A 144,179-nucleotide genomic window follows, 5' to 3' on the forward strand; every position below is an offset into this window, starting at 1 on the left:
CAACACAGCGACAATTGATTAACATATATCTAACACTCGTTCTCTTCGTATGCTAACCTAATTCTGATCGGAATAATTTCAAAGTAATTGTGATGGCGCCATTGTATACTTCATATACTTAGAATTGGCTAACTAAATAAAATACGGATACATTTCATTTCCATAAGATAGCAAAAAAAACTTAGCCGCTGCAAAGCAAAAGCCTCAAGCACTTTATACAGCTATAACTTAACACTTAAAAATAATTTATATAAAATAAAAAGGATACGGAGTAAATAGTCATTTTGGGATAAGGTTGGGTCAGAAAGTATGAGCTTAATTAGTATGAAGATGATATTACGTAACTATGTGGTCGACGTTCGATATTCACTATTTAATTTGCTCTATTCACATTGCAATACCAAAATATAAAGAAGTCGAGTAGGGACAAAGATATCTTATATGTAAAATCTTTTTATCTATAAACTAAGTGTATTAAACATTTTTAGAATTAAATCTAGAACGTTTCTTTAAATTTTCTATTTCGATTCCGTTTAAAGGTGAGAGGACAACGAATTTTGTGACATCGAAACGTAGATATCAGAGGCGCCTCAAAGAATTCATTTAGAACTAGAAATTTGTGCGCCGTCAATATTAGTCATTTAAAATCGCGCTAGTCAGATACTAATACATTACTACATATCGCGATCTGTTTGGAATGGTTGTGTAAGCGGACTTCAAGTCATCGGCAGTACTCGGTTTCTGTTTCATTAGTAACAATCTAATATCACTCTTAAAGCGAACTACATTCGGTACTATTTACATTGAGTGCGACGAAATTCACATAACAAACCTGATTGGTTGCAGTGATATAAAAAACAACATTGCATTTAATTGTTCTGAGGATGAAACGGTTTTCCAGGAATCACGAGGTCCCCGACGTTACGGAAGCATCGGGTCTAAAATATAATAATATTGCACATTTACATACAGACGTGCACTTGTAACGGATGAGTAGACAGACGTCGTTATTATAACCCGACGGATAAATACGAATTAAATCTAAGCGAATAGGATACAAAACCTACGTTATATTCAAAAATTTATTTCTTAGGCCAATTAAGTCCTATTTTATAATTATTTAGTTAAAATGTTTTTTTTTTTCATTCCGTTATTCTGATTTATTATCGTAGGTTATTTGTGGCGATATTAAATTTTCACTTAAATTAAGTCTTGGCACAAATTAATATCAATCAAGCTTCAGTATTGCTACACAATACTTAAACTAAATGGTTACGATAATAAGTAAGAAACTCCCCGAACGCATTTCACACAAATAAAAGATTAAAACGCGTCAAAGTTCAAACGAGACACGTCCGCGTATTCGGAATCTAAGTAGCTTTATAAATTACATAATAAGTTCCCTAACACTAAAATACCCTCAGAACAGTTAATAACGTATTCATATATAAAAAAAATATTCAGTTCTTTAATAGGATTTTTGGCATCACCATTATCGTTATATACACAGATCATGTCACACGAAATTGAGGATACCTAATCCGATGTCTCCAACATAAATCTCACGTCATGCTATCGCATGCATATTCCCTGCCGAACTTAAATTTCCTCCTGATCACGCACACGTGGCCGGCCCCCAACAATTACCCCCACCACAGCACAGCAGCGCCCCCCGAAACTAAGTGTAACTATTCAAGCATCACACAGCCCCTAACGAATTTTTTCATACATAATTATATTGTGAACGTTCTAATTAATTTCTTTATAATCTAAGAAGCTGTACGTTAAACCGTCGTCTCGTCACACAAAGTATCGCGTTCAGAACGTACATCGACTTATTAGTTATAGAAATGTTATATAACCTATCGTACGCTAAATACATTTAGAAAACATTGTAGGCAGTCTAACTAAACTTACTGTCGATAGGAGGGCAATGAACCTGTGTACGGCGTCGGACGACATCCAATGTATGTAAAGTTAATAACATTAATAATACGAAGCAACGACAAGCAAAAAACTTGAACATTCAGAGAGTAATACTAGTACGTATTAATTACTGATGGTGGGTCCGTTGAGAAGACAGCTTCATCACCCTCTACACGGATCAATCGTAACTAACTTATACGCTACAACATTGGGGTAAGGAGTCACGTCCCTTTACAAGATTTGCATCATCATAATACATTCGTACGTCGCACAGTCGAGACATTGATCTTAGACATGTTACATAAGATTGAGCATACATCGCAAAGACTTTGAGTGATTCGTAGACATTATAATATAATGTGCTTCATGATAAATGTTAAAAGTATCACGACAATTGAATGTAGCGACAAAGGCTTGTGAGAGATGTTGTATGATGTGGGAGAGGTGTGTATGTGTTGTTTGTTTGTTTTGTTTGTGTGTGAGGGGTGCTGGTACGTCGCGGATGGTTTAGGGCGCGCGGTAGAGTGTGTTGTGTCTGTGGCACAGCTGACCCAGTGTCGCAGCGTGCGGTAGCTGCACGTGCGGCACGTGTCCGTGCTGCACATGTCCATGCTGCATATGCTGCACGTGTCCATGCTGCACGTGCGCATGGTGGTGCACGTGCGGGTGCATCGCGTGGTGCACCTGCAGGTGCTGCATGGATGTGCTCGTGTGTAACATCTGCAGCTCCGGCGGCATGTGATATAGGCCAGGGTCTGCAACGGAATAATTGTAATAAATATATATCTTAGTTCTTTTATATGTCAGTGACAACTAATAACAGCACCGTCTCTACTGTGTACTGAACACTAAGCGACATAATTTCCATACATGATGTTCGTGCGCGCGTCGGTGTGTCGGCAGGGAGGGCGGGCTCAGTAGGCGGAGGCCTCCTTGTACTCCGAGTTCTCCATGGTGAAAAAGTCCTCCAGCTTCCACTGCAGCGTCTCGAAGGTCGGTCTCTTGAGGGCGTCCTTGTGCCAGCACTCCAGCATGATGTCGTAGAGTGGCGCCGGGCAGGACGGCGGGCAGGGCATGCGGTACCCGTGCTCCACTTGGTGGAGGACCTCCGCGTTTGACATACCTGACAATTATAAATACAATTATTATATATATTGTTATATTTGAATAGAAAAACTAAAATAAAAATAAGTGACTATTGTTAAGTAATTTTTTTTTAAGAAGTCGTGGTGGCCTGGAGGTTAAAGGCTCGCGTCTCATACGTGAGGGCGCGGATTCGAAACCTGGCAAGTACCAATGTGATCTTTTCCGAGTCATATGTACTTTCTAGGAGTATTTAGACACCATTGACGGACGGTGAAGGAACACATAGTGAGGAAACCTGGTCTTATAATCTAAAATTTTAAGATTGAAATCGCAAAACCCTTCTTGAGCAAGCGTGGTGATTAATGCTCTAACCTTCTCCATGCGAGAAGAGGCTTTTGCTCAGCTGTGGGCTCCGATAGGCTGATGATGATTATGATGACGAATTTTTTAAAAAATTATATCTATGCACATTGTTGGGGACGATGTGAACTAAACTATTGTCAGTATATTTTTTTTGTAGGCGTTGTTATGCATGCATCCCAGAATAGAATAATATTTGCCAAACAGTTCAATATGTAAGCAAAATATTTTATTTCAATAGACATCATCGTATTTTTTATAAGGTCAGAGAAGGCTAAGTCTGACGCTATTGTATTTTTCCTTTAGGATCAAATTAAGTTTTATCTGGTACTATATGACAACAAAAAGCAGACGGTTTGAGTTATACCAAATGAATATGCGCACGTAACAGCTTTAACTCAAGCATAGAAATGAACAACTACATATTATACAAAATTCTCTATTTGGTTGGACGATGTTAAATCGTGGCAAAGATTAATCATATATTTATGAAGCTATTTTAAATAGAAACTTTATCCCAGCAATCAGCTAACAAATAACTACCGAAGACGTCAATGCAAACTAACATCGTTTATCCCTACTTTATTTACATTAAATTGTGACTTATATTTATTGTGCAACATGTATCAATATTAATTGTTTGATTATACATTCCGTGACGTACTCTCAACAGTTATAATCCCAATAAGTATGTAATACAATAAATAAACAAAATCTATCTATACTAACATTGTAATGCTGTTGCGTTTTTTTGGTTCAGTCGATTACGCTAATTTTAGGAGTGACTGGTTCTGTTAGATGTAGGCTCTACATCACAACGATATGATCGACTGGGCAGAGAATATCGACGGCAAAATGTTGCATAACGAGAGTATTCTAATATATCGGTTTTTAAAATTTCTTTGATAAAAACACAAAACACAAAAAAAATATACTCCGTTACTTTTCTCGAAACGTTTAATATTGTACTGTAATAGTACGACATATCCGAAGCAGTTTTCTAAAAATTAATAATATTTTTAACTACGCCAACCAAGTCTCGTGTCAGATGTCACAAGCTAATAGCTACGTACCTGGATATGGTATCTTCCGTAGGTGACGAGCTCGGTGAGAAGAATACCAAAGGACCATACATCAGATTTGATGGAGAATTTGCTGTAGTTGGCCGCTTCCGGCGCTGTCCATTTAATTGGGAACCTAGCTCCAACCCGAGCTTCATATTCGTCCTCCTTTAAAAAAATATAGAATATTATGTACCTTATCGTAAATCTATTGTAATTTCAAAGACACACATAAGTGTTATAATATGTAAGGCCCATGGACTATATTTTATTAATGCAATTTTTGTCCATGTCATAAAATATCATAATTTGTATAAAGAATAAAACAATGCATAATATTAGAAGTTCAATTCGTTATGAAGTAAAAAAAATAAAACGTGTTTTCGGTCCGCTCGATCCAATATTTATCTAGAGACGAAGAGCTCGTAAACAAACCGTTACATTACGTCAAGTTTATTTACAGGAAATATAAAAATGATCTGTTACAATGTAATAAATACGATTCTTTTATAGATATAATACACAGACAACCGCAATGACAGACTCAAATTATAACATTTGCTTTAAAATATAAATTATAGTACACTGATTATAAATTAAAGGCATTATTGAAACTTACAAAGAAGATGAAAATGTGTCTATCTTAATTAGAAGACAATATAGAAAGATATTTCGTCTCGTGTGTGAGTAAATAATTACCTTTAACTGTCCCTGATCTTCGTGTACAATTGTTTATGTAGACAAAAGGCAGAAACGCTCAAAGATTCCAAATGGCTCAGTTTTATTTAAAATTCAGAAGATTCTTTTTTATTGCCTTATTAATGATTTTACTATTAATTAATCAGGGACAACAGTTTGCACATACAAGTTCAACATTAACAACAGTGGATTCGAAATAATATATAAGTTCAACTTTGTAAGAGCTCTTGTGGTATCTATTAACGGCTCTTAATATTGCGGTGTGGGGTTTTGCCACCCAGTGTGATTAACCTCAAAGTGAAATGAGTTAGGACGTTGACTACTCACAAACAGTTTTCTTAACTATTATATTGAATATTGAACTGATTTTACGCGGTCATTCTAATGTGATCTCGAGTCAGCTAACAATGGACCAATTAAAGCGATTATCTTTTTCTAGTCTCAGAAAAATAATAAAAAAATTGTTTTTATACTTTATTTATCGTAAAAAATCTAGATTACGGACAGGTTATTGTTTGTATTTGATTCACATCTGTTAGATATTCTTAAAACCAAACCCACTAACACTTAGGACAAATAATCAAAATGGGTCAAAAGACCCGTCTTGACAAAATATTAAATGTTTTAAGTCTCGCGAAAAATATATGAATTTGGCCAATGTGGTACATGAATAGCTCAATTGAATTGAATAAGCGACAATACGAATGATTTTATAGAGACCAGTGAAATGAGTTTGAAAATTATGATAAAAGCACAAACCTTGATAAGTCTTGCTAGTCCAAAGTCAGCGATTTTGACTACATTTGGTTCAGCGACCAGTACGTTCCTTGCCGCTAAGTCTCTGTGGATGTAGTTCTGGGACTCGAGATACGCCATGCCGGCAGCTATCTGAGCTGCCATGTCTATAAGCTGTTGGAGCTTCAGACCTCTACCTTTGCCTGGATTTATAGTTTATATTACGTTACATTCTTATAAAATGTCTCATTTGCTCATAGAATATTATATATAGATGTGTGGATATGGTTACCTTGCAAGTACTCCAGAAGAGAGCCGTTCTTCATCAGTTCAGTGATAATGTAAATAGGTTCCTCTAAAGTGCAGACCGCATACAGTTGTATGAGTTTGGTGTGCCGCAGCTTCTTCATTATTTGAGCCTCTGCCAAGAAATCTTTGGGATCCATGGTGCCCGATTTGAGCGTCTTTATGGCTACGGGCGTGGTGTTGTTCCACAACCCCTCCCATACCTCACCGAATTGACCGTGTCCAAGTTTCCTTACAAACTTCAGGGAGGAGCGATCTATCTCCCATTGATCTCGCGTTCTATGAGAAAGTCCTTCTGTCACCGGTTTCTCTACCTGAGAATTGATATTAATATTGATTATTATTAAATCATTATCGAATGTTTATAATATTCTGAATCACATGTGGAACATTTGTTTCACAGTCTATTAAATATGTATTCAGAGCCTATAATGTGCATTATTGCTTACATAATTCTCTTTTACTGTATCAATATTTATACAATGTACAGAATGTGATCGAGTTTTTCGCAAGCGATCGTAAAACAGAAAATTTACAAGTGAGAAGATATAATAGACGGACGGGCGACACATTGATGCCATCAACATAAGAATTATACGTGATTTTTAATTCACGACGCGTTGTAAAACGAACCAGCGGTGGACGCAGACGGTGGCGACCGCGGTCAGACGCCTACCTTTGCGATATCTCGTCACTATCGATAAATTATTATAGCATTAAAATACTCTCATTATTATAATGTTTGTCGTATCACAGGCTTTTCTTGTCGCTTCAAATCACGATAAGGCGCGTCCAAATACGAACCATACAGTTACGATGTTAGATAAATATTCAATTCGACTAGATAATATCATTTTGAACATTTCATGTTGTTACGTAATCACTAATTTTGAATAAATTTTTTAAACTATCCCCTCTATATTACGTATAGGATCATAAATTAATGTTAACATTTGAGGTATTTAGTTAATTTAATATTTATATTATCAATGTTTATTTATATTAAGTAGTCACATTTATTAGTATCTTAAATGGCATCATTGACGTAATCATCAAAGACACGGTTACTGGTAACTATGCAAAAACTGCAAATCGTTATACAATGTGTCACTGGCAGCGAACTGGGGTTTTGTTGTCTGTTAACTTTAAAATAACGAATCAACTCTATTACGAATCATATAAGGTCGATATTACCAAAGCCTATCAGAAAGTTACATCAGTCACTTATTTATTGCAATTTAAACAAAATTTGAATAGACTCTCGAATAAACGTTTTAACATATTACTGCGATTGATGAATTGGAACATTATTTTTTAATCAAACGCAATATCGCAGGCGAAGAATAATATGTGTGGCACTTCACATGATATAAACGTGATGTCCTTTAATATTCATGTGTCGTGGATAGACACGTGGTGTCTCCTGACACGCCGACAAACGTATTTACATATACAATTTATATAATATATAAGTCTAACGATACAAAAATTCTCGAAACGGTTCCCAATCCGACGTTGAATACATATGTTTGCCCAAGAGACCCTAAAAGCTTAACAGTATTGAAACTCGGAAACCAAATGTTTACTTTCCTCAAACACTTAGGTGGTAGCGGTAAACCTGCTAATACGTACATAGACTCCGCATAGTAAAGTACGATACATCGCTTTCATATAAAACAAATAATATGACGATCCAATTATATATACAGTATAATATATAACCGATTTTTATGCACTAACATGGTTTGATAGCGTCATTCCGTCGCCTTGAACTGTTAGAAAGCAGATCTCCCGTCTACCACGACACTGTTTGCGACATGTCAGCTGCTTACTATTCATTTATAAGCCATTGTAATTGTTATATTATAACAAGCAAATTATTTTACTATAATTATTTCTAACATTACATACTATTGAACAATAAATGTGTAGATTATGCCCTTCAGTTACCTTAAAACTTAACGGAGTCGACAATAAAATGTATTAGGCAATCTGATGCGCTCGTAACTGGACTTCGCCCTGCAACGGGACACTCGAAACGAGTTTGAGAAGCTTCTGAGATATGTCATAAAAATATGTTTATCCTTTATGTTAGAACTGTGTGATATAATGTTAATATTAGCGGGTGACTTAACATTCGATGTTGAAATTGATTGGCAAGTAACCGCATACTGGTTGAGAAATGTGAATCTAAAGAAACAGTGGCGACTATGAAATTTTATGACCCGAGATCTTACTGCGAAAACAATACGAAGACCCAGCGGTTATATTACATTACATAATTCTGTCAAGAGAAATGAATTTATATAAGGTTTGTTTATATAGAATATGTAACTTTTAGGAAAAAAATAATTACATTCTAACTTACAAGAAGGACAGAAAAAATAAATAGAAAGATAATTTTCACATTTAAAAAATAAATATATATTTTTTTATACTATAATATCTAGTCGTTTTAAAAATAAAATTCAACCACATAGGATTAATTGATGTCCAGCTGAAAAGTCGGTCGAAAAGAATGGTTATCTATCTGTGTTATTATCTCAATGTTTACGTTGATGAATGAGATTAGTCAGAACTAAATTTCACTATCTGATTCAATGTTCAGTACAAACGAAGATTGATCTGCACGAGTACTATTATGTGTTTTTTTTTTTATTACACTAACATGAATATTTAAAATATGGAAAATATAATTTTATGTTCTATTTTGTAATACGATTTCATCGGACTAACAAAGATTCAAGGACAAGACATACATTACAATATCTGCGTCACAATGTAGGTGACAAAATAAAACTATGTCGATATTAACATATTAAAAAAAGTTGATCAAAAGCGTCCAAGAAACCCTCTGAGGCAACACTTTTATTACAAGACTACTTTTAGATTAAGATATGAACCCTGGAGGAGAGTTGATTGCTTTGTATTCAGATGGCGATAAAAATACGACGAAGAAAAACACCTTGAATATTAAATTTTTTCCTATTGATATTATAGTAAAAAAAAAAAGAATTATCATAATTGAAAATTATTTAAAAACAGACTTATAACAGTCAAATATCCAAAATCTATAAGGAAATGAACCTAACTCTAAGATATATATATATATATATATAAATATATGTAATACTGAAAAAAATGGGTTGTTTATTTTCTAAACGGCATTTCCTTCCTCATCTCTACCGTCTACATCATATCTCAGGCTAGATTATATAAAAACAAAACGATACACTGTACATATTCACACATACTATACAAACGTTTTTAATAAAAAGTTCAAATTTATGTTAACAATAGCTGTCAAAGAAACATGGGATTTTTATTTAGAGAAAACTCATGGATGAAGTCAGAGATTATTAATATGCTATGAAAATAAATGACATGTTGCAATTTCAATCAACGTTTTTCATTTGCTGTTGGCTACACAGAACGTGAACTCACTCAAAACACAATAGTTCGTTAAATAAAAGCACCTCGTTTATTTATTTAGTCGCGTGATGGCGATTAAATTAAAATATTATATTGTGACAATGACCGCCTTTTGTTACTAATTGATCTATAGAAAATGAAAGAAAATTATTTTTTTTCCGTTGTGATATCGAAATACAATACAGGTTTTAAAAAAAACATAATTATTATAGAATATGAAATAAATGTGAATAGAAACTGATTAAAATTCAACTATATAAAATCAATTAGAGCAATTAATTCCAAGCTATAAGTTTAATTATTAAATTTAACTTTTTTTTTATATTCAAACACTTTTCAGCCTGTAATAAAATACTACAGCAAATTTCCTGTTTCCGTCACTCAGACTTGAAAAAAATACGTTACGAGATTATAGGAAGACAATCACTTATATGCAACATATACATATGTATGAACGTATACATTATCTATAAATTGCAGATACATCTTTGGATTTAAACCAGCCGGTGTCAATCTGTTTGTTATAACTTCCAACAATCATATGATTTCAGAACGTTGGATTTAAAGCAACCATAACAGTTTTGTTCTGACGTCTAACTCTCTATATAATTAAAGTTCAGTAAAATGTATTTATTATACACTATTTGAAAAGTACAGTTAGGTTTGAGTTTTATAGAGGATTTTTTTTTTACTGTGTTTTTTAAGTAACTCGATTTCAAGATTATGCTAATACTAGGTTAGGTGCAAATTTTGCGATGCAATGGAAAATTGGGTGCAAAAGGTTATCGGATAAGGTATATCTCGTTAACTAGAATACTACAGACAGTTTTATTTTATTATTTGCTGCAAAATTTAATTATGTTCAACATTAATTTTGTTACAATTTATCGTAAGAATAAAAAAAATATATATTTAAACATAAATAACTGAAAAACATTGAAAAATTTTTTTTAGACTTCTTTTTCTTTGTCATTTTTACGAAAAAAACAACATGAGAGCAATTTTATATATAATATTTTAGGGTATTGTTTTTATATATATAACTTTCTTGTTATATATTTATTTATTTATTAATTCTTTTCCGTACAACATATGAAGTACCTACTACTTCTACTACTACTACTGCTGAAGGCTTGTCTTGTTTAAGCTTTTACCCCAGTAGTTCCTATAAGTCTAGATGACAAATGGGTATCCCAGGTGTGGTTATAGGACGGACAAACGAAGTTTTCGAAGTATTTTTGTATGGAAACAATATTATGTTTTGTATGTTGGCGAGTTACCTTCGTTACGAGAACTTTAATATGGTCACATCTATCAAACTAAGCATCGTGCATAAATCAATTTAAACGAAATTATATCTGAAGACGTATGCCTTAATGATTATTATTAACTTTTATTGAGTACTTACGAACGATTAACGTAAACGTGAAATTGGAAAAATATGTATTCCATAATTATGTACTTTATAAGTAATATTTTTTGTACTCGTATAAATAAATGCTGTAGGTATATTAAAAGTCCCAAATTATGTGTTGCCGTGCATAAAAATCATTCCATTCCTCTGACCACTGAGAGCGGTTCAAATTAAACGAACTGTCTGTCTTGTTTGAGTTTTTAATTTTTTATTTTTGCTTAATTTTCGCGAGGTCGACGCTAGTTATTAACTTTTTGCAATAACCATGCAAGCGTCCGTTGTTGCGTTTGGTATAAATTGTAAAAGTTGGGAAAGTTACTTGCAAATATTTTTGTTATTTCCATTCCAACTATCAGTATCATTATAACATAATAATCACAGTAACATAATACATTAATATCTTATTATTCAATGTCTGCCAATATAGCTATTCGTCATTCTTTCAACAACCGCAAAAGCTGAGGAATTTTTGTTTCATTTATAAAAATTTCAATTTGTTCTATTTAATAAAAACATGTGTCAAGTTTTTCCATTATAATATTTATTAGAATCATAATAAATATGATTATAGTAAGAATTTTTGTATCAATTGATAGGTGTAATAAAAAGCTATTCCATATTCCATAGGCTATCCTCATGTTAGTGTCAATGTAGGTATAAAAAATTATATATTTTTTCATTTTCAGACAATACAGTTTATTTAATGGTACTGGTTTATTTATTGGTACTATTAGTGATTGGTGTAAAGGTTGTTTGAATTTTCATATATTTTAGTGTGATAGTTATTTTTAAGACGTACTTATTTAGAACAGAGCCTTTTTTAATTTATTAAGTTCTAATTATTCTAGATGAGCTACATGTAATGCTATTACGTTTAAGAGCCGATAATATCTCTTGCGGGTTATTGAGAAACAAAAATAAAATCTAATATTTCCATCTAGCACATGTAGATGCTTTTCGTCTTCATCAATGGAACATTATTCTTGAGATTTAATTATTAATAATCTTTTGTGAACTATATTTACTATGTAACAACAGACATCACAGTATTGTTTCAATGTAGCCATTACTTGTACATAATATTCTATTACATCAGCTAATGATTTGCTCTGTCGATAACTTTCCTAACATTATGCACGTTCTGAATCATCTGTAGCTATGAAATACCTTCTGTAGTTCTAATGGCTTCTAGACTTTATACCTAAGATAGGACATCGATCGTTTCTAGAAAGTCTTTTTGAAATCACATTCCCTTACTGAAACAAAATTCTAACTACGAATTCGCCAGAATTGTTTTACTTATTTATTTGTTTTCGTACAGACTTGTATGGAGATTGAAGCGTAAGCTCAGGGTATAAACAAGAACTTATATCCCAGGACGAAATTGCTAAATGTGTTCCATAGTGTTAAAATAAAAAAAATAAATAAAATAAAACTTTAACGATCTTATGTCTATTTAATCGAAATAAAATAATCTAAATCTATTGCCATACAGTTACTATATTAATTTTAGTATTAATGCTCCTAAATCATCTAATCTGAGAGCCTTCTAAATATAAATAAATTACTTTTATATATGATGCAGAAAATATATTGAATCATATAATAATGAAAAACCATTTTCAGTTTGAGACCAACTTAGCAATACGACATCAAAAATAACGGCCAATTAACGATTTAAATAAGTTTCGCTTACACGATACATTGTCTCATTTTAATATTTTAATAGTGATGAGAAACACCTGAAGGAAAAAAATTTATGCAAATAACGTAACATTTCTGTAACAAAATCGTTTAGTATTTGAATGATTAGGTATTAATTAAATTGCAACGTTCTAGTGATTTCTTATTCTGATTACGGAATATATGTGCTGAGTGGTTAGTTTTCACCGATGTACGCGAACGAGCAGACAAATGTTAGGAATTAGAAAATTATATGTGCAATGGTACTGCGTTAAGCAACATTGCATCTTCTAAACATTATTCTGATATATTTCGCTTTATAACTTCTTTAACGCATCATTACTTTAATTTTCTTCGTACGACTCATAGCGTAACTGTAGATCATATAACAGTTATTATGTTAGTTATAATCAAAAATATTTGTATATTCAAAATAATAATAATAATTTCTGTAATTTTCAACTGTTTCCGATCAAACGCTAGGCGTTCGTGTGTTACGTAAAACAACTTTTTCCGAGGCGCTAATTAATGTAATATTTTTTGGTCTTCCATTACATCACGCAGAATCAATCATACATAGATAATTTGTATTAGTGATATTTTTACTTGAGGATACGTTAAGAGTGATATTTGTTAGTTAAGGCAGGTCTAGAATAGTGCGTTTGTTAAGAAACTTCCTTAAATATGAGGTAAAACGTTTTTCAAAGGTAATATTCCTTAATGATAAACGAGGACATATAGTTCGTCACCGATTTGAATTTTATCAACAATGTTCCTCATTGGATCAATTACACTTATAAAGATTATATAACTAAATGGAATTCCCAAGCCATACTTCCATTAAGTTGTCAACTTATGTATAATTTTTTGTATATATTAACAAAATTATACTTAACACATTCCTGAATGGAATTATAATATTGGAATCTAGTTCGAAATTATATCGACTCGATTAGACATGTTTAATTGTAAGAAAAAAAAATAAATGGCAAAATTTTAATTGATCGTTAATAATATAAATATATTTAAAAAGCAATTAACACGTCTATTGAAAAAAAAAATTACGGCGTAGATGTTATAATGTTATACGGAAGATTCAATTAACATATAATGAATTATGTCAATAAATAAATGGATCAAATTAAGTATTTAATGTCATTAAATAAGAATTTATAATGATTATATCTAATTGGTGCGTGATGATGTTAGTTTTCTCGTAACATTTGTTGTATGGGAATTTACACGTGCTCGTAGAACAATGTTCTGATGCAAATTAACGAATGTTTGATACACGTGCAAAGAGAAAGACAAGCATATTATAGAGATATGTAACACAAAGTTAAGCCCTATTAATAAGAAAGATTAAATAGTATTATATATATGAAAAACTATTTGTAATGCGTCAAAGATCACAGTAATTGTTTAATGCAATGAAATTTACTTCTGAATTAAGAATCCGAGTATAAAAGGTGACATAATAAACAAAGCCAACTTTAAAAAAATTATAAAAAAAATAAAATATAAGGAGCTTTTATCAGCGAAAAAGAAAATCAAATCCCGAGTAACTATCAACTATGGTTTTAAAGTTGAAATATACTAATAAAATGAGATCTTTTGAACAGCTTATAAAATTTTACGAGAGCGAAACGTTTCGTATATATTGTATACACAAGCCTCATTATTTGTCTATTCGCAGCCTGTTGGAAAAGCCATGAAAACTTGAAACATACCCTCAATAAAAATGTATAATTCAATTTCATAAAACGATTTAATAAAGTTGGCAAAAAGAAGCAATACTAACACCTTAGTCCTTCACTTTAAACTTAGTCCTTCACTTTAAACATGGCTTGATTTCAGTTCTCAATGAGTTATGGGAATGTTGTTATTCCCTCTTAATACGTCTTAAGAGGCTCATAGTAAAATTATAATAAATGAACAAAATTATTACAGAATCACCAGTCTGCTGAGTTCATTTGAAACAAATATCATATGGGTCGGATCCAAGAAAGAATCATGGTTTCGTTGAATTCAAAAACAGTCCCTGGGTATAATTCTCACGAGTCCAGAGAATTGTCCGTCTCGAATCGTAAATTTTATCGTCATATCCCGAGTCACATTTAATTCTTTTTTGATTTAAGAACGCTACAAATACTGTGAACCAAACCTTGAATATGCAATAAAATTATATATATATATATATATATATATATATATATATATATATATATATTTAAAATTATATACATTTTTACATAACTGAACTCATCCGTGTCATTATAAATTTATTTCTATATAACCACTTACATTAAATTTTCTCGTCAAACAGTATGTACAAACATCATTATTGCCTTATATAACCAGTGCTGTATATTTATTAATATTCTTAGGAGAACAATACAAAGACAAGTATTTCATGGCAGATTTAATATACATAATTAATTTTTAACAGTTACAGAAATATACAGTTTACATATGTCGATATATTATGTGAAACGTGTTTCAGTTGATGCTTTTGTCTACACGAACATTATTATTGAGCGTCAAAACGCGTTCCATATTATTAAAATATAAATAGATTCTATTTTATGATCTCTCGTAAATATTATCAGCCGTTTAAGACATCCAATCATATGAGTTCAATACTGTCTGTTAGGTGTTCGTTAGCTTCCCACCATCGAAGTAACGACTAACATTCCAAGCACGCGTCGTATGTGTGGAATGTATTGCAAGCCTCAACGATTAGTAATCCCTCCCTTAGCTTGTTTATTTTTGGTATCAAACAAAAACTTCGGACGTTTATGAAGTTTAGGTTTTACGGATACGTTTGACTAAAATCTATTTCTGAACTATTTGTTACAAAAAACAATAGCGATTCATATAACGTTTAAAATACTCCGACGTCATACATCGTAAAACTTTAGATAATTAAGGAACCTTGACGCGAACAACAACTCATCAAAGTGCTATGACATTCGGTCGAATAGTTTCAGAATACTAATAATATTCATTACTCAGAAGTTAGTTATACATTATTATGTTATACGTTTATACAATCATAATTTAATAGGACACAGGAATTGATTGCGGGGAGACAGATAACATATTTGAATGATCATACCTGTACACATGGCTTGTTGAGGGAAACGCATAGGCCATCAGCGTCCTTGCTGTAGTGTTCCACGAGCTCCTGCAGGGTCCTGAACGTCGTACGGCGGGCGATGAAGAAACCACCTTCATCCAGCTGACGTATACGGTAATGCTTGACCGTATCACCATCTCGAACTGATAACAAATTCAATTTACTTTGATTTTACGTTTAAGACCGACTGTAGACTTTGATTCAGTTGAACTTTACGACTCTTTCACTTTATACGAGTTTCGAGTCGTAAAATACTCAGCGGCTTGCTATGAAATTCAATAAAAAGCAAAACGATTTCTAAAATTCAACTACATAACATAAATAAAGGACTTATGCAATACTTCAAATATATAGTATAAATGGTATACGCTGGTTTATATCAACGTTTTGGAGAAATAAATAATTTTGTTATTTGTAGCAGTAGTATTGCGTTTATCCGAATTTATAGCGTTGCATCGAGCATAAAAAAAATCGATAAATATTCAATGCATCTCAAAGTTTTTTGTACGACAAAAGATAAATTGAATTTTGATTTTCGTCTCAAAAAACATTAAGCCGCAGTACACGACGGGAATATTGAATACAATAACGTATTTCCTGTCTAAATAGAAGGCTGTGTCAATGACTGAATAAGGAATTCGCCGAATAATATATATATGACATTATTAGAATAACTGCAAATATTTCTTTGTTTATTTTAAAACGTACAATATATTGCTCATTTGATTACATTGTTTTCACTATGAATACATTCTTGATTAAATATTATTTATCGTAAGTAACGAAGGCTTAAACGCACTTCAATCTTTTGGAGTCATTGTCCTAATGTTATCCCTGAGTCATATCGATGTGTCTATTTTCAAACATATTTCAAGACTTTATATAGATCAAAGTTAAAACTTGATTTATATAGAGAATAAAAATTGTAAGTAATTTATTGAGGTCATAATTTCCGAGAAATCTTCATAGTTATTCAGATAATGATCGTTTCTTTTATTAAACAATAAAATTCCAGATAAAATATATAAATAATACAATAGTAACTTAAAAATGAACTAGATATTTATCGTTTCCTTGGAAATATCATTATTTATTTTCCTCTGAGGCAATGCGTTCTCTACGTGGACCATATATGTATATAGCGTTTGATGTTCACGCGACTTCTAGACGATGTAACATATCAAGTGAGAGCCACTGAACTATATGTAGGATATTTTTAATATTCATCGCACGAGATTTAAGACACTTTTGGGTCTTATATGCCAACATTCATATTTCAGTGCATAACGGCCAGCTAAACGAACATTATAATAAATAAACCATAAGGCAACGAATGCAATTAATTCATAATTGATTAATATATTTAAAACTATGAAGCCGATATTCTTTTTTTGTAATAATTAAGTCAGAACGTACACTGATTGGTTTTATTATCGGACTGGTCGTTTCTAGAAAATTTCACATTCTAATACGTGCCATAGTTTAAAAATAAATAAATGGTCTCGGTTTTAATATATGTGTAAAAGTTTGCGACATTTTAACTTATTTTCCTACTGCACTACTTACTGGAGCACATTCAGTAGGTCGACATGTGATTCCAAATTTAAACTTGATCTAGATCCTAGTGTACTTGAACTACCTACTGTTCAAAATTGGCCATGTTGAGGCATATTAAAATGCCAACTAAGTTGTTACATAAAAGAAAAAATATCAGATCGATGGGTTTGGAGGTCAGGATTGCGAAATATTAAGGCTATACGATATAAAATATTCAGTCAACTTAAGAACCTCATTACTTTAGATGTCGGCCGACTAAATATATATTGTCAAACATAACGACATTTACAATCTAAATAATCCTTTATTACCTGATAGTGAAAAGTCATTGTGTCGACTTTCAGAATCTCTTATAAGAAAAGCACCGTGCTCATTCTCAGGAAGGAGTAGCTTCTTCTCGGCCTCGATCCGTTTGATTTTACGGAAATACCATCTGTAACAAAAAAAAAAAAAAGAATGTAAATATGAAAATCCAACGTCCAGACTTTTGCGAAACGTCACAAGGCTGAACAGCAACACAAACATTGCAATCGTATGCGTAGCTGGTTTTAACAAACAATTTGCAAGGATATCTGCCATTGATAACGAGCTCAGAAAGCGGGGCGACAATGACTCACTGAAACATCCAATGAATATATAATTTGCATTCAATTCACGTGCCTTTGACACAACGAGAGGACTAACTTATTGTATTAAACATATTTAACATGGGAACTGCGGCTCAAATTATTTCAAAATTTCTCATACTTTCTATGCGATGATGCTGTTTTTTATTGAGATGACTGATAAAAGCTATTTGTAAATCGAAAAAATTATACGTCAATAACATTGAATATCGTTTTTATGTTAAGTACGAATGTTTATTTATAATAAAATAAAAGTTTTTTCATTATACGATTATATTCCACTCATAACATAATGGGAATGTGTGTTTGTGTTATTCTTACTCTATAAATAGGCTAACAAATATGTCCTAAGAATAAAATTTAGTGTAGAGCAAAGCTTCTACCAAATACTCTACCAATATAATATGTTATACCCCTTTTAAGCCATAAATTTTGTAATATAGGAATATTATTACTCTTACACATAGTTCATTTTCTCTACTATGAAACCATTTACTTAGAGGATTATTATGTATTTATATAAGATATCAAGTTATCCATGACCTGTAGGGAAATAGAAATTTAATGACTCAACGACTTAATTTTCCCGAGGGCAACAAAGCCCGCTATAAAATTTGATTTTATTAACTAATAACAACGAAAGAATATTATATTAGATACAAATAAATGTACAAGATTTGTCAATATTTAAATTTATCACTAGATGTATATATTCTCTGTCTGTTTAATTGTTCCGGTTAATCATTGACTATAAAAAAACCGTATCCTAACTCGTTCTATGCAAGAAAAAAAGGATAAAATAAAAATGCTGCGCATAATATTGTAAAACGTTAATGTTTTGATGTAACATTTCAGTATGCATATTTTTTGTGCTCCGAATGGTATCATAGTCAGACAACAATGTCCAACCGTCGCCTATTAGGTCGTCTGGCTGCGAGCGTACCGGTTTATTTGAGAATTTGTAAAATTTCGTTAAATCTTGTTCCATTTAAGCAATTACATAACGCTAACAAAAATTATACAACGGAGATTATTAGAAAACGTCGGAAGACACTCTGAAAAAAAAGCTATTATTTGATTCAATTTAATATTTAATTTTCAATTTTCGAGTAACTAGCGAATGAAATGCATTGAATAATATATAAGTTTTGAAGTAATCCAACATTACCAAGTAAGTACTTTTATAGCATTCGTGACGATAAGCTTCTAGCGAGCAGTAATTATGATTATTCATCAGGATTGTTCCGAGACACGAAGAAGCCTTTGGACTGTAATTAAGGGTACAGGCCAGCGTGTGATGCTTATCACGATTGATTTAATGCGACGCGTTATAAATACATAATAAGTTTGGTAGAAAAGAAATTTAATACATTACAATTAACACTATAGGCGGCTTACCCCCTCTAAAGGTCACGGAGTCGGAACATTACTTAGATAGTATTGTACATACATTGATACTGTTGATACTTTCACGATAATATTATTGGAGGGGATCGTCATGAAATTTCACATAAAAATTGAACAAAATAAAAATAAAGAACATATTTAAATACCAGGTCGTAACGTCTCATATAAATAATAAATTTATATCATATATCAAAGATGTCGGATTGTTTACAAACTTGTTATATACTAATATAATTAAAATATCAATAATAGATTCAGACAAGCTGTCACATAAAATAATGTAATTATTATTTATTTTATAATCGCTCATTAAATACGCGATGATATTAATAAGTTATGGCAACGGATGTAATATAATGTGTTTAAAGTTTATACACTCTCAGGTGAAAGCTTCCATAACCACATTCAACTGATAACTTAATAACACTCGGTGTGATTATTGACTGTTTATATTGCTGTACCCTATGACCTTATTTAAGATCCCTATACATTAAACATTCGACACGTCATGAGACTTCGAACCAATGTCAGATTCGAGTGATAAAATAATAGGAGAGGATAATTATATGTAACGATCAATGTCATAATAATAAAAGTTACAAGACGCTGTATCCTGCAACTTACGTGGAACCTTGTCACGTTCTAAGGGCATGTCTAGTGTCGGATTGGTTACTAGGTAGGTGGTGTCGAAGGTCTTGTAGAGATTGAAAATGCATACAGAATTGATTGATTGGAATCATCCGTGAACATCCTTAATACTATTTTATTAGCACAAGGTAAAGAAAATATTGATACAGTGTCACAAGTATGGGATATATATAATATATATAGAATTATCAAAATGTTTAGTTTTTTTCTGTACTTTATTTATGCTATAATAATTTAATACTATCTATTAGATTATTATTCTTTATAATAGTAAGTGTCGTTTTTAGGCAATACAATATTTTCACTACATCTGTCTAGGAAGCAGTGATCCCTATATTTTTGGTCTTAAACTTCCAGACAGCAATCAATACAAGAGATATGTAACAAAGGTGTGAGTAGTTTACAAGATGCACTCTTGACGAACAGAAGAGTGTCCTTGACCCGCTCGCGGAGAGAAATCTTCGTAAACAATCGTTTTGTTACAATACGTGTTTATTATAATCTATATCTTAGCAAATTGACTCATAACCTAAGATTAGGAATCTAAGAAATGGCCTCATTGAATATATATGAAATAAGCATTATACTTTTTTTTACTATTTGAACATTTCAACTTTCTACTCCATCTGTTATAAGCTATATTTTATTACTTAATCTGCCAACCAGCGATATAAAAACCTTTCAATGAATCACATCAAGTTGCATTATTATTAACAACAAAATAAAAAACATGAACATATTTTTATTTTTGCGGATACGAAGATAATATAACATATTTTTAAATACATTCAAATTTATTCAACAATCAATTGTACGTACTTAAAAATGTAAGAATAATATTTAAATGAGACATTGACAAACATAGATTTTATTGATCAGAACAAATGTAGCCTATCGCCTTAACAAGTTTCTAACTTATATTTATTTTACATGTTTCAATTGGAGACACGGGAAAGTTCAAATATTAAACTTCAAATATGAATAGCTTCATTTGTGCAAAGAAAAAAAAAGCAAAAAATAATATGGAGAAGCACAAGATTTAAAAGGATACCACAAATGCTATAATCGTTAAAAATAGAATTCTGTCTCCCTAAGGAGAGAAATAGGATAATACAATTGGCCTATAGGCGGATTGCCGATCATTGAACTTGTGCGTGCCGATGTGAGCACGTTTTTTTTGCTAAGCCAGTCTTACCTGACTCCAGGCAGCTTGCTAGATGGCCAATCTAATTATAGGGTTCTCTATCCCTATGGACATACCTCGCCTTAGACTTCAATACTAGTTTTTAGGAAGCGCTTGTTCAGGCGTTGTTAACCTGAGGATGAATCACTCATCTGAGTTTATTTATAGATAATGAACCGTACATTTTATTCTCTTTTTTATATTTATTACACAGTTTATAATTATATAAGTGATGTTATATTGTAACATCAACATTATTGTCTGATTTATTGGTGCTGTTTTAACACTGTCTAATTACTTTATAATTATACGAGAATTTATGTCAGTGAAAAGCGTTTCTTTATTAATATCAAAAATGTGGTTATCGTGTCGCATAAATTGCCCTTTAATTATGTAGAAAGCTCAACCTTTCTTATTTAAATAAAAAGAATCAATGTATATGATTATAGTGATTTAAAAGATCTAACCTCACCTCTTAGTTTTTAGAAACAACATTATATATCTAATGAGATGTTTCTCACGATACGTCAACTTTTTCAACTGTCACGTTTGCCACATGCTGTAAACCGTGAATGTATTGGTCGCAAAAACACAACATTAGCTTGTATTGTTGGATTGTTAGCAATTAATACTAGAACACGTAACTACATATAATTGCACACTACACAGTTACCGTAACAATCAAATCAATTTCATATTATTGTTCCAACAGACGTATTTTAAACATCCATCATTACATAACCGTTTCCTGAGTTTAATATTTTGCAAATGACCTTCGATGCAAGCAAAAAAGAAATTATTCGAGGAAGGATTAATTGCAATACGTATTGTAATAATTATTGCCATGTTTGACCCATAACACAAAACCACTGTGATTCATATCATGTTTAAGATTGGAAAGTTCCTCTTACAAACTATGTACTTCACAAAGCAACTGCTCCAAATTGTTATTTGGTGCAAAAATTTTTTGACTGAAAGGAAACACATGAACCAAAAACCCCATTAAGTATAATAAAATTAACGGTGTTTGAAACAAATATAGATTCCCCCGTTATTTATTCACAGAAGTGACATACAAGGATTGGAGCCCAATTCATCAAGACACAGATTGAATTTTGAGTAAAGATTAGTCAAGTGTCGATTATATCTGACATTTTTAAATCCCTTCATCTGGATATATGGTCAAATGTGACGATTTGACGTAATGGTTTATGTTTGTAAACAATTTAGTTACGGAAGGTCTAAATAAAGAACTGTTAACCTTACCTAGGTTGAAGCAAATGAGCAATTAAAATGTCTATTATATGATAAAAACATTTAGCAAAGTTGACAATGAGTCGTTAGTAGTAAGTATCGCTTGTTAATCAAAAATGGCATGATGATGCGAAGTTCAAAATCAAAAATAGGTACTGCGAATTTTTATTGTGTGACAGGCTTACATACCAAGTATTATTTACAGATTTATAGGAGTATTTTTATTAAAGCAAACAAAGAAATTAATTCCAGTATAGTAGTCATGAGTATGTAAGCATTATTAACGTTGCATACAATACCAACAAAATACCATATTCTTTAGTACGTTCAAGATCAAAAATATATAAGTAAAGCCATTATTTTACAGCTAGGATCTCCTTTTTAAATCGATTTAAAATAAGCATAAGTACTACCTGCATTTCATTTGCTTAACGTTATAAATTCATTTTATAGAATTTGTGAAACTCGAATTTTTTTCTAGTATGTAATATAACAGAAAAAGATGGAAATGACATTTAGTTCATTGAAAAGTGTTTGCTAGAATTTATAAGAAAACATACCCGCAGTAGCGATTATTATCGTCGGAGGTATATAAAAGCATGCAGTCGCTGCAACATGTGTAAAAAGGAAAAAAATAACAACAAATCATAAAACCTGTTGCATTGTTCTCTGCAAGAGATCCTCGGAGCATTCTGATAAGCTCAAATCACTAGCAGAGTGATCTCGATCGAGATAATTTGTTTGTTAGAATTTTGGCTTGTAATAAATAAAAGCAAAGGCGGATCTATGAAACATTAGCCAAGCTCAAAGCCAGCAATCAATGATATACTGACAACATAATTCATTTCAACTAGAAAGCCAGATTTCGAGTCTGCTTAAAAAAACCTAAATCGACATTGCAGAGTGAGAGACGTCACGGAACGTTACTAATTATAGTATTAGTCATAGTGAAAGTGAAGCAAAAGCAATTAATGTTAAATGTTATTAGACAATATGCTCTGCATCTTTTATAGAAAAAAAAAAAATCGCAAACTATTTTTGTTTACTTCTTATTCTAGATGCGTGTGCTTCAGTTTCCAACAGCAAGTTGGTATGCATGATTTGTAGCATATATTACTTTTGTCAGTCTCATTGTATTACGAAATTTTCAACTAATATAATAGTAATTGAAGATGCGTTTTATCGTCCGTTTGAATTGTTATACAATAAGTAACCTGTCCAGCAAGTATAAGTAGCAAAACCAGTGGCAGATATTATGGTCGTTACTACAACTATTTATAAAATTAACAACTATTTAATATTATCAGTGATGACTTTACTATCGTTCACTAATAACAGTTAAGAAGTGCTTTTGTATTATTACTTCATTTTCATATATCTATCAAATAAGTGAAAGCTGCATTAGGTAATTATTATGTATCTAAAAGGTGTTTTGAAATATTCTATATAATATTTCTAACTTAATCTATGTGATTAAGTTAGAAAATGCATTTTAAGATATTCACATGAAACATTTATCGATTTCAGGTATACGGTTGAGAATAAGAGTTGTTGGAATCAGTTGTAAAACAAGCAAATATTGCGATGTGAATGTGTTTGTTTCAAAACCTACATATTGTACATACAGTCATATAGTACAATAGCAATGTTGGTGATCGTTATGCATAATAAGCATGTTTTTGGAATAATTGGTCAATCTTGAGAACTCCGTGATTTGGTCAAAATATTTCAGATAACTATTCGCACCTTAATAACAATATGTTTTCAAAACATACATACAATCAATTCGCGTGATTCCTATATATACTTTATATAGGAACTAAAGACTGCCATTGTGCAACCAGAGTAACCCTCAAGGCTGCTCAGTGAAACCGACACCGACGCGTCCGTATACCTTGCTTCACCACGAGCCCGCTTTCAGTTCTCTTTAGCGGTTAGGACTTCCCTTATATTTATTAAATCTCATATAATTAATACAAAATTTTATCTACAACAAAAAATTTAAAATAGTATTTATTTTGCTTGATAAGAATTAGATAATGCTAATGTGTGCTAATAATTCTAAAGGAGATCAAGGAAGCATAGAAAATAAAATCACGAACTAAAGGTGTGTGAGACATTCAAATTAGTATAGCTTCCGATCGATAGCTGGGTACAGATTTCGTTAGCGTCACCTTCATAGTTATTTCCTGTGCCGACTTCCAATTGTCGAACAAGCAGGAGGAAGATTGCTGCCGGTGCAGCGACCGACCGCGCAAACGTAGCCTTGGACGCGAGCTCTCTGCATTCTAATCGAACGGCCTTGCGGAAGAGCGTGCTCGGACAAACTCTCGTAACACGCACTCCACAACCGGCGTCTTATCAAAAGACCGGACCTTAAAATCTTTCTGATATGTCTACGAGACATGACTGTCTTATTATTAAATACTGCTGCCGTATTTGGAAAACATCCATCTGATAGATGATGCTACTCAAAATTTAGTTTTATATTTTCAATAACATACAACAAAATATATATCTGATGTAAGTTAGAGAGTAAAATCGATAAAACGAAATGTATTTATATTAATGATACTGAATACCAAAACAATTTCATGTATAATAGAGTGACTTTTTTAATAACAATTGAACTTACGGCATAGTGTTTAGTTTCATATAAGTATCCAAAGGCAGTTCCGAAAACTTATTGTCATTAGTCCCTGACAGGCGACGTGCTGTTCGTATCCAACTGCCTCTTTGGCGTCGAAAGCCTTTGTCATTTTTAAGTAGCTGTAGATGTCTTTTGACTATATCGTGCCATTTCCATTTCACCGTAGCAGGAGAGTCACTAGCTGCATCTTCTTTACAGATCTGTAAACCATCACTGAATCTTCGCATATTTTGTATGTATACTTCGTTAGATTTCGGGGGCAGACTCTTTCTTCTCTCGTCAGGTACGATACCTGAATCTTGAGAATTTTGTTCTGCTATCCATTTCGATATGAAATCATTTTTATCACAGACTTGAGCAATCACTGGCTCTTCTATGGTGGCGGTATCCAATCCAAGCTCACCCATTGACTAGATTTTGGTTTAGATTTAAAAATTACATCTATTTCGTCATCACAGTCTGACGATCCAATCGAACAAACAGATGTTTTTTTCCTACGGAAGCGCGATCGAATCGTTGGTTTAGAAGTTGTTATAGATTCAGTATTTGTACTAAATTCTAAAGTATCTTCCTTTCTTACATCCTGCAAACTCTTTATAGTATCTATATTTGCATAAGAGTTTTCGGAGCATGAAGAATCAACACTAAATCTACTTCTTTGTAATGGCTTAGATCTAATTATTTCATTTTCGGTACAATTTTCTGTGATACCGCAACTAATTTCTCGTTCGCTCGTTAGTGATATTCTCCTTTCATTTGACTTTTCATTCTCCATTTCTATAATTTTAGCCATACTTGGGAAAACGTTTTCCTTAGATGGTTCTAATATCCTAGGTATCTTCTGAGTACATTCTCTTGTAAGATCATCAATACTATTTGTTAATGAAGAAAATGTATTTTCTTCATTGAATTCAATTATTCTAGTAATTTTCTGCGGTACTTCATTATCTTCATCTATTGACACTGGTGACAGCAATTTATCATTTTCAAATTCTATAATTTTTGTTATTCTTTGTAACGGTTCCTTATCAGATTCATTGGTCGTATCATTTAATTCAATGATTCTCGTAATTCTTTGGGAAACATGTCTTTATCAGATCCGTGTCGATCCTCATATCTAGGATTTTTTATTTTGGTGTTTGATAATTGGTCTACATCAATATTTTTTGTGGTAGATGTACTACAATTTTCAAATATTACCTGTTCATCTAAGGAATTATGGCGGCATTTTGCTTTTTGCAAAGCACTTTCGGAGAGAAAGACACAAGGAACCTCCAGTTGCATCGACATTTTGCGACGTCTGATTGTATTATCTTTGCTAATTTCATTATCAATATTGTTGTGTACTACTGGCGGCTGTAATATTATCGGTGTACCTGCTACCATACGTAAAAAGTCCGAAACAGCAGCTATATGTGCTCCAGTAACTGCACCTTGTAACTTAACACCGGATACTTGGTGAGGCACAAGCTGGTTATCGCGCATACACCAAACAACGGGCAAAGCCCCTTCCGACACCATCGTCGTGTCTCAGTCTTAAATAAAATAACCACTCGATTTACGAATTGAAATAAAAAACGTTCAACAGTCTAACACAATGTTAAATTTAAATCACTGGAGCCTTTCCGGGCTATGACCATTTACGAATGAAGAAAACAAATATTCAAACACATAAGTGTGACGCGTATAGGGCGACATAGCGCGATCGCGGTAAGAGTTCAATCGATGCGGAGCGCTAGGATCGTGCGCGTCCGGGCCCGGCGGAGGTCGCGAGAGATAAGACGGTGAGAGTCGCACGCGCAGTGCGGCCGGTTCCTCCGCCCCGCCACCGTAACGAGCCATCTCTTATGATCATACAATTTTTCCAATGCACACCAAAATATTATGTAACGGTAAAATATTGACCTATTAAAAAATAATTTCATGTAGTTATTGAAATATAAATAAATAACCTAATAATATTAATAAGAGTGGTCAATAGTTTCATGGTAATATTTTGGATCTATTAATACAACTCTCCTGCATAGAGGTTACCGGAGTTATATTATATATTTAATTGTGATATAAAAGACCAGTTACGTCTTCCACAAATTTCATAATAAGCATAAAATATACAGTAACAACAATTGAAAATTCGCTGGTGACGCAACAAGCGCGGTTAAAAATTAGTAAAACAATTGGCTACCTAGGACATCGTTTATTGCAACCAAACGATTAACAGCTATTTACATTCTTCACTGGTCATCGCTCATTACAATTTATTACTTTATATTAAATACTATGAACCGTAAATTAAATATTCATTACTTTATATTTAATACTAAGGTATGCCGTTGTTCATTAAGAGATGAGCTATTTATTGTATATTAAATCATGAGTGTGTAATAACTTATCCCATCTCATGTCCGGTCATCCTGTCGGTTACAGTTAGGTATATTGTGTTGAACATATAGGCGTCGGAGCAATCTCTGCCATCGTAAATGTACCACTGTACAATCAGCTGTATTTAAGCTAACACCATAGACACAAACAGTCGATCAACACGCCTTCCGTATAATAAATTAATGCAATTTTAATAATGTCACTATTGTAAGTAATATTATATTATAAACATAGGTCATCTTTTCATGCAACAACAATAGCAATTAAATCGCTTATCATATGAGCCTTTATAGTAAAATTGATGGATGCTATGTATAAATTAAACTCAATTATATGCACAAATGCCATTCAACAGTTAGAATCGGCGCCGGCGCAGCTTGCAATGCGCTGCCCGTAAGTAGGACAGACAAATCAGGTATTAATTATCTACACAACGCCTAATCGACCTTTGTGTAGGTCACCATTTGGGAATGTCATCTTGACGGATGATCTATGATTCTTTGTTATATGTATATTAGTTATGCAATATAACATTGAAATGTTTGTAAGATGAATGTAAATAAGCCGAAACCACGTAGCCAGTGACTAACTTATATTGGATTGTGAATACATGGTTGAGAAATATTGTATTAAATTATAATATTATATAAAATAGACACGGCAAGGTAAAGTCTTTGAGGTTAGCGTTAAAATACTATTTGAAGGAATTAAACAAATAATTAATTTATATGACATATTTATATATATATATATATACAAGTTTGATTTGACAAAATCTACTTGAAGTAGTCTTATTTAAATTATTATGGAATAAGCTCAAAGTTAAGATATAGCTTAGGATAACAGAATCATTTTATCACTTTTCCAAAAGTGATTTTAATTTGTAAATAAAATATTGTGATTTCTCATTTTTAAAGTGTGGCATGTTTTAGAAAATAAACTATCAACCTGTTCCATAATATAATTGTACGTCTATTAAGTACTGTAAGTTTTGAGGATTCTCATAAATTTAGTAATTAAACAATATGTTACATAAATCTTACATAATAATAATTATTACATACCTAAAGATAATTTTATACAATATTCTGTAATTACTCTCGGATGCATATTTCGTCAGGGTAATTTCAACTATACCTATCAATAGTATATATAATAAAAAATATTTATGTACATTTACTAGAATGGAAAATTTTCAGTTAAACATCATGGAGGAAGGCAAAATGAAAATAAAAGCGATCACGACTTTTTCATAAAACATTAATTGTATGTTAAAAATACATCCGGCACAACACGTTATGTCTACGTCATCAATAACTCGAACTGATATAGCGATTGGTTTCGAAGAAAAACTTTCTGTTCAACGGAATTCAAACAGAGCTTGAGGTAAAGTTAATACAAATCTTTAGATGAGATATTTACTCTCGTTCAGTTTGATTTACTCATAGAGAATTTTTGAATATCATATTATGAGAATGGAATTATTTTATGTAAAATAAAACGATAACAATCAATAAATATATTTTCAAGAAATTTATCAATTAACGAAACTTGAAAAAGTTTGTTTGTTTTTTTTTTTAAGTTATATCGTAATATTTTAATTATGATTAATGACATTCCTAAACACTTCATTAACGAAGCGTGATATTTGGACTCGTAACATATAGGTATGCATTTTCAAAGAACGGACGTTTAGTTATGTAGGTTATTTTGATTAAGCTTAAAAGAGCATTGTGACAGTTTGACAGATAAATACGTCGGCTGCAATTATATAGATCCTTATCGAGAAGATATTAATTTAATTTAATGCTAAGGCTTAGGTGAAAACGAGATACCTTTTTAAAATATTAAGATGTATTTGTTTATTATAATAATCTAAGTATGTATGTTTGTTACTACAAATAAAGCAAAAATTTTCAAATATTGTGTATAGTCTCTATTATTCAATGGGCAGCTTTATAACAGATATAAACACAAACTATACACTTCTGAAGTGTCAATCGCTTTGGAAACGAAGCACTGAGGAGATTCTTAATCAAACAATTTATATATCGCAAATAGGTCTTTTTTTGATAAAAATATATTTATCTTAATATGCATATAGACATATTAATAATAACAGCTCACTTTAATGATATGTGACGTAAACAAAATTTTGGAAACAAAAATTCAAAGCCTTCTTAGAATAATCTCGAGGTCTTCAAGAAATTATTCGGATAAAACCGTACGCCGTAATCATATGGACGAGGAAAATAAATTACGCATAGGTTAAAAAAAAAACATAGTTCACGTGAAAATAAACTTTTCTAATATAACGCATCGCAGAAGCAGGATAACGTTTAACTAGAACCTGTACGGTGTGTAAAACGGTTCTTCCGAACAATTTTCTTTCTCCAAATCATTTTCCCGACGAAATGTCTCGTTGTTCGCAAGTAATGGTGCCTGTAACGACTCTTTGACTGTCCGTCAGTGCATATTCATGGTGAACAGTCGTTTCGTGGAAGCTGTCGGTGGCGATGGCGCCAGCGGACGGCGCCTCGGCGGTATCGCGACGCTCGTATTTTTTTTCTCTCAACATTCATTAACACAGCGCTTTCAATTAACACAGCTTCATTTGAATAAACAAAACCAGGTTATCGTTTTTAAATCACTTCATAAATGCATATCATTAAAATTCCTATATGATGAACACCCAATAATTTTTATGATCATTTTATTATTTTACTTTTTACATTTAGTTTAAAGGTGTTCAGTATTATAGAAAGGTATGCATTTGTTACGTTTGTCGAAGTAATAAATTGTCAGCAAATGTTTAGATAATATATGACTTGCCTATTACTTATTACATAATATCAATGTTTGTTCAAAACTTAACTGATGATATCTGACGTCTGTATTCATTCATAATAACCGAAAATCAATGGAGAACTAATTGATTTCTGCGATAGTTCCGTTTTATGTGACGGCGACTTAAAAAAAACATGTTACGCAATTCATAATATTCATATGACTTATTACATTCTACGTATTCAACTATTACCTATACTCGATAATAATTAATTGTAAAATTTTAATCACACGTCATGTCATTATATAATATGTTTACGTATACAGTATATATTTCTCTTAAATGCTCCAAGGCAATGTTTACAATATCAATTGGAAGACCTTACTGGTACCGACAGAAGAAATGCAAATGTAAACAAATGCTTACTTGTGAAGTCCGTATGGATTTATCCCTAACGCTATAATGACATTGTTTCCGGTTTGTGTTCTAATGTTTACACACTATACATAAGTCCAGTCTGAATTATTGAAATGCAACGATTGTTGAATTAATGTTCAATTATTCAGATTTTATTAATGAAGATATAATATAAGTATTTTCAATGTATTAACATTATTTCTAATAAACTTCATTATTTGATGACTTAAAACTTTAATTATTAAATTATAAGCAATTTTTTTTCTCATAACAATCCTTTAATATATCAAACAAGCATCTTATTTAATTTTTATAAAGATTTAATAACAATAACCACAATAAATCTGAAATTCAATATTGCGTACCAATTTTTTTAAAAGGGAAACAAACACAACCCCTTGTTGAGGGTAGAGCCTAGCTGTGGTCAAGTTACTTCAGCTCGTACATGGGCTGGCTTGACCGAGGAAGTACCACCCTCTCACAGGAGATCGGCGTGAAGTAGCCTCTAGTGGTTGCGTTTCGTCCGGTGAGTAAGAGAGCCGGTTGCCCTTTCCCTATTCCTACCCTTTTCTGCCATTTCCTTATGCCCACCCCTCCCTTTTCCTCAACAATCAAGGTTGGCAACGCATCCGCAACATCTATGTTGCGGATGTCCATGGGCGACATTCACAACTGCCCATCAAATAGGCCGTCTGCTCGTATGCCACCTTTCAAGTAAAAAAAAAAACATTTTCACAGAAAATTTTAACGGTGTTGTAGAAATTGTCGAAAAATGGTAAAAAAATATAAGGCAATTTTATTTTTATGAAAAAAAAATCACTTTTTTATCAATAGTTATATTGTAACCTTTCTTAGATATAATTCACTAACAGCAACGTTTTATTCGATCAACGAAATTCCTCCTTTGGCACCTAAGACTCTTTCGTAACTCTCAAACTTTATAAACTAAAAATGAGTGAACTTAATGACAAGTTACACCTAAGAAGGAAAAATTTATGTTCTCTGTGAATATACTTATTTTAAACAGATTTTACTCTCTTAGAACTGAATGTATGAAAGGGAATTAATATGATAGCAAATTCTCTACGGGCTATGAGTTTTTGTAATGTTCTGAGGGCGTTACGTATGATCCATAGCTTACATATGTTAAAAATTGGACTGAAGCAATTCTACAAGACAAATTAATATTTGTAGGTTGATTTCTTTAACAACAAAACAAAACTAGACATATTGCATTCATTCACCTAAAAAAAGCTTATGGTATAAAATCACTTGGTAATTAAAATATAATAATAATTGACAATTAATATTGTTATGTGCAATTTAATTTGCCTGTCGTAATGTTCTCGAGGTACGTCAATCTGCAGATTACGGTTTAAGAGCGTTCTAGACGCTAACGTAGAAAGTTGCGTCGCGACTTAACGGCGCCTGCGTATGTCCTGCGCTCCGCATTCTCCCGTGCGGCTTCGAAAACAAGATAAAAAAAGAAAAAAAACAATAAAAAAAAAAACGCTCTACGTACTAAACAAAGTATATGTTGAAACTGGCGATAGAGAAAATAGACAATTATTAAACACATCCAAGGCTAGCTGTTCTAAGAATAAAACGCTAATGAATAGTTTGTTGCACCCGAACCCCTGGTGCCTCATAAAATGGGATGTAGAATGGGGAATGCGAAACGGTCTGTTTTGTTTTTTATAGGGATAGTGGGAGTTCTATGTATTTAATGCTCGCTCGGAGATTGTAATTATGTTTTTGAATTTTAACGATCTCATCGATACGTTTATAATTCTTGTACATATTTTATTTTATATGGAATTTTAAAAGTAAAGATAACCAATTAGAGATAACATTAAAATATTGTTTAAATTATGTCCAAGTCAATATTTTTATTGGTGATAATGAATTAGCAAAAATGTTTAATTTATATATTTTTTTGTGCTTTGAGGTTAATTTGATGGTTATAATTTCAGTAGACACCAAAAACATTTATTAAATACATATATTGTTGTATCTCTTAATCATATATTAATAACAAAATTTATATAGATTACTTGAAAGAAAAAAAATCAAAAAACAAATAGCAGCATTAGTAATGACGTTTATTTGTTTAGGCATTTAAGAAGACGAAGAAGTGAGTTAGTTACACTAATACCGCATCCATTAGTTAGGCCCAAAATTATTTCATCATATTTCACATTCTACCTTAACCCACATTTCAGAATGATTACAAAGGAATGTCACGAAGTAGCAAAACATTGTTTGGATAATAGTGTATAAACAATCGGTAACCGCGACGCGGGTCGATGAACGACCTAGCTCGCGTAAGCCGTTTCTTCCGATATAGAAACACGCCGATTACAAGCGTTCCTTAGGCTGCATTCACACTAAAATGTAAAGCAATTTCTATAATGACAGCTGACATTTCTCACAGGTAGTAAGTACTTCAAAATCGTGATTCCATTAAAATCAATATTACAACTTTCTGTTCTTTGAGTTATATCTAAATTGCTTTTTCTCTAAGAATACGCAATGTGTATAAACCTCTAGAAAAAAATGACAAAAGAAATGTTTTTTAAAAGTGTTCCATATAATTTCATAATACAGGATACGAGCGACCTTCCAACGGACCGGAAGTATCAGTATCTAAAAAGTTAATTAACGCGCGGCTGATCCGCTGTACTCATACCAGTTTCGGCGATGTAAAACTCTCACTTATCGTTGTCGCATTCGCATCTCGTGTATGCGACGGCTCATTACCAATAAAATTGGCAGACGGCAAAAAATAAAAATTTTCACTGTACGTTTCTAATGACAATATTTGGGTCAACGGAATTTACCGAGTCGCCCGATAGCAACACTGAAAGACTTTTACATCACCGTCGTGATGGACGTGTGGTCGTACCAGGATACGATCAGTACGGAGCTAATTGGCGAACATTTTATTCAAAACCTGCCACTGATGTTTATAAGAATTAGTGATTGCTTATTAATCACTTTGCAACATTATTGAATTCTTAATTAGGATTAGCTACACAGTGACACATAGATGATAGAAATGGCGAAGTGAATGACAGGCGCATAGTTGATTCGGAGATAAACATACGTACGTTCAAAACAAAAAAAATATATACACATAAAACGGATATAAGAGAAAGTATTTGTTATAAGATACAGTGAAAATGCAGTATAAAATGATCAATAATAATCTGCGTGGGTGACGGCCACCGGCTGTCGGAGTCACAGAACAGCGATAATTGAAAGTGCCATCACTTGCAACCTCTTCAGTCTTCCAGCGAGTCTGTACCACATAAAATGTATGTCAAGATGTTTTCACGGTCTTGTCGTCACGTGGGTGGTTTCGATACAAATGTCGTCAGTTATTCATTATTCATGTGGATTTATAATCTCACTGGAACAATTCACTCTTGAACATTCGTCTACAACTAACCATAGTAAATATATCGACCGTGTTAGTTGTTTAATGTTTTGACCTATTTTCTATGCGTATAGTGCAACAGTTACAAACCTATGGCACGCGCGCGACATTACAAAGTCATCAATGCAAGGGAAATTGTTGAGTTCGTTGTAAAGCACAAAATGCTCGTTTTAGTTTCGTCACATCTGGACACTTTCTAAAGAAACTGCAACTAATAACTGAGGCAAGAAGTTGCCTACCTTCCAATGGAAACATGCGATAATAAGGTATAATTGCACACCACATCTGCGGCTATATTTAGAAGCAAAGACTCAGGATCCAGCCGTGTATGCGACTTGTTCAATTACGTAAAGCGGTTGAGCCCATTTCTAATCTAAAAATAATCGTAGGCTGTATAGACATCGGCGCCACTAGGATCGTACGTGAAAGTAAAGAAAATTATATTCAATCTCCTCGACAATATAATTAACAAATCCGTTTGATAAATATATGTATACTTAGATATACATTTTAACAGATTACATTTATAATACGTCGTTATTACCTAGAATTAAACATATTAAGTTCATTATATGATATAAATAAATATCTTACATTCCGTTATGTACCGTTATGATATTAACGATGATATAAGAAAATAATTAGATAATTTCATGTCTCGAACTATGAATAAACCTGTATAATGTTTTCAAAATCTGCATGCTTTTTTTTGTCAGACGCTTTGTTAGTTCTGTCACGTCCGATTAATCGTTTTTACATCTCGCATGCATGCAATTCATGTAAGATGTCCTACAACATAACAGAGGAAAGGAATAGAAATTTTTAAATAATTTAACATTTTTACATTCAAAACACCTGCTAAAATACATGTTGTCGAGTTATAAAAATATAATAAAGATTGTAAGATAAACATAGCGGTTATTATAAATTAAAATTTATCAATAAAATTTAATACATGAGATAAGGGAACCAGGTAATAATACATTAGTGGCGCCAGCTCTGGTTAATCGTTCGTCTGCGCGTGCGATGCGAATTTTCCTCACTCTTACACCATTAGGGAATGGAAGCTATCGTTTGCTTGGCGACGGGGCGGTACTCAGACAAACCGGATTATTGCTTGTAAGACTTCAAGCGCTAATTAATGTCTAAAGTAAATGTAATTCGATATATATTTTTCAACCGTCTATACTCGTGTGCATACAAAGCGTTAGGTCAATATGATATCGATACTCTGCGGTGTACCTATTAAGAGGGGCCATAAAGATGCATGTCTACTTCGGCATGTGAATAGGGCCAATGTTCGTACGCGACACATCGTCTGCAGTGACCCTAATTGAACACGATCTCGGCCACTGCTCTCTCTCAAATCAAACTTAAAGGCCCTAGAACCCCACTTATCACTAGACGCGAAGATCATCAGTCCCAGCACGTGAATGCGTGGCTTATGCAACAAGCCAATGACCGCGACATCTTGATTGTTACTATGAACTAACTAACCACTTATATTATAGGATCGTTTTTATAATCAATTTTATTTATCTCTGGATAGTTGGTCAACAATTGATAATACACATCTTTTCTAACTTTTAGACGGAGACGAATTCAATTTTATAATTTCATAATTCGCATGTCCTGTCCAATTAATATTATATGCAACATATAAAGATATATTTTTGAAGTATAGTGTTATATATAGTTTTCCTAATGATTGAGTATTAAATATATTTAAATTGCAATGTGAAATGCCAGTCTGGTTTTTCCTGTGCGTAATATTTGTTAATGTAAAGCAATTATAAATACCTGAAAACTTAATTGATTTGAGACAGCATGTAGTAAACTGTATTATAATTGCACCGGGAAAGTTACCCGTTAGATGTTTAAATAAATACAATGACATGCATTAATGTAAAATTTTATAATTAGTATTAATATACGTTTGACAAAGAACAAACTATTTCATATATTTTTGAGTGTAGTCTATTCAAATGTTTGTTTGTAGTGAAATTACCACATCATACATATAATATACTTAGTAACTTTTGGTTACAAAGTATATTTATATGTTATATAACCTGGTTGAAGTTTTACTGTAAACAAGTCTATTTCGATTTCGCTTAAAGACGGTTTCATTTTAACCCAAGACATATAAATATACAATATATTTTCAGTTTGTTTATATAATAAGAAATGAAAAGTTTAAAAGCTCAACTTTTATGGTCTTTCGGTATACGGGGATGAGACCAGGCCGCTGAACTTTTGCATCCTGTACTGTGATGTCAAGTAATGTTTACTAGGAAATGTCAGAGAATCCGTTATCTACCGACACACCTAACAGCTGGGTCAATCGAACCAACCTTGTCCGCTAGTCTACTCTACCATAATGGGACATCATCTACTTTTTAGAAAACAATTTGTACGTTTAATATATTTTCAGCTCAATAATTCTTAAATTCTTTCATATTTACATTTTGGATCGTTTGGTAATTATTCATATTAGCATAAACTGCGGGCGATAATCTTAAATGGTGACCCGCATAACATAAAGCATCGAGGACGTATTGCTGGCATATTAAAAAAAAAAAATATTTATGCAATTTATAATTATTCTGCAATTACCATCCCTTCGAGATGTATAGTTATCTGATAATTACAGCATACGTTGGGAAATAGAATTAAATTACGCATGATCATGAAATACTACTCGTTATACTTAACTGTATCTCTCTATTTATATGTTTGTTAATTGAAACATTATGTTTGAAAAAAAAAAAATTACCTTGTTTATTTATAATATATATAATTTTTTCTCGCAAAATGAGTAACAAATAAATTTTAAAAGTAGACCTTAACATCGTAGTTAAGATGTCATAGTTTTTTTTTAGTATGGCGACATTTAAAGTCATCAATGCTTAAGACAATTTATTGCTAATGGTCGATCAGAATGCGCCGCTAAGTGTCGTATGTCGGTTGACGCGGTGCGATTCAACGAAGCGGCTGACTTCCTGCCACTCCGGGATTGCGCGTGCGCATGCCATGAATAAACACTATCCCATGTACGAGACTAATGTTGATTAGTACAAGTTTTTATTAAAAAAAAATCTTAGGTGATTCACGAGACGAACATCCTGCTCGTTAAATGGGAACCAGACAACAAAGAAATAGAAAAAGAAATACATCCTAAGTGGTCATGATTTTATTGTATTGTATATAATCTTGTGACTATATACATTTGTCTTTACATTTCACAGAATAACAACACTTAGTTATAAAATATTGAAACAATTTTTAAAGTCACAAAAGATGAAGGGTCATTTTTACTTATGTTAATAGAATGTTTTCAATTATATAGACAACGAAATCATAATTTACAAAATGTATCAATAGATTCCTTGCAACAAAAAAGGTATAATAAATTTAAGGGTAGTTTATATTCGTATATTCTTAAGCAATCAGTTTCATTCAAGTCATCGGACACACCGTTAAGTAAGCTGCATCAGGAATAGCTATTAGTTGAGTATCCAGGCGGCTCGGATGCTACATACAAATTGAAAGAACTTTGCTATTTTAATATTTGCCAAACAATTTGTCTGTTTGACTAGGAACTGTTTTATTTTAAGTACTTCTGTTTGTGCGAGACGGTAAATGCTGTTGGATTCCGTTAATTCTCATTTATTGTTAGTATCATTAAGGTCCTCATATTATAAGAAATCTTTTATTAACCACGTTGAATATATATTAGCTTTTTAACTAAAAGTGACCACTTCTTCTGACTAGACCGGGATCACGGTATTATTATACATAGTTTACTTTAGGTAGGTAGATAGTCCACTGTATATTGGAGAGTATGAGCAATCTACTCATATTTCGTTATCAAATTCAGGCTTCCAGCGAATGATTTCACGATTTCAATGGAAATTAGTAGACTTGTAATTAAAAAATAAAAATGTTTTGCACTCTATAAATTTTTATAGTTTTATATTCGGGATGTCAAGGAAATGACGGAATGAATAGAATATTGTACGGAAGTGTCAAAAAATAAGGAAATGTTTTAAATACACATCAGTGATGAGAACGTCCTCGCTTGAATGTATTGTAATGCATGAAAGAACAGCGTTATATCTTAATTTTCAGCTTAAATGGATATGTTTGAAATTTTCCAATGGATTTGTTTGTCATTACTCGACCTTGTTTCGGGGCCACGGAAAGAATACATTATATTTATTATTAGCCTTTATCCGAGACTTCGTTCGCGTGGACTTCGCAATTAGGTTCAGAGAGAATAGAATACTGTGTTAGGCTTAAGCGTAACGCACCACCACATATTCAGCCTGCGTCACGTGGTTAAGTTTTATTAAAATCTTTTTTGCAGTTGAATCAAAGATAATTACTAATTATTATTTTATATATTACTACTACTTTAACTAGGTACCAGACCCGGCTCCGCACGGGCTTTTTACAAAAAATATAAAATAACTCATTTAATTTTGAGAATTATTAAACTTATATTGATATCTTCAAATGGTACGCCCGATTTGAATGATTAAAAAAGTCATTTATAGATACTTATGTAGGCTTGAAAAGGAAGTCATTTATTTTAATAACACTTAATACCGTATTTATGTGAATAGCTTTCCAATAAACGCTATAGGAATCCAAATTTTTTTTAAGTTGTAAAATGGATATAGTATTTATTTTTAAGGTGACATATGCCACCGCGGACTTTTCTGTAGACCTATATAAGACACACAATTCCACCATATATTATTTTGCTATATCTCAAAGGCTTTAGGCAGCGTATTCGTTAAATGCTCTCAGACGGCTCATTTTTTCCCGACATCTTCAACAAATATCTTTAATGTACACACAATTAAATAGAAAAATTAACAAATTATATACTAAAACCTTCCTCGAGAATTACGCTATCGAATGGTTAAAACTGTTTGATAATCGGTGCAGTCGCTTTTCCGTTTATCGCGTACAGACAGACAGACAGACGCGGCGAGGGACTTTGTTTTATAATATGTATTGGTTCATTGATTATTATAAATGTGTTTTAAGTTGTCGTTCAGACGTTTAGAAGAAGTCAAGCTCACTATACACACACCACAATACTTGTAGTCTCTAAGTCAGAGATTCTCTCGGAAGTTAGAAATTTTTACAGCCAGTTATATGACGAGCACACACCAAAACAGTACCTCTTGCCAATAACTCAAACTCACATGCCAAAGACCTGTCCCAGATAATATTGCTCGAAATCAGGGCTGTGGCTATCTTTTGCTTTAATAAGGGCGACAAAACTTTTGTCCTGATATCACCTCGGAGTCATGTGTATAATATAAGCTACTTTTTAATGTGATCAAAAATCACGAACAAAAAACGAAGTGTAGGGTGTTCTAAAGTTAAAGATGGAGAAGTAATATCCATAGGGTGAGGCAGTGAGAGATTGAAGGACAAAAGTTAGAGATCGAAATAAGTGGCTAGCTATGAAAACGAACTAAGTCTAGTGTATGATAATGGCCGATGATGGCAATTAAGTTTTTTTTTTAAGGCTATGAGTGCTGTAAATACTAATAAAAAGGATTGGCTGGCTTGTCGCAAGCGTTTCCTCAGTTGCAAGATTACTTATTGATAAATAATTGTAATAAATATATCTTCTATAGGACTTTTATAAATAGTTGATTAAATGATAATTTTAATAGGAATGATATGTAAATAAGGATGAATAATATTGCATAGGAGGATGATCAACACTCTTTCTGTGACTTCAATAGTATTATTTCCTTTGCCAGATATATCCAATATCAATATATAGAGCTAGGATTCGCATGTCCAATGATTTATAGCTTTTTTGTGTCCATTGTACATCAATTCTCTGGGGCAAACGCCTCCACAATTTCCCTTCTCGCTCTTCTGCAATCAACGACTGCCTTGGCCTCGCTTCAGCTCTTATCCGTAGCTAGTACCTCGCTTTCCAAAATAATTGAACTTTAATCAGCCTTTATTAAGCAGCTATTGAACGTTAGACGTCCGGAGGTATTACTGGCTTGTAGCTTTGCAGTATTAACTATCAAATTCTATTTCTCTTGACCATATATGTGTCAAATTCTATCAGCTATCTATAATAAAGGGTTCACAACTCCTTCTTCCTTGTGGGGTTCGGTCAGTAGATCCGGAGGGTCGTCTTCAAGAATTCATTGATAAACAATTTGTATTTTGTTTGCAACTTTTCCATTCTACGTAATCGTAGCCGAAAAGCAGTGACATCTTCACTGTTGATACTAAAAAGTAAAATTCCTCAGTCTTAAGCTTGCTATTATATCATATATATATAAGTTCGTAGTCGAATTATGACTATTTCAACAACGTGTATAGATTTTCAATAGAATTATATATAAATATTGTCAGTGTTTCCTAAACAATATAATAATCCAAAATATGTCATTCCAAAAAGCCATTCTAAATTCAAACAATTCTTGATGTTTTTTTCTGCGACAAATTAGTTTTCTTCACATAATTTGTGTATTCCAGGGTAACGATAATTAATTAGCAATGATTTATAAACGAGAGAATATTGCTATATTTATGTAACCTAATTATACAATTTGGTTTCTTTCGCTTCAAATTCATTTGACATTTAACTGAGTCAAAATTGGGCAGTATGCTCAAAAATTATAACCAAACAACAAAAACTTAGTCAAAATACATTATCATTTTAATGATTGGATTCAAAGAAATCTTTCTTAAATAAATATCGTCTACAGACAACCGCAGATTAAAATAAATCAAATACATATATTAAATTATCATCTTTAATCACGGTCTCCACATTTCTTATAATAACATGACGTCCGAGATAATTCTTTACATATTAAGCACGTCCTGGCATTACTAATTAGCGATGAAACATCAAACTTATAGGTGATTCAATTTCAATTAAAAGTTATTAATATTTTAATTATAGTATATTAAAAAAATAAGAAAAACGGCACATTAACAGCATTAGGTGTTTTAAAAAATAGGACATACAGACAAATATAAGAACATTTGTATTAGTTTTGTAAGCGTTAGTATTTTCGAAGATTTTGTATTAAAAATTGCAGGGATTTTTTTTTATTAAGTTTTTTCTTTGACTTACTTAAGTCATGACTTAAATATTTTGCAAGAAAAACTGTGCCTTGTATACTAAAAAATAAAGGCTGCAAAAAATTAAAAATACCCTTCTCTTTCTTTTGTCTTTATCAGACAAAGGTATACAAATCCATTTGCCATAATAAATTTTTCGACACTAATGACCCTTGCTTTCCGACCGTATGACCTAAAAACCACCGGATAAATTCAATTTAGAATGCCAGCACGCATGCAGTTCTTTTACGAATCGCTCTTCGTTTAAATATTAATTAAAATTTATATCGACACAAGAAATCAATATTAAAATAAGAAGAATCAAATACTGTTATTATAAATACAGCTAACTGTTGTAATGTTGGAAACTTGAAAGAATCACACTTAAGGACTCATCCGACACTATAGTCACTGCGTCAAAAGCCATTTGCTTTAATCTAAGATTCATATAGTTTACAAGATACTAGAGTTGACTAATAAAAATCATATTAACATAACATGTTTAAAGATATGAAGAATGCTATAAAATTAACGAGAACTGTTCAAACTCGGCGCCAGATAACTTGCAAGCAAAGGAAATGCATCTGACGTTTACAAATGAAATGTAAGATTCCATTCTGCAACAAATGAATGCCACGATACATTTTTTTTTTTAAATTCTAATATAAGGATAATATTTAAAAAGGTCACCGTTAATATATTTTAATATATTTAATTTTTATTACAACGTGTTCTATATGTCATTCAAAGTTTTTTTTTGCTAGTGTAAAATTCATTATAATTCAATTTTAATTACTCCAAATGTCAACATTTTAACCTGAGAGTGATTCAAACGTTATACCTATTACAGACAAAATATGCATCAAATGATATTGGGCAGGCGACTAGAAAGTGACTTTTGGGTACCTACATATTAATAATTGAAATTGTCACATGACTGATTTTCAAATGTTATTCGTTACATGTATTATTTTTAATAAGCTCAACATTTTTTTTTTTTAATAACAATCTGTCAGCTGTCATACTTTCGCTCGCGAATTTTCTAACAAGTAAATGTGACAAACGCTAAGGTTGCGCAACAGTTGAGTGTTAAATTCTAATTATTATTGTAATACTGTTTAAATCTAAATCAGGCGTGATGTTTCCACAATGGGTATGAAAGTATCAGCTGCATGAAACCGTTTTTGTCTACTACGTTTCGACAATTTAAATTTTTTTTTGCTCAATTTCGCAATAGCGAAAAAAAAAGAATCAAGATAGATATTGAAGTAAAATTATAACCATTTCAAGTCTTTCACGGCCCAAAATTGTAAATTCTTGCCTTGCATAAGAGAGAAAATAATTTGTGAATCGAATATGATGAACAGTCGGATGGGAATAGCTGGAAAGTGAAATGTACTGAACAAAAGAATTATCATTAAATTAAGTGCAAAATTGTCTTTATTTTCTCATGTCTCTTGATATATTAAACAAATCTTATTTGCTTGTTTATTTTATTGTTAAGTATTTATCAATAATTAAATATGTATGAAATACAAGCATTATTGAATGGTAAAATACTTATAGTGAAAAATCTTATGTTCACATGACTAAGAGTATGTTATTTTAGAATACATATATGAATTTTTTTACCATTCTAATCTAAGAAAATTCCTGCTGGGAGCTAATAGACACTCAATCACACCTGCTATTTTGATAAACAGTTATCATTATTTCAATTCATAAGTATGATTAATAAAAACTATTAGGAAAAACATTAGCCAAATAAGTCATTTAAATTGCTATAACACATTTCATAGTGTTTAATAAATACCATGAAATACTATATTTTGGAGTGTTGATTAACTATGAAAAGTACAAATTAATTGATAGTAAAGTATAAAATTGTATAATACTGCAAAATTGTTCAAATATGTATCATCATTAACACCCTTAATTATGTATATATATATATTATCATATATGTTCTTAAGCCAGATTGGGATCTTATCAAAATTTATAATTTTGCACTTTATCTAATCTTGATAATAAAATTTGTATAACAAGGAAACAGTAATATTATTAAATTTCTAATACATGCATATCTAATATATTATATTGTATTCTTTGGTACAACGCCATCTGGTGATTGCATCGTCAAATATTTAGCTTTCATTAAGACCTAAATATGTCACGTTGTATTTTTTAAGATGAAGTCTTATCAGCTATGAATTCCTAAAACTTTCACCATAAAAACATTTACATCTAGATCAAAATCACAGCCTAAAGCCTAGAGAACTTTACAGTTTACCTCCTTAGATATAAAATTTATTGTCGCTTATATTCAAAGTGTTGTTTTATTTTAATACTAACATTCACAGATTTGATATATGGTATGTAGTACTCATATTTTTGTGAGAAACATAATTAAAAAGTAGTCCAGATATCTCACCTTGCTTGCGACTATACATATATGTTATACTAGTAATAAATTTTATTATTCCTTAATATAAATTCGTTAACATTCTACAATAATTTTCTTTCAATAAAATCAAAAATGTAAGCACAAACATTGTCAGTAACTTTGAGGTATATATCAGTATACATACCTCAAAGTTACTGATTATTAAATATTTAATTAGTTAAATTAGTTTCTGCTTAAATGTTTTTAACTTTATTTTCATTCTTATTTGAAAGCATCATATATATCATATATAAACCTATTCACGTGTTGGGAATTCCAATGCATAATGACACTAGTATTGTTTCTATGGTATGTTCGTGAATACTGAATATAATTATAATATTGAAAGTGACAGTAATAAAACAGTTAGTTTTAAGAACAACAAGATCACCTTTCTATTTGTGTTAACACTCAATCAGTCTAGTGCATTGTAATGTGTGAATATTGCTTTCACTTAATACCCCTGATTGATACTTCCTTTTATTATGAATTCATTTTAATATGATAGTCATTAGATGAAAATTATTATATTTTACTGCTTGTGTTCTATTTTAATAATTATTATTTGTCACTTTTATTTGTTAAAATAAATAAACATATGAATCTGGGCCAATGTTAAATGATTTAACTAGCAAGTGAATGTAGTTTTATAAGTAACTTCTTATTTATGAAAAGTCATATTACAGTAAAAACAAAGAGTAATTAAATGATGTGCTAATAAAAGACAAGGGAAAAGAAAACGACAGGAACCGCTCACTAATGTAACAGTTGCATAAAAACATTTGGTTACTTACGGTTCGGCCTCTATAGATTGCAAGCGAGCGACATAATTCGATGGAATGTAGCCTTCTTGTTTTGTCTTCTTACTTCTTGCTAACCACCAGTCACCCTGTGTATCATTGAGTATCTCCAAATGTTCTCCTTTCCTAAAACTAAGGTCCTCATCGGTCCTTGCATCGTAGTCATACAGGGCAACAAATATTCGGGTGGGAGGGACCTCACTGGTATCTGGGCCTTGATTTACAGTAGATCTTATTGGATCTGGGGGTGGTGTAGGAACAGGAGTTTGAAACTGTCTAGGGTCTTCTTCATGAGGATTAACCCTTTCATTTTTTGTTTTAGAATCCTTTTCTCCGGGTCTACTAAAACAGTTTCCCATTTTCTCTTTACAAGGTGAGACTGGATTCACTTGTTTTATGTCAAATCACACACTGCTGTAAATTAAAGCAACTGTTAAGTGCTTTATTGTCCATTAACATTTTATTTTGTCACATGAAAGTCAAAAATACACACGAGAAACATAATTTTATAGTAAACAAAGAACATAAAACCCCGATCGGACATGAATACAAGTAGCCATTTTGATATGCCATAGACAAGATAAATAAATACACCAGTGTGCTATAATAAATATTGCACTGTGTAACTATGTCTATTATAATTTAAAATAAACCATAACTATATAAAAATAATAAATAAAATATTATAGATAGATTCTGAGTATTTATTTTATTTGAATACAATAATACTTGGTGTACCGCCATCTAGGAAAACATTATTGAATTACTTACGATTATTAAACTTATGTGATACAATATATCACAGATAGGTGGCACAAACAATTAAATAAGACGTACTTATGAATTAATAATTGTAACTTGCACTGTTTCCCACTACAATGAACACGGTCCACTTGGAAATGCAAAAATGGGTACAAAGGTACTTTTCTCGCCAGGCAAAACCAAAATTTATTTGCATCAGTCATCTGTCTTCACAAAACTCAGCGATACAAATAATTTAATTGAATCTACTACTTGTATTCCCAACTTCCCGTGATTCAATTAGTGTACCTGTACGCATAAGTCAGCCAATTAAAATTTAAATCATTAACGATTTTAGTTTGGTATCATTTTCTTGTTATAACTTTAATGTGTTTTTAATTTAATAAACGCTATTAAACTCCGAATAACATCATATCCAACTAATCTCCTGTAGGAAACGTAATTGACTTTTGAAACCAATATTAAGGGTACTTAAAAGTATCAGAGTCTCTAATTTGTAAACAGTCTATTTAGATTATAGATTTTAATTGTTTACTATTAATTAAAAAATACTGCCAACAAAAAATATATTTTAATATTAATTATATAAATTGCGAAGCTTAAAGGTAGGTACATATTTTAGCTTAGGTACTGTTTTTTTCCGGTTCTTAAGCTCCTTGATCATGTTCTTGGAATTTTTAGGTTTAATCATAATTATAATTGAAAAACACTATTTCTTGATGGCTATGTCTTTGTATTATTCCTGTTAATATGTCATATACAACTATTTGATATATACCTACGGAGCGTTTCTGAGGATATTTGGTTTTGGGAGAAACTTGTCTTATTAAATATAAACTAGGATTATTTTTATAAATCGACATAGGTTATAGTTAGCTGCGAATAAGTTTGTTAATACTTAAAATTTGGTTTGATTATGTTATTTCACTGTTTTAGTCTCTTTTTTACTTTATGTCGTCAATTCTTCCCAAATTTTCTAGGTCTTATGAAAATCATCCCTACTTTTCGAAGGTAAATAAAATAAATGAGCCTTTTTTAAATGATTTATCTTTCGCTATTCTAATTGCTGCTAAAAAATTTAATAAAATGTCCTCTAAATGTCATATAAAATTTAATCAATTGTCCTCTGTCACTGTTGAACAAAAAACAATCCCATAAGAGTAATTTCCCGTTATTAAATAAAGTGTAAATTTCCAAATAAAGTTATGTGTGGTTTGTACAACTTAATACTTATTAAAGAGCTTTAAAATACTTATCTCGTGGTTACACCCGTCATGAGGTTAATTTATTCCAGCCCACCTGTGTAGAAACTACGACGTAGTAATAAAGTTTTACGATTATTTTATTCCTGAAGTTATTTAATATTGGTAATTCCAAATAAACTATGTCCTTCAACATCTGGGATAAGTTATATATCAATAAGTATGTTATTTTTTTTAAATTACCAGAATAACTGAATTAATTTAAGTTATAAGATAATGATGTAAAACACAATATTATTTTAAAACAAATTTATCCTTGATGCACTAAGTCATACATTTTAAGGCTTTATATTTTGTCTGTTTTTATGTTTCATACAACAAAAAAAATCACTATTTATTTCTATATTCCACTCGTATTCATTTTCTTACAGTTTCCTGATATTAAAAGTAGGGATACAAATGAAAATCTGAAATTAGGTATCACTAACATAAACTAGAGGTGTAGTATATTATTAATAAGTTTTGTATATTTAGTTGACATAATTCAATATTCACGTCACCACCTAAATGATTAGGGTTTAGGACTTCATGACCTACCTATTTGTTGAACAATGAACGAATATTTGTTGTTTTTCTAAATATTTCAAATATATATGGAAAGGATGAATACATTGTTATATATCTATTTACTTGTCCATGATTTTCAAAGTTCGAATTATGAGCGTCTATGCTTTGAGGCTCCAAGGAGAGCGGTGTAAAACTACTAAGCTTGGCTTATGTAGGTCTCGTTTTGGGTCATTAATAGAGACGCAAGAGCCAATACATTTTCCAACAGTTGTTCGCAAGTGCAATCCATTCTGGTATATATTTTGTTGACAGAAATGGAACTGTCCCAGGCTATCAGTCACAGAAGCATACGTTGTAAGAAGTGTATTTCATGAAAGCCTTCAATTAATATCCGTAAACAATCGTGTTAATACGTCAGTACAGAAGGCGTAGCTGTACATATTCCGTGAAGTTCGGCAGGTGAGATCACAATTTCAAACTAGGCCGGTGAAGTGGGCAGTATAAATCTTGGCTAATCTCAAAACATTCACACGTAATTTAGTTAATAGTTATTTTTGAGAGAACTATTCCGAGCTTCAGCACGATTCCCTTCAGTTGCGGATTTTTATGTCGTAGGTTCTGGATTTTTCTTCTAGTTGTTGCCTGTTGGTACAAATTTTCGAAGCCTATACTTGGGAGCATCGTAATATAAAAAATTCTAGACACTGGGAATTGGGATGACTGGAAGGATGAGGGATATCCCATGCTCACAATGCAAAATCGTGAGCTCTTTGAAGTCTGGCGATTGAATTGTATGTAATTATGCGTAATGACCATCACTTTCTGCTTCAGCATGCGCTTTACTTAACGCAGATACAGTTCTTTGTCATGACTGATGAAACGTGACTAAACTGCTGCTTATTTAAGTAAAAGTGGGGTACACAAAATAACATCTAATGAGATAAAGTTGTCGCTAAAATCCCGTATTTAACTCTTATATTAGGTTATTACACGTTTTCAATTCAAAAGTTATATATTATTTTGACGTATGCCTTTTAAAATTATTTAAATATCAATGTTCACATGTTAAATATAGAGAAAATAAGCCTGATGTAAGTATTAATTGCTAAAGAAACAATAACACTAATAAAGTAATTACTATTGAAGCACAGCTTACTATCTGTTAGGATAGCCTTATAATGTTGTCTATATATTAATATTTGCTTCCCTACCCTTTAGGAAAAAATAGAAAAATTGTACGAATTTTAGTCTATGAATATTTAAAGATTGTTAACAGAATGTCAGTGCCGGCGACTGCAAGACTGATTACTTAACCGATGTGATAAGTTGTGAATTTTCATTTTGAATACTCAATCAACTTGCCGTTTAATATGTAGAAGTAATTTCAGCAACTACAAGTACGAGTACATATCGTTTGATGTGTGTTTCATCTCCCGATGTTTGTCGTAGTATTTATACTATTTATATAAAAAGTATTATACCTCATGTCTCTGGTTGAAAATTCTTCTTAAGTGACATCTAACTGACGAAGAATGCGATGATTGACGAAGGATGTTCGAATTTAATACTAAATTTTACTACATCACATTACGTACACATTTTATATTATGTAAGGGTAAGCACGGGGTAAATGTTTTCAAAACATTTTCTAAAGTGTAATTATCGAAAATCGCTTTATTTCATTTCATATTATATCATACGAGAAAGTGGAAGAAAATTGTAGTCTATAATTAACTACAAATTAAATATTTAAATTGCAAAAATCATTATTTGAATCTTTGAAAAAGTTACTCATATTGTCTTTTATGTATATAAATATACATGTAGTATCAATTACAACCGTGAGTATGAATCTGAGACAATAAAGGATTGACTTTCTAAAATTCCGTTTTCTCATATGCTTGGTTCCAGCACAAAAACTAACGAAAAATAATAAATGATATCTGTAAAAATACTTCAATTCATACAGATTAACCTCTTGATAAGCCTCTCATAGACTAAAATGATACAATCTCATATTTTGAATATAGAGATTAGGTCTTACAAAATGCGCGGGTCTACGGACGGCCAGCAAGGGTAGCTTGTCGCCCGATCAGATTCAGACCCAAGCGTAGGACGCGTAGCGTACCTAGACCGCTTCAAAGAGCCATCAGACCACCACAGATTCCAGAATTTACAAGCATCGTATAATTTTATTATATACATTTAGAGTCATTAAAGATATTTTAACTTAATTTTTAAAGAACAGACTCGTTTCTTTTATACACATAAATAAATTTAATAGAAATGCCAAAACATTAATAACTCTGCATCATCTTAACAACGTTGATGACAATAATTTAACTACTCTCATTAAATTACAGCAAATGGGGACCACAGAAACCAAGTTTTTGATTAGTTCCGTAGATTGCTTAATTAAACTTGCAACCATCGTATAATAAGTTACCAAATATCGACCATTCATAACAAAATCGTCTACTCACTTCAGTTATTTTGAATGAAATACAATCTTAGAATTAAACTTAATAACATCTGACTATTTCTATCCATGTAATTAAATTAGATTTCCCAACATATGCATAATTAATGCATCGTTTGGCTATACTTAGTGCTTTACATGTAGACTAGCAGTGTGGAGGTAATCCTATATACTGATTGTAGATTTAGTTCTCAGCTTGTCGACTTGCTCCTTGTAACATGTTTAATGTTTCAAATAGGGATTTAACGTCGCCTTCTGAGAATTGGAAATTAATTTTAAAAGTAAGGTAATTATTTTTGCAACAAAAATGTACGTAGGTTATGTGTATGTTTACGTACGATGAAGAATAAAGATAAGGCAATAAATGTGTTAAGTTCTTAAAAGCAGAAGGGAATCTAATAATGAAGCAATCATTCCGTCATTTAATATTCAATACAATCGTGGATTGATTCGTAACATCAAATCTATATGCTCACGTATTAGTGGAGAGGTATTAGTCTGTGTTAGTTCTAAGTAAATCTATTAATTGCATTCTCAGCGATGTTTGTTTATTATTCATTACGAAATATGTCGGAAGCACAGAATAATGCAAAGAGTTATACACATATATAAGCAGAGATTTTTGTTTCATTTATAATTTGCTGTAGAATCAACAACACGAACCGGCGATTTGCTTTGGAATCCACATAACGAACCGGAGGACATATGACAGCTTAATTTCCCTAACAATGATATCCAAATCTCTGAGTACAATGGTATTTGTAACTTATTTATTTCTTTTCAATTATTTATATTTAATAAATTTAAATTTAACAGACTAAATTGTAAAACTTGTAAGGGTAGTATTAAATTCTAAGGAAGGATTAATTTCTCTTAGGAAGTTAAATTTCCATGATAAGATAATTACGTACATAGAGGCATTGTTAGTAATATGAGGTAAAAACATATGCCGGTAGCTTAGTAATACGTAAGCCTATGCTGTCAAATGTTCAAAGAAGATACCCTAATTTTTTGAAAGGCTTCCCTTTCAAAAAATTAAGAAGAATATTATGTACTTTAAGTACTTTAAGATGCTAAATCTTTATGTTAATAAGTACTTAATATTCTTCTTAGTTACTTAAAGTCATTAATTTAGTTGAGATATTGGTTTGATTGCCTTTAAGGTGATAAAATTAATAGTGCTTGTATAAAAATGTTAAAATGTATGACGTAACCGAACAAAAAAGTTGAGTGTTGAAGAATTTATATAAGTATTTAAGAAATTATTAGTCTAGGACACTTCCTTGGGCAGAACTGTGGCCTGTTGGGAGTTCATCACTTAATCAATTAACTACTTTAACAATCTCAGTTTGACTTGTAAGGGAATTGTGTAATTGGTTTTATTGTGTCTCTTCTTTATGCATATTTTCAAGTTTGAGCTTCTGAAGTGTTGCTGCAGGATGGAAATGATTTCATGAGTATCAACACTCGAAAAATGCAACACATCTACAAATATACACTTAACTGTTTTAAGGATATTTGAACACATTTGAAACTAATGCAGGAAATCTAACAATGAGAAGGCATGAACTACAGTAATATTTCCTTTTTTATAATAATATAATTGTTAAATAAAGAAAAAATGCTAGTGTTAGCTGTCTAAACGCTGTTCCTAGGCCATCCTGTGATAGTGGTTGATTTCAATGACAAAATATCTATTTTATTGCGACATTGTTTTTTCAATGCAGAAAAACCTCAGTAAGTTAAGTTACTCGAGCTTAACAAATAAGTTATCAGATGAGATCGGATCCTGTAACATATTTTAAGGTTAATAATATTATTATATAAATTTCTGTAATATTATAGAAATTTAAAGTTAGTATTCTAAAAGACAAATGAGTAGATTTAAATTATTACTGTGCGATTAAGACATTAGTGTGAGCAACTGTTTGGTATTAGATAGAGAATTTTCTGTAGTAGGTACTAATACTACTGGTAATGATAGTTTTATGCTTTTATTATTGCTTAGTTATAGAAAAAATCTAGAAAATGTAGTTTTTTTAAGACGTTTATAGAATTTAATATATGTACGAAACTACGATATTAGTTGCGCTATTATATTTTGGCTGGAAATAAGTAGTGTCAGGTTTGATAGATGGGAATTGATGCTTTTTTGGCATGATAACCAGACATTAGCGACTACCTATCTGTGTTAATGAAAAGATTCTGTAACGAAGTCCGCAAGTTAAGGACATTTCTATTGATTGATATTTTATTTTGCTATAATAAGTTTATGTAGCTATCGGCATGGATTAAAATTTTATTGATAGGTATATTTTGTTTTCTTATATTGGTATTTTTATTATTTTCTTGCAATTTGTACATTTTTTTTTCTAAAATGTTTTTTTAAAGGGTGACTTTCCATTGTTGGTCTAGACTCTAGAGAGTCGATGTTATTTTTAACCTTTTCCTCTGAGTAGATTTAAATTGCGTTTGTCCCTCGAGCTCAGTGTTCTTAGTTGTCATCTAAAGCAGAATTTATTTTTGTACTTATATAAAATAATCATTTGAACTTCTCAAATTTATTACTGTTAAAACTATTATGTAAAAATTTACAAATGACAGAAGTTTAAAAAAGTAAGTATAAAAATATTTTAAAGACAATTTTTCATTAATAACATTTAAGAAATTCCAAGTTCATTTTAACTTTAAGTTCTGAAGAGAATGAAAACTTTAAAACTATAATTACCTTGTCTCGCCTGCATAAAGTTATTTTTTTTGTCTTAAACAACGTCAAATGACTTACCTTGAATTTTTAAAACAAGAATTTTATTTTAATTTGCGATTTATTGGATTTATTTTTATATTTGAACGATAATATCTCTTATTTACTAAACTGTGTGCATGCAAGTTAAGTGACAACCAAAACACAGATCACCTTAATATACAAAGTTCCGATATTAAATATTCCTAATACTTTGAAGTTAATATGCAGCAGACATGAGCCAGGTATTTGAATAGTGTTCAATATTGCATGACACCATTTTAAGATTGGCTTATGAACTGAAACTCTTAATACACATTTGACAAAAAAAATCCTGACTTATTCAATCCCTTTACCCCAGTTTACACAGCCGTAAAAAACAGAAACTTATATATAAATTCTAAAATATTATTATTAATATATTGTAATATATATAACTGTGTGTAGTAATTAAAAGTTGAAAATGTGCAATACAAACGTATTTTCAAGAACATTCCCGAAGGAATTTACTGCAAAAATACTATTGTCAGAGGTTAATAAAATTGTTTGGGAGTTCATAATAGTGCAAAGGTAGGTACGGGGAGGATTTAATTTCTACACATTTTCTAAAAAAACATATATAATAATTTTTTCTGAGTAATATAGGACAGAGGCTTCGTTTACTCGTATCATATTATATTGCAATATGAATTTAACAAATAAGCCTTATAAGTACGTACCACTGGATGTGACTATGGTGAAAATGACAAAATAAAATTAAGTTTTGTACTCTAACATAAACAAGGATTGTTGGAATAGTTTGATTGATTAACATAAAATATTGCTTCTTCATCAAAAAATGTCACGTCTCAGTAACATTCGGTAAATGTATGGATGTAGAATAGTTTGTAACGAAATCCCCCAATGAATTGTTGCTCGCGATAACCTAATTAAGTGGACAGTTTTTCAGCTTGTAATGAGTTTTTATTATTTGAAATTAACTGAATAATTTTCTTCAATTCATATTCATAATTTGATAAGGGGAAAGTGAAGTATAGAAAGATTTTCGAATTTATTACTGTCATATAAATCAAATTCAACTGAAAAAGTCTAAAATTATTGCACAGTTTGTGATAATTGTATTAATGCCAATTTTATACTATACATGTTCTTTAGTTTCCTAATTTAATTGAATAATATAAATAAAATTTTGTGAATTATTAATGCTTTTAAAATATATTGACTGAGTTTCAAAAGACTGTTCCAGTTTGATGCATAAATGTATGATAAAAGGACATCACAGAATGGAATGTGTATTCTGAATGTGAGAGGAATCACTTTAACGTATACTTCTTAAAGGGTTTATCCTGACCAGATCTCACAGTATTGTTGCAATATTTAATTGTAGGGAAGAAAAAGTTTTATTTAAGAATTGAAGGTCTTGGGAAAAGCATGACTAAATAATAACATTTTAGAAATTTACATATTATTAAAATGGTCTTATTTATTATTCATAGTCTTATTAATGATTATTATATAATAACAAATGAATGAGTTTCTTATAAACATTTTAAATGGATAAAACCGTCACAAACGTGCGAATAAAATACAAAATCTTTTTAGCAGTTTTATTATTATTTTACTACCTCCATGGCTCATTGACCTGATCGTTATTTTTACATTTAATAGAATCATTCTTTGTGATTTTTCACTTTAATTAAGAATTCTTAATATTCATAGATAAAAATTTTAATGTCCAAAAAGTGCAAGATATTAGTAATCGCAAAAAAAAGATTATTATAAATAGGTTGTATTTTTTTCTAATTTTTCCTTATCACGACTAATTCTTAAGAAAATTACTATGAAACATATGCATGCATATAAAACCAGGTTTGAAAATACTTCGTCGACGATTTTCGTTGGGATTTCAAGGCTTATGTTTCTAGTCACAGACAATTGTATGCTATACTATAATTGAAAGTTAACTGATTAAGAATAAAATCGATTGTAGTATGTGCTTTCAAATAATAAGAAATTTTTTTACATAAAAAATATGTATACCAGTAAAATTATGAAACAGAAACAAGTGACAACTAATTGTTTAAGTTATAACAGTTGGTTGTCGTGTATCTCATACTAGATGTATATGGAAGTTTCTCAAGTGACCCGTTTGTAAACTCTATGGACCAAACATACTTCAGTTTCTGTTGTATTAATTAAAGTTTCTAAATAAACAAAGTTGTTGCATTTAACATTTTTTTTTTTTATGTTATACTTTTTACAAAAAACATACATTTCAATTCATTCGTTTCAGGCAAATTTCGTAGAGATCTGAAAATAGTAAAATTTTTTAAAATAACAAATATAATGATATCATAAGCGTGATCAAATATATGCCTCGAACGATTTCAAACGAATTTGGTTTTCATTATAGGTGAGTGATAAAAAATGTTAGTTTTCACTTGTATTCACCAACAGGCGGTTTTCGTTCAGTGTAAAGACGTCTGTCGACTCGGACGCCAGTTCGTATCGGATCTTTGTACGAGTAAAATGAATTCAATTTTTTATTATAAATCACTCGCCAAATACTCACATTGTTAGTATTGTTTTTTATAATAGTGTAGTTCGCAGCATCTACCGTAAGTAACCTCTTTTATCTTCACCAACATTTGTCTGTTGTGTAAACATTTGATTTTGGCGGTTTATATTTGTTAGGTTCTGTAAACAAACGATTATAAAGTGATAACGTAAAATAGACTTTTAGTGTTTGCGAAAAAAATTATGTTCCTAAAATAAAAAGGAATTCTTTTTCAAAGCTGTTATGTTAGCCGTTTTTATATAACAATATATTTTACTATATATGCGTAGTGTCTACGCTGATTTCATAAGTGGTTTTATAAATTATTATTATATGTATTATGTTTAATATTCGTTCGTTAATTTATTCATTAATCTTGAATTTTTAATGGTCATTGATGTTCGTATTTATAATAATTTAAAGTAATATTTGCGTTAACACAGAAAAATATAATGTTAATACGTTAAGTTGTAGCTGACCGTGATCCCGCGATTTAAATATGTTACAGAAATCACGGGACAAAAAATACATTATTTATTAAATGTACATGTCCGTTGACATTCCAATAATAGTAATTATATGTACAGAGCATTTAATTAATTTATTTATTTATCGATAGGCAAAATATTATAAAATAAAATCAATTAGAGGATTCATCATTCTATTTTATATTAAATTTTGTTTTAATATTTCTTTATTAAAATAATGGCTGTGGCGTCATGTTAGATGAATTTGTCGCCGTGTGAAATTTCATCATCGTTCAGTGATTGAGTTAACGAAATCCATGCATCCACACTGTAACGTTTAAAACACTCGCATGATACAAACGTCGTATATCGTAGCTGTATGGAAGTTTATATATCAATTGTCACATCAACAATATTTCACTACTAACGACCCTTAAGTTACAACCTGTCCAGGCGGATAATATGGGCGCGCGAGTTTTGTTTGTTCAGCTGTACTTAGGGAAATACTGTTGAATTTTTTTTTTCATAGGGGAATATTTTTGTTTTTAACTTTCTTTTATACGGATTTGTTCTGGAGGAGTCTATCCTTAACAGTTATTGCTACGAACTCTGTGATGAATGTGTATTCGATATGAATATCAAACTTGTTCTGTGTCACCGCTAATAATTATAATATGTACACTAATGAGATTTTTTTTTGTAAATGTATTATCTGCACAAAGTCTCATATGGTATTTTGATAGGACTTTTTATAAATTACATACAGTATATGAATTTTCATTATGAAAATTTTGAAAATTTGTATATATTTCTGTATATTAAATACATATTATCAAGTTTTTAATGTTGGCAAAAGAAGATTCTCACTCTTTCTATCTATTCTAATGGCATCTGTGTTATACTATCAGAGCCGGTCGAATAGTTTGTGAAATTGAAACAAATAATCATATATAAATTTATAATTTAAGTAATATTAGGGATGGTTTACAAATTTCTGATTATGATCCTTTAAAAGAAAGTATACAAATGTGTACGTGTAAAGAAATAAATTAATTGGGATGAACAGTTTTCTATGACACTAATACATTCATTGGTTTCTTTAACATTCAAAGTGATGTATATTTATTTATTTTATCGATATGATCGTCGTTGAAATTTGCTATTGCTATGTGCTTTTATAATTATTGTTACGTTAAAATCAGACAAACATATAAAAAATTGTATAATCACTCAATGATTCCATCCTGCTTCAAATCATGTAATAGATAAATAGATCATATGTTTTGATTATATTTTAATGACGAGAAATTTGCACTGCAGTAAAGATTCACTAAAATATTTTAATACTTAAGAGACTAAAACTTAGACATTCTTATTATTACTTTGGAATGAAGGTCTGAAAAAAAAACCAGTTCTATTCAATACAAATATTAATGAAAAATAAATATAAAGTTCGCTTGAATATAATGATCTGCTCATAATATTGACAAAAAAAAAAATCCCTTCAAAAATCCTTACAGAGGAATTCAATTAGTAAATTTTCTCAAAATGAGACTAAAGTTTGACAGTCAATTGGAAGTTTTGTGTTAAATTTTAAAGTCTTTAATTCCATAAAATAATTTAAACAGATTTTGTCAGTTAAATAATCCCATAAACGAACAAGAATCACATAAGGAGTGGCTCAATAGAGAAAAGATTGTTATAAATCGGAAATTTGTTTTTTTATAAATTCATTTTTTTAACGATAACACTATAAAAGGGAAAATTATTATGTGACATGATCAGTAAATTAAAAGTAAGCACATATATAATTTTATTTAACAATAAGGACTAAGGATTATTAGGCTGTATCAATAGTTTCATTTGTTTTATTTACTCGGTTTGCGTTGGATCATTATGAGGCCAATTTATATATGGATTCATCATTATGCTCTGAAACACGTGCTCTTCAATCGAATCAAATCCTGATTGTTATTTGTTAACATATAACAATCCGATATAATATCCAAGTCAATATAGTCGATAGAGCTTCTAATTTAATGGGATTTTTTTTATTTAACTCATTGTGATATTAGATCGAATGCCACATAACTTACTTTTTATGAGATAAATAGATATATACCTCAGACAAATACCGTAGAGAAGCGAAATAGTGGACATAAAAAAGTTGGGTGAGTCTTAGATGAAATCCAGTTAATTCTGAAATATTACTCTTTTGATTATTTCTGTATTATGATTTATTTGACATGATATTTTTAAGAGTATTTTTTACAAATGCTTACACCATTTTCTGGTCGAAAATCATGCACTTAGAATAAATAATGTTTGTCCAGAATGTCTTGCGAGTGTTGGTCTTCAACTTGCACTTAATGCAGACAACCATGTTAACTCTCCATAACACCTTTTCGCGTCTTTTTAAAAATAATTGATTATAATTTTTTATTGTCACGCTGTTTTTAGTTCAAAATAAAAAAAAACCATATACAATCACTGCGGGAAAACTAAGAATCATAGCTATTTTATTAAATACACATATAAAAATACATTTGCATTTATAATACTTCTGAGGGTAGTTGTATAATGAAGCGTGGTTATAGTATCACATCATACTTTTTTTATAGAATCCTTGCAAACTTTCCACTTGAATATATATTCTAAGAGCAAACAAAGCATTCGTAAACATGAATCGAAAGACTATTCTGTTTGAAATAGGAGAATAAAATTCTATTTGGTTCTTTGGTAGCTCTTTCTTCTGACATTGAATTTGAAAACTAAAGAATAAATCATATAATAGAAAAATTCTATTAATCATTTAAGTATTATTTATGAATAGAATGTTGTATGACCAGTCAATTAACGAGCTTTGAATTATAATAAAGAAAAAATATACTTGTAATTTATATTTTTAATTTCAACGGATTTTTTACTGCTATTTCGCTGGTAAAAAAATTTTAGATTTAAAGGCAAAGTGATCTTTTGTATTAAATTTTATAGTACTTTCATACGGCTAATACTTTTGTTACGGCATGTTCTCATTTGAACTTTTGATTGAGAAATTCATAATGAAATTTCTACTGTTGAGCATAATAGAGAATTTTAGGGCGAAAAGAAACATTTATTACATATATCTCTAAGGAACAAAATTCAGTCTATTCATAACTTTAATAAAGACGAGATTTATTATTGTTATAATATACACATGCCCAATAATTTTGATGTATCTGTTACTTTTATTGACATTTTTAAAAAGTGTTAAATAAAAATTATATACCAGAAAAAAATATATACAATTGTTTAAGTTATAACAATACTTATGGGCGGATGTCATAAGAATTTTACTTATTCATATTATAATATATTATAGAGACAATACAAGTTATGTTAATTTGTAATACGACTTACGATTAGAACAATAAAGAGAACTTACTTGAAAGTACATATAATGTATATAAAATTAAATTTCTAAGATCTATAACCTATAAGTAAATCAATTTGATTCGTCCAATGTCAGGAATGCAATAGCTTTGTAATGTCTGCTTGATGTTTGACAGGGTGGAGTCGGCAACGTCACACGCTATTTGAAGTTCTGTTAAAATGAGGATGTTGCCAGGCGATTAATGTTAATTCCTGTAATAAGTATAACGCCTACTTAACATTCTGATCATCAACAACGTTTTTCTTTTATAAAACAGTTTAATATTAATTTTATAAATAAGCTTCCCTGTTTTTCTAGGAAAGAATAATTCCATCGTTCATTTTTATTAAAACCGGGATAGAAAACTCTTTACAAATAAATTTTAAACTATAATTGCACTAAAATATCCTTTTATGTTTACAGAATTTTTGGGAAGCATATTAAATTTATGGTATAATAGCGACAAATCTTTGTTTATACTTGTAAACAAAACAAAATATTTTTTTTAAGATATAATGTTTATATTTTTTTCTATTTCGATAATATATATAAAATTATTTAATTCATTATGTTCTAAGCAAAGGTTGAACGCTTAATGATTATTAAAATGTTGCTTATGCTTTCAGGCAAACTAGTTACGTAATACCAAAGTTAGTTATTTGGTCCCGACGCCATGTTTCAAAGGTTAACCCAACGAACGTAAATAGTTATCATAATATATTTTTATAACATTTAATGAATAATTTTCTATTGAAAACTTATAAGCTATTCATATGCAATAAAGGCTATAGATTTGATTCTATAAATGGCAAAAAGACAACCTTGTAGAAGCACTGTAGCTTATCTGTTTGAGACGTCTGCTAACTTGAGCTTGTTATAAAAGAGAAATAATATTTGAAAAAAGAATACGCTGATGTTAAAATTTAAAATGACAAAATAAAATATCAAATATTTATTCCTTAATAAACTTCTCATAAGAATTAAATGATACTAACATTACATGAAAAAACTTTAATAATTTTTTGATGCTCAAATTTCATCAACTTATAAAAAAGACTCACCTGACTTTACCTAATGTTATTAGTAGGAAGGTCTTAAAGACACTCATTAATTAATTACTTTAGCCATTCCTCTAAATGGGTATCAGTGAACGCTGACCGTGAGAACATCCCCACCCGGCAAGGTTTTTCATTACAGCCATCATTTTAAACTTTATCGACACTTACGTTAAAGTCTCTAAGGCTCTAAAAATGATATGAACAGTGACGTACTTTCAGGACCTAAATAACCGTTCATTTATGACACTAATAAGCTTTTGCCGTAAACTTTTCCAAAACGCGTTTTTCGTTATTTCAAACTTGATTCACCTTGATCATATTAAAACCATATTAGGTCTTACATTACGTTTTAGGTGTTCAAAATATATTTCAGATTAATTTATATAATAATCTTAAAGTTTACAATGCAACATATTCTAACAAATAAGTTTACCATACAAATGTTACTTTACATGTTATGTTTGAGTAGTTGAAAATTTAAATAACATTATTCAACATACATTAAGTAATATTATGTATGGGAAGGTTGAGGATTATGTTATTTTATTATGTGCATTACACATGACTCTCGTTAAAGGGGTTACATAAATCAATCAATGAACGGTTATTCTTTATTGATGTATCCACATATTTACAACGCTATTATTATCTAACCAAGGATCAATTCCTCATAAGTATCGATTTGTTACTTGACATATATAATGGGAAGGAACAAAGTAAACCTACTTTGGTACAAGGAGGTTACTGAGGACCTTTTTTAAGACGCATTATAAGAACTACATTTCTAAATTTAACATATCATATACACATGTATACCTACTTCATACAATCAACACACTTGTGTGAAATTCCTTTATTTATAATATAAGTATTTAATACGTTTAATAACTTCCATAAGGTTGATTTCACTTAACAGTGTTTTTATAATTAAACTGATATCGTAATATATTATCTCGATCCGCTGAGCACCCCTCACTATTAACTTTAAAAGCAACACAGTTTTAACATTTACTATCTATGATAAATAATAAATAGTTTTGTTTGCATCAATTAGTAACTTCGTCATTCTATGCTGATGCTGGCTTAATCTTTCTGAGTATATTACAGATGTTATATATGTGAGAGCGAGGGGATCCTCGTGGAACCTTGGCCAAGACCCTAGTCCTTTAAAAGGCTTTCGAGTCTGGGCGTTAAGTACCGATGACGATGAACAGGCTTCCATTTTGAAGCAAAGATAGTCTTTACTCAAAATGATACTTGTTTATTGCTAACAAATTCTTACAATGAATGTCAAGAATTGTATAGCGGAGATTCTACCACTGTGGCTCCTAAGAGCGACCAATGTAGAATGAATTCAGTACGATTATGCTTTGACTTTTATATGGTAAATTCTGTATTACAATTGTGGGTACTTGGAAAAAACTAATCACCTGATGTATTAATAAAATTATTAACATCGGTGAAGTGGGTAATTTGAAAACAATTATAATGAACGAAAACACGAAAAGGAATATTTTCGATAGGAGAAGGCTGTCGGCGCGACACGGCCATACTGACGGTTGGTGCGTGCTCAGCGCCAACGTCTAGTTCTCATAATATATTGTGACTTCGAAATCAAATCTAAATATTTCTAGAAATTTCTTTCGATTTTCGATGTAAGGATGCGACTAGAATTTTGGAGAGGTCTATATGTGCATACACTACACGTGTTATGACATCGATTTGTAGAATTTTGTAGATGTGATGTGCATGCACTATGTGTCATGACATCGGTTTGTAGAATTTTGTAGATGTGATGTGCATACACTACACGTGTCATGCCATCGGTTTGTAGAATTTTGTAGATGTGATGTGCATACACTACACGTGTCATGCCATCGGTTTGTAGAATTTTGTAGATGTGATGTGCATGCACTATGTGTCATGACATCGGTTTGTAGAATTTTGTAGATGTGATGTGCATACACTACACGTGTCATGCCATCGGTTTGTAGAATTTTGTAGATGTGATGTGCATACACTACACGTGTCATGCCATCGGTTTGTAGAATTTTGTAGATGTGATGTGCATGCACTATGTGTCATGACATCGGTTTGTAGAATTTTGTAGATGTGATGTGCATACACTACACGTGTCATGCCATCGGTTTGTAGAATTTTATAGATGTGATGTGCATACACTACACGTGTCATGCCATCGTTTTGTAGAAGTTTGTAGATTCAGATGCGCATATCCTGTACGTGTCAGAGAACCTGTAAAGTTTTGGAGAATTTAGTAGATGTTGTTTCAGTTGGTATTCGTAAGCTTGTTGTCATCAAACTCATCAATCTTCGACACTGCCATCCGTTCGTGTGGGTTAGTTGCTTTTAGCAATTTTTCGTGGTTTTCCTCTTCCTGTAACATGCTTAGAAAAATAACGGTTATTATTAAATCTCTTTGGGTTCGCCAAGACCTAGGTCTAATGTTATATTCCCATCTATATTTATAAAATTTAGATATTCTAATGGAGCAGTGATGATAATGGAGCAATGATGACGTCGTGTCAGTAAAGTTAATGGAGAAATGCTAATGTTTTATGACTTGTAAAATTTTAACGTTAGCTAAAGTCTAATGCAATATGCCATTCAGAAGTTACCAATTTCTTGATCAACACGAAACAATTTTTCAAGATGGATTGAAGCACTTTACTGATCCATTTGCTCGGCTAATACCTGGCTATACGGAGTAAATACTAATTCCAAAACGATCACAGAAAGTTTTAACCTCTCCTAACAACTTACTACCCCTGTCAACGATTATATTTCTTTTGGTATACCAAGTTTACTAGCAACGTACACGCGGATGACTTCAAATGCCGAAGAGTGATTTGGTATGGAAAGCAATCTGAGTTGTCTTGATACTGACAAACTTAAACATTTTCATCCATATTATGACCCGAGGGTAATAATATTCACCAGTGATTCTTTAAAATGGACAAGATTCGGACTGAACTCAGCATTCTGTAGTCTATCACATTTCTTATATTCAACACCAAAATCAAAATTATGAAGGAAATCTCACCAATGGTGAATACGTGAAAGAAGAGCATCAGTAGTTCGTATTCTCCTATAACCGACAGCGTGCTGTTTTTTGTTTTAGGACTTGAATGAGTACTGCCCTATAACCAAGAGAGCTTGCCACGACATATGTTTCTATAGAAGGGTTTTCTTAAAATATGGAGACAACAGGCTCAGCCGTTAGGAATTATATTATCATATTACGAGTCATCTCTTGTTCGTGAATCGAATTCCAATTATACTTTTCTTGGTTAAGGCGTTATGATGTATACAGAAATTGGGAGTAGACTTTCTAAAACTCCTTGCAAGACCGTTGAATTGTATTTCTTGGTTAATGGTTCTGGAAATAGGGAGATTTTATAGAATTTTTTAGTTTTTGTCGGCTGGGACGCACTTTTCCTTTTGAAATTACGTTACAGAGTTATTCAACACACTTTTTAGAAGAAAGAGCACTCAATATTAATCGAAAAACTACCGAAGCCATCGGCGAACATATGTCCAAAAAGAGCAAGCAGATGATTTATTTTCGTCTAAGGTATTAACTATTCAGTATTATTTATTACGTCTATAAGTCTGAATCAATATCAACATTTATGAATGACTACGTTGAAGTTTTTAAATGGATCATTTTTAAGAACGAAACAAATACCAACCCCATATGTAACAATAATCGTGAGGCCGGTTTTTTTTTTCTAAAAATTTGTTCCCAAGAACATCTCAACAGAAAGGTCATGAGCTGACAAAACATAAATAAACCGATTATAGTATTATCCGAAAGGAATATGACCAGAACCGAACCGACTCCATCTAGTTCGTTAGTAAATGACGACCAAGGATTTTTTTTTTTTTTTTAAAGATGCTCTAATAACGGCACAACCAGTACCACTATCAAAAAGGGCAGTAAGAGATAAATTTTGAACTTATTTTACCATAGTGGTGAATGTAGGACTGCTATGTTCACTTATTGCGAGGAAATAACTTTAGTAATTGACATTACTGTTGCAGTAGCATCCTAAGGGTGACGTTGTTTTGCATCTATAGCAAAATAAGCCCGATCCGATGATAAAATGATAAGATCTAATAATAGTTTGAAGTGAAACGGGAGGTTTCTTGTGATAACCATCGTTAACTCGACTTTTTAATCTTGCAATGGCAGCTACAAAAATCAGTTTAGGTACGGAATGAGTACTTACGTTCTTAATTTTTGTCACCTGCATTTTCAATAGCAGCTTCCACAAACGGCATTTTTTTGACTTAATTTGTCGTTGGTAACTCTTCGCCATATGTTTCGAACTTCTTGAAGAAAGGAAATTACTTTCATCCGAACTTCCTACTCGTTCAAAGATTCTGGTTCCTCAATAGGAAACAAGATGCCCCAACGTCTTCATCTCAAAAATTGTGGTGCAACGGTTCTCGAGTCTTCAAAAACGTGCGGAGTTGTATGTTGAACCATCCGATTTCATGTAGACGATCCGGCGGTTGAAAGTGTGGCGTAAGACGTCCCTGCTTCTGATGTGAGAGCGAGGGGATCCTCGTGGAACCTTGGCCAAGACCCTAGTCCTTTAAAAGGCTTTCGAGTCTGGGCGTTAAGTACCGATGACGATGAACAGGCTTCCATTTTGAAGCAAAGATAGTCTTTACTCAAAATGATACTTGTTTATTGCTAACAAATTCTTACAATGAATGTCAAGAATTGTATAGCGGAGATTCTACCACTGTGGCTCCTAAGAGCGACCAATGTAGAATGAATTCAGTACGATTATGCTTTGACTTTTATATGGTAAATTCTGTATTACAATTGTGGGTACTTGGAAAAAACTAATCACCTGATGTATTAATAAAATTATTAACATCGGTGAAGTGGGTAATTTGAAAACAATTATAATGAACGAAAACACGAAAAGGAATATTTTCGATAGGAGAAGGCTGTCGGCGCGACATATACTAATATGTGGTACGAAGATTTATTTATCATAGTTATATTTATGTATTTAAATATACTTGAACATTATTGTAATTAATACGTATTATACGTACGTAATATTATTATATGAATATTACCAGGGATCCAGCTTGTTGTTACTATAGGGTTTTCCATTAAGGGCGCTTGATCTTTGAAATGCAAAAAAAAATACATGTAGGAAAGATATTTGCAAAATTTTTTTTTTATTTGGAAGGTCTATCGACCCCATTATGTATGGAATATGACATCATTCAAATGACCGCCACGGCTTCGGTTGGTGGCGCGCACACGAAAGGTCCAATTTTCGATGACTCTGGCGCACAAATCGGGCTGTATTTGATCGATGGCGTGGCGTATGTTGACTTTGAGGGCATCGGTGGTTTGCGGCTTGTTGGCATAGACCTGCAACTTAAGAAAACCCCACAAGAAAAAGTCCAGCGGGGTCAAATCGCACGATCTCGGTGGCCAGTTCACGTCGCCTCCGCGCGAGATGACCATGTCCAGAAATTGCTCGTGCAGAACTTCCATCGTAGCGTGTGCTGTGTGGCACGTAGCGCCGTCCTGTTGAAACCACATGTTGTCCAGATCCATATTCTCGATTTCAGGCCAAAAGAAGTTGGTTATCATCGACCGGTATCGCTCACCATTGACGGTGACGGCCACACCATTATCGTTTTCGAAAAAATACGGACCAATCACGCCTCCGGCCCAAAATCCGCACCAAACAGTCACTTTCTGCGGGTGCATTGCCACTTGGTGAACCTCGTGTGGATTGGTCTCGTCCCAAATACGGCAATTTTGCTTGTTGACATAGCCATTCATCCAAAAATGCGCCTCGTCGCTGAAGATGATTTTTTTGCCAAAATCGGCGTCAACTTCCAACTGCTCTAATGCCCAGTCAGCGAACACACGGCGCTGTCTATGGTCATTAACCTTGAGCTCTTGGGTCAGCTGGATCTTGTACGGGTGCAGGCTCAAGTCACAACGCAAAATTCGCCAAGTTGTCGTCTGCGAAAGGCCGAGTTCCTGTGCGCGACGCGGAATTGACTGCCGCGGGTTTTCGAGGACACTGCCGCGCACAGCGGCGATATTCTCGGCAGATCTCGTGTTACGTTGACGCACGGGAACCGGCTGATTGTTAACTGACCCGGTTGACTCGAATTTGTCCACCAATCGACGGATAGTCGACTCGGCAGGACGATCATCGCGACCGTAAAACGGGCGAAGTGCGCGGAACGTTGCTCGAACTGAAGACCCATTTTCATAAAACAATTTTATGATTTGCACGTGCTGCTCGACACTGTAACCTGCCATGGTGGTTTGGGAGGACGGAATGAATATAACACACTGCATTTGACAGCTGTCACTCAAACAACATGGCCGCAATCAGCTGTCAAAGTTCAAGCGTCCCTATTGGAAAACCCCATAGAATATGTGCTGTCTATATGTATATATATATATTTATATATATATATATATATATATATATATATATATATATATATATATATATATATATATATATGTGTATGTGTGTGTGTGTGTAAATAAAACTCAATTTATGTAGGGTTTAATTTTAAATTCTTAGTTTTAATCGGAGTAATGCTGAAACTAAAACAGAAATCAAAAAGTTTTCCCGACTAAATTCGAGATTTCTGGATAAGAGCGACATTTTCCATTCCAATTGAACCTGGCGTTGCATTAGTAGAATAAGAATGTTTTAAAAGTATTTTGTCCAAAAATAGCAAAGAATTGTAAGGTTAATCTCATAACTATTATTTTATTTTAATATTATGGTTAGTTCATATAAAACATTATAATAAGTCTATTGGAAAAATATATGGACACCCGGTCAAGTATGGGACTATGAACCAAGGATTAAATGTTAAGTTGTTTCAATAATTTAGTATATGATTCGTTTCAGCTGATATCCGAGGCGCCACTACGTCGCTTCGTGGTTAATTCTATAGCTTTGTCATTTACATGTACGTAAAATTAAACATGACCTCTCACTGACAAGGTCGAAATACATCATACACCATGTTATGCTAATTTTAAAATATTGGTAAACATAATTTTAACAATTCTATTTTATATTTTGCAAAAAGTTCGAAAATATATATGATATGAATAAATCAAATAAATTTATATGTACCTTTCTTATTCTTAAACTGGTGAATAGATCGAGATGCATCGGTATGTATGTACTGTGACAATTTAAATGCGATCTTAAATTATTACTTGAATAAAGTATATTTTGATTTAGTTTCATTCGAAACGTCTTACCTACAGTCTATTAGTATTCATCAGAGCAACCGGCTCCGTCGAGATTAAAAATTATTGCTTTTAGCTTTCTTGTACAATTGAAATCGTTCGTGCCAGTGATTGTTTGAATTGTAATGAAACGTTTCGTATTCTGTAATAAGAACATTACCTTCATGTCGTGAGAAACTATTATAGACTTGATAATTTAAATACGAAACCAATGCCTATTTGTGAAGAGAAAAAAAAACATTTTTTTTTTGTAATGAATTTTTTTATTAATTACTAAAATATTATCTTCATCTCGAACACTTTTTGTTATCAAGAAGCAAATAAAAAAAAATTTATGTCTTATTTACCATACTAATTTAATGTCCATAGAATAATCTTATCTAAAGATTTTTTAATTTACGAGGAAATGTAATGAATAGGTAATAATACGCTCTTAATTTTTTCACTTTCATTGGGCTCGCATCGGACCGATTATTTCGTATATAAAAGAGAAATTTATCTTTTTGTTGCACCAAAACCAAAAAAAAAAAAATCGTAAATTTATTTAAACTCTATTATAATAACGCGTGTACTGTAATGAAAATGTCACGTTTATTGTGAGAAAGCGCTCCGTCTCTAAAACGATTCGTCATACTTTATTGAACAATGACGGCTCATATTGAATGTTGTTTTGAAATATTTTCCTAACAACTTAACTTGTGGCTTCCTTTTGTAATTTTTATTTTGACAATCTTATCGACGATATGTTTACTTAACAGATGTCATTTATTATCTAATTGATTTTTCCGTCTCTTTTCTGGTTTTTATTTACTCTTTGTTTAAAATAATAATGTATTGATAACATTAATGTATATTAAAATTCAATATTATTTAATATTTATATTTTTTAACGTAAGTTGTTAATCGTATTATGGGTGTTTTATTAAGGGTTCGCTTCATCCGTATATTAGCAGCTTCATTTATTTAGAAGCGATTGTTATTAAGTCACCTTTTAGGACATTTTAATTTTTTTCTATTTCCTGTGAAGCACTTCTTTTAAAACAATTATTTCTTTTAAACCGTATGCCTCTACCATTTCTATAACTTTTTATATTTTATGGTATTGGTTATTTTTTTTTGTTTTTGTTGTTTATTATTAACTAGAGAAAGCGTTTTCTTACGCTGTATGGCTTTTAAGAGTTTTCCCACAGATGTTACAGCCTTTTTGTTTCATGGCCTTTTTTGGCTCCTTTGTTTTTGTGTTGCTTTTCACATGCATTGTAATTTATTTACCCCTAAAAGTCGTTGGTCAGCCAAATTTTGTATGTTAAGTTGCATAGTGTTTTGTTCTTTGCACAATTGTTTTTATCCAGGGTCTTCTTCGGAACGGATTTTCATTGGACTTTCATGCTCTGATATAGCCTTTTTCAGTTTAAAATTTATGAAATATATTATTCTACAAATATCTGAGGTTTTGTTGTAAAAATAGGAACATGTGAAGAAGAATAATTCCTAAAAAGCTATTGAATAATGATTAGTATAAATATGATATAATAAAGCATTTTAAATCGAAAACTAACTCAATTTTCAGTGTTTAAAGGATAATTTATAGGATAGCTGAACAAATTAATTTTTATTCGTTTTATCGAGCATATTCTTAAAGCATGATATTTTCTTTCTATTTCTCTGTTAATATCAAGAAGTATTTTACATTAAATGTAGTCCTTCTAATAATTTAATTTATTATTGGGTTTAAACTTCGACCATTGTTTCTTTTTTTAATTTTACCAGCAAAGTTTTTATGGTTATTAAATAAATTATAATGGAATTGGTTTTAACCATATATATTTTTTTTATTTCTTTTTCTAGTTTTACGACACAAACAAAAATTACATTAATTTAATTTTATCTGTTTAATTCAAAGCAAGACGTATTTTTAAACTTTAGTTCTACTGTATTATTTATAATATTTTAAGAATATATACGTAATGGAATATATAAATATTTTACATACTTATGATAACTCCAAAATAATTTTATTATACTCCTTTACAAACAAACGAACCTAAAATAAACAACAAGCAAACCTTAGTTATCAAAGACGTCGCAGATTAAAGTGGCATTTTGCTATAACAAATTCAAGATTTTATCTTTAAAAAAATTTATTACAATTTTCACATAAAAGTCGTGATAATTTTTTTGTCTCAAGTACAATTTTCATGAAGATAAAATTGGATTGAATATTAGTAGGCAGTGAATTAGGATCCATAGATTGTCTGTTACTTCATGTTGTTGTTCTACTGTTGTGAAATATTTCGTTTTATGAATTTTTACAACTTTAAACTTTTTTGAATCCTTTGTCTCAATATAATATTAATCTATTCTTATCGGACTGCAATGTTCTAGAATAGTAGGTTATTTTAATCACTCGAGTGTGTGCCCAAATATAAGTCATACCAGTAAATAAATAAGATACATTTTTAAATGAATAAGAAATAAAAAACGCTGATATTTACTTTTATACTTATAAAAAAGTATGTAACAGTTAGGGTATAAACCCAGCAGATCAATCTTGCTACGTTGATAAAGATTTTTACGGACAGTTAATAAAATTTGTGTTTTTAGTTTACTTATAAAATTTATAATGTATGAATGTTTCTCATGTTTCAAGGTTTTGAGGCGTCTTCAATATGAGTAATTAGTTTTTGCCCACGATTTCAGTTTCAGAATTAGAAATGTGTAAGTGAATAAGCAAATTTTGATTTTCATTGATATATATATGTTTTCGATAAAATCAGATAAAATTCTGGTTTTAAGCTTCCTCCTCACCAATTTTAGCCCCATCTGCAGAGGGGGCTGAAAATTCCAGCTGTTCTTGAGTTATAAATAGTGTAACTAACCCGACTTTCTTTCATGTATATAAAAATAAAATTCAATTTTATTCTTATAATCACTTATATTATAAATGATAGTGATTATAAAATTCTACAGTGCAACATAAAATGGTTCATAAAATTTTGTTCAATTATGTACAAGGCAATCTGTTATTATAAGCCTCGAGCAGTATTCACTTATTGAGATATTATAAAAGTTAACATATACATAGTTATAGTGAGTTAATATTTTCATTTGCTTGTTCACACAAAAGAATATTCGTATTACGTAATAATTGGCTTATAAAATATTTCTGGACTTTCATTTTTATTGGATTGATATGTAACTGTCACGTATTTATTCTATTCATCGATTTTTTTTTTGTTAAACGTGTTGTCAAGTTCACTCAAGGTGTTTTATTTAATAACGTACAAAGTAAATTTTATTTTTAAATTTGTTTTTATATGAATTGGTGGATATATTGAAAGCGGATGCTATGAAACTCAACATGTTTACAATTTTATGATGTTATTATCGTGTTTCTTAAAGTAATTGAATTTATTTTTTTTTTAATTATAAATTTTATTAGTATAGTACCACAGTTGTAGTAATTTTCAATAGATAATAACTTAACACGATCTATTTAAACAGAATCGGTGACATATACCCATGCATATTCTACACTGGATCTTATTGTTGTGTACAACAAACATTTTTTTATATAACATCATAAGAAATATAAAAGTGAATATTTTTAAGGTGTAACAAAAAAATCAAATTATATTACATTCGAAATTACAAATTCTAAATTCGAATTAGTAGAAACAGTATGTTCTAATTATATTAAATTCTAAATAAAAGTAAAGAGGTTGTATAGCATATATTGTGTATTTGAAATTGGAAATGGTGTGTGCAATAACAAGGATTAAATCAAACATCCAGTATCAACATAATGTATTCTCTTTACAGTATCATACGTTTCCAATAAGGCTACGCTTTTAATTGCTATTCTTATCTCTTATCGCTCGTATTGGTATGATCAACTGATATTAAATGTCAGTTATATTTAGCTGAAATTAAGTTCATGACTGCGTTATATCAGAGTCATTTAAATAAACAAACATAATTTAAATAATTATCATTCGATCTTTTAATGAGAAACAACAACATATTCTAACTTTACATATTTTTACTAAAACCAAAAGAATCGAAGTTTTACATGTGTTCTATATATTTTATTGAACGATGCTGTCGTGTGTTTTTCATTTTGAAATACAATTATGTTAAAAAAATAAGTGAAATACTTAGTGTGAAAAAGACAAAACTTAAAATGAATAAAAATCTTATATATTTATTATTAATATTATCCAGTTTAGTGAAACTTAATATAACAAATCAGCTGAATTTATCCCACTGATATGTGATGTATGTTTGACACAGATGTGCTGTGACTGTGATATTTATAAACGCTTTTGTAACCTGACACTAAAACACTCAGGTATCATAACATTTAACTTGTCAGAACACCAGTGTGGTGTTTTGTAAAACAATATTTATGTTTTCTCAAAATAGTTGCACTTATTTATGAAAGTATTAGATTACTATGCCCTATATTTTAATGTAAATAAAGATACCTCGCTGTAAGAATAACACGACAATGTTTTTCGACATAAAAATATATCGTTAAATATTTCATATCATATTATTATAACGACTCGCTTTATGTAAAAGTATTTTTTTAATTCCAGTACTTTAGATGACATATTTATTTCGGTATTTCAATGCACGAAGACAGTATATAAATATTTTGAAAGTAATGAACAATAAGCCCAAACAGTTCCGACACTATTGTTATATATAACAACAAATAATTTGATATATTTGTTATAGATAGACGTGGGTGTGAAACATGGAATAGATGTTTCATGATTGATTGACATCAGAGCAATAGTAACATGATACTGTCTGCTAAGTGATGAACAAAGGTGAATTCTCCGTTCACAATGATCGCGGGCGTTGACACACAGAATGTATTCAATGCTAGTAATATCGGATCAAATGACACTTTCAACTTTTTCGACGACGCCAGGCTGGTGTCGCTTATCAAACACAGAGGCACCAACCAAAGCACTAACATTGGCGACTGGTTGAGAGCGTTAGAAGACCTTCGGAACAAATATAACATATCACTCGTAAAGGAATGCGATCGTTCTGATTACTGTTCCGGCGAATTTAGAGATTTAATTCTCGCTTACAACAGTATTCACGGATATATTAGTCTATTAGTAAGTATATTATTTAATTGAATTCTAACCATAACACTATATTGAGTGTGATACGGAAAGCGCTTCATTTAAATTCCTATGGAAAAATCCATTTTACGCAAACGTTTTTATAATTGTAACATATTAGAAAACAATGAGCGTCAAAAAGCGAAGAGACTTTTACTTGCGATCATTGTAATCCTTAGAAACAAAATACTTTCTTGACATAAAAAAAAAACAACTTTAATTCCAAAATTTCGTTGTTAATAACAATCGAAATAGCATAAACTCTACAAAGAGATAGCTTCCTGTTATCTTAAAATCAAATTAATCAGAGAAAACAATAAAACCCCACAAAGAAATTATTTATTTAATAATTGTTTATTTATTTCAATAAATTTGTGCCAAATCTAAGACTCTAAGGTATTTTAATCGATAAGGTCCCATAAGTTCTTTATAATTAGCTAAATAAAAACATTATGATATTAAACACATATATTTTGTGCTTGTTCTCGTATAATTTTCCTTCATGACTGTTACTTTCAGATATGTTTATTTGGAAGTCTCGCCAATGCATTGAACGTGGTTGTTTTGACGAGGCGGGACCTCGCTGCTGCTCCTATCAACCGTCTTCTGAAGTGGCTCGCTGTAGCTGATGTGTTCGTCATGATGGAGTATGTGCCGTTTGCTGTTTACAGATACCTGGTAAGTTTGTACACTACACGTTTACGATTATAATTTTTACTACATTAATTTTAAGGAACTATATATCTTAGTTATGTTTGTCATATAATAAAGAATCCAAATAAAATGAACTGAAGAACTATTATAGAACGTCGTGTTGAATTAGTGCTACTTCGAAAAGGTCAAGACGTTCGGTTGACATGTGTTTTTCTTGAACATAGTTCGTTTCTGTTCAGACATGCTATTTTTGGACTTGGCTGTAATAAATGATAATTTTATTGATAATGTTGTATTTATATACTATTATAGTTCGTAAATAAACATCTTTATTTAGTCTATATTTCGATGTTTTCTTAGCAGAGGGATGTGTATTATAATGGCTTTTATATACGTATGTATGTACAAGCATGTGATTCTATTGGAACTCGTTCATCTAACAAATGTCAATTTCCAGCTGTTTCCCGGCCAAGAAGAGCGCCCGTACTCGTGGGCTGTCTACATGCTGTTCCACATGCACTTCACACAGATTTTACATACAGCATCCATACTACTGACGTTGTCACTAGCAATTTGGCGATACATTGCTATCAAGTGAGTAAGACAGCTTGTAGATAGAATTATTGAAGTTAATTTCGACTGGTTTCCCTGCTGGCAGAAGTAAATGAAAATATGGTCTCGCATGTAACATAATGTTTCATTTTTTACTTCAACCTAACAGAATACTTTTAATACGTCCCGTCGTTTCAATAACAAAGCAATGGAAACTTTCAGTTAGAGCCAAATATTAATACGCCACTGAATTTCGGCAATATAGTTTTATTTCGAATAAATTGTTTATTCTTCCTCTTTATTTGTTTGGGTTTGCTCTGTTACCGGACTTGAATAAATATACATATGACATTCTATCGTTTTCAATAACTAATACATGCAGAGAATATTTAAAAAAATATTTTATTTTAGCGTATTTTACCCCAACACTGAAACTGTGTTTATATTGTAAATTTAAATTATTCGCAATAAAACATAAAAGATTTCTATAATATATACCCATTAATGATGTAAAGGTAACGACTAAAAATTTATTTATTTAGATAAAACTTTTAAATTTATATATTTTTTTTTTATATCAAAATTAATTAATGTCATAAGTTTAAAAAAATACGACTTTCTAAAAAAAATTTTTATAAAACAAAAAATAAACGTTTCATTGAAATTTTGCATAATTTAACATCGGCTTGCTGCAGATATGTCGTTAGAAAATTTACATTAAAATCAGATAAAAAGGGTTTCCTCTTTTATTTAATATAATACATTGTAAAGTCGTGCTGGCCTGGAAAGGTCTTGGTCTCCTGGAAAGTCGTGGTGGCCTGGAGGTTAAAGGACCGCCTCTCATACATGAGGGCGCGGGTTCGAAACCTGGCAAGTACCAATGTGATTTTTTTGAATCATATGTACTTTCTAAGAGTATTTAGACACCACTGATAGACGGTGAAGGAAAAACATTGTGAGGAAATCTGTACTTATAATTTCAAATTATAAGTTTGAAATCGCCAATCCGCCTTGAACAAGCGTGGTGATGAATGTTCTAACCTTTTCCATGTGAGAAGAGGCTTTTGCTCAGCAGTAGGCACCGATAGGGTGATGATGATAATGATGTTGATGATGAATACATTGTAAAATTAATAGGAATACAAATGTTTCAAACATTTAAAAATTATATAAGCAACCTTTTCTAGTGACACCGTATTTCAAAGTCCAGCTGAAAGTTAAAAAAACTCAAAATAATGTTTACGAATTGTATCAACAAAACTGTGTTAGCAAATGAAGTATCTACATTTCAGAGCTGGCTTCATGCCAACTGTACCTCGTGTATGTACGTCTAATATATGAGCTCATATTTCGTTTCGCAAAATTTTTTAATCGCCAAGGAAACTGTGATGGGGTAAATATTTATATTACGCTTCAACCGTCGGTCGTGCTGTCTGTGGTACTTATTGTATGCGCTACGTTAAATATCATATTGCTAGCTTGTAAAGTATTTTTTTCATAAATGTTACATCATTATAATTGATAAAATGTGTTAATATTCAGTTTTGATTGGTTTGATATGATATGTAAGATAATCCGGTACAAGTATATGCTTTAATGATCAACTAAAAAAATATTTTTTTTAAATAAACAGGTTCCAGTTAAATAATCAAACAAAGTGTTCTGACATAACAATATCACAAAATTTCAGAATTATTCTATAAACAATTACCATTTGTAGAAATTGTATGAAATGGTACCAAATAAAATCAAAGTCATACACGTAGATTTATTTCCTACCTTGTTATAAGTTTTGATTGTTGATGAATATCGAAATATCTTCCTTCATATTCTTGACAGTACAAATTTAACAATTAAGCAAACTTATTTTCATACATATAATATTTGTAAGGACTATTCATGGCCAACAAAGTTGTATCAAGAATGTGTCAATTAGAAAGTTCCAAAGCTCGAGAACTGCTATATTACTTCGAAGTATTCATAAAGATTGATAAGTCGTTCCTTTAATTCTTGTATAAAAGATTATACTTGTAATATTCTCTATAAAAGGAAAAAATTCGAGTTAGAAATAATTTCACTCTAAATTAAAAGAATCTTTTAATAAGCAAATTTGACCAGGAGTTAGTTGAAAGGAAGGAGTCAGAAAAATTAATGATTACAATTTTTAAACTAAAATTATATCAAATTTGGTTAGGTAGAAAGAGGAGCGTGGACGGTGGAGGTGAGCGTTAAACGTAAGTTAGATAGGGGCCCCTTAAACCCATACCTGGTTTGCAAGTCCCAGGCACTGTTGAAGCTCCTCTCCCTATAACGCTATGGACCCACCACCCGCACGGTGAATCCATTGAATGCTGAGAAGTTTCGTCTCGTCTTAGTTCCAACATTAGGGTTCTTTCAACGAAATTTTAAAAGTAATAACAGTTCTAATTCATTATTTTCAACTCACTTAACGCGTTGCTGTTGCGTTTTAAAAAGACAAACAAAAATAGTTTGTTACTTTTATTAAATATATATAATATTTCCTGTACTCAATTTATTGATATAATAATTTGTTTTTCATAAATTCACGATAACATCGTTTTTATATTTATTTCTACTAATAAATAAGAGATACTGTTTCATAGCTTTTTTCGTAGTTTCAAGTAACATCAGCCAGCTGTTTATTTTAATTGTTTGCTTTTAAAACAATTTTTAAATGAAACATCATATTTTAATTGAAATATCACATTTTATTTTTAATTTTATATATATAACTATTTTGTTACGTAATTCTTCTTTTCTTAAAATCATCGTAATAAATTCATGCCTATTCAAATAAAACCGCTAGAATGATTTCTATAGTTCATTACTTCAACTGAAAAATTTACATCTCTGTTACATTTATTGATTGTTATGTAAATCCTAGATACCCATCTCACGGAGCTTCGTGGTGCACGGAGCGTCGTTGTTCAATCGCTATCATGACTAGCTTCCTACTACCTCCAATACTATGCGTTCCATCTTACTTTGTAAGTATACTTGACTTTATCAATAAGTATTACATACGTAAAGTCCATGATCAGCCGAATTATTAATATTTGTACAATTATATTGTTAACGTTCATCTTAATTCATGGTTTATTAAATTTTTAATAATTTTTTTCTGTTTCTATTTACGGTGAATCAAAAATTACTACTTAATAAAGCACGGCTTGGCAAAACAAGTAATTAATTTCCTGAACACATCAAATTCCTACTGCAATTACTTGACCAATTTCACACTATGTTAGAATGCTTAGAAAGGAGAAATAAAAATTCGCTGAATTGGAAATCCGAATTAAAACCTTTGTAGGTCTCGGCTTTATGTTCGTTGGAGCTCAGATCACAATCTCTTGGGCTCAACTAAACGCATGTTAACTTAATTAATTCACACATGTAAGTTGTATTTAAAGTTCTCATGTAATATTCTTTTCCCTTCTAATGTTATGTATTAAACTGAAAATAAATAACATTAAGGCTATGTCTAATACTTGAATGATTGAATATTGAACGACTTCATTAATAAAGGCATCGTTCAGTTTAGATGATAGGGAAATTTTAATTTACTGACGGAACATAAAAGCTATATCTAATCCACAAATGGAATATTGTTGTTATTATATACTTACATAACATTTTAATATTAAGAGTAGTAGTAAATTAAGTTATATTTCAGAGATTTTATTCATAATAATATTTATTACAGACAAATACAGAAAACAACGATTTTTAATCATATGTATAATATATCAAAGGGGCTGTTTCGTACAATGTGAATAACAATGTTGTCTAAGTGTGAGAGAAAACCGAATTTAATTTCAAACAAATAAGTGGATTTAGCCCAAGTGATTGATTATAGGAATCGTGTAGTGTACAGCCGTTAATGAAACTCGTTTTGTCGGCCAAGGCTGTCCCATTCACTCCTTAAATTAATCGATTCTGTCTATTTCCTGATCTATATATATTTAAGTTCAAAATTAATTTACGATTGGATAATTTTAATCGTTATCCTTAAACAGTATATTTGGAAAATTCAGTATCTTTGCAGATTCTAATTGTGGTTAAACAGTTTAAATTGCTTTATGTTATTAGAGAATTATGATTAATCATTAATTTTTAAATTATTTTACAGCGAATAAACTGTGTATTATTTCTTTTGTTGTCTAGAAATAAAGTTTTTATTGATTTAAGGTGTTTACGATACACGAGGACTACACCTTTGATCGTCCACCGTCCAAAGTTTATTACGTGGATTCCAATTACGACGGCAAACTTTACCAGATCAACTTTTGGGTTCACGCGGTGGTGATCAAGTTACTGCCGTGTGTTATTTTGACGGTGATAAGTGCATGGTTGATCAGAGTTTTATATAGAGCTAATAGTAGAAAAAGAGCCTTAAAAGGTTACAGTGCTTGTCCGGCTAGCACAGCCGTCAATGGTAATGGAAACGTATTCACAAGGAAACCTACAAAGAGATCAAAAGCTGAGCGAAGAACTGATCGTACTACGAAAATGCTGGTTGCAGTTCTACTTCTGTTTCTTCTTACTGAATTCCCACAAGGAATTTTAGGTACGTGTCTTCTTGATTGATAAAATATCTGATACGAATTACTCTTTTGATTTAAATCAACCTGGTTCTATTATTATAAGGGACACAACAAACAAATATGACAGTTGTTACAACTATATTACATTTTATTATATTATTTGAGATTTAAAGTAAAGTTATAAATAAATCATATATTTATCTTTTTAGCGGTGGATTAAATATTTAGACAAATTATTACGAAAAAATATGACAATAATAGAAACAACTTTTCAAAGTATATACTATTAAGAGGTCTATATACCTACTACACATATTAAGAGGTCTTTTCATATCCTGACTTATTCAGTTACACAGTCATACAGAATAGTATAAATAATTTGAATTTAATCTTCGTTGTTGTTTACTTTAAAATATTGTATAGATATTTTTGTATCGTTCTTATACCAATTCCTAAAAAAATATATATTTTGAATTAATTTTTCTTCCTTTAGTTTATTGTAAATCATCGCATTTTTACATATTCTCCCAGCTGCGCCCTTTCAATAAAAATATCATATGTTTCAAAGAAATGGGCTTGTAAAAAAAGAGAATAAAAATTTGGAATATTATAAAAGGTATATATTTTAAAGATTTGTCAAAAACTTAGTGTTTTTTACTCATTCCTCTTTTAGAACGAACTCTACTTTTTAAATAATTTTTATAAATACATATGTCATTACTTAAAAAGGAAATTGGCTTTGAATTTTATATGACTTTTGATAATATTGTTCTTATTAAATTTTATCCGTTTTGTACGTGACAGCCAAAATAGTATCTATTTACTAATTTAGAAACATTGTAGCTTGTTGCAATAACTCTTAAGTCTGGTAAGCCCCAAGACAACACGCTTTTACTTTTTATTCTCTTGTTGAAACTCCGAATATATCCTCCGGGAAAACTATGTAGGGAATGCTTAAATTACTTCTTACGGCCAATGGCGGATGCTACTCAGTTTCATAAAGCCGTAACTGGTTTGAAAGGATTTATATTATGAATGAACTCAGAAAGGAGTTATAAAAATTGATATGAAATATTTTACTTATATTAAGATTCTGAAAAAAAAAGATAAGAATGATGCATGACTTTCGCATTCTATATTTAATTGCTTTTTCTTCTATTATCGCAGGTCTGATGAGTGGGACTTTGGGCAGGTGCTTTTTCAAGCGCTGTTACGACCTCTTCGGAGAGCTGATGGACGCACTTGCTCTACTTAATGGAGCTATCAACTTTGTTCTTTACTGCTCGATGTCCAAACAGTTCAGAACGACATTCCGTCAAATAATGTGGAATAAATGTGCGCCAGCACCTCGAGCGGGCTCTCATACTGAGCTACAAACTACATACGTTTAACGTTGTAAGGAAATGTTTCATTTTACAGAGTAATATCTGATTTGTATGACAGGAATTTTTCTTATGTTAGGATACTAAGAATGGATCGGGAGCTTGCAGAATAAGACTGTATTAGTAGGAACGCTTTCTTGTGGTGAATTTATAGATAAAACACATCCTACTTTTGAAATTTAAATCACATTAAAATACTGTGTTAAAAAATTATAAAAAAATTAATAAATATGATGTTTATTGTAAGTGTCAATGAAACGAATAAAAAAGTTATTTATTATAAGGATTCTAATCTCTGAACGAGCAGTCTGTAGAGGTTATGAGGTTTTATAATGTTCAAAATAAGTAAATTGAGTTATGTATATATGCATATGTTACTAAATGCCCATTAAATACTTTATATCAATTGTTTAGAAGGTTAAGCAGTTAATTTTGTGAATATGTGTAAATAGTTAGTTGCAATTCCTTTATACAAACCTGGTGTATGGATATGTTGATGTATTACACATTGATATTTAGATTGTATAAATTATTGTGAATATATATATTGTTTTGATTGTATAATTCAAAACGCTAAAATATTGGTGTAGTAGATAAATTTGAATTGACGTATTTTTGATGTTTTCTAATATCGTCTGGTTCTTTTATAAAAACTGCGTACAAACAATTTAAAATTTCAGTGAAAAAACAATACATATTCAACAAATGTTCAGCTTCATTCTATATTATTTTCAACGTTATCATTGTTCAAAGTTTTTCATATTATTCTAAACAATGTATCCCCATAAAAGTTGCTCATGTTTCAGATAGCTCGCATAATTTTGTACAATTCAGCCTTTTTGCATCTTCAATATGCTAATTTCCCTTTGTGGAACATTTTATGACGTTTATATTACTTACCCGAAACTGTGTAAAATACATGAATTGGATACTTTGCATTAATGAGATTAGAAAAAGGTAGTGGAATTAAAGACGGTTGGTAAGTTTAAATTGTACTACATAGAGAAGAAATATGTTTCTTAGTTCATAGTTATGGATGGAAATAAATATATGTTATAAAAATTATCTATCCAACCATTTATTCTTTTATCCCAGGGTAAATATAAAGTCTAGTAATCAAGGAATAACACCAATCGAATTAAATACCCAATTAAAAACCTTCGATTATATTTATTATCTTGTAAATATACATCAATTTCATTAACATTCTAATTTTTTTGATTAGTTATAATATATTGATTATACATTTAATAGATTTAGTATTTTATTAATTGGAAATCACTCCAATAGTTTACTTTTATGTTTGACACAGTAATGCTTTTTAACGAAACAAGCTCAACAAGAACTTTCAATTAAATGAAACTAGTATTATTCGGATATACTACGCGGATTTTATTATTTAAAAACTACATAATCCCGAAGTTTCGGTTACTTTGCAGCAACCGTGATCACGGGCAGACGAGGTGACTGGGGCCCGTGATCACGGTTGCTGAAAAGTAACCGAAACTTCGGGATTATGTAGTTTTTAAATAATAAAATCAGCGTAGTATATCCGAATAATACTAGTTTCATTTAAATGAATAAAACTCGCGAAAATCTTAGATCTCATTATAAGAACTTTCAATATTCTGCTTAAGGTTATATTAAACTTGAAGTTTATGAAAGACACATAGTTAATTATAACAATATGGGAGCGTCTTTCTCATATTTCGCTTAATTAAATGAAAACGTTGATAAAAAATAATTAATTTTTTTATATGGCTCATAAAAATAGTAACGTTAGAGTTTTATGGAATATAGTAATAATTTTAAAAGTCATTATTATGTGTTTCAATGGCAATAAAAGTAAAATGTGGATTTATGATTTAAGTTCCATTTTAATTATAGACGGACATTTGAAGACAATAAAATTAAACTCCTTTAATGTAACATAATAGTTAATTGCTGTTATTATTATGAATAACAGCAAAATTAATAGTTATTACCAGGAAAATTAATAAATTTTGTTCCCAAACAAATAATATAACGAATTGACATACTTATGATAAATAACATGGAAATTCTACTAAATAGCATTTAGTCTTTTTATTAAAAACTTTTTCGTCTATTTAAATAATTATCATGATCCCAAAAATGACAATAATAACTTGTCTATTTCTTTTTCTCTATTTCTTGTCTTCGCACATACCAGCAATACGATATTATTTCTCGCTAAATATTTCTAGTTTTATGCGATATACCCTCACGTATATCCCACTTAAAAATAAAAAAAAATAATAAATGGAAAAATGTATTCAAAACATCGTTATAACATTAAATAAATAATAACAAATAGGATCACTTGATAAAATTGTTTGAACTAGACCATTATTTATATTATCTTAATAATAAACTGACGATATATTGAATAAAAAAATCAACACCCAACCATCACTGCAAAATACTTAAATTCGGAATAATCTTGCGAAAGTCTAGATACAAGTACTGGCGTTACTTCACTGTTGTGTATGAAATTTTATGGCAATTTTAATATTTATGATTTTCAGCCAGTATTGTCTTCATTCATTATAATAACAGCTATAAAGTATATTTTTTGTTTTTTTTTTTTTGTCTTTGTAGTTTATGTAGAAAAGTTCAAAACGTTCCTTTTTAGCTACTCTATCAATATTACGTTCAGGAAATGAATTATATTTATACTAGCTAAATATATTTCAATGTTTGCACTTAATTACTTACATGAAAAGGGGTCATTGTAGGTAGCTGTAATAGAAGATAGTTATAACTATATGCTATATATTTTCTTGCGTGGATCTTGACTCTCTTGCGAGATATGAAAGATAGAGAATACATCTTAGATTCATTTTAATTGTTTCCAGTATGTATCGGTATCTCAGCTTGCCTACTTTAAATAATGAAATATGAAAATATAGTTCATACCTTGATAATTTTAACCCCTTTTAATTATAAATAGGATGTATTTTTTTTTATATTATTTTCATGAGCAGCCAAACAGAAATATACAGCAGCAGAACTATATACAAAAGACATACAGAAAAATTATTATAATAAATCAAGATCTAGGTGAATATTTTTTTCTATTATGTCAATTTAAATGTAACAACGTAAAACATGAATGTTAAATTGTACCATAACTTTTAATATCACTGTGTTTTTGATTCTTAGAGCACAATAAACGTCTGAAGTTGGTTTAATTAATGTAGAGCGGCGTTATACTTTATAGCGGCGATAAATTTAACTGCTGTAAAATTATATTTTTTCTTTGTACTTTTCCATCTTATAAGTATTTTTGAATAACAGATTTTTGTCGGAAATTTAATTTATTGTAGGCATTGGGGTAAAAATATCAAATGTATTTACATATATGAACAACAAATAATATGTCAATAAATATCAATCAATAGATATGAGATAAAATCCCAAATATATTTTGAGTTTAGTCGGTAATTGGCACACAAACAAGAAACATAATTTATGAGAAAAATGGGGTTTCTTATCTAAGACAGATAACCTTATACGTATGTATGTATTCAGTATGCATATTCGACATAATTATACATCTTATTCAATACCTACTACCTCAAAATATAAGCCCACAAAAAACGGTGATAAATGATTACATAACAAAAAAATATGAAAATATATTATGGAATATAAAATTGTATTATATTGTTTTTTTTTAATTGTATATTATTAGGATTAGAAAAAGAAGAAAGGAAAAAAATTCTAGTACTTTATCAGACGGTTTTCGGTAGCAAGCTAGGAATTGAAAAGACTTTAGTAACGCCGGTGTATTTTTTGCTATGGCGAGAAGTTTTGTTTAAGGGAGTAATAATTAATCAAGCAAAGCAAAAATAAGCAAAAATTGTGAGTTTGAAAAAGATTAGAAGAATTAAAAAGAAATAATGAAAGAAAGAAAACGAGCACAAGAAAAACTGTTGTCAACTGATAAATATATTGTTTAACATATGAAAGCAGTATAGAAAAAATATTTTGGCTATTGACTACTTAAAAATGCATATAAATTATGTTTTGTTACCTCTTTTCTTTATTTTTTTTGAGCTTATTACGAATAATAAAAAATATTTGAAGACTAATGGCTCTAATAAATATGTTGCCATTTCAACCTTATCACCCACGGAACCACTAGACTCTCTAAAAAATTTAATATTATGAGGCAATAATTCATGTACACTGAGTTCTTAATGGGGATCGTGCGATCAATGACACTTTTGCTCCTTTTCTTGTGTAAAAATGTACTCAGAAACAATAGACGATTGCGAGCATCGAGATGTTTCATGGTGAGACAGCGGTCTTCTGATAAAATAAAGGCTAAGCAGATGAGTTCATGTATGCTGATCAAATTCTAATTTGTGTAAGCTAAATTCATTGACTAAGTTGAGACAGGTCACTGTATTGGCTGTAGTTAAGATAATATGATGTACTAAAAGAAGGTAGTATCAGAATCTTAGTATTTCCAAATTCTGACTTGGAACAAGAAGAGATTGAGCAGTCTGTCGGTATCGCCTACGGTGGAGCCAAAACAAGGTACCGGGATGTTATTGTGAAAATCCTAAGGTTCAAGACGCAGTAGTCTCCGCATCGAGTCGGGTTCCTTATTTGTTTAAGAGTTGAATTAACGTGACTGTTTTTTGTGGTTGCTTTTACTCGTCTGTTAATTTAGTTTGATTCTTTAGTAGTTTGATAAGTATTTGAAAACAATAAAAAACTGATTAAGATCTATTCTATTTATTGAAGGATGATTTGAAAGTTAGAAATGAGCAGTTTCTTTGAAGAAATTCCGCTTTATTGTGGCGTTTGCTTAAAATTTCGTCATCCTTAATATGTACGTATAATAAAGGAAATATAAAGTACATTGTGTCAAGTTCTAAAGTAACCTAATAAGTGGTTACATCTGTGCACTCAAGCTTCCAGTCTATGAATAACAGAGTTTTGGAGCTTAGTTAGTTAAATTAAATTTTCAGCTGAGTATTCTAAACATTATGATTTTTATAATAAATATTGTTATCAATAAAAAAATTTTTTAATTCACAATAATTGTCTGTGAGCCAATTAAGACTTCAAAACTATAATAGATTGTTTACATTCAATCAATGTTTGGTATTGTTAGAAATGTCTGATGATGTTATTACTGAAGTTTGTATAGACAAACGATTTAGAGTTGTCCGTAACATTGGAACAGGATAAACTATTTGTTAACTTTGTAATTTCAATGAAACTCTAATGAACTTTCACTAATAACTATCTAAAACGGTCTGCAGGGGGTTAAACGTTTAATAGAGGTGCTTCAAATTTATAAGAAACTTTATGTATTATATGAAAATATAAATCATCCACTATTTCGTACAAAACTGGGACTCTATCTAGACAATTATTATTTGCCTTCCACTTTTTACACAATTATTATTTGCCTTTTATGCTTACCTATATGCTGTTTTATATATAAAGTCCCACTTTAAGTAATTTTATTGAACTTATTTAAAAAAAAGCAATAAATAAAAAAAGTACTTTCAGCAACGCTGAGAAAAAATGTAAATGAAATTATTCTGTTCCTATTTCTACTTTATTTTAATACTTAATTTTAACGTACATTTTATAAATATATAACATTATAATTTATATTGGCACTTTAACTTAAGTGCCGTTAAATATTGCCCGTCAATTTCTTATTGACGTTTACTAAAGATGAAAATATTATGTAAGATACTAAATACATAATCATATAAAAAAATTGAAAGATACGTTTTGTTATGACATATTTATGTATAGTTTCAGCACAACACGACTTTCCATAGAAACAAGATTAAATAATTATATTGGGTGGCGACCAGAGGTTCCAGGAAAACTACGAAACTTACTTATACATATGTATATTATAATAAAAATTACATATTAAAACTTATAACCTATACCTAAGACTACATGATTGCCTCGATGTTAGGATAGCAATCCCATTCCATAGCTTGCTTGGTATCGGGAATCTTCTGGTTCACACAGCTTGGTCCTCGTTCCGCGGAGTCAGCAACGTCAATCGTAAAATTATATCTTTTCCATACAATGATGTTGCCCCGGCGATGTTCATTTATTTTTTAATATGTTGCCCGTACGTAACAAAATAGAAAATGTTTTAATAATATTTTTAAGCAACATAATATAAATATAGGACAAAAATGTAACTATACTTAGCAACCATGATGTCGTGACATGTCGTGACAGCTTCCTTGTAATATTGCTAAGTCATGAGATGTAGGAATTTGGACGAAACAGCGTGATTCCGGAATCAATCTGTCAGTGAATAGAAAGTCGCTCAGCCGTTCTGAGATAAAAAAAAATACTTTATATGCTAGAATCATTTCTAACCACAAAAACGGGATTTTATTTTATAAATTATTAAATGTTACATTTGTTTTATTTGCTTAGCTCTGCCACCACTGTAAGCCTTAGGTTTTTTTAAATACTATTTAGTTGAGCCGGGTATGTGAAATTCATGAGCCATTAACAAGGACAGTAATCGCTCCATATGTTTTCATCAAAAACATTTGCAAGCCTTGACATTCTACAGTTGATGTTTTTATAATGTAAATAATGGACCTCTCCGAGTTATTATTATATTTAAATTATAAATATATGAAAACAAATGACAAATTTCATGTTTTCGTAATAAAATGGTGACGAAAGGCAAAAAAAAAAACAGCAGACTTTATGTATAGTTGTATTTTATCAATAAACTTTAGGTAATGGTTATTAAATTTTCAGAAAATATTATTGTTACATAAGTAATAAGCTTACATAAATTACTTCAAAATTTTGCAGTGATGACAAAGAAATTGATTACGATCATAGGTTCTAACTTAATAACTGATGTAAATAATTACATCTATATTTATATGTTATGTATAATAATGAATCTGTATGTCCCTTGGTCACGCCATCAAGCGAGTACCTTTAGATTCACTTCTCATTTATTTCTATTGTTATTCTATATGTTATTGTGACAGGAAGGATTTTATGAAACAAATATATAAAAATGGGCGGATAATTTGAAAATTTTGGAAAACTATCTACGTTACTAATATTACATGATATTTGAACAAACACATATTTTTTTTTAGTATGTCTACCGTTTTGATTGTCGTTTGATGCCAGCTATATTTAAATTTCTACATTTGCATTTTAATTAACACGTGACACCCACTGTAGGATATTACTTGATATTTTCACACCCTTACATTTATTCATGAAATAATTGCAACAGCAACATCTAGTATAATAATATTCTTTAATAGAAATCATTCTCTCACAGCTGCTATATCTCCGTAAAGAGGAAAATCTAGGATTTCTACGAGATAGCAATTCTTATGTGGTTTATTTTGGATCCGATGGCAAAAGCTAAAATTTAACTTAAGCCGTTCTAATGAGTACATTTACAAATGACTCTTTGTCCGTACCTACTATTTCACACAATATAAAAAATGGTATCATACATTAGCACGTGTCTAAATTAATTGTAAAGCCGTAATATTATTTAACCTCAAAGTCATAACGCACGGATATATTCGTATACGGAATATTCCCGTGTCAATAAACATAACACTCCCTTAACGAGTTACCAAAGGCATGTAGGAAATCTTACTCGCTGTAATGAAGTTTTCATAATTTATTACGTTATTTTATTTTTTATTCATCATTATAATTTAAAATAGGTTGATATTATTTGAGTTATTACCAAAGAATATTGTTCAAAGTGCTTTACGACCTTGTTATTACTAATTTTATTTTCAGCCTATTAGCAGACAACTTTGCCACACCTTTGTCTTTATTACCTCTACTCCAGCTGATTAAGGTCCCTTGATATTATATATTGAGAAGAGTAAAACGCGATGGATGCTTTGGGCTAAATCAGACCTCAAGGTTATTAATCTTACATATATATATATATATATATATTTCTAAAAAAAAACGGGTGTTGGCAGTGACACTGCTAACTTTCCTGTTATAAGGGAATAATTTGAATACCAATATTTTTTTTCTCAAAGAATTCTTCCAATAAAAATCATTCGACAGTCTTCACGTGTGTGGAAAAAAGGATCACATACAGTTTCTAGCGAAAATAGTCTAGACGAAGCTGATAACGCTACCCCTATATCAAATGTGATTATTAAATATGTTCCGATAAGATTTAATAAATTTAGCATAAATGTCAACCCTCAAAAAGACAAGTCATAGTTTTTATTGAATCGAGTGTTTTGTGAATCGGAATGACTGACATAATATTAAATAAAACCACTTCTGTTTACTCTGCACATAATCGTTTTGAAACTTTGGTATTAAAACTGGCAGTTTGTGATGTGTAATAAAACATGTACTTGTTACTTTCCCTTTATCTTTTGAAAGTTTTTACACATTCGAATCAAAACCCGGTTTTGTTTGATAAATATGCTTAACTACTATATATACATATATCCTCTGTATTAACTTTGAAAAACAATGTCAGAATCACCTGAAAGACACGTAAATACTAAAGGCCATCCTATTGTGTAATGGCCTTTCCGTTCTAGCGTTTTTAAAGTTACATAAAAGTAAAAAAAAGCTGCATTGTTTTATATTTCGTTTAGAGTGAAGTGTGAGTAATATACAGTGAATAAAAATACATTAAGGTTGAAATATAATTAAAGGAATTTATGATAAAATAATATTATAATATTCTCGTTATTATAATTTGAATTCTTGCATCAGATATTCTTAATAATAATAATAATAATAATAATTTGTTTATTTCAGACAATTTACAGTCCATTTGTTAGTTACAAAAAAAAAAATAACCCTTACTACTATGTTAGTATAATAAATAATGATAATAAGACAAAAAAAATTAACATAAGAAAGGAATAAAAAAAATATTTCCTTAGCCTAACCTGCCTCAACAGCACGTTGACAAAGTGCTGAAGCGCAAGCTCGGCCAGCTTGGCACTGAACATTTTCAGAATCCTGTTTGGACTTGATCGCATTCTGTTAAGTAGAGATGCGGTTCTTTTTCTTTTTATAGACAAGAAGTCATCTGTACCCGCCTCAACGAACATGGTGGATGCGCTACAGAAGCGTCCAAGTCCCAACAAAACTCTGAATCCATTATTATATTGCACTCTCAGTGCGTCTAGTGCTTTCTTGCTGTAACAGTTCCACAGGGCACACGTATAAAATGTTTGGCAATACGACTTAAACAAAAAAATTTCACCTCTTTACTACATAGAGCAAACCTGTGGGTAAGCATATTACATTTGGCGGCAAGTACCCTTCGTTCACGTTCAATATCTGCGTGGTCTCTGAGATCTTAATGTATAAAAAAGATTAGTATATTTTCATAATAAGACTAAAGGCTTGATATGCAGCTTTATGAAATATATATTGCATAATTCTATTGCTTGTACAGTAAAATAATGTTTAAAATGATATATTTTGTAAAATAGTTTTCAAATAGGATTAGTTAGTTTAGTGTTTTGGATGGTTATTCTTAATTTTAAACGATTAATCTATATCAGTATTTAATCAAAATTTTAATCAACTGAGTCTAAATTTATCCATGTGTTAACTATTACTTTCCGGTAAACGCTCCAAAGTTGAAAACGGTTTCTCAGAAACGGTTCTAATGATTGCGTTATATAATCTGCACTATATATACAAATATGTATTTAGTATTTATTTCCACTTTTTCATAACTTTATATTTACCTGTCATTTTTATCATTTATACGCATTTCCATCTGAAAATAGTACGTTTTGAACATGGTTATATGATTTTTATTACGACAGAAATTTAGTTATTTTTTTTTTTCACGTTTTTAATGCGTTTTTTGTGGATTTTCTTTAAAATAAATAATCTGTGAATAATTTGCCGTTATTAGTAATTGCGGGAGTATTTTTCCTTAAACGCCTGTACACCAATTCACTAAGTGAAAAGGGAGTAAAGCCTTCGTTGGACCATTGAACATGAAAGGGTTAAATTACATTTCATCGCATGTAGTTTTTAACAAATCCGACTCTTAGGTTAACCCTTTAAAGGGAAACGGCTCGTTTTATGTTGTGCTTAAGAATGCAAATTTTTTTTTAAGAAATTTGGTTTTTACCTAACATTATTGTAAGATCTTAGTTTGATTTGTTATATATATGGCTCAAAATCACCAACGTTGCGAATTTCAAAATTAGTTTTATGACAAAAAAAATTGCAAGCTATAATGATGACTATTAGTTTATACTGTTGCAAAATTTATATATTAATAAACCTTGACAGGGCAGCGCACAGAATTCATTATTTTTTTTAGTTATACTGCTCAGTAGTAAATATCTTATAGAAAACCATCAATTCGGGAACGTTTGTTTAAGTTTCATAAAATCCACAAAAATCAAACAAAGCACATAATTCAAGCTTTGTTTAATAACATGGGTATATTACATATCTATATTAAATAAGCGATAGTGAAAACAATACATTTAGAATCTTTTACAAGCAAAATACGTCGAAAAATTAAAGAAGTTGCTATTATTGCGCAAACAATTTAAGAAATTTCAAAATATTTAAAACTCTTATATTCGAATTAACGTTACATGTACAGAATAAAAGTTCTGCAATGTGATAAATGTTCAATATATTAAAATACCTCCATACATGCGTATTTTATTGAAATATTGTGATGTTCCCGGAAATGATCAACCGTTCCCGGAATGATAAAAATGTTCTTGATATGATGATATTGATATAATTAAGTAGAAGTAAGGAAATATTTAAATTATACACAACGGTTTAAATAACAAAGTTATTTATTTATATTGCCATATTGTTCATACTTAAGAAAAACTACTCTTACTATGAATAAATTCTTATTATAATTCAGTTTTAACATCTTCATAAATCAGTCTAGTGAAACTTCTATACTCATAGTTATATCTTTTTTAAGTTTTAATCAGTTCTTGCAATTTGAGTCTTATGACCTTAAATCACAGTCTACTTCACTAAACTTCTACACATAACACAAAAAATGTATAAGTAACGAAAGAAAATCAACAATAAATTATATATATAAAGATTTCATAGAATTTATACTAGTATATTTTAATTGCCTTAATAAAAAAAAACTGACTTTTTATAATACTTATAAGATACACGTATATTTAACCAAAACGTTGTTTATAAAGAATTGGCTTTCAACCGGGAATCGATACTCGATCTCGTAAGACTGCGGACAAAATGTGACTTTATCTTTGTCCGAACAATATACAAATGTCCGAACAATATATAAAACACATTTATATATAGTGGCCGCGAAATTAAGAAATTATTAAATTTGGTTATATTTATATCTACCAAATTTATCACGACCCTCAATATTACTCACGCACCCATTTAAGATTTATTACATTAGCCTACAAAATCAAACAAGCAGTATGAAAAACATCCAGGTCTATAATATGTATATATAAATATCTAGGACAAAATTTATTGCCTGTCTCCTTTGACACAAATACGAATGTTATTTTACTTTTAGTAGAAAATAAATTATCGTTTAACAAAGAGACAGATATGAACTTAATCTATAACAAGTTTACCGCCATGTATGTTTAATGTTACATTCACGTACATTTTATTAACAGTTTTTTATTATTAGAATTTCAAGCTATTGATATATCTAAACATTTCATTTATTGGTTTATCAATTGCTCCAATCTTTAAAAAAAAATTAATATATATATATATTTTTTAATTATAAAAATCTGTTGTGTATGAGATGTCACATCGTTAAAAATTATAATTAATGTAACATAAATATTGCCATAATTTAAAGTCGACGCATTTATAAATTTTTTTAATATTCGTTAAGCTCAGTTTATTTTAATAAAATAATCAAATAAGAAATGAATTTGTAGCGATCTCGAAACTAAATTTTAAAATTATTTTATTATATATCGGAATTGTGATATTCATTGGAATGACTGAATTTTATATAAAATTTGCTTCGGTTTTGGCTTCCGCTCCGGCTCAAGTGAACATTGTGTTCACAATAGTAAATAAAAATAATAATATTTATATCTCTGTTAAGTTTTTAACAAAAGTAAACAAGTGGGCCAATAAGTAAATGGATTTACAAAAAGCTTTCAAATTACGGTAAGAATAATTTACCGGTACAAACAAATTTTGCGACGTCTTAGTTATATAATAAGTTTTTATTGAAGCCACTGCTTCCTTATTGTTACATATATAGGTATTTTATATATCAAAGGCTAGAGTTAAAAAACTTATATTATTTATTATATATAATATCATAGTAAAATTACTTTCGAAAACCCGTCGTTATTTGATATTAAACAGACATCAAAAATAAAATACGTATTTACGTTGTGATAACATAAGAAAATATTATTAATTATTAATCACCTTATTTTTCTAATATAAAATTTCTAGTTGTAAATTAAAATTTAAGTAATTCTGTTTTTTATATATGTAGGATAATAAAATTTTTAACGAACGTAAATGAAACGAAACACAAAGTTTTTTTTTAATCATATCGAAGGGAAGCAAGGGTATGCGATGCGACCAGTCAATTAAACGGACTCAACGCTCCAGTTCAAAAAATGATAAAAACAAAGACTTTTTTTATAGAACTATTCATATAGATAATTATATTATCTGTATTCTAAAGTCAAGTTGCAAATGAACCGACGTTTAGCTAATTAAAGTTATAGCAACCCTTCCGAAGCCGAATATTGTGATATTAAACATTTATTCGTTACACGTAATTCATTTCCTCATGTTTTCCCTCATTCGAAGGACGGATGACCGGGAACCGTCCTCAAAAACTTTCTAATAAACATGCAATTTTTTTCTACTCTACATAACAAAATTAGACCAAAAAGTTACAATTAAGTTTTAAGGTGTGTTACTTAATTTAAGAGATTTTTTTTATAAGGTTTGGACTTCATATATCACATATTTACTTGGTGTTATCACTTCACTGAAATAAGTTATCGCAAAACATGAATTCTCACGTCAGTTTGTTCACGGACCGACAGCGAGACGCCGCGTATTCTGCTGTACTAATAAAATAAACTGTTTTTAGAAACATGTGGGTTATTCTAAACTATTTCTCAGTTTTTGACGATATATAAAAGATTTAAATAATAAATGTAACACATTGAAGTACTACCAGTATTGTTATGAGTCCATCCGATTTAACTGAGTAAGTAAATTCTGTATTCTTTTACATACACTACATATATATACTACATGTACATATCCGCTGTTTAAAGTTCTTTATAGTGTAAATATAGTTCGCATCTGTATTTCCAATTTGTTTATAGAAGCATTACCTGAGAGAAACCACTCCTGTCTAGTTAAGAGCTTCTTTTTCTTACTGTAAAAACATGTTTGTTTTTGTGCGAGGTATTAAATGGTAATTTTATTTGTATAAATAAAATTTAATTTAATATGTAATGAAAAATGGAAAACCAAAAATAGGAATGCTTAAAAGTGCCCTAGAAAAATCTAATGTACATAATATATAATTTACTTACGACGTTTACACAAAACAAACGATTCCATAATTTTGAGTTTATAGAAGTTTTGTGTTTACTAAATACAGTGAAAACAATATTCGTGTCCGGAAATTATGAAACATCGTCACTCACAAAAGTTCATATTTTGATAAAGAGCAGAACTTTATGACAAATACAATTTTGTTAACGTAAAAGGTAAACGGAAACACAATGGAACAGCACTTATAATTCTCATTTTCTCTTTCTGTTGAAATTGCTATAAAAATATCATTCATTATGGTATTAATTTTTAAATGCAAATTAATGAAAGGTAAATATATAATAATTTAAAACGCATTTCATATCACATTTAAACAAACAACAACTGTTTAACGTACGTTCTATTTTCAAATAAATCACTTGTTTTTTTAGTAAAATAAAATTAAAGATTTTTAAAGGAACTCGTGGAATAAAAGCGGGGTTATCTCAACATAACATTCCAAGCATACTTGTCCTCCCCACTGAATGAATATTTTGAGAAATCAAAAGCATTAAATTACAACATTTTAGCCAGTTTAACAAAAAGTATTTTGATGGCAAACTATGTGTTCGTTAAATTAATTAAATTAAATAAATGTAAGCAGTAAACGTTTATATTTAGTTTGTTAAGTATCATAAAAAAAATATTTTGAGATTTTAATACAGCAAAAAAATTCATTAAGTAAGTGGTTACCACGTTGATATATACACCGAAGCTGCCAGTATGATTACTTTACGATAGCGTCGTAACGGAGCGTTTAAGTTTTTTATTACTGAATCTTCACACGTTATAGTATGAACGTAGGTTATTTAATGTGAAATTGGAAATATTTCATAAGTAGTGACGATGCAATCTTGGCCTATACAGAAATTATGACAGTATGAATTCATACAAACCACAGAGTTACAGATTTAGCTTAGCCTCGATTCTTTGAGTTAAAGTGTCTTCCTTCTTTCTAGCAACACAATTTTTGTTAACTTTCCATTTCAATCTTAAACATAACGCCCTGGAAAAATCTGTATTAGCACCGGTTTTTCATAAGAGATAACCTGTAGGCTTAATATTTTGATAGACTGATCATTTGACGTCATATTATTGTACATACTTAGGAGAAGGGTTTGCTTGAGTTGAGTTAATTAGGTTCGCTAATGAAATATGTTATGTGGTTAAATTTAGTCATCAATCAGAGAGATGTTGTTAAATTCGCAGAAGTAGAAGTTTATCGAAGGCACCACCTATATACATTTATGGATGCCACATTTTCTGATTTCTCAAAGTATATTTTGTAATTGAATTTAAACAAAATGATTTCTAAACTTTTTTAACAATGTTTTTATTCCAATTAATTTTGCTAAGTATGTCTAAGGATAACTAGATAAATTAATTAATAAATTTAAGAACTTTGGACTTTGTAAACTTTTTGACGATTCAGTTATAACTAAGCAAACAAACCAAAAGCCTATTAAATTTAAGAAAATTTAACGTCATTATCACGTTTTAATCTTTTTCGTAACGAGGCTTTTCTAGTAAAAGACTCATTTTAGTTAATATCAGGTAACACTTATCGATTTTTCAGAATAATAATAATATTATATTTATTGAAAATTTTATTTTAAATTTAAAAAAATTACTGCCTTTGCTTTTCTATGGTAGATTATTTTATCGAAGCGTGTTGAATATAGCTGCATTCTTGTTTGTAAAATGATACCATCAGATCGCCGTTCCGCTCCCACCTTCATCTGATAACTGCTGCTTTGAGATCTTCCATCTAAAGTTAGATATTCTGCCCTAATAATTGTAAGTTATCAGGTTACGCGACTCGGTTATCGGATCCCTATATGGACCATTGCTTTTAAGTTGTGACACACATAGACGACGAAAAAATAGAATAGAATATCAGGAATATCTAAACATATAAAAAAAATTTTTTCATCTATAAAAAAAATGTTGCTTTCAAATGTGAAAGGACCTTGACTTGACTGTAATATTGTAGTATTTATTGTAAAAAATATTCGACTGATTTTAATTTCTACCGTTCACGTACACATGAAACAGTTACTTAGCTTTTCAATTTACCGTGTGCTGTGATAAGATAATTTTTTTGTCCCAAACTCGCACACCATAAAACTGTGTACGTAACAATATGTGGCTGTCATTACCTATGAACATTTATGGTTGTGATCTAGGTTAGTTAACTTTCTAGAAATTTTTGGAATCAAAAAATGAGAAGAAATGCTGTTTTCAGTCATTCTTATCCATGAAATGGATGCTTGATTGATCTTACACTATCTATTGATTTGCAAACTTCACAACTTGCTATCAATTTAGTAGAATTTAGCTTTATCTTTATACAACAGGTTTTATTATTTATACATTTTCTTCAACACCATATGACGTAATATAAAATTGAAATGGAGCCTCGTCGCGTTAAATTATATTCGGTTTAATTGTCAAATCCATTAGGTACCAATATGCATCTGGCGTATTAAATGACGTGCGTTCAAAGGCATCGATTAATGTATATGCTTCATGTTTAAGCTACTGATATAAAAATTTAATGGCTAAAGGCACCTACATATATATTAACGGGCAAAATAAACCATACGATTTTCTAGACTAAGTAGTGGTTTTGTTTAAAATCTTCAGCTGTACAATTTTATGGACAAATAAATAAAAATAACAGATCTTTAAAAGCCACTTGTTTTTTGTTTACTTACACAGATTGGTATTCAGTCCACTAAATATACTTTGCAAAGTGTTACACCTATAATAGCGTAGTTAACAAGACATATGAAATAGATTATCTGCTATATACCAGATGTAACCATTGATTTAATAAATGTTATTTCAAATACGCTAATGATGGTAGTTGTTACGAGTATATAATGTTGTATTCTGTTATTTTAAGTCGTGTTATTATTACTTATAATTTAACAATACATAAAATAAATTTTACTGATTAAGAGACTTACATCATAAATTGATATTAAATATTTAAAAAATTGGCGTTTTTTTGTTATCAAACTTTATAAATAGTAAGGAATTTGTCATTTTTGAAATTACTTGTACAAAGACAGATTATGTTTACCGTAACCATATTTTGACAAATTACAAAATAATTCCCAACAAACTAATTTTCTAGAAAATGTGAAGCGCTTAACACAGTAATCATAAGCCAAAAAATCGTCAAATCTTGTCGGAAGAGCTGATGTTCATCTTTCATCATCATCATTTTTCTCATGTTAAGGTTAAAAAATTTGTGTGGTTGTGGATTTGACTTGTAATCCAGGATAAGGTAAGTAATGTTGTAGTCGAAGTTTTATTAACGAAAAGTTTACGTAATTAGATTTGAGGATTATGTAATAATGGCGGGTGGTTGGTGACTGCCAATAGCAAGGCAGTGGCTCGTTGCTCAGATTGGTATCCATAATATAATTTGTCAAACTAAAATATAACTCTTTTTTGAGTTTTTATTAAAAATCTTCGTGACATCGTAATAGATTTATTAATGACATTTCTTAAAGATTGGTGTATAGTTTTAAGTGTTCAACACTTATCCTGTTCAATCAAGAAATATGGGCACAATAATATGTTTGAGCGGTTTGAAGTAATATTTGTACTATTGTCAAGCTATACATGCACCGTTTCCAGTTGATTTACTTGAATTTACAAAACTACGCTTCTATTATCTATCTATTTGATAAATCAATTGCATTTCAAGTTGCAAATCTTGCGGCAAGGGTACTTGTTATGTATGTAAAGTATTAACATTGATTCTAGGGGACATACAAAAACAAAGTGAAGTTAAAAGTACACTTCTCAGAATCATTCAGAAATATTTATAATACCTAAACATTGTTGATGAGACATATATCTTTTTTATGACCGACATCTTGTGAGTGTTTTTTAAATAAGTGATATGTAATAAATTAATATTATAATATAGATTTAACCGACTGTAGCTTGAAATATTTGTCAAAATTTGTATATATAGCATAATTTTAAGCAAACAATATTACCAAGACATTGTTTTATTTGGATGCTTAACAGACGAATTGATTTACATATACTTATATTTCATAAGTTTGGAGTAAATATTTTAATAATTGTTAAATCGAGAGTCGTCTGTAAATTTTGCTAAACGAATTTGAGGATTAAATATTTTAAATAGGCTTAGTCTACAAACACTGTTTAATATTTATAGAAATCATAAAGAAAAACTTTCGAAGTAACCTCTAAAAACACAAAGAAATTTTTATGAGCAAAATCGCATGTACACTTCATGTATAAACAGAAATTATATATATATATAACCCTGACAGTAAGCTGACTCTGGTTTTGCCGAAAAATCGAATTGTCGGGTGTACGCTTTACGTTTAGATAATTCTTCAGTTTAATTAATTGTTTTTAACTTAATATGAGAAGACATTTAAATTCATAGAAGAACAAAACACGTTGTTTGTTAAAACCAATACACTATACAAATACAAATGCTATTTCGATATATTAATTTTGAAAACAGCAAAGTGTTTTCAACTAGAGAAGCGGTGCGGTTGAAACTTATGTCTAAGCATTATTTTTTTAAACTTCAACTGAGATTTACTGTGATAACTTTTGTTTTTCTTTGATATTTCAGTAGCCGTCTGATCTCAACGGACACATTTACTTTCATTGGCACTGTTGTGATGTTTCAGACTTGAAAATTTTGTTCGACTTACAGTTTCACACTTGATTTTTAATGTTCAGCGTTACTTCCAGTAATGTCTTACACTGAAGCCAGTATTTATAGTTTCCTAATACAAGGTGATACTTAAATGTTGCCATTACAAAATTAAAATGGTTAATTGTAATTAATTATAATCAGTCATAAAAATAATTGTAAGGATTATAGTATATTATAATCAGTACGACACGCATGGCGACACTTGTAACAATAAATTATGTTAAAAGAAAAATTTTCTAGTTGTGTGCTTTAGACATGTCTAGATACAGCAGATATTTAAAATGATTGATGTAATATCATTGACTAAAATAATTTTTAACCCAACCAAAGTAATTTCGATCAATAGCAAAAAAAATACACATTTCTCTTTTTAACTGATGCTCAACAAGTGTTTGTTCAACAAGATCAGTACAGTTAATTTCTTATAAATTTAAAGAAATTTTTTTTTATGTACAGAATTTTATTGTACTACACGTATGTGTACTATGTGACACTATTTGATATGTTTTAGTAATCAATTAATAATAAAAATTGATATGTGAATAAAATGAAGTAGCTTAATGAAGTAACTTAATTAACATATAAATATAAATATATATTTAATCATGCAAGAATAAGAAGAAAAAACGGAAATTTGTTAAATTGTTAATATATATATATATATATTAACAATTAACAACGGAGGATCAGAAGATAGCTCGTTATCAGACATAGTGAACGATGGAACAAGATTTAGTTGGTAACGCAGCGAGTTCATCCACTCCAGACAAAATGTCGGTGACGTTACTTTTTTCTCTGTCAGTTGCCAAACGTCAAAACCGACACAGGGGTGACCTCACTCAAGCTAATTGCTTGACGTTGCCAGCTAATTCGTAATAATTTGTAAAATGAAATGGAAATAAAATCATAACTAATTCTGACGCCTCGACATATATATATATAACTAAAATATATCATAGGTTTATCTAGAATGGGTTTATAAAGGATGAATTTCACATTAATTTCATAAAAGTGTTCAAGTCGTATAGACCCGTTACGAAATTAAAAATGAAACTGAAAATATTCATTACGTTATGGGTAGGGTAACAGAGACCTTATAAAATTAATAAACATTCTAGTAATAGTGCTAAGCGAAGAGAAAAATATGTTGTTCACTATGTTATTTTATTATCCTAATTAAAACAATTCTTATATTTTTCCTTTTTATCAAAATTAAACGGCAAACACATTATTATTAAAATTGTTTAAAGTTAATATCTTGTGAGCGTGAGGGATATATGATATATTTAACGGATATATTAAAATTAAAATCATTGACTTAAAGGAAAATATGTAAGTTTAAGCGTTGATAACTTACAAAAAATATACAGTCATGTAGGCGACGACAAATGGGTTTCTTTTAAAAGTCATTCGTCTCATATAGAACCCAAATATTAGCAACTTCAAACTCTAAACTCTCAGCTGTAGATTTTACTAAAGCCAGTTTATAGGATTTTTAAGATAATTATGAAAAAAAAAAAGATGTAAAATAGCTACTACATTCACTTTACAAGACTGAAATAGGAAGGGAAACGAAGATATTGATTTGAGAAAGCTACTGATACAAAAACGCATACCTTAAGAATTGTTAAAAAAATTTAAACTTTTTCAAAATATAAATATCATATAACCACGTATCTTAAAAGCGATGTTTCCTATGGAGATGGAAATGGAAATTTATTGACAAAAATACAGTAACACTAACAATTAAAATATATTGATCATATTAATCACATCACGGACAATAGGACAATTTTACACGATATATAATTTGAATTTATCATAGGAGCTATGGTACAATAAACATAACAAAATTGACCTCGGTTGCAACAATATACTTTAACGAAAACGTTCGCCTTACTTTATAGTCGATCTATGCAACACCGAGTCGCATCACGAGACATACCATAATGGTTTAATGAAAATTAAATGAATAAGTTGAAGCTTTTAATATATAAACAAAAAAAACTCCACTACCAAAATGTTATTAAAAACAGTAGAGTGTCTAATCGTGCAATTATTTAATTATATGTCTGAATATATTTCGACATATTTTTAATAATTATTATAAGGCTACAAAATCAAACGTCAAGTCTTACTCTATCAATAAACCGACTCCGGATTGGACAATAATGATGGATACGTATGAGAAGCAATATATAATCCCAAGGGATATTTGTGCTTCGGCGTCCAGACGAAACATATTTTTATATTCGAGAATTTTAAAGCGCGTTGTGCTAATAGAGCTCACGGTCCCTTGGGAAAACAACATCCCCAAAGACCATGCCATTAAAGCCAGCAAGTATTACGAGCTCACTGACTAACTAACTCACTCACTCAATTTGTACGCGGTAGAAGTAAGACCGAAAGATACAACAGCCAAATCTCTCTACAACCTACTAAAAGACTTGGACTTGTCGAGAACAAACATCGGTTCATTCTTGGTATGTGCGTCGAAGGCAGCGCTAATAGGTTCATTTCAAATTTGGCTAGGAACAGAGAGGAGCTTGAACGGTGGAGATGAGCGTTTAACGTGCGTTAGATAGGAGCTACTTAAACCTACTGGGTCGTTCGTCCCAGGCACTGTTGAAGCTCCTCTCCCAGCAACGCGATAGAAAAGGCCCCTACACGGTGAATCCATTGAATGCAGAGAGGTTTCGTCTCTTAATATATATATATATATATATATATATATATATATATATATATAAATATGCATTCCTTCTTATTTCTTTTTGTCATTCATCCATTTACGGTTTATTATTTCTTTACTATTATTTGAATATATAGAAATTTGAATTGTATAAATTATTATATAATTCAAATTTCTATCGGAGTTTTTCTATCAGAGTATCTTTAAATAATATATAGATTTACACATATAACTATGTATTATACAATAAATAGTCGTTTCTCATTATAGTTTTATCGATATTTTTTTGTAAACAAACTCTAAAATGCTGAAATTTAAATTGGAATTCTTACATTTCGTTTTAACTGCGAACTAAAATAAAAAGCGTGTGAGGTTAACCACAGACAAACTGACGGGTCAGGCGTGGAGACTATAATATGCCTATTTATAACAAAACTCTATAAAGGGTGGGAACATAATTTGTTTGAATTTATAACTTAATTTAACACCGTCTTTTGAGAAATGGCTGAGTATACTTTTCAATTAATCATTTCCATTTCATGGAGTCAGAAAATTAAGGTACAAAATTAAAATTGAAATAAGTGGTAAAGCTTTTGTAAGAATTTCCCTTAGAAATCTTTGACATGAAAATAGCTTTGGGATAGTGAATCGAATGAAGATTTAAAAATGAAAAATTTACATAATTACGTAATAAGAAATAAGTTTTCATTTTGATAAAACGGAGATTAATTTACAATTTAAACACGCTGGCACACTTCTACCACAATGTAGTGTTATTTATTTCAAGTTCTCGTTGGCATGTAACAATGGAATTGTACACTGAAAATGCAGGTAACTTTGTTATGATTTCAAAGATTATTTGAATTATGTTGTTCATAATTGATACCATTGTCGAATTAATTTCGTTTGTTCTGCATGAATAATTTGGGCGAAAATGCTTTTCGATTCCTTTAATTTGTATTATCAATAATATCAGGAAATACTTTATTGTCTTTCCGGCCCCAAACAACCGCTTGATATATTATTTAAATTAATTATGCATACACAATTAAAAAATATAGTTGTAAATTAGGTAGGTTGTAGGTTAATAATATATATTAAACAAATGCTTCATATATTTATTTTATTTTGATTAATATGAATGTTAATAATAAATTTTCATTCTTCATCAACACCGTAGCTTAATATTAATGTCCAAAAATGAGCGTAATTTATTTTTTAAATAATTGTGTAATGAATCTATAATCGAAAATAAACAAGACTATATGTGGATGGTAATCAATTTTTTCCAGTAATTGGGGCTTAAACTTATTCTAAAAAGCGATCTCATATATGTTACCAATACTAGATTTGTTCAGAATTTGTTTGTATGTGTGTTTATATGTTCTGGTCATACCATAAATTTTTAGAGACCTAGCCTATGATAATTCTTTATGTACCATACCACACCATACCACCTGTTATGAATGTTTAGGCATATCGACATCTTTATCCGTCTTATCTACCGGATATGAGTGTAGTCGGAACCGTCGAGTCGAGTGTGTAGATTTCTTCCGCAAAAACCGAGCCTGTCATACTTCTGTTATTATCCTTCCATAGAAGATATAAAGGGGCAACGATAACTATATACTATCAGATGTGTCGTTTACTCATTTGACAGAGTTTTCGCAAAAGAAAAAACGAAAGAAAGATATAGAGCTTGTTGGCAATTATTATTATTAATTTATAGAAATAAACCTATGAAAATTAATAAAAATTTATTAGTATAAAATATGAACAAATGTATTTTAGTTATATGCCTACGATAATCAGCTCAACCTTTTTCTAATGTAATTTTGTTATATCGCAAGTATTCAAATTGCTCTTTGAATTTTTATAACAATTTTTCTTCCATATGATACTTTATGTTTACTTTGCTTAGGATACGTATAAATCATCGCAATAAAATAGTTTTCATTGCTGATTTACAATTGTTATTTTTTTTATAATGAGATCTAAGATTTTCGCGAGTATTCATTTAAATGAAACTAGTATTATTCGGATTTACTACGCGGATTTTATTATTTAAAAACTAAATAATTCCGACGTTTCGGTTACTTTGCAGCAACCGTGATCACGGGCAGACGAGGTGTGTTATTTTTTTTACATAATATTGAGTATCGAAAGTTTTAAAACTATATCTAATTTTTTAATTATATATTTTTTTAAATATAGGGAAAGAAGCTGAACATATTTAAGATTAAACATAAAAATCGTTTTTCATTCGTAACGGTTCATAAGTCTTTACATTTATGGACGATAAAGTTCAGTTTTTCCTCATTTTCATAAAGATAATATATTATGAAGAGAATATGTACCTTTTGCCATATATATCCTACGAATGTTTTAAATGTCAAAGTTAATATTACTCTCCACTAATTGAGTATAAATAGGTATATGCGTATTAATACGCAGTACTGAATTTCGCAAAAATAATCTGAACTTATTTGATTGAAATTTCGTATGTACGTTAGCTATAGTGACTAAATGAATGATAAATGCTACATGCTATACCATTATAACTTATCAATTTAAATTCATTAAAATAAAATTTAAATAAAACGATTATTTGAATAGAATTACGATACATACTATGGCTGTTGAAACAAAAGCGAGCGAGTACAGATAACACCTCTTTAAATCTAAGATTTGAATTACCGTCGGCTTGTAAGGTTTAGTGCTTCAGGATAATATATCTCGTGGGGAGGCTGTGTGATCTTGTGGTATTTCCTTGGAGACGGCTGTAAATGACTGGCTATGAATTTTGTTGGCAAGCAGGTGCCACCTTCTACACTTAATTGTATGACCTTCTTATAATACTCTATTATAAATGTTTAAACTTTATGAAGTTTTCAATATAAATCTTGTACACTTTTTTCAACATGGTATTACTGCAGCAAACAGAACAAATAATTGTTGAAATGAAGTTTTATATAAATTTTATTGAATTATTACATGTCTTACTCAATTTTATAAGGACAAAAACAAAACTGGTATTTTTGTTTAATAGTTGTTAATGTGTCAATTAATTATCCATATGTACATATATTTAAAAAAAGTAATTTTTGGGGGCAATTCCTTTTTCAAGAATGATGTTAGGTTCTTGATATAAGTATCTCGAGAGCAGGCGAATGTGATATATCATTTTTGTGGGGAAAGTTAATGAAAAATTTGGAGGTGGAGTTGTAGGCGTCGTAAAAAAAATTCCATAATTTTAAAACATATATTGCTTTTCACTATATACAAATTGATGAAATTTTATAACGATATATTAATTTTACATTATCTTTCTTTTTAGGCGTGTACATAGATTTATGATGATGAAGGAAATATAGAATAAATAATCAATATGGCCTTCGAAGAAAGCGGTACAGCAAATATAACGCAGACACTTTCAAATCTGTTCGAGGAGGTACTACACGCGACTGAAGACTCCGGTGAGAATAAGAGCGTTGACGTGACGAAATTCTTAAGCGCTTTAAAGGAAACGTCCACTAAAAGAAGCGATGCTATTGACTTTGGTACATTAGTCAAATTAGTAGATGGCTGGCGCACGAAGCTGAATCTTACTAAGCCGGCAGAATCATGCGACTACTGTGAAGGGAGTATTCGAGACGTTATTCTTGCTTACAACAGCATCCACGGATACGTAAGCTTAATTGTAAGTGGATAAATATAATGTCTAGAGATTTGTGCTGTTGTTACGTTTTGCTTTATTGTATATTTGACATGGCTTTTTGTGTTATATGCATTATTTTATCTTATTGAACTTTCTGTTAGTAGTCAATGAAAATTAAAAATAATTTAATTTAAATCCATCATATTTTTGGATCAACGAAATTCAGTATACGGTAAAAAATACAATTCCTTCTTTTTAATTTCTATCTAAGGTCATTCGTGCCTGAAATAATATTAAGTTTCAAAACGTTTTTACAAATTGAAAGGGATTTTTAATCAAGCTCGTTACGTGTAGACATGTTTTGCATTCATACATTTGGTTAAGAAATACTTTTTGTGAATTTACGTTCCAACACTTGAATATTATTTCAAAGGTTTTGGGTGGAAATAGTTAAGTAAGATAAAAACCTTTGGCTGAGCTAAACCTAATTTGCATTTTTACAACGTACAGTAAATATGGTTTACTGAGTGTGAAAAAACATGATTGTGAAATCCTCATAATACCTTAACACGTAAAGTTTGGGTACACGAATTTAATATTCATGGTAACGTAAAATGAAACATTTTTTTTTACATTGAATGAACATTATGACGATGGTAATTTTCAGACAATTTTAACGATGTTATATGCAATAAAAATTTTAGGTTTTATTTGATGATGATGATGGATAAAATGAAAACATTTGTTTTTATATGTCGGTCTCGTATAACTGTGATCAATGTATTATTCGCATTTCGAGCGTTTTGGTGTTAATGAATTATTAATTTGCACGTCGATTAGGGAAGTGATGTTTGTGTATTGATTTATGATTGGCTTTCGTTAAATCTTTTTATAATATTTTCACCGTGACTTTATCATTGTATTTGGAATATAGGGCAGTAATTGAAATGTTTGTTATCTTTTAGAAAACTATAATTTATTATATATAACTATAATTTATTACAACTATAATTTATTATATTGAGTGCGGTTTGTTGTAAGAAAATTTCTATTTAAAAATATTGTATCTATCAACCTTATTTAAGTGATATGCATATATGTACATTAAAGTAATCACATACATTATACGTATAATTATACTTATGTATGTATCAAATTATACATATGTATATGTAGCCAATAGATCAGTAACGTCAAAAAATCCTGGATCTACGACAATTACCTAACTTTACGTTTAAATTAGCCTTTCCTCGTCTATGATTTTAATAAAACCCTTTTGTCAAAACTAAATGCAGGTGTCATGAAGATGTTAAACTTGTGGCTCGGGATTGCGTTAACAGCTGATTCATCAGCTTTATTCAGGGATCGTAATAGTTTTGGAATGAGTCTAAAAAGACCATCGGAGCTCTATAAACACCTAAGAGTTTCCAAGAGATATATCCTGGGGAAATTCCATGACGAAGTCGTTACATCGCTCCCAAAAGATAAAGATGCCCCAGAGCTAGAGTCACGACTTCAATTCCATAAGCAGTTTATGATAGGAGCACAAAGTCTCAGAGTAGGGTTAGGATCAAGTAAGAAGGCACATGATAAGGATATATTGAAGTCTTTTATTCTGCAAGACGGGAAGGATAAATATAGGATCCATGCAATATGTTTAGAGATGCAGAACGAGTGGTTAGATATAGTAGATTTTTGCATCTCAATAGCATTAAAATAGCGCTCCTTAATTCATGATTGGTTGCCAGCATTGCTTAAATTTTATCTCAATGCGTTCCAAATGACTCTTCCAGATCAGAGTAATTTAATAAGATGGGGTAGAAGATAAAAGGTAAAGGTGTCATACGTCATAGGAAATCATACGTGAAGCGGTTAGTCTTTCGGTAGCCAGAGCGCAAAGAGTAATAACCACAAACGAGCATCAGTAGGTTTTGTGAGAGAAGGCACTAGGGCTACAAAATCAAACGTCAACTATTACTCTTTTCCTTAAGCGGCTTCAGATTGGAATATAGTGATGGAAACGTATGAGAAACAATACAAAATCCAAGAGGATAATTTGCGTCGTCCTCCATACCACACATATTTATATATTCGCGAATTTTAAAGCGCGTTGGGGTAATAGAGCTTCCGGTTCCTTCGGAAGCCAACATCCCCAAGACCATGCCATCAAGGTTAGTAAATATTACGAGCTCACAAACGAACTCACTCGAAATAGGTTTGTCACAGATTTGTACGCGGTAGAAGTGGGAGCGACAGGTTTAACGGCAAAATCTCTCTACAACCTACTAAAAGACTTGGGCCGGTCTAGAACTAATATCAATTCATTCTTGGAACGTACTTCGAAGGCAGCCCTAGTCGGTTCTCTTCAAATTTGGTTAGGTAGAGAGACGAGAGACGAGAGAGAGAGAGAGCTTTGACGGTTGAGGTGAGCGTTTAACGCGTGTTAGATAACCAACTAACCTAACCTACACCTGGGTCGCAAGTCCTAGGCACTGTTGAAGCTCCTCTGCCTGCAACGCGATGGACTCGGCACCCGCACGGTGCATTCATTTAATGCTGATTGGTTTCGTCTCTTTAATATTAAATAAAAGGGATAAAGAAATGAGAAGCCCTCGAAAACATATTATTATAAAAACGTTTATAGAAAAAAAAATTAGAAACCATATTATGTTCAAGGTTATATTTATAAAATTAAATACCTTGTATATTAAGGTACTCGTTAAGGGCTTGTATTAATTACCCCAATATTTTTTTATCTCCTAATGATTTTGTTCAGATTAAATTTCAAATGAAAATAATAATTAAGCACTTAAAAGGGTAAAAATCATTATCATTAATTAGTCTCTTATTTAAATATAACATTTAATAAAAAATATACTTTGATATAAAATATGAAATTCATTATACCTTATTGGTAATCAAGCTTTGTCAGATTATACCAAGAAATTTACAAATATAATGGATTTTAATTAATACATATAAGTTTATAGTGTCATAAAGCGAGTTATAAGGCTAGAGTCATAATCGTCACTAGGACAAGTTTTTCATATTATCATAACAGAAATCTGTTTAAAAATACGTAAATAAAATATATGTGAGAACGAGGGGATCCTCGTGAAACCTTGGCCAGGACCCTAGTCCTTTAAAAGGCTTTCGAGTCTGGGCTTTAAGTACCGATGACGATGGACAGGTTTCCATTTTGCAGCAAAGATAGTCTTTACTCAAAATGATACTTATTAATTGCTAACAAATTCTTACAATTAATATCAAGAATTATATAGCAGAGATTCTACCACTGTGGCTCCTAAGAGCGACCAATGTAGAATTCATTCAGTACGATTGTGCTTGGACTTTTATATGGTAAATTCTGTATTACAATTGTGGGTACTTGAACAAAACTTAGCACCTGTCGTATTACTAAAATTATTTATACGGTGAAGGTGGTAATTTGAAAACAATTATAATGAACGAATACACGAAAAGGAATTTTTTCGATACGACAAGGGTGTCGGCGTGACATATATTAAAATTTCATTTTTAAATAACTTATTTAAATTATAATATATTGTATGTTGTTTAAATTAAATGCAAAATTGAATTTGTAATTTTAGTCTTGTACACCGGAAACAAAATCCAACGTGTTGTATTTTTACCTCCGAAAGGCTTATGTTAAAATGCAGGATATTAAAACATTTTTTAGACGTGTAAATTTTCCTGTTTTTATGTCAACGTATATTTTAATTCAGACCGTGTTTTTTCCAGATATAACAAATCTTCATACCTCACCCAATTTGTCAACATTTTCAAAGCAATTAGCTTCGCATAACCTATGTTTATTTAGAATTTTTTTTTCTACTTTAGTGGATGAATGTACCTATAATTTAATAAATTCATGAGGATGATAATACTCAACCAAATTACTTAATTTGCGATACTAAGCACAACTGAAAAAATAAATTTATTATACAAAAACATTTACTGAAAATCTAATATTGTTTATATTTATTGTAGAGTTGTAGTAAAATAACGAAACTAACAAGATTCTGTAGCTTTTCTTATTTATAGCCCAGACATTTATTTGTGGTCAAAATAAATAAATCAATGACAGTTAGTACGTGATTTAAGTTCAGATGAATCACAAAAATATCTTTACAAATTAAACAATACTGCTTAGAAAAAACTAGCTATTTGGGTGTTTTGTTGCAATATATATTAATAATAATTATAAAAGAGTTTTTATTTTGTAAATTTGTCTGATAACATAGAAAATATGAGCTGTATGTGTGTTTTTTATTATGACTACGCTGCGTGATAACAAAAAAATTGAGTCGTATTACTAAATTAAGTTTATATAATAACATCGATGATATAATATTTTTTTCTTATACTTCTTTCTTCAGTAGTTCTTTATTAACTAACTAGATCGTCTTTTCTGTTAAAACTAGGTAGTCACTTTTTAAAACTACAAAGCAAAAAATTTCAACATAAAATTACTAGATATTTTTAGCTCAAATGGTATTCAATTATACCATTCCATTAATTGTAGTTACTTTTAATAATCAAACAATCTGTAAACTTTAAAAATAAGCCTGAATCGATTAAAGATATTATAAGTTTTTGAACTGTCTAATAATCTTTTGAGAGTAAGTACATTTGCTTCTAAATGCGTGTTTGCTATATCTAAATATTGAATACTTATAAAATTGACGCGTTACATTTTGAATAGGTCATGTATTTTTGGAGAGTATTTTGTAAACTTCATGTTAAGTGAGCAAAACTAGAGTTCAACTCGCAAAATAATTACTTAAATAATGTTCTACGATTTTCGTTAGTGTAAGCTAGTTTAGATAATATATTCAAGGGGTTAGCTCGTGAAAAGCTGTAATATTTTTAATTATTTATTATCTCTTTCTACTTCTATGTTATAATTACGTTGCACAGCAAAAGGAGAATGTAATTTCATTGATATTTGGTTTAGAGATGGCCTTAATTTTTTTTTTTAATTTTTCAAGATATTACATGCCTAAATAACCGGCCAATGCTTAACAGTAGTCTTCGTTTCTAAACATTTTTAAAACACACATACGCTAGACATAGAGCTAAATAAAGACATAAGTCATTTATAACATACTTAAGTTTGTGAGATGGACGTGAATATTCATATGTACGATTGAACAAATATTTTAACTTTATTGCAATTTAATATAACATATTATACTTTAAAATCAAAGCTTTTATTACGGAGTAATGGCAATCCTTCCATTATTTTATTTTTTAATTAGTTAATTGGTCCCACTGATATGATTTTTCTCACGGTTATCAAGATTTTTTATCATTTTTGTTGATATTTCATTATTTTGTAATGTAAGTGCGGTCTACAATTACATAAACAATGAGTCAAGATCTCATGTCAAATGAGTTACTAATAAAAGTCAACGATTAAACTATATTTCTCAGTAGCTCAAACGAAATGTTTCGGTATGTTTATTTTTGAAATAGTATAATGTTTACATTGAACGAGGAAAATACTGCTAAGTAAAATATTTGCTTTCAGGGATCTAGCCTCTAAAACTGCAATTTGTGAATATTTTAGCGTCTAAACAAAAAATATACTGGTCTATTATAAATATGTAATAATACATATGCTTATGATTTGTTCATGGTCTCGAGATTTTGTACTTATAAGAATCTTTTAAAAAAAGCGTGTAATGGTAAAATTACTTAAAAATATTACAATATTGAAAAAGTGTGTAATTTCACGTACTTAAATATATATATATATATTTCAGAGACCCCTGACAGATATTTTATTTCCAATTCTTGTCAACAACTATAAAAGTAATATATCATAAGTGTACATAAACTGAACTTCTTGATTTACCTTCAACATTTTATATTTAATTAGCTTAGTGGGTTTCGAGTTTCGAGCTATCAGAACACGTTTACACAGTCTAGCAATGTAAATACTTTAATTCATATTTTCTTATATGTAATAGCAGGTACTTTGTTTTAAATTAATCACCACTTCTACCTTTATATTTTAATTGGTAAATATCATTATTTTTAGGTATGTTTATTCGGAAGTTTGGCTAACACGTTGAACGTAGCGGTACTCACTAGGAGAGACCTCGCTGCATCTCCTATTAATCGTCTGCTGAAGTGGCTAGCGGTTGCCGATGTTTTTGTGATGCTGGAGTATGTTCCCTTTGCTATTTATAGATACTTGGTAAGTAATTAAAATATAACATTGTGGTAAAGTCTTCAAATAACTGTTTTATTTAACAAACAATCAAAATACCATCGACGTTTTATTCAAAGACTCCTTATTTATTATGACAGATTCAATATATATATATAAATAACGAAAACTGTATTGTTGTAAAGTCTATAGGCAAATGAAAACATAAAATTGTGCTCATTAAGTTACAAAATAAAAAAGGGTATTCTGTTTTTGAGAAATTTTGAAAGAAAATAATCTTAACATACATGAAAATAATGTGGGAATAAAACAACACACATAATGTTTTGTTTCAGTACCTAATATTAGGTTTAAATTATATCGAGATTCTTGAAATAATAAATTGTCGCTAAACAAAAACAAAATGTACTATTCTAATTTGAATTTAATCACTTCCATATGTAGTGACTATACAAAAGTTGAAATACCTAAAAATTTATATTTTCTTAATATATGTTATAAACATTTACAAGATCTTATATATATATTTACCTTATATGATTACAGTGTTACAAAAAGAAAATTTAGAAATAAAAAATTAATGTCAATTTCATCAAAGTTATTTATTCCTTTCAGTATCTTCGTGATAATATAATTCATTTAAATCAGGTTAGTTTCTTTAAAATAAGGTTTTTATAAATGTAAATTCGGTCCCAGTACGTATCCGATATGCTGCAAAACTAATTACACCTTATTAATACATAAATACTCACTTACTGTATCCCATATGCAAATGTTGTAAACCGGCGAAGCGTTGACATACCCAAATCGATTAATATGTCTGCCCTAGATTAATCAAGATCATATTACAAATAGGATGTAACGTGAGTTATGAACCATACATAAGCCTTGGGTAAAACAAAACTATTTAATGTAAGGCAAATCCTTTCATTACAATATTAACCAAATTATTACGTAAAAAAGTTTTAATAACAGTACAGCAAATAATTTCACTAATCTGATTGGTAATTTAAAAGTAGGAAAAGCAAGTTTTACTATCAATATATCGATGTTTGCATTAATGATAAAAAGGAACATGTTTGGGAATTTATCTGATAAATATAATATGTAAAGTACCTGTTTCTGATATTAATATAACAAAAAAGAACCTCCACAATTAATACCTAAAACAGATTATCGTTACACACAAAATATTGACAACCTACACGGTTAACGAGCAGTTTGCGTAGAAATAAATTAATTGAAAACGTTTCTAGTCATCGTGTTTTGAAATGATATTAATTGAAATAAATAAATTATGTCAATTTTTATCAAATAAAGATATAACGTTCTGTTTGAATGGTTTGTTTCAGTCAGATGGGAATCATATTTAATTAAATGTATTCATAAAATTACGGGGACAAGCGTTATAATATGTACACATGATTTTATACGCAACTGTTCTAAAGAATTGTACTTTGAAGTAGAAAAAAAATTTTGTTCTATATATTTTAAGCAACTTTGAGTTTTAAATATGATATTTCCTATTTATAGACAAAAATATTCATTATGACTAATTATTCCTATTATTGATTTTAGGTTTGATTTTATACAATTGTATTTAATATACCACTTCGACTTAAAAGTAACTTTTGCTTTTCATATAGTCTGGAATATGTCTTAAAACTATAAGTATTAAAAAGATAAACAGAAAAAAATATATATGTATTTTGTAGAAGAAATTTTCAGTCTAGTTATAATATAACGTTACTAATCTGACTCATTTAAATTTAATTTGTGCTATTCCACTGTAACAATAAAATGTTTTATATTGTAATGTATTTGTATTTTCTGACAGATATTGCCGGGACAACGCGAAATGCCGTATAAATGGGCGGTATATCTGTTATTCCACATGCACTTCACCCAAATATTTCACACAGCCTCCATATGCTTAACTCTTTCACTTGCCGTTTGGAGATACGTAGCTATTAAGTGAGTATATTTTGATATAATGTTGTATATATATTTTATATAAGAGTCCATCTCTTTAACTTTGCCTTATCAAACCAAACCAATATATAGGTGTTTCATTTATAAAACTATATCACGTTGATTATATAGGAATATTTATCTATATAGTTTGTTTATATAAACTCAAATAACATGTGCAATAATTTAATGATTCGTTCTAACTGCACTATTACAAAGTTTATCAAGCAATCTAAATTTGTTCTTATATTTTTTGAGGTTCTATCATAAACTTTTAAACACCCTGTATCAAATTTAACTTTCACCGTGTCATCAATTTTGATTTAAAATAATATAAGAAACAAACGCACGTTTATCATAGCTAGTATACTACATACATTGTTATTTTTAACATAACGGAAATTTCAAGGAGCGTAAAGATTATTTACGAATATCATCTATTTTAGTGCGTTAAAACATCAAAACTATATTTCATAAACACTTTCTGTATTACATTTGAAGCGGCCCCTGATATTTACAAATAAACGTAAGAGATCTAAACTGAGATGGCATTTATATCTTGTATCCCTCATATATCTATAGTATGATTTAAAAGTAAAATTTTGTTTGTTGATTTGTAAACTAAGCTGGCTATTTGTTTAAGATAACAACAATGTTGATATTTATAAAAACAGATATAGTGTTTTGTTGCTTAAGGAACGTAAATTAAAAACACGAAATTACAATTTTAATACTGTTAATTATTATAATATGACAATCATAGTTGATGAAGTCATCAATTGGTTTACATATAGCGTGTGAACGATAGGCTCACCAGTTTAAGTGCCCGCAGGTATTCCGATAGAAGCCATGTACTGTGCTCGGAGCGACGATGCAGCACCGCAATACTTAGCAGTTTCATTCTACCCCCTATCCTCTGCATTCCAACTTTTATGGTAAATTTATATATAAAATCTATGAAATAGCCTTCTCATAAAAGGAACGATAAGCCTATTAGGTATATTACCTATTCATATCACACGATTGATTTTTATAGAATTCAATACTTTTTACGACTCATCAGAGTAGGGAACGGTATTGAATCCTTTGAATTTCTTTTAAAGGATTCAATGGCATCACTATAAAAGATTAACCTCTCGACCGTTAAATGAAACTTAACAAAACGGTTTATATAGGGCAGAAATTTATTTGAGGTTGCCAAATCGCTGTAAAAGTTTATGCTATGTCTTAAATTCGAATTTTATGTTCTTATTCATTTACGTTAAAGAAAAAATCAAGGAAACAATTTACTTTCAACAGGTATTCGATGTTCACACAGCTGTGGTGTTAGAAACTAATGGGCCAGTGATTCTTTATCACGTAGACGCTGACGATGAAGGACAACTATATCAGATAAATTTTTGGGTACACGCGGTTGTCATCAAATTACTGCCCTGTATTATACTGACGATTATCAGCTTGTGGTTAATACGAGAAGTGTATAGTGCTAATGAGCACCAAAAGAAAATAAGAGTCTACAATGCGTGCCCCACCAGCAATAAAATTATAAAACGTCTGTGCAAAGGAGACAGGCGTACGAATAGAACAACGAAAATGCTGGTAGCAGTGTTACTTCTATTTCTAGTTACAGAATTCCCTCAAGGAGTTTTGGGTCTTCTCAGTGGTGCTTTGGGGCGATGTTTCTTTAAACGCTGCTATGATTTATTTGGCGAATTAATGGACGCGCTGGCTTTGCTCAACGGGGCTATAAACTTCGTTCTGTACTGTTCAATGTCTCGCCAGTTCCGGATGACATTCCGCCAGATGATGTGGAGGGCTCATCTCCACCGTTGGCCGCCACCACAGCCCTCTCACTCTGACGGCTTGAACACGTACGTAAAATTTATTGTGTCATTTATATGTTCAGTTAAATGATTGTTTGCCATATGAAATAATGACATGTTTCTCATGAATATATTTTCAATTAAAATAAAAATTCTCTTTTAGAGCTAAAACATCGATTCCTTGAAATAGGGTGAAGGAGAAAGAAGCCTATGTCATGCAGCAATTTTTATGAAATGTTGGTGATTAGTAGGTTGTAGCGAAAATACAAACTGTAAAACGTTAAGAATCTGACAAGTATTAATACATTTGAAAAATATTTTCACTTTAAAATTATCTAGTCAAGCTTCATAGTCATGCAACTAATTGCTTAAATGTAGAATAATTAAATAAATTAACTACAAATATACGAATTAATTTATAAGTTAAAAAAATAAGTTAATAATTTTATGCATAAATACAATGACTCAATATAATTTAGGTACTAAAAATTAGAATAGAATTGCTTTATTTCAATAATTGTGGTAGAAATACTTGTAAAGAATAAAATTTATTGTTTCATATTTTTATTTAAATAATATATTCTTTGTATGTCACGTTAATGGTAACTACTAGAATATTTATCCATATTCTATTCTGCAACAGAATTAATAAATCTTATTATAAATATGAAATAACATTGTTACAACCATTTAATTTAACATTTTCCCGGTTATCATCTAACTTAGACATTGGAATATCTGTTTTAATAAGTTACTTTTAAAGATTAATTTTCTCTACCCTTAATTAAACCTTAGAAATAGATTTATTTAACATATTATTCACTCCTATTATTTTTACCGTTAATAAAAAATTGTCATAGCGATAGATATTTAAGGAAAGCATCTTCGAGAACCCAATAAGATAAAAAACTTTTTTTAATTATTAATCAGTACTGTTTCTCTATCTGTGGATTGGAGTGGTCGTAGAACTAAGTCATCAATAAAAATATTACATAAATAAATAAGTATATAAGTGTAGGTACATAAATCTTTGTTTTGTCTGAACATATTGTTGTTTAACTATTGTTGTCTCAGACAGAGGCATTACAAGGACGGTTCATTGTTTGGTTTTTATGTAAGTTACTCTAAGTCTTGTATTGTCAGCATCTTTTCAAAGATATGAAGTGATTAAGAGAAATAAAATTTATTATTAAATATTCTATTTATTTTTTTATGTATTTTTTAATTCCTTAATTTCAGGACAACACAAAAAGCTACCCAAAAATCATTGACCAGTTTTAATGTAAGCGTAATACAATTATATACTTCATGAAGTTCCTTTTGATAAACTTTTAAATTAAAGATATTCTCGATGTCAAAAAATACTGTCAGCTAAAACTTTTTCATTGTGCCATAGTTATTTCTTTTAAATCAAAGCAAGTATATTTGTATGAGTAGTGGAGTCAAGACTATTTATGAAAGCGAAGTGTCGATTTTATATTTTAAAATATACGGAAAAATGGAGACAAACATACATAGAATAAAGAAAATAAAAAATACGTGGTAGGAAATTTCACGATAAATAATATTATAAAACGCTTAAAAATAATTAGTATTTAAAATGCCCTGTATTCATATATATATATAGTTATCGTAAGAGAGAGCCTTTATTTTTTATATTCTTTAATTCTAATACGTCTAATTATACAATTTAAATAGGAAGCGCCTGACCGTTTTAAACATACATTTGATATTTCATAGTGTTTAAAATTTTAATTGTCATTAAGTATTTAAGTAATGGCACTCAATATTTGAATTTTAACTATTAAACACTCAAATATTATTGAAGCAAAACTTTGACATTTATAGTTCTCCAAAAGAGACTTTATAGTTTAAAATATAAGCTAATTTTAAAAGATACATGTTTTGAAATCACACTGTTACACTTTCTTCTATTTGGTTATAAGGAGCAATTTTTTCTAACGCCTTGATAACTTTTCTGTATTGAAACTGAAGATAATACCAAAAATGCGGTTCACATTATTAAAAGGCTATAATGGGTCATGTAGAGTTTTTACAACAATACAAAATCAAACTTCTTAATCCAGACAACTGCGTTGTAAAAAATGGGTTGAAAATTTAATTCCTACTAGTCTAAAAGAAAAGTAAAATACGACGAATACATTCTTTCTCCTGCATAATGAATATATAATCTTATGGTAATACTTTTTTACTAGGAGGTGTCTTGTCATATATGGACTTTTGGACTCCGGTACTGTTTATAGGAAAATTGTATTTTGCAATCCCATCTTTGCTCACACTCGTCCTTCAGTCCTGAATAAATTTCAAGTTCAGGTATATAAATTATTACAAATAACCATAAACGCGGCGTAAAACAACAGGCACTTCGATATCTATTTGGATATCCAACTTGTTACGATAGCAACGCACTGCATGATACTCCTTAACACGTCAAACCTACTGTTTTCATAGGCGAAGAGGAGTTTCATACACGTCACTCCGGCAGATGCAATCTTTTCACATCCCCCGATGCTGAAATCCCTCTGCCGATGTTCTAAGCCGGGGTCCTGCCTCTAACAGGCACCCTGGTACCGAAGTACCTATCAAGTCACTCTAGGCCCATATTTCAAGAATACGAGTTATTAACACCACCCATCCTCTCCAGTGGTGCTTACAAAGCCAATAGCGCTAACAGCAATAGTTAAGTTGAAAAAATATGGTATCCTAAGTCAGAAATGCAATTAATAGACGATATTACTGTAACTGAATTATCTTTGAGTCCACATTATAGATTAAGTTTTAATTTTCTGTCTAGTTTCTATAAAACCTTCTCTTGAATGTCAAGTGCAGTTTCAAAAGTGTAGAGTTTCCCGGAATCAAAATTCAAGTCTCTACTACCGTCGCAATTTTTTAATTTGTTGCATTTTCTATTAATTAATATAAGTTTAAGAAAACCTTTCAATAAACAAGTTTCTATAATAAACCTAAAAATTTATATAAAATTTATAAACTCCGTTTTCTTTACTTCAAGATTATTCAAATAAAACTTATAAACTATTTTTAAATTGACATTTACTGCCACTAATAGAAAGTTGTCGCAATAATTTTCTATTGATAAGACTTACTGATACTTTCTCTGTACAAATGGAATCTTCGCAAAGAAAAAGCAGATATATCTAAATTTATTGTTTTACATATAAACAGCTCTCAAAATATATGCAGTATAAAGAGTTTAGAAAGAGATTTAGAAATATAAAGGTTAGTACCTAAATGTATGTTTTTGTTCGATTACTCTCACACCAAAGGTTAAGTGGTAGATATCACTTCAAACTAAAGCTTTCGCTTCTATTATAAATTAAATAAGAGACAACGACTTTTGGAATGCATATGAAGCAATTTTGCTATAACTTTTTGAAAGGCGTTTGAAGAGTATTGGAAAAGTAATGTAAGCTAGGAAAGTTTGTAATGAGACGTAACCCAAGAAACAATCAAATAGATATTAATCTAGGTAATTATATAGATTTTAGAGAGGATATTTGAGCCTTTTTGATTTGCGGTTTCAAATGATTCCAAGACTTTATAACAAACTTTTTTTAATTATCTAGACTGCTAAAATGCTCGGTCTCAACAATTGCGAAGGTTGAATTTAATAGCGGAAATAACTTTAATTACATTAGTATTTACTTTAGTGTATTTAATTAAAATAATCATAAAAAAATGTGTATATATTTTTTTTGCATTCTTAGATATAAATAAACAATCTTACATTAGACATTCATAAAAAAAAAAATATCTAACACTATATCTATTTTAGACGTTGATATATTTTTGAACTTTTATGACTCACATAATAATTTAAAAAATTTAGCACCATAGAAATCACAATTAGATGTTTATTATTTTTAATATAAAATTGGAAATTAATTTAATCCGGAGGTTCTTAATTTGAAATAAAGGTATTATTGGAATACTATATACCGAGTAACATTTTTTGAAATATACTTTGATCATGACTTACTTCTTAACTTAGACTGACCTTATTCTTAACTTAATACCTTATACATTGTGATCAATATATGTGTATCAGAAGTTAGAAAAACAAGAGAAAAAACGTGTTTCGACAATGTTTGAATTATTAGCTCACATTGCTTGCAAATAAATTAAACTTTGAACTTGAATACTTTTAAATAATTTACAATTTAAATGCAGCTTTAAGAAATAAATATAGTATATTTTTTTATTTTTAGTGATATTATTGGTTTTCAAATAATATTTCATTATTATAAAACTATTATTTATTAAATAAATAGTTGTGTAATAAATTTATCTTGTAAGAAAATGCAGAGAACAAATACAATGATTTTGTGGGTCACGGGTCCAATTTCTTTCGAAGGAGACGAGTAACGAAGATAGTGTTAGCCAAGATATCTGATACAGGCTATATAAATACTACCCTTGGTTTTAACAGTAACCTCGCTAAAGAAATTTTTTTATCAACCCAGCTACAAATGACCATCCATTTAAATCAGGTAATTTGTGATCTTTACCAATTATTTCCTACAGTTTTAGCTCTACTTTTGTTGTCACCCTTAACGCTATTAATAAAACAGGAAAGTAAGGAAGGAATAACAAATTTCCCATAGAAGGGAAAGAGTAAATGATTTGATGTTCCAACAAAAGAAATGCATGAATATCCTCATTTCACGAAACAAACAGTTTACATTCTCCCAATCCAATATACAAAGGTTATGATAGAGGACTACGGTCTCTACTTTATGGTATCTTATTAAGAATTACTCAGACTATTATTGCCTTATATACTGAAGGATGAAGTTTATTTTCTTTAAAATTCAAAATGTATTATCCAATGACGAGTCATTCATATATACCTATGAATATGTATAAATTTCATCCATAACACAAATAAATAAAATCGACAGAAATGGCTTATAATGTTCAGAATTTTTTATTGGGACGTAAAATTAGTTTATAATTGTGATTGGATCATCAAGAAGAACGCAGATCAATAAATCTAATCCGTATTTTTTAAGACTAGTTGGAAGAATTTGGTCTTAATTCTCAATGGGTTTGTTTTTAATTAAAATATCAGTAAAAAATCCGAATCACCTAACTTGTTCTTTGTCTTGTCGTTACCGGTTCTTGCAGATTGGTTATTTAAGCGTCAAGTGCAAGTTTAAAATTGTGTTTTGTAAATATTTTTTGTATTTATAAAATATGATTTTAAAATTTAAAATTTTTATTGTTTAATAAAACAGATATTTTTTGTTTTACACTCACAGAGTAAAAAAATATAATCGTGTAACTCACAATATAATTTTTTGCTTTAACCAAAAATTTCTAATCCATTTTAAAATGGTTTAATAATATCATTTTTTATGTTTTTTTTGTAGAGTTGCCTTTATGTCGGGACTGAATAGTTCTTTATGAATAATAAAAATTTAGTCTGTTTTAAATTCTTTGCAAGCAGTTTCTGAATATCGGCGTAACTATATAAAAATTTTAATTAGACACTACAGAATGCATCATTACGAGCAGGATGGGAGTACTTCTAAAAAATATTTAATAATAATATATTATTCAGTAAGACTTTTTTATGGTCAATGCTCTATACAACTTTATTTTTACTACTTGTAATTTAATTGACACATGTCAGTTTAATGAATTTCGTTAGCGACAATAATCAATCCTTTTATATTCACAAACTAAAATAATTACCTACACAAAAAAGTTACTTATTTAATTATCATTAAGCTACAAACCATTATACAAGGTTGGAATAACAGCTTCTGTCAAAAAAAGAAACATATTATTTTGTATTTGAAAAAAAAGAAAAAACTTTTTGTTTACAATAAAACCTTACAAACCGTATCCGCGCTTTTGTTTTTTAATATTACGTCAACTAAACCATAATTCTCACAGCAACACCCAGGTACCAAACGAGCAATAAATGTGTCTAAATTGCGTATTTATTCACCAAAAGTTATGGACCATGATAAAACAGTTTATTACTGAATCAATAACATAAGTAATCCAAGCTTTGAACAGTTTGTTCAAATAAGGCAGTTACGACCACAAGGTTTTATAAGTACGAGACAATTAACTTTATTGGTCTTAATTTGGCAATTATGTTGGTATTATTTTGGTTGTTGGTTTGATACTTATAGTGTTATTTTTATGATAAGGGTGTTCAGAATGAGATGAATGAATCGGTAATTAATTAACATTATATGATATTAAATAATACATGAGAGTCTAAGGGTACATATACTCTTTATTCCTTTATAAATTTATGTAATAAAGTGGTAAATTTTTACTAAACATCGCACTGGCTGTTGTTTTTATTGAGTGAATCAATAAAAATTCTTGTCGGAGTTCACTAAATTGAAGAAAATGTAAATTGGCCCGTGCCCAGGGTGTGAATACGATCCGTGATGGAAATGTCACTTAGCCGGCTCCCGCTACCAGATACTTTTGAAACTCGAAGACACTTTTCTGTATCTTTGATTCTATTGTCGTATGTGTAAATTGTAATATAATATATTTAGTCATTTGCTGCTATAGTAGCGAATATATTCAGCGATAAATTTTAAATGAAAGTAATTTCTTAAATATTTTTAAATTTAAAAATAGACTTCTGTTAGTTACTTTTTTTACCTTAAGCCTTGGAATAAGTAGATATTTTAGTTACGAAGATATAAAAACCTAAACGTAGCAATGGGAAAAATACATCTATTTTATTATATAAACTATTTGAATTAAAATATAAATAATATAAAATGTTTATTTCGAGTAAAGCAAGAAAATATTACTTATTAAAGAACAATTATTTATTTTTTTATAGAATTTAAATTATCGGGTTTTTCAAAAACAAAATTTTATGCTACTTTACTAAAATCGCATTTCCACGCAACAATGTAATGTAAAAACTATCATACGCCCTGTTATTGGTCATTTTATTTTTATATGTATATTTTTAAATTTACAATCTATAGAATACCCTCCAACTAACCAGATACGCTCTGCTGGATTTCTCGCTACAGTGAGTTTCAAACAATTAGTACGGACCTTAGTGTATACGTTTTATCTCTTGCACGTTGTAATTGTAAATGGAATAACTGAAATCTTTTCTCTGAACTAAGTAACTGCGAACTAATAAATAAAGAACGAGTATTAGCTCTAGGAAACAGATACTTGTTATTAACCAATCTTTGTTTTGAATTTAATAATAACAAAAAAGGAAACAAAATTATTATTTACGAATAATGTATGCATGACTAATTTCTGCACTCGACGTCAGAGAAAACTGGTTGTAGATGTTTATTTCGGAGAGCATTCAATTTATTACACGCCGCTTTTGAAATAAATGTGTATCTGTATTTTAATCGAATTTAGTAATGACCAAAAAATAATTAGCTTTATCCAAAAAAATAAAAAAGATTAGATAAAAAAAATCTTCATTTAGATATACACAATATAGAATAATTTCATAGGTATTTAATAAAATTGAATTTAAGTTCTAATACTTTTACTTTAAGAGCTCTTTACGAAATAATTTATGGATTTATACATTTCAAACATGTGTAACGATCCAAAATTGTTGTAGCCTTGATACGTGATACATTGAACGATTATTGTATTGTTTAATTATCTTGCTTTAATACTAGAACCAATGAGTCTGAAAAAATATATAAAAATAACTCCAATTAGATTTTCTATATTTGTAAAATAATAATTTCATTTACAGATTAGATTATTATAATATGGAAGGGTAACATATAAAAGAAACTTTGTTTTATAACCATTATATAATAAATTGTAAGCATTTTCCTGTTCATTCGCAATAGGAATGTTTGCAAAAATAATAAGTATGTTTCTTAATAACGACATTCTCATTTTGTTGAAATTTTGGTTGTTACATTCCTGAATACATGATTTGTCGAAAATGTAATAATCTAAATCAGTGTTCGAGTCAAAATTAGACATTAAATAAAACAATTCCACTTAAATAACTTATTTAAAGCTACAAGTAATTAAGCAATTAAAACATCATATCTTTTATTTCTAAACGAGGTGATCGTGACGTCATTTTAATAAAAAAAAGACAATCTGTAGAGTATAATAAGACACTTATGTAAAAGACAAGTTAAAATTTCAAATTTATGCACGTGGATTAAAATAAACGATGTTTTAGGAATTCGAGATATATAGCTTTTAAAATAAAATTCAATTTAATAAAATCCAATTCGGAGAAAAATTTTCTTTTGCGTAGAAAATAAAATTACTTCCTTCCCTTTGAGGTACGAAAATCTAAACTATTAGAGCTAGAGATTCTACTTAATTTGTTACGGTATCAGTTTAACAGAGAAGATAGTACATAGAATAATCTTGTATTATATACACATGTACAAGTAACCTCAATGATTCTAGGCATAACTTTTCCTATCAGTAACAGAATTAATTTTAAGTGTTCACCAAATTTGTTATGTGCAATCTTTATAAAAAAAAAGTAATATTTACCTCCAAAGTGCTATCGCTCACGTATCGTTACACAAAAAACTAGAGCTTCAAATAATAATAAACACAAATTGGTTGACCGTCGGCCGACAAATAATTAGTGTGGGGAGTTAGTCACCTAAATGATCCTGCTAGTGTTTTGTCGCTGTTCCAGATCCATATAACAATTTATATTCCATATAAATCACTGGCGCGTTAAATTTGACTCTACGAGAGCTTGACACAGCCAACCACTTTTATCTAAGTATGTATATTGTACATTTTTTTTTTAAGTAACAAAATACAAAAAAGTTAATTTATTATAATGATAGCTTCTTCTTAATGAGTGTTTGAATGTTGTTATATGAATTATATTTATAAATCTTGCTGAGTTTGAATTTTGGAAAAAAAAAAATACCAGTTTTCTTTAATCAATCTCTAAGCATTTACAATGATTTTTTTAGGGAGTGAAGAGAATGAATAGTAATTGTCTGTTGGCTGATCTTTAATGCTCTAATCTTAAGTGCTAGTAATATTGCTATTCCAGGAGGTTTCTGTTTTTTGTTGAAAAAAATTATCTTTAATAACAGTTCGATAAGACTTGTAGTTTTTTACAGCCCAGTGATTGAATAATTATTGATAATTAATTAATTGCATAACAAAACAATGAGAATAAATTTCAGAGCGAGAACGTGTTCTGGTCTACTACGAAATTGGTTATGCAACGTTTCCAATACGCTTACTGTTATTATTGTTCTCTTATTATTTTTGAATAGGGTCGAATGTTGGGTATAAAATTAAGAAAGGGGCATTAAGAAGAGCAGTAAGCACAGACAGTACGACAGTAATAAAAAACAAAATTAATTTAAAATTCAAGCTTACAAAACCTGAAAATCTGTTGAGTAGCAGGAGTCGTTTTAGCAAACTATGTAAACATGAGATTATTAAGAATTTGAAGGACTTGTAAATGCTGTTAAGAGTATTCGTAGACATTTCAAATCATTAGTACTTTGGGATCAAAGTCTGAAAATATAAACAACTGAGACTTCGAGCTCATCATTAACAATAAGGTTAACTAAGATCAAGGGTAGACTTGAGTATGTTTTTTCGTCTCATCAAGTTGTCTTATCGTGATAACCTTAATTAAGTCCATGGTTTCTCAATGTCAATCCAATTAGCTTTCTCTAAAGGCTCTAGGGGATCTAAAAGAGCATTACTGCAGACAACGACAGTCGTAATCTTGTATATAAAGCGATTTATTCTCTAATTACAAAGCTATTATATATTTGTAGTGAAGTGTTAGCGTTAATCAATTAACTTGTTTATATGTCATCTTTGCACAGAACGTGCTGTCTACTTGTGTGACTGATTTCAATATAATAAGCGAATTAATTAATAATGACTATTCTGGTTATTTTCCAAGTTTTTTTTTTACTCAATTTAAATATATAATTTAAATATATACTTTTCACAATTTTGGAAAGCCATTAAAGTATTCTGATTTAAAACAAAATTAGTAAGTAGATTACGACCATATTTTTTTTTATTTTAAAAATAGTAAACAAGTAAACAGATGCATTTTGTATCTATTTAACGGTAACATTTAAATAAAACTTTTAATTTAAATAAAAATTTTAACAATAAGTACAATGTGTCTATTTTTAAATCTTTTAGCAAAATACAAAAGTCCCTTTATGTAAGCAACGGTATATGTTTTTTAATTAATTGTCGCAAAATTCGCATAGCAACATCAATAGGATAATATAATATTTTTTCTCCTAACTGGAATTATATATGCAATTTTTTCGTTAATAACTATAAATAATTTTTAAGGCTTTTAATATATAAACCAGATAAATTTCAAAGCAACTAAAACGCTATATTCCGGGCGACGCAACTTTAAATTCTGCTCGAGATATAGAAATTTAATTTCATACTTTTATTTGAACGTTACTTCAAACTTTGGCTCAGATAGTTTTATCACCACAAATATAATAAATACTGATGAGATTTTTAGAAACGTTGTCCAAGGACCTCTTAGACCTCCTTACTACGAAACGTTATAAAATTTCAACTTTTGAATGATGCAAAGATAAATAAACCATGCCTTAACCAAATCTTGCCTTTATATCCGGCTAAATAAAAAATACAACTTCTGTCTTCCCCTTTCTCTAAAAAACAAAGTAGAAGATACATAAAAATAAGGCTTAAAGTTATAAAAAAAAAACTTACCTCTTTAAAATATGATCTCATCTGGTTGCCATTTAAAATAAGGTATATTTATTTTTGTATCCTTATTATTTATTTTTGCAAAGTGACAATTTGCCTTTTTTAATAAAGTAACAAAACAACACGGACTAAATTAGCCCACACAATATAATAGCATAATAATTAATCATCTATTTTAATTTTTTGACATTGTATTTATTTCTATACTTCTGTCTCCAAAAAAATAATCGTCTGTGATCATAAGCATCGGAACAACACAATAAATTACTTTTAGATGAAATATGTCATTCAATATAGAGCCTATTCTCTTAACAAAAGGAATGGTATTCTTTGAGTAATAATTAATTGAATCATTGAGATTATATATGTACCTAATGTACCGAAAATTACCCTTTGTGTTGTAATAGAATATATTAAAATATTTATGTGAATATATTTTGCTAGACTTTTATAAATACGAGACAAACATTTTTATGATGACTGAGTTTGTTGCTAAGATAAATAATGCTGAGGTAAAAATAGATCGGAAGGCATTTGAAATATATGATATTATGCATTATGCGAGATCTATATGCATTTATTAACTTATTTTATTTATTTAGCAGCTTCTCAGTAAAACTTGTTCTTTAGACTTTTATGTGGTTATAAGGAATTTTTGAGCATTGTTCTAATAGATTTTGGTGTCATTGGGACGGACTCTTTTAAGGGTAGGTTTAATAAGGGTTTTTAAGATCACTACTTCGGAGTACAAATAGATATAGAATTTGATAACGGTCCACAAACAAAATATAAAAATTTCTTACTTGAAAGAAACACACTTAGAACTTGATTTGGAATGTTTTAGGAAAGGGAAGCTACAAAGAAACAGTTTAAAAAGAGTCTCGCGTTATTGGCAATATTAAGTGAACAGTTTTGATTCATCAGAAGCAAAAATTAGTAAAATAAGTATTGGAAAGAAGCATATAAATATCATATAATAGAATAATACGTGTTAAATGTAAGCCATTTCCTGTTATAACTTATAGCTGTTTCAGTAAATTTGCACGTATTGTTCACCACTGTCAATTATAGTGCAATTAATACCCTCTAAAATGAATATAGCTAGAGTAATAAAGTATATTTCTCTTTTTAAGCATACAAACCTTATTGTGATATACTTTATTATAAAATTTCCTCTGACAGGATCAGATCAACAGTCATTGATCCGAGAAACTTATTACACTTCATGAATATAAAACGTGGTCAACACTGTATTGGCAGTCACTTTGATATAGAAAATGTATTAAAATAAATTTATTCACATTCGTTCGAGAATACAGTTGGATATTGAATTTTTTACATGATTCATACATCAATAGGTACAGTGTAGAATATAGCATTTAAAATAACATATGATAAGTTGTTAAACCCGTTTTATTCACAACTAACACAAATTAGGACATTTGAATATTTTCTTTATGTAATATTCCGTTCACATAATTATGCAAGCATATAAATGTTACAATATTTTATTTTATTTTCTGTATTAATTATTCTCATATTTATATTTGACCTTCTTTCATATCCTTTTACAGTTTACTAAAATCTAAATATATCGGCTGTTACTGGAAATATAGATTATAGACTATGTGACAAGCTTGTAGAGTTCCAAATTTGAAATTCATATGATAATACGTTATTTAATTGTCTTCAAATGTTGCATGTGTCCGCAAGTCCATAACAATGCGACGTGGAGCCGCATTAAATTGATTCTGTTAGGGTTTGGGGATTACGCATTAAACATATTGACTTTGTTCTTATAATATAATTTACAATCAATTGCTTTATGCACAGATTACATATTAATCTAATTTAAATAATGTTTGTATGAAACTTAGAGAGAGAGGGACAAAGTAACGACGAGACTAATTTTAAGGAGATTCAAAGTAAACTTCGAATACGCGGGTCTAGTGTTAAAATATGGACATATAAGAACGTAATAATAAATATTCCATAATGGGCTTCCTTACGGTTATTTATGGTCCACTTAACTGACACTTCCTTCCGCCGTGAGATATTTCACTGTGATATTACAGTAAACACTTTATTATTACCGTGATAAAAAATGTTGTGTACAAATTTACCTCCATTTCAGACAGTAATGAATGTGTGAAGGATTTAAAAATAATTATTGTTATTTTATTTTAAACATTGTTTATAATTTGAATATTCCCTATATGTTATCTATTGTTTTTCTACACTGGTAATACTTAATATTCAGCAACTATGACGGTAAAAACTATTTTTTTTTTAATTTTGAATAGATTTAGAATTTAATCAAAGATATTTTTTTGACACACGTGTTACGTAAGAAGGGTTCAGACTGTTTAACTTTATGTTTTGTATCTATAGTTTAATGTTGTCAAAGGTTGGAGTCATCACACACGTTTTGGTTATAGGATTTACAGAGACAGAAGTGTGTAACGTTCGTAATAATAAAAAGATATAATACTTTATTTCTAATTCCTGTGATAAATTTTCCCAAAAATATCATTAGTTCAGAGTGTCTTATAATTTTGAGTGATTATTTAAGAAAAAAATCATCCTGAAAGAGTTCAGTGCTATATTTAGAAGTATAAAAACTTGTCTTACTAAGAATAGTTTGTTTTCTTAATTTCCAATTTAATATAATAAAAAGATCTTCAAATTATATAAAATATGTATTTTAATTCAAACAAAAACGACACATATATTGTTTACATATAGTTTCCATTATATTTTTGTTCTCACTAAATGAAAATATTCCCAACTAAGAAGTTTCTTATACGTACCGAAGAATAAAATATTTCTAATACATTTACACGAGTAAAGAGCTTTTGACTTATTCCTTTCTATACAATGCTATCAGCAATATTAAAATCTTATTTCAAATGGTAAGAGTAGGATGCTTTTAACGTCGTCTTCACGAACAACAACTATATTATTAAAATGCATTTTAATTTATGAAATTAATAAAGTTTATTTGAAAAAAAAAATCATTGAGAATAAATCAAATGCAGTAGGGAAAAAAATTAAGAACAGAATCACTTAAATATAAAACTACATATAAAATAATTGACTAGACTTTCTTTAAGATACAAAGATATATACAGGTGTATCTGGCTCTAGAAACTTCACAGTTGAGTAAAACAAAAAGTAATTCGACGAAAAAATAAGTCGTCATTTCTCTAAATATTTGAGAATCATGTTGTTTAGAATTAAGATGAATTCAAGTGTCCATAATATGTGTGTATATATATTTTTTCATATAACCCAAAAGGGGAAACAAGCAGACGGTTTACCTGACATCTGCAACATGAGGGGCGTTATAAATGCGTTTCCGACCTCGTTGTCGGAACAGTTTAATTTTACGAAAGTAATACATTGAAACTCCATACAAAAATAAAAAAGATATTGACGTTTATACCGGATTGTTATTGACGTAGCTTATGAGGAAAAAGCAAGAACGGAAAGCATTCATATTAAACAAACTTGGAAGTTAATTTAACAGTTTAAAATTATAATAAAATTATATAATTTATATTATTTTTATAATCGATTTATGATTTATATATTCATTCTTTACATGTTTGTATTCTGAGAAACTAATTGTATAAACTTTAGAACAAACAGTCACATACAATATAATATACATGTTATACAAAGGGTTCCTGGAATATAGATTTTATATTTAAAAGCGATTTTAATTTATTAAAAAAAATAAAATTTATGAAATAATTAATTTCTCGTCACTTTTTTTGCATCCGTCTTGAATACGTCAAGGATTGCAAGTATATAAGAAGGTTGAAATGATATAAGTTGTCAAGTCTCAATCCGTTTTCCTTAAAGTTACACGTGAGTTTTATATTGTGGCTTGCATTGGAGCATTCGATTTCGAAGGTAAATTAGATTTCAGATGCAAATAATTTGTACATAAATAATATGGATTTAGATCAAACGAAATTTCTGATATTTTTGATACATAAAATATTCTATTTAATTTATTAATTGAAAATAGTTTATAATTTCTTAACAATATATTTACTTGTTTTTTATTATGTAATTATTAATTCATTTACATTTATAATGGAAGTGAATTGATGTAGTAAGCGTTGCTGCAAGTATTCAAAAAAATAAATCATATTTATTTTAGTTGTTATATGAATTATTCATAATTAACATATATAAGTCTGATGACGGGCTGTTTTATTGTTTCATATTCATAAATAAATACTAAAGAATGATAGAAGAGCAATGATGAATATCTGTTTCAAATATAGTAACGATTTCACAGTTTTCACAATAACCAAAAAGTATGTAAAGGCTTTCTAGATTAATAGTATTATATGTTGTTTTCATTTCATTAATTAGAAATATATTGAACCAAAACACCTCTGTATGGAAATTTTATAAAATCCTTCAAACAAATCGAAGCTCCTGTCTTTATTATCGAGTTAGATTATGTTATTTTGTATTAACAAAACAAAACTGGTGATTAAATTTTAAATGATATAATAAGTATGATTTAATAAGACTTAACAACATGCACACTTCACAAAAACGATCTACATTTTTTATGACCTTCACAGATACAATGAAGTTCTTAGTCATCCTAGCCTTGGTAGCTCTGGTAGCAGCTCGTCCGGAAGATAACTACGACCGATATGAAAACTTTGACGTGGATGAACTGGTGTCCAATCTACGCCTTCTAAAATCTTATGCAGCTTGTTTCCTTGGAGAAGGAAAATGTACTGCCGAAGGCAATGACTTCAAGAGTAAGTTTCCCTTATTTTATTTTTTATAACAAACCTTTTTATGTATGAATTGTGTTCGTTTCTTATAATATAAAAAAAATATATATATAACAAAGTTAGATTACACACTTCCGCTCAAAATTTACTTGACATTTCATAGTGACTTATTGAATAATTTTGTAGACTAATTAATATCAGGAACTGAAGTAAACGATGCTTTTAATATTGAATTATAAAACAGTGACAATCTAATTTTAATTTTCAATTTATTTACACTAAAAAAAATAAAATAGACATCTAATTGATTACAATAATTATTCTAGAATGGATACCGGAAGCTGTTCAATCGAATTGCGGCAAATGTTCCGACCACCAGAAGCATCTCGTCGGAAAGGTTATCAAGGCCTGCATAGAAAAACTTCCAGAAGAATGGAATAAACTAAACGCCATCCACAATCCAGATGGAAAATACGACGAGAACTTAAAGATCTACCTGGAAAAATACGGAAATTAAGTAATATTATATTTAAGGCTTAATTAGACATTAAATAAAAATTAAAAATATATAAGAATATATTTTGATGTGGAATTATATCTTTTTGTTTTATTAAATTCTTTTTAACGAAATATTATTTTTTAATTTTAGAAAGAAAGCAGACTTTAAGAATATGTTTTAAATGGATAATTAAAATTTAAGTATTAAAATTTTAAATTTTGTGTCGAAAATTAGTGTGAAAGCTACCTTTGGATTGTTAGAATTCAGTTAGAATATTATAAACATTATTTATTTATGACATATTTACAAAAATGTAGGAATAAGAAAAAAATAGTTTTATAATCTAGTCGCGCTTTCCAACTGCCTTAAGGTTAGAGTAGAGAAAGTATGGTTAGTAATAAATGACTTAAAGTTATCCTACAATTTTAGGGAAAATGCTCGACTAAATACACATTACTATACAAACATAGTACACATTTATAATGAAGAAATAACCTAAATAGTACCGTGAGACTTTATACATAATTTGCACAAGTCAAATAACCTGCAGACAGATGTACGAAAAAGATGTACACTTATCTTTATCAAAAAAAATATATGCAAAATTTTGTTCAATTTAAGTTATAGAAAAAGATAAATATATAATAACTTGCAATTAAGATAAGTTTAATCTGAGGCCATACCCTATTCTAGCTTCTCTAAGAGCCTCCATATCAGTTTGAATGTTCGAGAAGGCAAGGCAATATTTTGTACACTGTTGAATATATAGGAAAGAGAAGAATAGAATAAAATATATTGAGTTATAGAAAAAAGTCTAATTGTTAAGTATGATGAAGCCACATTTAGAAACCCCTGAAGAGATATTACATCGAAGGGCGGAATTTTTTTATAAATGTTGTTGAATTCATATGATATGAAAAAAATATTAATTTTTTTTTTACATATAGTAAAATAAAAAATAAATTAAAAATATATATGCTTACATATTTGTGATTCAATATGTATAAATGTATTATTAAACAATAAAATATTTTTTGTCTCTTATTGACTTTAACTACAAAAACTAAGCACTCTCCCAGAAGACGACGGCTTCTCAAAAGCACTGTTCAAACTCTTCCGATTACCCCTGATAATAATATTATATCTTTTAAATCTTATTTGAATAATTACTAAACAAGTTAAAAATATAACTTTCCAATTTAAGGTTTGATAAAGCATCTTCGAAACGAAATCGAATACAAAGCTATAAAGAGGAAAATAAAATTACATAGCTCTATTCACATAACATATATACATGATAAAGATATGCATTATATGCTTTGTCGAAACAAGAGGTAAATCTTTAATCCATCTACAAAGTAAAGAAATTAATCGTACATAGAACTTACTAGAGAATTTGAATATTAATACAAACTTGTGTAAACAACTTTTAAATTAAGTTATCGAATGTGAGATGAATTTTATAGAATTCATGTCATGTATAAATCATTAGTAAAGCATAAATAACCATCATTAATCAAAAGATGAAATATTTTATCACGGCCTTAACGTCAGCCTAGAAAAAACAAGCATATCCCATGAGTTTTCTTGTTATATCTCAAAGGGATTAAAGCAGCGTTTTTTATGAAAGCTCCCAGGTGGCTTTTCAAAGTATCAATCATAGTAAAAAAAAATGTAAAAGGTAGACGAATTTATATATTCTTAATAAAATTAAAAAAAAATCTTGCTGCATAGATAAAGAATTGGTAAAGAATACAGCCTAAAGTAATAAAGTTATCTCATATAATAAATGTAATTACTTAATCGATATTTTATTAAATGCATAAAAGTTTTATAAATCTTATTATGTTCTTCGCTCAGTTATTTTATAAGCCGTGTAACAAACATAGTTTAGTAGATGACGTTTCATCGAAAAAACTTTATATCCAGTTTTATGAGTACTTTTTCATATCAGAGTTTTTTCAGTATTTAATTACACATAATTTTTATAATTGTTTATGCAGAATTACTAACATCTATAGATTATATATGTTTGTTTATTTACAAACATTTTTTAGTTTCCTAACAGTCTTTGAACAAAAAAAGAAATTTCAGTACAAAATTTAATACAGAATGTACGACATTGCTACAGCGCCGCATGAAAATGATCTTATATAACAGTTAATAAAATTATTTTGAGCGTATTTTCACGAATTTTACCAATTCACTGTCAATTCCTGTATACTGGATATGATTTTCACATACATCTATATTATCTTAAACTATATTAACTAAATTTTTACTACTCATGAAATTTAATAATAGTAACAAATTCAATAAACAATATATATTTTTTTTATTTTTATTTATTCTACTTGTTCAGCCCAGTCTGTTTTCTTAATAACTCCGCCAATCAATAGGTCTATAAAACATTCAATATTCTAATCCTACAATTCTATCACTATTTGCTAATTTACATCAATCCGAAAAAAATATGGAATTTTTGTGGCTATTATAAGCCTTAGTTTAGGTAAGCGTATTTTTTTTTAAAGTTGCAAAGATGTATGTTTTGTAAAAACATATTTAGAGTTCATAAATTATCTTCTCACCTTTTTTTAACCTCCGGCTTACGTTATTCAAGGATTGTGGGTATATAAGACGATGAAGATCAGTTTGCACATTACATCTAATACAGTGTTCTCCTAAGTTGCAGGTGAGTTTTGGTGAATCATATTTTTGTTTATACATAAAAGTTATTGGTAGAGAAACAATAAAATAATTAATAATGTTTTAAACTACATCCCTAAAGTTTCGAGTTTAATTCTTTAACTCTCAACATGTTTTCATTATAGTATTCTTAAACATTATTTATTTGTTAAATCTTACTCACCATTTTTGTCATTAAAAATTCTGCACAAACAATATGAAGAGTATTAACTTAGATACAATTAAGGTTTTGGTGACTATTATTTATTAACATTTTTGTACCATTACGTTTATTAGTTTTAGTGACCCTCTAATATTTTTAGTTTTGTGTATTCTTTTACTTCACATGTACACATAAATATTCTAAGAATTAAAAACTGCTTGCAAATTTTATTAAAATTCTTTTTCCCTTATTATTTTAAAAGTATATAATTAGCGCAATTTTGTGCAACGATTGTAAATAATGCTGTTTGCTGTAAAAATTTAATAAAGTTGTACCGTATTGTTCTAAAATAAGAAATGAAGTTACATACAGTACATGACGGGCTAATTCAATACAAATCTTATTTAACTTATAGATAAAATGAAGTTCTTAGTAATCCTCGCCTTGGTAGCTCTGGCTGCAGCTCGTCCGGAAGCAAATTACGAGAAATATGAAAACTTTGACGTGGATGAACTGGTGTCCAACCTACGTCTTCTAAAATCTTATGTCGCATGTTTCATTGGAGAAGGAAAATGTACTCCTGAAGGCAGCGACTTCAAAGGTAATTTTACCATTTAAATCAAACTAAGGCTCTCGGATGACACTACGCATTTTTAATAATTTATTAACTACATTATCCCGACGTTTCGGTACCTTTTCAGCATCCTTGATAACGGGCAGAAGAAATGAAAATGTCTGAATTCATTCGTTTCATTTATACGAGTACTAGAGAAAATCTTAGATATCGTTAAGTTTCCTTTCTTCTATTCATGTACATTTCACGCCATAAAATATTAAAACTAAAATGAAAAGAAATATTAATTGCAAAGAAGATTAATTATAGATGAAATCTTATAGTTAAAATTATTTCTATTTGAAACCAGCTTTTATTTTGTACGTATGAATCGTATTTTATTCTAAACATGTATCTAAAAATTTTGTGTGACGGAAAATTTTACAGTAAGTTCGAGTTATCTCTAGAAGTGACTTGTCATGCCAGATACGGCTATACGAAAGAATTTAATTTTATTCTAATCATGTCTATTAGAAACAACGAGAGTTTTTTGCATATTAATTTCTACAAATATTTACTATACTCCCTTTACCCCCGTCAAAATATTAAAAATCTTAATCGTATTTCTACATGCATGATTATGATTTTATTCTAGAATGGATACCGGAAGCTGTTCAATCGAATTGCGGCAAATGTTCCGACAATCAGAAGCATCTCGTCGGAAAGGTTATCAAAGCCTGCATGGAAAAACTTCCAGAAGAATGGAAAAAACTGAACGCCCTCCACAATCCAGATGGAAAATACGATGAAGGCCTGAAAAACTTCCTGGATAACTATGGACATTAAACGATAATAGTTCTAAATATGAATTGAGTGGGAAATTAAAATTTAATAAAGTGATTTTCCATGTAAAAATCTCATTTATTCATCATTTGATTCATGCTTTTTCAATTTGTAACACAGGAAAAAGGTGTAATGATATTCGTCATGATAATAATAATAATATTAATACGTGAAGCAATATTTTTGTATGTGTTTTTACAATTTTGGAGGAAAGGGATAAACGTGGAATTAAAACAGCCAAAACTTATGTAGAGACGAAGTGCGTTGAGTTGTAATTTTTAAATCTTTTAAAAATTACATCACATTATTTAAATTAAACATAACACAAGAAAGTCGAAAGGAAAACTAAGATTAATAAATATGTGTCCCGTCACTAAATGCTAAACAAAATGACCTTTCTATTCTACTATTGAAATGGAAACTATCAATTAAACGTGGCCGAGTTCCGACCGTTTGCTGAAATTAATTAATAAAATATTTAATAACCACACAAAATATATCATCCAAAATAAACTTCCTCTTAGTTAATTGCAGAATAAAAATTGCATTTGATATCACAAATATTTTTTAGGACACTTCATGCTGCTATCTAAAAAAATAATTTTAGTATTAGTGGAAATAGAAAATGTATTTTTATTTTGAGTTGAAATTGCATACATTTAGAACTTTAAGGTTTTTAAAATATTTTATATGAAATTTAATTAATATCTCTTATCTGGTTTTATTTGACGAAATACTATGTTTTGATTCATGATCATTACGAATTAAAATTCAAGTGTCCTATCAACCTCAGACTAAGCAAAGACACATATATGATGATCCCTTGAAGTAAAGTGTTAAATATTATATGGTATGGTATAATTATTTTTATAATTTTATAAAATATTTATTCGGTTCTTTGTCTCTTAATGATGTTAACGACCACATCCAAGCACCCTCTAACAGGTTGATGGTTTCTCTAGAGCTCTGTTCAAAACTCTTGAAGATCACGCCTAATAATATTTCTTTTATTATATAAATTAAATATATTATTAATTAAATATATTATTATTATATAAGTTAGTTAAGTATTAATTAAATATATTATTATTATATAAGTTAAATTTTTTCAGTCATGTCCACAGAAATAGGTGTTTTCAAGTCACATTATGATGTCTTACCAACTATTATTATAAGAAAACTCAAATTAACTGAATATAATAAAGATATAATTGATATAAATTTTGGTAAAAAAGTGGAAATAACTTTGAATAAAAAACACGAATATGTGTCTAAATTCTTATATTATCATTCTAAAAATGTGTTTCCTTGAAGATATTTAACTCACTCTTAATTATTAATTAATTTCTTTACAAAGATTCATTGTGTGATTTAGGAACGATCATAATTTAGACGAGTCTAAATTCAATTTAATATGATACCAATACTACTTTTACAGAAAAATAAGACAACATTTGGGTGACATAAATACATATAGATTGTTTTAACGCAGAAAGCAAGTTAGATCCGACCGGAAACAACTAACAAGGTAATCTGAGATCTGTGGTTAGCCGTATACAGCATTTTTGATTATTCAAATAAATACGTCAATTCAAACAGCCGAGTCTCAAAAAGAGAGACATATTTTTGGTGTAACAATAGCGATCATGTTTTATTTGAGTTTTTTTCACTAACGATACAAAGGTTTCTATTGTACCGAGTGAATTAATAAACAAAACAAATAATTACGTATTCTATGTATCATTTAATGGCGGATCAGTGTAAAAACTCTCCGATTATTAAATTGAATATATGACTTAGAAGATATTACATAAGTATTTTGGTAAATGTATACAAGAGAAATATCTTATGTTTATGGATTTATTATATCTCAAAATACCTAGATAGTGTTCTCGATAAAAGCTTCTAGGCGGCTTTAACAAGTAAACGTTTTCTTAAATCACTCTGAGCACGGAAAAATTCAAAAAGGATTCTTGAGATAAACGCAAATACATAGAAAAATACTGTTAAAAGATTTTTAAATCATTTTTTTTTTTTTGTTGAAACACTTGTAGCCAGACGAAATTAAAAGAATAACCTTCTAACATTCTCATGACCCCACAAGATCTACCGAACATAAAGAACGAAATGGTTATAAAAAATGTGAAATATAATTAAGAACCACGGTTCAACGTATCTTAAGTTTCAAAAGGTGCGTTTTATATAAAAACATGTTTTAAAATTCTTTACTAAATAATATATATATAATTAGCTTTTTGCAAGTTTTTTTTTAATCTAAAATTATTCAAGGACAGTCAGTATATAAGACAGTGAATATATTTTTGTTTATTACATCTTAAACAATGGTTTTTAAGGTTACAGGTGAGTATTACGTATTATTTTTAATATTCAAATGTTGAAGATAAACATTATTTTTATTTTAGTAATACATACGAGCGTACTTATACTTGAGACTTATATAAACAGATATTTTTTTAAATTCTAAATGAATTCTAAAGTTACCAGAAAAATATAACAATTTAGGATTATACAATTGTTTTATTCATTTAATGTTACTGGTTGGCTTTCATCATTATAATATTAGTGAACTATTTATTTTTATAAAATATTTCCCTGAAAACTGATTTCTTAAATTTTATTAGTGCTTCTTTTAAAATTCAATAGTGCGTGTAATAATATTACCCTTGGAATCACATAATTAGTATAAAATAAACAATTTATTAGGAGTAAACTTAACCTATCAACAGAATTATGATTTGTGCAAGTGCTTATAACTCCACGTTTATAGTATTACATAATAAATAACAATAGCATGAAATAATAATATTATATATTAGGAGAATAACTATAACTTAATGATTTATAATTAGACAGGTATATATATATATATATATAGATATATATACTTTTATTTAAAATTTATAAAATAAATAAATGTAAATATATTATCTACTCCTGTTTAAGAAGATATAAGATTTCCTATAATATCAGAGAAGAATATGTGGCAAAAAGCATTAAAAGTGAACATTATATGTTGTATGACTTACAGATACAATGAAGTTCTTAGTAATCCTAGCCTTGGTAGCTCTGGTAGCAGCTCGTCCGGAAGATAATTACGACCGATATGAAAACTTTGACGTGGATGAACTGGTGTCCAATCTACGTCTTCTAAAAGCTTATACATCTTGGAGAAGGAAAATGTAGTCCTGAAGGCAGCAATTTCAAAAGTAAGTTCGCATTTTTTCTGTTTTGAATATTTCAAGTGTTTAAGTAATGTTCACAAATATATATCATCTGAAATAATCTATTATAAAGTGCTTTATTAGCAATGATATAAAAAATAAGACTTGTTTTAAAACTTACTTGAAAAGAACCAGTACAACTAATTCTTATAAACTTTTAAAAGCAGAGATTGCCATAAGCGTTCCAAATTATTTATATTTTTGACAAAAGTTTATTTCGTTATAATGGATTGAGAATGAATAAAAATGTAAATAAAAAATAAAGTAAACAGTTTCAATATTGTATAACGGTTTTCTCTCCTATACTTATTTCTGTGATTTTGTAGTGCCTATCATTATATAAATAAGCAATTTGTAAAGCAAATTAACTAAGAGTATTTTAATATTTTTAACAAAAACTTAGTCAAGTTGTTCTCATTCGTCTTATTACAGTCAGAACAATCATAAATGTAAATTTATGTAATACATTACAATATTTTTTAGAATGGATACCGGATGCTGTACAATCAAATTGCGGTAAATGTTCCGAAAACCAGAAGCATATCATAGGTAGGGTTATTAAAGCCTTCATTGACAAACTTTCCGAAGAATGGAATAAGCTGAAGGCCATCCACAATCCAGGGCGAAAATACGTTGAAGGCCCAAAAAACGTTCTGAATAAATACGAATAATAGGTTTATACATAATTAAGAATGGAATAAAAATGAGAATTTAAATAATTATAGCTTTATTAACAAACTATGAGAATAATAGAAGACATTCAGAATTTTTGATAGAGTGTGTACAGATTAAAGTCGAAAGGTTCTTTGATATAATAACACATAATATACAAGTTTAAGTAAGGGACCAAAGACTAAATAGTGTCAAACGTTTCCTTTATCTAAACCATCAAAACTATAAGCAAAAAAAAAAAACAAATTCTCCTTTGAACAGATACTTTGCGGGAAATTTTAATATTTCAACTTATAAAGTATGAAAGCTTCCTTTGAGTTGTTAGAATTCGTAGCATCTGGGTACATTTAAGGAGTTCCATAATTTTTTTGTGAATGTATTTAAAAATTTGAGAATTGAAATATGATTACTATATGACTAAGATCATTCTTTTTGATTAAAAGAATTTAAATTTATTTGATTATAATACAAAAACATTAAAATGTAATTATGTATATATTTTTATATGGCAGGTTATCTTTCAGGGTCGTTCTGCCCCCAGCTATTCATTTGTTCAATGCTCTAGGAAACCAACATAAAGAGCGCTAGTATTGTTGAAAACGCTTTAGATTATACTCAATAATAATATCATTTATTATATGACTGTTCCTAATATTTTGAAAAATTATTAATTGCTTTTAAACATTTCAAATATGTAATTTTTTTAAAGCGGTTTAAAAAAAAATTGTAGAAGACCACAAAACTATAATCCTACAATTTGAAAACAAATCCGTTTAATGTTAGGTTAAATACATATAAAATCAATTTTGAAAACTTGTAAAACAAAATTTTTAAAAACTTAAAACTTTTTATTTTTCTGTAAGACGCTGACTATCCACGATTCCTCAAGAAAACAACATATTTTATATAAGCAAAAGGATACACACAAAGCAGGTTGAAGAATACGAGAATATAATAATAAAGTTCAAACAAGCGTGAGTGGTTTTATAAGATATATTGTGCTATTTTTTGATGTCATTTAAGAAATGACAGAATGAGAAATAAAACCTTTAACCTCTGTGCCACAGCGCAGCCTGCAAAAATTATAGGAGGTCCGTGGTCTAGGACTAACCGAACTATAGTTAATAATGAAATTATTTCTTCCTGCAAGCACCACCACACATAACTAAGGAACAAACGATTTCAGTATTAATATATCACAATTTAAATAAACTTTAAAATTAATAACAAAAAGGGTGACCTCATTGTATGTTAATTAGTTAGTTATTATTAAGCTGCCAAATTATCTTGAATATATTGCATCGAATGTAAATAAAGTTATTTACAGTAAACCTTGATATTATTTGCATGGTTACTACTACTGTAGTAAATTACAGAGAAGTTAGGTTTGTCGGCCTTAAGCAAGGCTCTACACTTAAAACATGGCGCTTTCGTATTGAGGTAAATAATTGATTTATTTTATAGAAGATATAAAAAAATTTATATTATTTAATCTTTTAAAATGACCTATGTATAAAATTTTAATTGTGAACTTATTTGCTTGAGTTATTTCGTAGTACTTGTTTACAAAATGCCTATCGATCGCTGAGTATGCCCTCACACTTGTACCATCAAATTATGAATTTACGATCGTTATATTATGCTCTGTTTACGCATTTTGTGAATTTATTAGAGCAATAACTTGTAATTTATAACCAACAATCATCTGTTTATAATATTGTTTAAACTCTATTCGTCATAGTTGTTTGTTTGGTTTTATAAAAAGCAACACAAAAATAAGATACAAGTGGCATCTTAAGTTCTAATGGTCTGCTCTTGACAAAGTTATTTGTATACCACTTCACATAAATTCAATTTTAATTTATAACCCCTCAAAATAAAACCTTTGTGTAATAAATTAAAAACAATAATACTTTTATTAGAATTCATTAAACAGACAATAAAACCTTGTACAGAACAAAGCAAAAATAACAGAAACTAAGTATACTTTAATACTCGTATTATAAAAGTAAACACTTCACTTCTTTCACATTTTTATTTTATTTCTCTAGACAAAAAATAACGTATGGGAGACAAGTATCGCAGTGAGACATGAGCCATTTATTTGGTTTGATGTCATTCAGTCTGCGTAAGTTCAGTTTTTCCTGAGTGGTAATACAGTAGATTTTGTCAAACAAATATATGAAGACTAGGAAATGCTGACTTTACCCATATATGTTCCATGAAATTGTACCAACATTGCAGATAGCAAACTTAAATTACTTTATTCCCAGTTTTATTTCATATTATTTTTCAGTAAGTGTCTCTAAAACGTTTAAAGTACTTTCGTTACATATTATATTACGGATATATTTTTATACCACTTTTTTGAAGGTGAGGAATTAGCACAATATTAGTTAAGTCGAAAAATCTCTTACAGTTTGAATTTAATATATACTATTAAAATTTGAAATAATTTCATAATTCATAGTTCTCTCTACATATCATAGTTAACGTTTCACACACTGCAGCTATTCCATGATTGTATTCGTGCCTCCATCTACGTTAAACAGACTTAGCCACGTTTGTTCCTCGGGTTTTAAATTCACTACATGGAATTGTGCGACAACAGTAAATACATATATTGACGATTTAAAAAATTAACTGCTTGTCATGTTTGATGTTCGATGCATGTCATTGAAGCTTTGAATCACATCATATCATAGTACAAAACATTATGATCGCAATTTACTTTATATATAAAAAAAAAAAAAGCAAAACATTCTCATTCGTAGCATTTATAAAATGTTCATAGCATCTATTATAGATATATGTATCTAAGAGAAAGTGTTACAAGACATTTCGTGTGGACATATTTTATATATTATTTTAGATATTGACGTATTGTATTTCTATATATTTAACAGGTTTAATACCGACAAAAATGGCATCTATGTACACAATTATTTCAAATAGACCACATCTATAGCATTTTAGAGATTTTTCGTCGTGTGTTTAATTTCTTACCTCATACTGAAAACATTTTGTTGACACTGCACACGATTTCAAATCTTAAATCAAGTTTTTTATAGTGACCCTCAATGTACGAGTAAAGGATTGTTAAATCAATTACTGTCGGTGCCTAGTCGGCAGTATGAAAAATCACTCCACCTTGCAGCCGATAATGAGTTTTGCCATACCATTCCGTATCTGATACTGGTGCTAGATAGTTATCAATTCATTTATATGGCAAAACACAATTGAATACAACGACACAAAAACCCAGTTTGGATTTTCCGAACGCTATCTACTTTGGCATCAATGAATCTAAACATACATAAATGTTTTATGACATATCACACTTTCGAACTGCTTATAAGCATATTTATATTGGTAAAAAAGAAATTGCATTGCAATGAATATATTGTACTCAATGAAATGAAAAATGAAGCAACAATTAGCATAACCAATTATCACGGAAAAGATAACTATTATATCATGCGTTTTACTTTTAATGATCGTTTTAATTTTAAATTTATTTTAAATTTATTTATTTCGTTTTAATTTTTAATTTTTAGCTTTTTATTACACTTTTAAATTTACTTGATAAAACCCTAATTAATTTAGACATCTGATTTACCATCTGCGTTCCGTGATTATTAACATTAACATAGTCTAAATGAAACTAGTATTATTCGGATTTACTACGCGGATTTTATTATTTAAAAACTACATAATCCCGACGTTTCGGTTACTTTGCAGCAACCGTTATCACGAGCAGACGAGGCACCTCGTAGTAAATCCGAATAATACTAGTTTCATTTAAATGAATACTCGCGAAAATCTTAGATCTCATTATATTAACATAGTCTTTTTAACAGATTAAAAATATTGTAAATCTTTTGTAATCACGAAAAACCCCTTGATCTTTGTCAATATATATTTAATTAATTTTTAAGACGTTAACAGATTTTAAATGCAATGTACAAATTCGGTCGCAATTAGTTAAACGTTATTAATTTGTTGCTGAAATCTCTAATTTAACATTTTTCACAGAGCTTAATTTAAATTTAATGGAGCCCAATATCCCAAGCGAATTTTAAACCAAGGTTGTTGATTGTATCCGATATTAAGAATAAGTATGTTTAGTATAATATTTTATGTTAAAATCTCTTGTTTCAGTAGTTTTCATTTCAATTTCAGCATCCTGAGATTGAAAAATATCGCCAATTGTTTTGTACTGGTAAAAAGATGAATATAATTTTTTTAGTTGCGAAGGTCGTTTAATAATGTAATTTAATGCCATATACTTATAGGTAAGATAAGATCTTAAATAAATTCTTATTTTTCTGTGTTTTTACATAGCAAAGACTTAACTTACTCTGATTTACGATACGCTTTTTAACCATTATTAACTTTTTATAATTGTTTTAAAAGTAGAAATTAAAATAATTTCTTTTTTTTTACATAAAAATCGATTCTATTTTATTAATTTCAGAACAATTAATTGGTTTCCGATTCTAATTGGTTGAATGATTTGATATTTATTTGATATAATTAAAGTTACTATTCATTGTCTAAATTCAATTATCATTTGAATAATTCAACTGATGTATTGCTATGATTGGCATTTTACCAAATAACGGCATGCCGAATATTTATTATACCTTTGTTTATTTTTTTAAATTTTGAGTTATTTTTTTGCAAATCAATGTAGTATATCATCAGTGTCTATTAAAATAGCTTAAATCAAAACCCATTAGAATGAAGGCATCAATAAATCAAGCTCTTTTCACTCCTAATTTACTTCCTCTTATAAGGAAGAATTCTTAAAAACAAAAATCTAAGATATTTTTGTTTGTTTCAGGTCTTAAGGTGATCAGGGGCAGACGAGATGTGAACGTAATGTGATCACGGTTGCTGAAAAGTAACCGATACGTCGGGAGTATGTAGTTTTAACAAAAAATAAAGCATGCCTAGTATAGCCGAAAAATATTACTTTCATTTAAATGAATTAAACTCGCGAAAGTCTTAAATCTCATTAAAATTCAGGAAGTTTGTCTGATTCTTTTAATTAAGTGCTTGAATAATAATGCATGCCAATCTTAGTCTGTTTTATTGTACTAGAGTATTTGTACTACAATTTTCAAAAAAATATAACCAAAACAAACTCAAAAATTTTAAATATATGACAATATAATTCTATCACGTGGCGTAAAACGTTAAAAATTAAGAGAAATATCTGCTGATGCAAGTAATAATTCAAATAGTACCAGCCATTTCTAGTTTTGACTTCAATTGATTCTGTTACACACCCCTTTTCCTTGTTTGACAGCAGGCGAACAAAAAAACCGCTAGTTGGGACAAACAAACATGATCACACGCTTTTAGTAAACTCCACAAAACTCTATTTCTGTTAGCTGCGGATGCAATAACGGACTAACTGATTCTTATTGTTTTTCCTCTCTGAATGAGTCTTTTTCGATTCATTCAAAGCTTAATTAGAGTTCAAAAAACAATAATACATAAACCTTATAAAAACAACCATTTTTTTAATGTCAAAAATATAAAAAATATAATCCTGCTTAATATTAATAAATTTACGAATATGTCTACTCATTTATTTATACGTATTACTTACGATGTTATATTTATTTAATGTGGAAAAGATGATTTATTTATAGGAATAAGGTTAAAATTCAGAAAAATAGACAATCCTATATAGCAAGGTAGGTATTTTATAAAGTGCACTGTCGCTGACAGATCCGGGGTGCACCAACATAGCGGCCGATGGCTTTCGCAGTGGTTTTAGTGAGTAGGGACCTGCCCAGGTCGAGTCTCACACATCCTCTCCGGCCCCACCAAGGCCGGTGAGACGGCTCGTAAAAAGAGTTTCCCTGCGTCATCAAAAAAAAAAGGTATTTTATGAAACAAAATAATACTGGAAATTTAAAAATATGCTAAC

General features: G+C 29.8%; 6 protein-coding genes and 1 pseudogene across 7 annotated transcripts; 5 read left to right on the top strand and 2 right to left on the bottom strand.

Moving 5' to 3' along the window:
* Positions 1-2,802: 2,802 nt before the first annotated feature.
* Positions 2,803-45,047, bottom strand: LOC133320262 (tyrosine-protein kinase Src42A-like). The gene is given in 8 exon segments (XM_061528137.1): positions 2,803-3,049; positions 4,446-4,457; positions 4,460-4,601; positions 5,892-6,070; positions 6,160-6,487; positions 15,821-15,984; positions 17,710-17,831; positions 44,552-45,047. Coding segments are annotated over 8 exon segments (1,521 nt in total). The 5' UTR covers positions 44,917-45,047; the 3' UTR covers positions 2,803-2,840.
* On the bottom strand, positions 26,143-26,925 carry LOC133320263 (uncharacterized). The gene has a single exon (XM_061528138.1). The coding sequence runs from the start codon at positions 26,685-26,687 to the stop codon at positions 26,217-26,219; it is 471 nt and encodes a 156-aa protein (XP_061384122.1). The 5' UTR covers positions 26,688-26,925; the 3' UTR covers positions 26,143-26,216.
* Positions 45,048-54,767: 9,720 nt separating the features above from the next.
* LOC116772086 (G-protein coupled receptor dmsr-1-like) lies at positions 54,768-80,463 on the top strand. 2 transcript variants are annotated; one of them, XM_032664126.2, is made up of 7 exons: positions 54,768-54,928; positions 71,845-72,239; positions 72,765-72,923; positions 73,357-73,493; positions 76,357-76,459; positions 77,661-78,039; positions 79,184-80,463. In XM_032664126.2, exons 2-7 carry the CDS (start codon positions 71,958-71,960, stop codon positions 79,405-79,407), a joined length of 1,284 nt encoding a protein of 427 aa, XP_032520017.1. In that variant the 5' UTR covers positions 54,768-54,928; positions 71,845-71,957; the 3' UTR covers positions 79,408-80,463. The 2 variants fall into 2 exon arrangements, with proteins under 2 accessions (XP_032520017.1, XP_032520018.1); XM_032664127.2 differs by having other exon boundaries at positions 54,770-54,928; positions 71,849-72,239.
* Positions 80,464-92,502: 12,039 nt separating this feature from the next.
* Positions 92,503-115,260, top strand: LOC116772136 (G-protein coupled receptor dmsr-1-like). Its single transcript, XM_032664187.2, has 7 exons — positions 92,503-92,665; positions 103,753-104,115; positions 110,141-110,299; positions 112,110-112,246; positions 113,076-113,178; positions 113,543-114,114; positions 114,230-115,260. The coding sequence occupies exons 2-7, from the start codon at positions 103,804-103,806 to the stop codon at positions 114,249-114,251; spliced, it is 1,305 nt and encodes a 434-aa protein (XP_032520078.1). The 5' UTR covers positions 92,503-92,665; positions 103,753-103,803; the 3' UTR covers positions 114,252-115,260.
* A 13,389-nt stretch (positions 115,261-128,649) lies between these two features.
* LOC116771919 (ejaculatory bulb-specific protein 3-like) lies at positions 128,650-138,249 on the top strand (annotated as a pseudogene).
* Positions 129,356-130,175, top strand: LOC133320249 (ejaculatory bulb-specific protein 3-like). Its single transcript, XM_061528100.1, has 2 exons — positions 129,356-129,602; positions 129,905-130,175. The coding sequence occupies exons 1-2, from the start codon at positions 129,371-129,373 to the stop codon at positions 130,093-130,095; spliced, it is 423 nt and encodes a 140-aa protein (XP_061384084.1). The 5' UTR covers positions 129,356-129,370; the 3' UTR covers positions 130,096-130,175.
* LOC116772119 (ejaculatory bulb-specific protein 3-like) lies at positions 132,687-134,393 on the top strand. The gene is made up of 3 exons (XM_061528101.1): positions 132,687-132,769; positions 133,341-133,526; positions 134,134-134,393. Exons 2-3 carry the CDS (start codon positions 133,346-133,348, stop codon positions 134,322-134,324), a joined length of 372 nt encoding a protein of 123 aa, XP_061384085.1. The 5' UTR covers positions 132,687-132,769; positions 133,341-133,345; the 3' UTR covers positions 134,325-134,393.
* Positions 138,250-144,179: the final 5,930 nt, after the last annotated feature.

This window comes from Danaus plexippus (assembly GCF_018135715.1).
Source record: "Danaus plexippus chromosome 16 unlocalized genomic scaffold, MEX_DaPlex mxdp_23, whole genome shotgun sequence".
Lineage (NCBI taxonomy): Eukaryota > Metazoa > Arthropoda > Insecta > Lepidoptera > Nymphalidae > Danaus > Danaus plexippus.

Coding starts and splice junctions, on each gene's coding strand:
- LOC133320263 (XM_061528138.1), bottom strand. CDS start 26,687: ATGGTGTCGGAAGGGGCTTTGCCCGTTGTTTGGTGTATGCGCGATAAC.
- LOC116772086 (XM_032664126.2), top strand. CDS start 71,958: ATGATCGCGGGCGTTGACACACAGAATGTATTCAATGCTAGTAATATC. Junction 73,494..76,356: donor TGGCGATACATTGCTATCAA/GTGAGTAAGACA, acceptor TGTAAATCCTAG/ATACCCATCTCACGGAGCTT. Junction 76,460..77,660: donor TATGCGTTCCATCTTACTTT/GTAAGTATACTT, acceptor TATTGATTTAAG/GTGTTTACGATACACGAGGA.
- LOC116772136 (XM_032664187.2), top strand. CDS start 103,804: ATGGCCTTCGAAGAAAGCGGTACAGCAAATATAACGCAGACACTTTCA. Junction 110,300..112,109: donor TTGCTATTTATAGATACTTG/GTAAGTAATTAA, acceptor ATTTTCTGACAG/ATATTGCCGGGACAACGCGA. Junction 113,179..113,542: donor TCTGCATTCCAACTTTTATG/GTAAATTTATAT, acceptor TACTTTCAACAG/GTATTCGATGTTCACACAGC.
- LOC133320249 (XM_061528100.1), top strand. CDS start 129,371: ATGCACACTTCACAAAAACGATCTACATTTTTTATGACCTTCACAGAT. Junction 129,603..129,904: donor CGAAGGCAATGACTTCAAGA/GTAAGTTTCCCT, acceptor TAATTATTCTAG/AATGGATACCGGAAGCTGTT.
- LOC116772119 (XM_061528101.1), top strand. CDS start 133,346: ATGAAGTTCTTAGTAATCCTCGCCTTGGTAGCTCTGGCTGCAGCTCGT. Junction 133,527..134,133: donor TGAAGGCAGCGACTTCAAAG/GTAATTTTACCA, acceptor ATTTTATTCTAG/AATGGATACCGGAAGCTGTT.